We start from the raw sequence: 144179 nt of genomic DNA, 5'->3' as shown, positions 1-144179 counted from the left end.
TATTCGGGTGGAGGGAGCGAGCCAATGGTCTACCGCATTTATCTTGGAAGCGGTACTGATGTAGGGCAAGTCTGTCTGCATAGGTACGAGCTGAGGCCTCATACAATTCTTTGAGTTGGGATCGAGCCGTGGAGACCTCTGTAAGAGTCACCACCGTAGGGGCTTGTTTATGTTGGGTCTCAAGTTCTCGAAGTTTTTGCATTGCTGATGTTATTGCGGCTGATCGTGCCTTCTTCAAGCGGGACCCCATCTGAATAAAGATTCCTCGCAAGACAGCTTTAAGTGCTTCCCACTGTAAGGGTAGTGGGGTAGTGTCTGTGGCATGATCTGTTAGGAAATTAGTAATGGTTTCCTAAACCTTGTGGGAGCAATCAGGGTTCGTGAGAAGTGAATCATTCAGCCTCCACGTCCATTCCCTCATCGGAGTGGAAGGGAGCGATAGTGTCAGATAGATAGGTGAGTGGTCAGACCAGACCATTGAGTCTATCTCGCATTCAGGTGACCAATCCAAACAACTATGATCAATAAGAAAATAGTCGATACGACTATAAGAATGATGGATCTGTGAGAAGTGAGTATAGTTGCGAGTCTTTGGAAACAGAACCTGCAGAGAGGACGGCAGAGAGAGGAAGAGGGATGGGGAAAGAGGAACTTGTAAGATGGAGGAGATATCCTAGGACAAAAATAGTTAAGGGGAAACCTAAATAAGGAGCCTATCAAACTCTAAGGCGTCCACGAAAATGGGACACCACGTGAAAAATTACGTATTTAGGCACAATTTGTGCCAAGCTGATAGGGTTGAAATAATGACTTAGAGTTCCACTTTAATTGTTTCTGTTTTTTCTTTCCTGTGTACGTATCAATTGTTCTATTTAAATTGTTTGTGCTCCTTTCTTACCTGTGTACGTATCAATTGTTCTATTTAAGTTGTTTGTGCTCCTTTCTTACCTGTGTACGTATCAATTGTTCTATCAATCTGTATCTAGATGGAATTTGGAACTGCTGAATAATCATTACATGTTCGCTGATGAGAAACTCTTTGTACCTTAACCTCATTTGGTAATGCCGATAAGATTACTGCTTTTGGAACTGCCTATAAAAGAAGTAAAGGGAGCAGTCCTTTTTGGGGATGCTCAGAACTGTGATACAGACATACCTGACTCCGTGCCATCTTTCTTATAGAAGCAATAATTTGGCAAAGCAATATAAACTATAAGCAACTTATTTAAAAGTTGAACCTAACATTTTGGCGCCCGAAACAGGGACTCACCAATGATACTACAAGAGGTGGACGAACGCGGCTGACGGAACAAAAAGACAGGCATTCCGGGAACCACAGATCAAAAAAAACCTGCGCAGGTAAGAAAAAGCTTTATTTTTCTTATATTCTGTGCTCCCCTGATTTGTGCCTATCCGTTCTGTCAGTTACGGTTCTCCTGGTTTTAAAACACCAGCCTCTGTAGTGGTGAGTCTAGAATTACTGCATATTTTAGTTTATATTGCTGGAATTATTTGTTTGTTTTGTTATCTGTGTTTGTCTTGTCTGTCTTGTTGAGAAAGTGAATGAGCCTTGTCAAGGATGGTATGAGTTAGAAGGGGATTGCCGAACTAAGCAACGGAATGCGCCTTACCTCACACGATTGGGAACCTGAGGGCTTGTGAGCTTGGGGGTCTGACGCTTATGCTTAACCTCACATCTAACTCATAAACCATAGACGGGTTGAGAGTATAAGCCCTATCTGCTCCATAAAGCAGGGATAAGAGTGTATGAGAGGGATTCCCAGATACGGGGAGGGAATAAGGTCTCAACAAAGTCCCGAGATCTAGTCGGATACCTGGCCACTTAAAGGAATGCTTGTATATGTTGTAGCCGCATTTTTGTATATGTTGTAGCCGCATTCTGGTTTGTTATTGGGCTAGCATATAAAGTAATTATTTATTATTGGGCTAGCATATAAAGTAATTCGGTTTCAGAAATCTCATTCCGGAGAGGTTTCTAGAATTCTAGCACCCTAGGAGGAAGGCAACGAGGAACTAGTGTAACTTAGCTGGTTTGCTATTGGGCTAGCATATAAAGTAATTATTCATTCTTGTATATGTTGTAGCCGCATTATATTGTACACTAAGTGTCCCACACGCTACCTAGGCAGGACTGTTAGAATGGGCCAGAGGAACACAAAACCCCGTCAGGGAATTGTGGCGCACTATACGGTGCCACAGATAATTAAGAACATTTATGGGAAAAAAATTGTTCTATTTAAATTGTTTGTGCTCCTTTCTTACCTGTGTACGTATCAATTGTTCTATTTAAGTTGTTTGTGCTCCTTTCTTACCTGTGTACGTATCAATTGTTCTATCAATCTGTATCTAGATGGAATTTGGAACTGCTGAATAATCATTACATGTTCGCTGATGAGAAACTCTTTGTACCTTAACCTCATTTGGTAATGCCGATAAGATTACTGCTTTTGGAACTGCCTATAAAAGAAGTAAAGGGAGCAGTCCTTTTTGGGGATGCTCAGAACTGTGATACAGACATACCTGACTCCGTGTCATCTTTCTTATAGAAGCAATAATTTGGCAAAACAATATAAACTATAAGCAACTTATTTAAAAGTTGAACCTAACACAAGCCTATTGAGGGTGCGAGATCGAAGTGGAGAATCTGAGCCGTGAGCCCAGTAGCATAACAGGCATACATAGCTTAATTGAGGCACATCAGTGTATAAAATATGTAAACAGTAGAACACACATCGGGTCGTCTGTGAAGGAGGGGCAAACTTGGGCAAACATCCCTGATCAAAACCACCCCCTCTCCCTCACAGAGGAGTTATCAATCCATGATGTAATGTCATCTGAGGAAAAGTAATAATTTTCAACACGTTATCCACAGACCCCAACAGGGGCCCCGGTGACAAATCCGCTCGTCAACTCCAAAATCAGCAACAGTATGGATTAACCTTTTAAGTGAAACTAAGCGGTGTATGAGAAACCGGATATTTTGTACTATAGGTGCCCATGTGAACATCGGCAAGAGACCATGGACCAAACCAGTCCAATTATTGCCCCCCCCCCCCCCCCCCGCCTGCATCCAGATGGGACCCTTGAGCTAAACACACAAAAAAAAAGTTAGATCAGTGCGGAAAAATATATTAGAAACTCTATACTTGCATATCCGAATCAAACAACAGAAATTTTAGTCATATAATCTCTCCCGAACCCCAGCTAAATACAACACATCAGCAAAGGGCAGGGAGAAGGCCCGACAATTTGTTGCACCAGCTATCTTGAGGTATTAAAGTACGGAGCAGGTCATTCCATCGCCCATTGTAACATATCCGGCTGAAAGCATTTGGAACAAAGGAGAAAAATGTAATAAAAAAAGGGGGGAGGGAGGGGGGTTCCAGACATCAACCTGTCCAGGAGACAAGAAATAAGCAGTGTTCTGGAATGGTGCTAGTCATGAGTGTTAATATGGCTTCATGCAGCATCTTAAAGTTGCTTTAATCTTCCAGTGAGGTAGGCTGACGTATTCGAGGGCCTATAGAATGTGATCTGGACCTCGGATGCCTACGTCGTTGTGGGAGAGGGTCGCGTACTTGCAACCTAGTGCGGTCATCTGGTGGGTTCAACCTGCTCGGTACATCAGTTGGGACCTGCTCCAGAAAGAGGAAGAAGGCTGGGAGTTGATCTGGGTCAGAGAGGACAAATTTACGCTCAGCCCTGGTTACTTTAATACTGAAAGGATGACCCCATGTGTACGTTGCTCCGGCTTGACGTATCAAGTCTAGCAATGGGCGAACCATTCGTCGCATGTAAAGAGTGTTGCGGGAGAGGTACGGGTAGAGATGGATTGCAGAACCGTCAAAATCCACGGGGCCCAAACGCCAAGCCTTGCACATAATTTCTTCTTTAAGGGTGTAGTAATGTACCCTGCAGAGGACATTGCGTGGGCGATCACTATGGTCTCTCCTCGGCCCTCCTACTCTGTGCACTCGGTCCAGTTCAATGGAGGATGTAGCCTCTCTTCCCAAAGCTAAGTTGAGGATGGCAGTGACAGAAGGTTTTAAGTCGTGGCTTCCGGTATTCCTTGCAGCCATATATTGTTCCTGCGGCTCCTGTTTTCTCCGTTTTCTATGCGCAATTGATGTTGCCGTATACGCTGTAGTTGCTCCCTGGAGGCCCGTTCGAGGGATGTGATGCGGGCTGCATGGTCAGTTTGAATGTCAGTTAGGGCAGACACTGCGTTTTTATTAGTTGAGACCTGCTGTTGGAGGGCTTGGAGGTCTTTATGAAGTGAGGCCTCCATTTTAACCGCCCAGGACTCAAACTCCGCCCGAAAGGCCGATAAGAGGGTCAAGGCCTCAGATCTGAATGAACCCCTGGAGGCCTGAGGGGTCATATCCACGGGGCCTGTTTCCGGAAGCGGGGCAACAGAGGTCGCTGACCTGGATATCACAGCTGGTGGGACCGAGTGGTCTTCCGATTCTTCGCTGTTGTCTGTCACCTGCTGAGTAGGGGGAGGGGGGCTTGTTCTTCCCTGTGTTTCGGGCGGGCGCCATCTTGTCTTTAGGGGTACGGGGTTCCGGCTGAGATGTGCGGAGCAGGTATCGCTGGATTGTACCCTGTTGCAGATCCGCGGATTCAGCAGAGCGAGAACTGTGTGCAGACATGCTTTTTAAAGATGTGCGGTGACTGAGGCATAGCCTGTCTGCTATGGGCGGTCACGGGCTCAGCAGCTCATGTCTTTAGCCATCCATATGTAGCCGTGTCTCCCTGCGGAGCTATAATGGTAGGACCATAGGTGACAGCTGAACTTTTTGGGCAGTTCTTGTGGCTGTGTATGGATTGATTGGGCCCAGAGGGGTTGAGGGGACCAGGAGCTTTCGTGGTTACTGTAGCAGGGTGTAGCAAGATGGCCGCCACACGTGGTCTCTGGAGCCAGAGCCGTGACTGCCCACAAATGGGGTGTGTGCTTGTTAATATCCCCGGTGGGGGCCACAATCTGCTAGGCTGGGGTGCCCCGGAGGATGGATGGGGCCTGGATCAGGTCAGGAAGGGACGGGGAGGCCGCCTGGGTGTAGCAAGATGGCCGCCGTCACTTAACCAATAAAAAATGGCTCTTTACCACGTGACCGGCTGTGTCCAATCACAGCCGGTCACAGAATGTCAACAAACCGCTATAATGAGATGTTACCGGGTTCTCCTCTTCACATACCGATCGTGTGTGAGAAGGATATTGCAGTAACATCTTGTTACTGCTTACAGTGTACACCAATCACACTGATTGCCCCCCCCCAATAAAGAGGACCTGTCACCACCCATCAAAGTACCTAACACAGTCCATCTGAGTACCCGAGTACCTGAGTACCTGTCACAGTTCATCTGAGTACCCGAGTACCTGTCACAGTTCATCTGAGTACCCTGAATACCTGAGTACCTGTCACAGTCCATCTGATTACCTGAGTACCTGTCACAGATCATCTGAGTACCCGAGTACCTGTCACAGTTCATTTGAGTACCCGAGTACCTGTGACAGTCCATATAAGTACCCGAGTACCTGTCACAGTTCATCTGAGTACCTGAGTACCTGCCACAGTCCATCTGAGTACCCGAGTACCTGTCACAGTCCATCTGAGTACCTGAGTACCTGTCACAGTTCATCTGAGTACCCGAGTACCTGCCACAGTCCATCTGAGTACCCGAGTACCTGTCGCAGTTCATCTGAGTACACGAGTACCTGAGCACCTGTCACAGCCCATCTGAGTATCTGTCACAGTTCATCTGAGTACCTGAGTACCTGTCACAGTCCATCTGAGTACCTGTCACAGCCCATCTGAGTATGTGAGTACCTGTCACAGCCCATCTGAGTACCTGAGTACCTGTCACAGTCCATCTGAGTATCTGTCACAGTTCATCTGAGTACCTGAGCACCTGTCACAGTTCATCTGAGTACCTGTCACAGCCCATCTGAGTACCTGTCACAGCCCATCTGAGTACCTGTCCCCGCCCATCTGAGTACCTGTCACCACCCATCAGAGTACCCGAGTACCAGTCACCAGCCCATCAGAGTACCCGAGTACCTATCTGTAGCCCATCAGAGTACCCGAGTACCTGTCACCAGGCCATCAGAGTATCCGAGTACCTGTCACCAGGCCATCAGAGTACCTAAGTACCTGTCACCAGGCCATCAGAGTACCCAAGTACCTGTCACCAGCCCATCAGAATACTCGAGTACCTGTCACCAGCCCATCAGAGTACCCGAGTACCTGTCACCAGGCCATCAGAGTATCCGAGTACCTGTCACCAGGCCATCAGAGTACCTAAGTACCTGTCACCAGGCCATCAGAGTACCCATGTACCTGTCACCAGCCCATCAGAATACTCGAGTACCTGTCACCAGCCCATCAGAGTACCCGAGTACATGTCACCAGCCCATCAGAGTAACCGAGTATCTGTCACCAGCCCATTAGAGTAACAGAGTACCTGTCACTAGCCCATCAGAGTACCCGAGTACCTATCTGCATTCCATGCCTCATAGACTATACGTTGGGGTGTTTGCTTTCCAAAATTGTCATTTTGTGGGTAATTCCACTGTCCTGGTGCTCAAGGACCTTCAAAAGTGTGATAGGTAGGAATGAAATGAAATGTGTAATTTATGTTCCTTGAATGCCTGAAGGTACTACTTCAATGTGTAAAAGTCTCACAAATGTGGTATCGCCATACTCAGGTGGAGTAGCAGAATGTGTTTTGGGGTGTAATTTTTGATATGTACATGCTATGTGTTAGAAATATCTTATAAATTGACAACTTTGTGTACAGAAAAAAGATTTTCATTTTCTTTCCATGTTTTCTGAAGACTTGTGTAAAAAAAATTAACTGTTCAAAAGACTCACAATGCTTCATAGAATATACGTTGGGGTGTTTGTTTTCCAAAATGGGGTCATTTTGTGGATAATTCCATTGTCCTGGTGCTCCAGGGCCTTTAAAAGTGTAATAGGTCGTTAGGAATTTAGAGGTGTAATTTATGATCCTATAACACCTGAACGTACTCCCTGCATGTTGGGCCTCTGTATGTGGCCAGGCTGTGTAAAAGTCTCACACATGTGGTATCACTGTACTCAGGAGGAGTAGCAAATGTATTTTGGGGTGTCAAGTTTGCTATATACATGCTTTGGGTTAGAAATATCTTATAAACTGACCACTTCTTGTAAAAAAAAATACGGTTTAATTTTCTTTCCATGTTTTCCGAAGACTTGTGGAAAAAAATGAACCATTCAAAAGACTCATTATGTCTCATAGAATAGATGTTGGGGTGTTTGCTTTCCAAAATGGGGTAATTTTGTGGGTAATTCCACTATCCTGATGCTCCAGGGCCTTCACAAATGTAATAGGTCGTTAGGAAGTTAGAGGTGTAATGGAACCCTGGAACCCCTGATGGTGCTCCCTGTATGTTGGACTTCTCTGTGTCGCCAGGCTGTGTAAAAGTCACACACATGTGGTATCGCCATACTCGGGAGGAGTAGCAGAATGTATTTTGGGGTGTAATTGGAAGTATGCATATGCTGTGTGTGAGAAATAACTTGTTATTATGACAATTTTGTAAAAAAAAAACAAACAATTCTTAATTTTTCCAAGAATTGTGGGAAGAAATTACAACTTCAAAAAACTTACCATGCCTCTTACTAAATACCTTTGCCTGTATACTTTTCAAAAAGGGGTCATTGGGGGGTATTTTTACTTTCCTGACATTTCAGAGCCTCAAGAAATGAGAAAGCCTGTCAGTGCATCAGGTGTGATCAATTTTCAATGATTTGCACCATAGCTTGTAGACTCTATAACTTTCACAGAGACTAAATAATATCCACTAATTTGGGTTATTATTACCAAAGAGAAGTAGCAGTATACATTTTGGCCAAAATTTAAGAACAAAAATTACTTTTTTGCAAAATTTTATCATTGAAACTAAAAAAAAAAATGTTTTTTTTTTTCAAAATTTTTGCTCTTTTTTCACTTATTTTGCAAAAAATAAAAAACTCAGTAGTGATTAAATACCACCAAAAGAAAGATCTATTTGTATAAAAAAAAAATGATAAAAATTTTGTTTGGGTACATTATTGCATGATTGAGTAATTGGTATTCAAAGTGTGAGAGCGCTGAAAGCTAAAAATAACGCAAAATGGGAACCATGGCAAAATTATTCCAATCTCTTTTTCAATGCTGAATAACGATATTATTAACATATCTCAGAAAAACATTAATAGAGTTATATATTTACAAAATGCATATTATACAATAATATAAACTTTAAATACTATAACAAACTATGTCATATACAGAACCAAAAAGTTTTTCTTGTTGTACCTTGTATGTAAAATACCTGTATTATATTTTTCTATGGCATATGTCAAAGATTTTTGTACCACCTTTTGTACCAAATAAAATAGTTTGTAAACAAACAAAAAAAAATGGTCTGGGCAGAAAGGGTGTATAAATTCCCTGTATTGAAGTGGTTAAAGAGTATAGAACTTTTGCTATTCTGAAGAAATAGCTGTTTGTCTGTGTCCATATTACATAGTTACATAGTTACATAGTAGGTGAGGTTGAAAAAAGACACAAGTCCATCAAGACCAAACTATGTGTATAATTATATGTCAGTATTACATTGTAAATCCCTGTATGTTGCGGTCGTTCAGGTACTTATCTAATAGTTTTTTGAAACTATCGATGCTCCCCTCTGCGACCACCGCCTGTGGAAGGGAATTCCACATCCTTGCCGCTCTTACAGTAAAGAACCCTCTACGTAGTTTAAGGTTAAACCCCTTTTCTTCTAATTTTAATGAGTGGCCACGAGTCTTGTTAAACTCCCTTCCGCAAAAAAGTTTTATCCCTATTCTGGGGTCACCAGTACGGTATTTATAAATTGAAATCATATTCCTTCTCAAGCGTCTCTGAATAAGTTCAGTGCTCGCAACCTTTCCTCATAACTAATATCCTCCAGACCCTTTATTAGCTTAGTTGCCCTTCTTTGTACTCGCTCCATTTCCAGTACATCCTTCCTGAGGACTGGTGCCCAGAACTGGACAGCATACTCTAGGTGTGACCGGACCAGAGTCTTGTAGGGCAGGAGAATTATCGTTTTATCTCTGGAGTTGATCCCCTTTTTAATGCAAGCCAATATTCTGTTTTCTTTGATAGCAGCAGCTTGGCATTGCATGCCATTGCTGAGCCTATCATCTACTAGGACCCCCAGGTCCTTTTCCATCCCAGATTCCCCCAGAGGTTCTCCCCCCAGTGTATAGATTGCATTCATATTTTTGCCACCCAAATGCATTATTTAAACATTTTCTACATTAAACCTCATTTGCCATGTAGTTGCCCACCCCATTAATTTGTTCAGGTCTTTTTGCAAGGTTTCCACATTCTGCGGAGAAGTTATTGCCCTGCTTAGCTTAGTATCGTCTGCAAATACAGAGATTGAACTGTTTACCCCATCCTCCAGGTCATTTATAAACAAAATAAAAAGGATTGGTCCCAGCACAGAACCCTGGGGGACCCCACTACCCACCCCAGACCATTCCGAGTACTCCCCATTATTCACCACCCTCTGAATGGCCCTTGTAGCCAGTTTTCATCTACGGGCCTCCCTTATCATCCCCTCCAAGAGCTTGCATACTATTGATGTTAGGCTAACTGGTCTGTAATTCCCAGGGATGTATTTTGGGCTCTTATGTGCTCAGTGAATCTGTATTGGAGTAGTTTTATAATTATCAGTCAGCTGCTGCAGCTGCAGTCTGCAGGGCTCTAATGAGGAAATTGGATAGGTCTGGATTCCTTTTAGGTATGATTTCCCCTTTGGGAGTATCTCACCAAAAATTACATAATGACATTTTGTTGCAGGGGATGCCAAAAATCAGACTTCTGGACTTACAGACTTCTGGGTAAATCAGTAAGCCAATTACTCAAGCAGGAAATTACATTTCTGGGAGGTGTTCTGCACAGAACGCCTCCAGGTAGCCATATTTTATTGCATTTTACAGAACATTACGGAGCTGTAGATTGAAAAGGAAAGGTAATTTTTAATAACATTCAATTACAACATGACTTGAATCGCAATTGTATATGCTATACAATTTTTTTTCCTAATTTTTTTCCCCACAAAAGTGGAGTAAGGGACCTTTCACACCTAGCACAGTTGGATGCATTTTGAACTGTACTCCAACTGTATAGACAGCCCAAAATCAAGGTAATGCTATAGGCATTGTTCACATCATTGCAGTGCAGCTCAGCGCAGTTAAAAAAAGTTGAGCATGCTGCATTTTTTTCAATTTTTTTACAAATGCATTACGAATGCACTTCAAATGCACCGCACCAAGCCAAGAAAGCCAAGCTCAAAAATGTATGGAAAAATGCACTGCAAACGCAGCACAAAACTAATTCAAGCAAGCCTCAAGCACGCGTCAAGTGTAAACATGCAGTTTTATGCAGTTTTTGGTATGAATGGGCCCTTACCGTATAAGTGAGTTTTCTAAAGGCTCAGAAAAGTAATATATGGTAAGCCCAATATGATTTGTTACAATATCTTTTTGCATATGCAGGTTTTTTAGGTGATGTGCTTTCTAGCAAAAAAAAAAAAAAAAAAATGTCTGACAGGTTTGTGGATTCAAAATCTTGAGAAAACAAATTAGTAGGAGCAGCTGGGATGGTTGCAAGGCAGCACAGGACAGGGTCCTGCAAAACAGGCAGGATTAAACAAGAACTTTTGAACAGGCCCAGGGCGCTGAGCACAGTATTTGAATAGAAATATGTTTCAGTATATATTTAGTAGTTTTTCACTATAAGTAGGATGTATTGATTTTTTTTATTTTTGAGTTTGTCAGCACATAAATAGTGGAAGGGAGATGCGCTACACTATTCATATTTATATAGTCAATTTCTGAGTTGAGTGACAAAATTATTGTAATTATTATCTTGAGGGATCAGAGCAGTGTGGTAATTTATTTGCATTTTTATAGGTTAACTCAGCAGTTAAAGGCTAAAGGTTTTTTACCTTTATGCATTCTATGCATGCAGGTAAAAAAACCTTCTGTATGTGCTGCCTACAGCCCCACTAATACTCACCTGAGCTCCTTATCAATCCAGCGACTCCCTCTCCTCGTTGGCTGAGACAGCTGCAGGAGCCATTGACTCCCACTACTGTCAATCACGGTCAGTGAGCCAATGAGGAGAGAGCGGGGAGCAGGGCCGAGCTGCGGCTCTGTGTCTTATGGACGCCTGTGCCCCCATAGCAAGCGACTTGCTATTGAGGGTACTGGTCAAGGGGGATGAGCCAGGAGCGCCAGCAGGGGACCAGAGAAGAAGAGGGTCGGTCGGGGCTGCTCTGTGCTAAACCACTCCACAGAGCAGGCAAGTATGACATGTTTGTTATTTTTTTGTTTAAAAAAAGCTGAACCTTTAATACCACTTTAACCCTTTTCACACAGACAGTAGTAGCTGACGCATTTTTTAACCGCTTTAACCACTTGACCAGACCATTTTTTGCTATTCAGCACTGTGATACTTTCATTGGCAATTGCTTGGTCATGCAACACTGTATGCAAATGAAATTTATATCATTTTTTTCACACAAATAAAGCTTTGTTTTGGTGGTATTTGATCACCACTGTTTTTTTTATAGTTCATTTATGAAAAAAGACCGAAAATTTTGAGAAATGTAAAGTAATGCCATTGGGGTCAAAAAACATAAATGTAAAATATTCACTAAGTGGAGTACAGCTGGGGGAGTCAAGAATTAAAAGGATCTAGGGGTATTAGTAGATGACAGGTTGTGCAACAGCATGCAGTGCCAAGCTGCAGCTGCCAAAGCCAGCAGAAAATTAGCATGCATAAAAAAAGAGGATATACTCCAGGGACAAAACCATAATTCTGCCACTTTATAAAACTCTTGTTAGGCATCATCTGAAGTTTTAAGTCCAGTTCTGGCCACCAGTCCTCCGAAGGGATGTGCTGGAGAGAGTCCAAAGATGGTCAACAAAACTAATAATGGGACTGGAGGACCTCAATTACGAGGAACGGCTACAAACACTAAATTTATTCTTGCTGGAGAAAAGACGCTTGAGAGGAGATATGACAGCAATCTACAGATATCTCAATGGGGATCCCAGTATAGGAAACAGGGAGTGTAAAAGGACATGGGGGCACACAATGAGACTGGGGAAGAAGCAGTTTAACCTTAAACTGCGTAGCGGGTTCTTCACTGTTAGGGCAGTAAGGATATGGAACTCTCTCCCACAATTGGTGGTTGCTGCAGGGAGTATGGATATCTGTAAAAGACTTTTAGATGTACATCTTAAAGGTCACAACATACAGGGATATGGCAAAGCATTATAGACACTGATACACATGCACCTACACAGGTTAAACTGAATGGACTATTGTCCTTTTTCAGCCTTATCTACTATGTAACTATATTTTCTACTTTCTGTTATACAACATATCCAATAAAATCACATTTCTTCACAAATTTAGGCCAAATTGTATTCTGCTACATGTCTTTGGTAAAAAAACAAAAACAAAAAGTGTATATTAATTGGTTTGTGTGAAAGAAAGTCTAGCTATGGTACATTTATTTAAAAATTGATCAATCCTGATGTACTGACAGCCTATCTAATTTCTTGAGAATCTCACTGGCACTAGGTGCATCATAATCTGGTAGGACACCCAAAGAACAAACGGTTGAACTGCAAGCATTAGAAGTATCTTAAGAAATTGGAAATAAACTCAGTGATTTGTGACCAGAAAAATTGAGGCATGCCATACAATATGCAATTTTCTTATTTTCAACTATGGGCTGAAGGAAAGAAAGCTGCTCAATTCCCTCATCAACACAGTCAGTGCGTTCCCCACCAGCAGAATACAGTGATCACTGCTGGCAGCTATCGCCAACAGTCTGGTTGTACTGAAGTTGATGCATGGATTCAGTACAACCAGCCTGCGCATAGACGGATCAAAATTTAGCCAGTTCTTGCTGAGCCAGGAAAAATTTGATTCTATGGCCAGCTTAAGTTTGATACAACTCCATGTGTAGAAAGTCCCCCAATTCTTTATGACATTTAAACAGACTATTTGGAAACTGTTACATTTCTCCGCTGTATTGCAGATATGGTGAAAATACCTAATTTGAATCATCTTTGCGTTAGACAAAATGACCGTGGAGAGATAAATGTATAAGTCCTCTTCCCACTCTTTATTGGTAAGGGAGGGTATGTCATTGTACCACGGTATTTTAATTCTGTTTTTTTATCTTTGTCATGTACTTGTCACGCACAGGAGATTCCTACACTGAAACGGCAGAACCCAAAAGAGAAGAAACAGTCTGCCAGTCTGCTTGGCTGGGGAAAGTTTTTTTCTTTTAAATGCTACAGCCTGCAGATTGCAGTGCCCAGTCTCTTCTCTGCCCACCTCTTCCTTCTGGGGGATTCCCCATGACTGGGATGGCTGTGTGTGTGCTGGGAGGGGGTCTTTCATCTGAAAGGTGTGGAGGTGCCCACTAGCAGGACCTGGCTGTGTGTGTTGAATGTGCCATCTTTTAACAACTGCTGGATGGGTCTGTCTCTTTGCTGGATTGGGCAGTCTTTTTGCTTTACTGGGTGGTCTCTTTGCTGGACTGGGCTGTCTCTTTGCTGGATTGGGCAGTCTTTTAGCTGGAATGTACAGTCTGTTTGCTAAACTAAGCTGTCTATTTGCTGTACTGGGCAGTCTCTTTGCTGGATTAAGCTTCCTCTTTGCTGGACTGGGCTGTCGCTTTGCTGGACTGGGCAGACTCTTTGCTGGATTGGGCTGTCACTTTGCTGGATTGGGCAGTCTCTTTGCTGGAGTGGGCAGTCAGGCTGTCACTTTGCTGGACTGGGCAGTCTCTTTGCTTGATTGGGCAGTCTCTTTGCTGGACTGGGCTGTCTGTTTGCTGGATTGGGCAGTCTTATTGCTTGATTGCTGATTATTTGCTATATGGGGCTGTCTCTCTGCTGGATTGGGCTGTCTCTTTGCTAAATATATGGGGATGTCTCTCTGCTGGATTGGGCTGTCTCTTTGCTGGATTGGGGATGTCTCTTTGCTGGATTGGGCCAACTCTTTGCTGAATATATGGGGATGCAAGCACTGATGACTTAGAATACAATTTTCATACATTAAGTTGTAAGAGTGTTAAAATAAAAGGTAGGATGGCCAGTGGGCATATTTGGTGGGACAGCCAGTGGGTGGGCCCTGGGGAATGTTGGTGGTCAGGCCCGGGAGGCAGGCCTAAAGCTGTGGGCCCCAAAATTCCTAATGGCTGCCCTGAGCACATTACCCCCTAATTGTGTCATTCAGCTTATTGGAGCCACTGCAAAATACATGGCACTTCTAGGTATGGGGTATTATGTGACCTCCTGCCATGATATAGTGCTCAAGTCTAGCAGGCAATCATCAGCCCAGACCACTCAAGGGCTCATGCACACTGCAGCTAAAAAAAAAAGCTGCTTTTACAGACATTTGAGCTTTTATTTCAACTTGAAGAAGCTTGTACTGTGAATGGACACATTGGCTAACATGGAGGGGAGTTTCCAGGCAGAAAAAATGAGAGCTCAAAAAAGCTGAAAAGCCTGTAGGAGCAGCTTCTTTGAGCTTCGAGGCAAAACTAATGCTGCCTGCAGAGTTCAACAGGCATTGCTGCTTCACATCTGCCTTCATTCAGTTCTATTGAAACACCACACACCTATGGTATTTAGAGTGCATTTAAGGTGCAGTTGTGAAGTTTTGAAATGAAAAAAAAATACCATCTAACGTGGTGTTTAAGGAGCATTGCTTGATGCAACATGAAAGCCTGAGCAATGAAACCAAAACTCTCATTAAGGATATAGACAATCAAATTCATATGTAACACCCTGATAGTAGGCAGGGTTGCTAACAAATTTAGCTTGCTATGTGGTAACTAGCCTGGCTGATTGATAGGGGATTCACTGGCTTTTTCCCTAACTCTGGATTTGATGCACTTCTCTCTTCTGTCACTAGGTGGCATTGTTGCCTGGGCAGTAGAATGATAAGGGCATAGGGTATCTAGATTAGGAGTGAATAGGCTGACTAAGCCAATTGGCAGGGGTCTCTTTGGTCCCTTGGCCTGCTGGGAGTGCCTATTTATTTTGGAGGAGTCATGTGATCGGGGTTCTGTGCCACCTGGACGGCTGTCTGGGTGGAAGTGTGTCACAAGGCTCCAGGCTGCTAGACCAGAAGCATGAGGCCCATCCCGGGAGCACCTGGCTGCTAGGCTGTCTGAGGCTGATCCAGGATTCAGAGAGGCAGCACGGAGTTGGGGCTTCAGGCTGGAAGCCCAACCAAGTTGCCGAGGTTCTGCCAGACGGGTGAACTGGATCGTTGCCAGTGGTGAGGGAGAACACTTCTGTCGCCAGGGGCAAGTGATGATCAAGGCCAGAGGTAAAGGGAGGAATAGTCGCCAGCAAGGGACAACCATTCCTGTTATCAGAGGCCAGTATATGGAAGTCTGAAGGAGTACCAAAGCAGCCTTTTCACCAGCTGGGGACAGTGAAGAAGTGGGAAAGCTTCAGTAGAGTGCCAAGCTAGGGACCCAGCAGGGTAAGCGTGGGTGAAGCTTGAGGAGTATACAGCTGGTTAGCTGTGGGAGAGCTCAGGGGATCCAGAGACATCTGGGATCTTGAAGTCTAGTGAGAGACCGGAAGCTCAGGGAGTGAAGATCGACAGTAGAATAGTGTGAGTTGTGAGAGAAGATCTATAAAAGATAATGGTGAATTACATGTATGGATTTCTATTGACTGTTCAAAGCTCAGTTGCCATAGAAGACAGCAGTTCTACCAATATAGTTGCTGCATCCAGCTTAAATTCCCTCTACCTGTATAGCTATCTGCCTATTATTTTGTCTCAGAGTCTGCCAATTACTATTGCATCTGCCTAAGGGTGCCCTGGTCCTAACCCTCTCTCCCCCAGTTCTGTTTAAGAGACAATAAATCTCTTTTCCTGCATTCCAAAAAGTGACTGCTTCCAACTTGCAATACACCCACCATGCCTAATAACCCACACTACAAGGAAGGAAGGAGGTCACCATTAGGCCTTTGGAGGTCGGGGATGCTGCTACACATATGACAAGGATTTCACAGTACTACAAACAACATCCCGTTTAGCAACTTTTGGGAAAAAAAGTCAGCTGAAGCCCACACACGATCTAATTATCCGCCGGACTCCGGTGCGCCGTACCAAGTCTGCCGTAAAATCTGCTCGTGTGTACGCGGCATAACAGGTTTTCTTTTAATATTGCCCTGTATTTGGCTCCATCCATCTTCCCATCAACTCTGACCAGCTTCCCTGTCGCTGCTGAAGAAAAGCATCCCCACAACATGATACTGCCACCACCATGTTTCACGGTGGGGATGGTGTGTTCAGGGTGATATGCAGTGTTAGTTTTCCACCACACATAGTGTTTTGCTTTTAGGCCAAAAAGTTCAATTTTGGTCTCATCTGACCACAGCCCCTTTTTCCACAGGTTTGCTGTGACTCCCACATGGCTTCTCGCAAACTGCAAAAGGGACTTCTTATGGCTTTTTTTCAACAATGGCTTTCTTCTTGTCACTCTTCCATAAAGGGCAGATTTGTGGAGTGCACGACTAATAGTTGTCCTGTGGACAGATACTCCCACCTGAGCTGTGTATCTCTTCAGCTCCTCCAGAGTTACCATGGGTCTCTTGGCTGCTTCTCTGATTAATGCTCTCCTTGCCCGGACTCTCAGTTTAGGTATATGGCCATGTCTTGGTAGGTTTGCAGTTGTGCCATACTCTTTCCATTTTCAGATGATGGATTGAACAGTGCTTCATGAAAGAGATAGGGATATTTTTTATTACTTAACCCTGCTTTAAACTTCTCCACAACTTTATCCCTGACCTGTCTGTGTGTTCCTTGGCCTTCATGATGCTGTTTGTTTACTAAGGTTCTCCAACAAACCTCTGAGGGCTTCACAGAACAGCTGTATTTATATTGAGATAAAATAACACACGTGGACTCTATTTACTAATTAGGTAACTTCTGAAGGCAATTGGTTCCACTATATTTTAGTTAGGGGTATCAGAGTAAGGGGGGCTGAATACAAATGCACGTCACACTTTTCAGATATTTATTTGTAAAAAAAAATTGAAAACCATTTATCATTTACCTTCTACTTCACAATTATGTGCCACTTTGTGTCAGTCTATCACATAAAATCCCAATAAAATACATTTTCGTTTTTGGTTGTAACATGACAAAATGTGGAAAATTTCAAGGGGTATGAATACTTTTTCAAGGCACTGTATGTTTGGTGTATCGTATTATAAATTAGAGTAACCCCTCTTTATGAAGGCAACTCTATTACAGAAAGAATGATAGAGATTGTAAGAAACGTAAGTATGTGTAATTTAGCTACATGTACGTGTAGAAAAAGACCCTTAGCATCACAAAAATATACTCTGTATTGCTCGTGGCCATTTACAACACAGCCTCATTAGAAACCTTTTGAAGACGCTTGGGTAGTGAAGGTTTATGATGCCTCTTCTAACATATCTGCTTTCAAGCACCAACAGACATCACCTCCTTCTGCATTCCTCTTGTAATTACCTGCGTCAGGGAAGTACCGGGAGGCAGAGGCAGGCGCTACAAAGCAAAAAGCCATTTCCTTGTATGTTTGCGGTGTCAGGTAGCAATGCGCTAAAAGGGAGCTCCCTGTCCGTCATTGCAGCATGTGATACAGGGCACCTAGAGAGATGAACTATATGTGCTTTTTCCCATTGGGAACTCAATATTAAAAAAAATATATATAACTCGCTAATTAATATATCAGCAGAACTGTTGTTTTTTTTCAATGTTTATTTTGTAAACATATCCTCATACTGAATTCAAGAAAGAGGACTACTACCATTAAACACAAAGGAGGAAACCTAATTATGGCATTGCCATCTAGCTGTGTCATCACCAGAGGTTTATGATTAGTAGAATTAGACCTTAGCTACAAGTTAATAAAACATTTGAAAACCACTTCCTACTCCTCTAATTACACATAGACATGAGTCAGCTAGTTTATTTCAGATCTTCTCAGCTTCAAAGGAACTCACCAGAGTAAAAATCTGAGAGCTGTTATTGTTGAATTGTTTTTAAAAGGTGCATACAGTGGGCTGTCAACCTCATCCTTTTTTGACTAGATGAGCTATTGACCTGGAACAAGCTTGTGGATATCACTTGTCAGAATATGATCGTACTTTAATTGTTGTCTTTGAGGACATTATGCATTGCCTGATACTTGCAAGCGATATGAGCATTTACATGTTCATGTTTGCATATGATCACTGCCACTGATCTTCTAAAGTGTACTGTAACTCCAGACAGTTTTTGTTTTGGATGAATAGGAAAGGGGTAGTGCTTCTGTCAGATTTCTATTGCTATCAGTGGCTATATTGGGGAGATTCCCCATCACTTCCAGGCCTACTATGATGACAGAAAGTGAAGGTATATCCCAGTGGGGACACAGTATTAAAACCCCAAAAAAGGCTCCAACCCTTCCTTACTCAACTGCCCCCTCCAGTACTATCCTCTATATACCCCTTTATCACCAGCCCAGGTCTTTAGATTTTTGTGCTGTGATAGTTTGACTGACAATTAATCGGTCACACGCCACTGTGTCAAAACAAATTTTGCATGAGTTTTTTTTAGACAGATAAAGCTTTCTTTTGATTAATTTATTTATTAGCAACAGTTTTTTAAATATTCACTATACAAAGGAAAAAGACCTAACATTTAGAAAAATACTTGGTTTATGACTATCTCTCTCTCATGTGACTCCTACCCTCTCTTTTTACACAATTGGGAAATATAAAAAAAAAATACATTTTGACATGTTTAACCTCCTGCATTCTTGTGTAGGCAAAAATAACTTATGCAGCATTATCTTGTGCATGTGCATACACGCTGCAGGATCTTTAGGATCTGGCAATCATATCTGCATGTTAGAACGGGGGAACTGTGTGCTGTGAATTTTATGATTACTTTTGCCAAGTGCTAGCATGTTGTTATTATTTTCAAATGTGAATCAGCGCCCCACATGGCTAAAGGCCATACTTCCACACTGGGTCCCATACAGTAAGGATAACGTCTTTCCACTTGCCAGTGATACCTGTCCTGACACTGACTATAGGGCAGGGGCGGATCCAGAGTCTAGTCTCGGGAGGGGCACTGCCAGAAAATATATTTTTTTGTGGTACATCTATCGGGGAAATGGCTGGTGTTGGCGCTTCAATCATCACGGCACCATGGTTGTTATGGTGTCAGGATGATTGAAGCGCATTATTACTATTATTACATTGTTATAAACAATTAAATAGTTTAACTCACCATAATGCAGAATCAGTGGGAGCCCCGAGTGTGTCACTTGCCACGTCGCCTGCCACATATTGCGGATTGTCACTTGCCACGTCGCTTGTCACCAGATGCAGATTGTCACTTGCCACGTTGCCTGCCACATGTTGCGGATTGTCACTTGCCAGGTCGCCTGTCACCAGATGAAGATTGTCACTTGCCACATCGCCTGCCACATGTTGCGGATTGTCACTTGCCAGGTCGCCTGTCACCAGATGAAGATTGTCACTTGCCACCTGCTAAGATGGTCTCTTGTGTCCCAGAGGCAGGCAGCAGAGAGATGATGTAATCTCTCTGCTGCCGCAGCTGCCTGCATGGTGAGGGGGGAACTGCAGGGATGCAGGGCGGGCGCCGGGTGGTGAGAGATGATGTCATCTCTCTGCTCCCCCGCCCGCTGGCTCCCTGATTGGCCAGCAGCCCGCTCACACATTGAGCGGCGCCGGCACATCTCACCACCTGAGCCACCGGGCCAGCCCGCTGTCTCTCCCCTGCGGAGCCGCCCGGCGGCTCTGTCACCTACGGAGCCGCCCGGCGGCTCTCTCGCCGGCTCTCTGACTCACCCGCATTTCTCGGAGGGGGCAATTGCCCCGTTGCCCCCCCCCCCGGATCCGCCCCTGCTATAGGGACTCCTTAATGACTGAAATAGTGACACTGGATTGGCTTGGGCCACTGTGGTGCCTATATATAAAAAGGGATCAAAGTCTTTACCGAGTAACTATAGACCTGTTAGTTTAACTTTTAAAGTCGGGAAGATACTGGAGAGTTTAATAAAAGACCACATAGATGAGTTCTTGCTGTAAAAAATATTTTAAGCAACAGACAGCATGGATTAATGAAAGACAGACGTTGTCAAACAAACCTGATTTCTTTTTGAAGAGGTAAGTTAAACCTTGGACAGAGGTTTGGCTGCGGATGTAGTATACTTGGATTTTGCAAAAGCGTTTGACACAGTTCTCCACATGTGGCTAATGTGTAAGGTAAAGTCTACAGGCTAGGAAAGATCAGTTTGTAAATGGATAGAAAACTGGCTAAAAGACAGAATTCAGAGAGTAGTGGTTAATGATTCTTACTCTGAATCATCTAAGGTTATTAGTGGTGTACCCCAAGGTTCATTGTTGGGACCCTTACTTTTTAATATCTTTATAAATTATATTGGGTCTGGGATTAAAAGTACAATTTCAATCTTTGCAGATGACACCAAGCTATGCAGTGGAAAACATTCTTACAGGATGCCCCCAACTTACAAGCTGACCTCAATGCACTGTTTAATTGTGGCAAAAGAGGCTTAATGTTGATAAATGTAAAGTTATACACTTGGGGGCTAAGAATATGCATGTATCATACATACTAGGGGGAGTAAAACTGGGCGAATTTATAGTGGAGAAAGATCTGGGAGTTTTGGTAGACCATAAGCTAAATAATAGCATGCAAAGCCAAGCTATTGGCATTGCAGTTTCTGGTACTGCGTACTGGGTATTGCAGTTTCTGGTACTGGGATTAAAAGTACCATTTCAGTCTTTGCAGATGACACCAAGCTATGCAGTGGAAAACATCCTTACAGGATGCCCCTAAATTACAAGCTGACCTCAACTGACCCCAACTTACAAGCATGCAAAGCCAAGCTATTGGCATTGCAGTTTCTGGTGCTGGGGTTAAAAGTACTGTACCATTTCAGTCTTTGCAGATGACACCAAGCTATGCAGTGGAAAACATCCTTACAGGATGCCCACAACTTACAAGCTGACCTCAATGCGCTGTTTAATTGTGGCAAATGAGGCTTAATGTTGATAAATGTAAAGTTATACACTTGGGGGCTAAGAATATGCATGTGTCATACATACTAGGGAGAGTAAAACTGGAGGAATTTATAGTGGAGAAGTATCTGGGCGTTTTGATAGACCATAAGCTTAATAATAACATGCAAAGCCAAGCTACTGGCATTGCAGTTTCCAAAGCAAGCAAATTCCTTTCTTGTATTAAGAGAGGTATGGACTCCAGAGAGAGAGAGATATTATTTTGCCCCTGTACAAATCATTAGTAAGACCTCATCTGGAATATGCTGTTCAGTTTTGGGCACCGGTTCTCAAAAAGGGTATTGGGAAATGGAGACTGTGTAGAGAAGGTCAACCAAAATGATAAGAGGCATGGAGGAGCTCAGCTTTGAGGAAAGATGAGAGGAACTGAATTTATTCTCTCTCAAGAAGAGGAAATTAAGGGGGGATATGCATAGGCGTGCGCACAGGGTGTGCCAGGTGTGCCTGGGCAAACCCTAATCACCCCCTGTGGCGCAGATTCCTCATTTAGGCGCAGATTTCCCAAATAGCAAAATAAAAATAATAAAACTGTAAAAAATAATAAATAAAATAATAAAAATAAAAACTACTGACTCTGTCCACTGCCCTACTGACACTGTCTATTGCTCTACTGACACTGTCAGTATATATACACATGCATATGTGTTTGAGCTTTGGGGTGCACACCCTAATGCAATGGGCTGTGCACGCCTATGGGAATATGATCAACATGTATAAATACATAACGGGTCCATTTAGTGAACTTGGTGTTGAGTTATTAACTTTAAGGTCATCGCAGAGGACAAGGGGGTACTCTTTTCGTCTAGAGGAAAGGAGATTTCATCTCCAAATATGGAAAGGTTTCTTCACAGTAAGAGCTGTGAAAATGCAGAATAGACTCCCTCCAGAGGTGATTATGGCCAGCTCAGTAGATTGCTTTTAAAAAATGGTCTGGACTCTTTCCTAAATTTAATCTAACTATGTAAATATATGACTAGAGATGGGCCAAACACCCCCGGTTCTATTAGTGCCAGAACTCTTGAACATCTTGAAGTCTATAGGAGCTTGAAAAATCAAAAGTCCCCATTTTCAAAGCTTACATGCAAGTTATTGGCCATAAAAAAGGGTATGTGGGCTGGGGTACTGCCCTGGGGACATATACCAATGCAAAAAAAAACTTTTAAAAAAAGATAATTTTTAAAGGAGCAATGATTTTAATGATGCTTACAATGAAACAATAAAAATGAAAAATTCCTTTAACCACTTGAGGTCCGGGCCATAGCCAAATGACGGCTACAGCGCGGACCTCAATCTCCGGGAGGACGTCATATGACGTCCTCCCCTATGCACACGCACCCTGCAGAGCGCGCGGTGTGCGCGCTGTGATCACCGAGTCATGGAGACTCGGATGATCACAGATTCGAGTAAGGGGCCGGTCCCGGCCCCTTACCATGTGATCAGCTGTCAGCCAATGACAGCTGGTCACATGATGTAAACAAAAGCTCGGTGATCGGTTTTGTTTTCTCCTCACGCTGACAGCGTGAGGAGGAAAAAAAGCCGATCACCGGCTTATGTCAAAGGGACATCGGTCCCGAAGAGGAAGGAGGCACAGATGCCTCATCTGTGCCATCTGCCAGTGCCCACAGTGCCCACAAGTGCCACCTATTAAAGCCCACAAGTGCCACCTATCAATGCCCACAAGTGCCACATATCAATGCCCACAAGTGCCACCTATTAGTGCCACTTAGCAGTGCTGCCATCAATCAGTGCCCAATCAGTGCCCAACACTGCCACCCATCAGTGCCCATAACCGCCACCCATCAGTGCCCATCACTGCCACCTATCGGTGCCCATCAGTGCCGCCTCATCAGCGTACATCAACGAAGGAGAAAAATTAACTGTTTGCAAAAATTGATAACAAAATATAAAAAAAATATAATTTTTTTTTTAAAATTCTGTCTTTTTCAATTTTTTTAACAAAAAATAAAAACCGTAGAGGTGATCAAATACCATCAAAAGAAAGCTCTATTTGTGGGAAAAAAATGATAAAAATTTCATTTGGGTACCGTGTTGTATGACCGCGCAATTGTCATTCAAAGTGCGACAGCGCTGAAAATTGGTCTGGACAGGAGGGGGGTTTAAGTGCCCAGTAAGCAAGTGGTTAAATATAGTGCCTGGGGGGTCTCCTTAGTCTGCCTGTAAAGTGGTACATCTGTACCATGTGCAGAACCTGCGGCAGCACATCAGACATTTACAAAGAAAAAAAAAAGACATTTAAATTGATTTTCTCTGCAAGCTTTCTTTGTTTAGTAAACAACCACTTGGGGAGCCAGTCAGTATGATAAGGCCACAGTTTTTAGGTACTTGTTGACATCCCTCAGTTGCATGTGCAGGCGCTGCAGCATTGCCAAAGTTGAGTTCCACCTGGTGGGCATGTCACAAATCAGGCGGTTTACGGGCAGGTAGAATTCCTGCTGAATTTCAACCAACTGAACACTGGCTGTGTATGACTGCCTGAAATGGCTACAGACTCTCCTGGCCTGCCTTAGAAGATCTTGCAAACCTGAGTACCTGTTTTAGAAAACGCTGCACCACCAAATTGAGGACATGTGCCAGGCATGACATATGTGTCAACCTGTCGAAGGGCGGACTGAAGGTTAGTACCATTATCACACACCACCATTCCTGGCTCAGGCTTCCATGGCGTGTACCACCTCTGGGCCTGCCCCTGCAGAGCTGAAAGAATCTCTGCTTTGGTGTGGCTCCTGTCTCCTAAACAGACCAGCTAAAACACTGCATGGCATCTTTTAGCCTGACTTGTTGAATGGCCCCTTGAACGCTTAGGGGGTACTGGTGGTTCATAGGACAATCCAGCAGAGGAGGGCATGGAGGAGGAAGAGGGGGTGGAGCTGACTTATCTCGCATCATCATCACCACCAGCCGTTTGGAGACTTGCCAGCAAAACAAGTTTCAGCACTAAGCCGTGTCCTGCATCCTTCCTAGTTGCAAACAGTTACCCAGTGTGCTGGGAACAAAATATACTGCCCCTGACCATGCTTGCTGGACCACGTGTCAGAAGTAATGTGGACCTTGAACTGGAATTTCCTTATGTGTAAAGAAATAGCGACTGGAAACCTGCCATTGTTGTACAGCACATTCTGCAAATTCACAAGCTGGAATTTTAAAGCTGGGCATGTGGGAGGCAGTGAGTGTTTTTTTTTTTTTTTGCTGCAGCAGCTGGGGCAGAGAAATTTGCCTGCTATACTCTACAACTGGTGGTGTGCTGCTGACAGGCGTGTTGCAAGGACCTGTGACACCCTTTGCTTGACCATCATCCCTGTCAGTGGAGGCTGATGAGAGGTCATAAGATATAGTGGGGGTAGACATGAAAGGTGGGGAGTGAGGAGGAGAAGAAATGTGTCCCTTTTGTGTGGCTTTCAGGTGCTCTTGCCAAAGGGCTGAGTGATGGAAGGTTAAATGCCTTGTCAAGCATGTGGTACTCAAATGGCTGGTATTTTTGCCCGGGTTGATCTGCTTGCGGCTGAGATTGCAAACTGCAACAGTGGGTTCGGCTGCACATGTGCTAAAAAAGCCCACACAGCTGTGCTGTGGGAAGTGGGCCAGGAGATAACAGCTCCACAATCTGATGGAATAGCGTGGCTGCTCTCTACTCTTCCATAATGGCTGCCACTAGAGGACATCTTGCCTTGTTTGGGTTGTACCACATGGTGTTAAGGAAGAGGGAGAAATGACGACAGGAGAATATGACCAAGGTGATGTTTCTCACTAACTCCTACATGACAAAATTTTCACATGGAACATTCAGATTAGCTGCACAGCTATGTATAACCACCCTAAATGTACAGCATCCTATGTGTCTACATTCCCTTAAATAGTCAAAAACTCAAGAATCAAGCTGTGATGTTTCACGCTTAGAGATGCTGAGTTTGAATGAACAGAAACAAGGAGTCAGGTCACAAGCTGAGTTCAGTACCAGCCAGGCAGATAGGTACAAAATCATGATCAGAATCCAGGTCAAAGGCAGGCAGGAACTGGCAAAATGCTGGCAGCAAGGCACAAAAGCAGCAGGCAGAATCTTTGTCAAAAGTCCAGGTCAGGGTCGGTAACAAAGATCAGTAGCAGACATAAGCAGGCAAGAGGAATCCAATGAATATTTAGATGGAGCTGGGTCAGTAACAAGATCAAGCAGGCTTTCAGGAACACGAGTTTCAAGGGCAAAGCTGAAGACCCTCCAGCAATGATACTAAGAAGGCCTAAGGTTTAAATAGGTGTCAGGATATGGGGGTGTGTCCAGGCGTCCACATGTGCATCGTGGAGTGTGCTTGAGCACACATTCCTCTTGCAAGTTCAATTTTACATCTCGTGCATGAAAATGAGCACAGCTGGCCTGAGGTTCCTGACAGGCTTCGAGACATCAAAGCCAAGGATTCCTCTGTGTTGAAAAGGATGGGAAAGGCTGATCTAGATCAGGGGTCTCCAAACTTTCTAAACAAAGGGCTAGTTTATTGTCCTTCAGACTTTAGGGGGGCCGGACTATGTCCATCGGGAGTACAAAATCTTCCAGCATCAGTGGAAATAAATGATCCTCCATCATTGGTGTCATTGGAAGGAATTGTGCCCCATTGTTGATATCATTGGGAGGAATTGTGCCCCATCACTGATGTCATTGGTAGGAATTGTGCCCCATTGTTGGTGTCATTGGGAGGAATTGTGCCATTCATTGGTGTTAGTGAATAAAAAAGCATCCCAAGGGCCAGATAAAAACAAGCAAAGAGCTGCAGTTTGGAGACCACTAATCTAGATTGATAAACATCTTGTCTTGTAGCCCCCCCCCCCATCCCAAAGACTGTGGTAAGTCCGCACATGGGAGATCCCTTGTGCTGACTTTTTCATTTGTAATTTAAGCTAAATGTAGTCTTTATTATACCGGAAATGATGTGACACATGATATTTTAGTGGTGGGGTTTAAATCTGTTTAAAAGAACATATATCATCTTACAGTAAATTCAAAGATGCTTTACAACTTAAACACCTAAGGCAAGATCACTTGGTATTCTATCTGCATTTTTAACCCCTTCCCGCCGAGTGTACGCAGATGTGTGGGGTGGGGGTTATACCGGGATGATGCCCGCAGCTGCAGGCATCATCCTGGTACTGTTTTTAAAAGCCGGCGATCGGCTTTCCAGGTATAACAACCGATGCGGCTAAAAAGCTGCTCGGCTGTTATACCGGAGGAGCGGGAGGGGACGTCCCCCCCTCCCGCCGCTCTTACCGGGCCTCCCGTTCAACCGGGAGGCCCGATCACCAATCCGCCGCCTCCGGCGGCTAGGGACACACTGGAACGAAGCCGTAAGTGGCTTAGTTCCAGCCTCCTAATTGTAAACACGGAAGCGACGTCATGACGTCACTTTCCGTTTACTCGGCTGCCAATGGCGCCAGTTTTAAAAAAATATACAGTATTCAGAATCGCCGAAAACGGCGATCTAAATACTTTGAAGTACAAAGGATGGATTGGGGGTCTTTTAGACCCCCAATCCCTCCATAAAGAGTACCTGTAAGCACCTATTACTGTCACAAGGGATGTTTACATTCCTTGTGACAGCGATAAAAGTTTTTTTTTTAAACACAATTTATAAATATAAAAATAAATAATATAAATAAGAAAAAAAATATTTTTAAAGCGCCCCTGACCCCGCGAGCTTGCACAGCAAAGAAAACGCATACATAAGTCGCGCCTGCATATGTAAACGGTGTTCAAATCACACATGTGAGGTATCGCCGCGATCGTCAGAGCGAGAGCAATAATTCTAGCACTAGACCTCCTCTGTAACTCTAACCTGGTAACCGTAAAAAAAATTTAAAACGTCGCCTATGGAGATTTTTAGGTACCGTAGTTTGTCGCCATTCCACAAGTGCGTGCAATTATAAAGCGTGACATGTTTGGTATCTATTTACTCGGCGTAACATCATCTTTCACATTATACAAAAAAATGGGCTAACTTTACAGTTTTTTTTAAATTTATGAAAGTGTCCCTTTTCCCAAAAAGTTGCGTTTAAAACACCGCTGCACAAATACCATGTGATAAAAAATATTGCAATAATCGCCATTTTATTCTCTAGATTCGCTGCTAAAAAATATATATATATATATATATATATATATATATATATATATATATATATTTTAGCAGCGAATCTAGAGAATAAAATGGCGATTATTGCAATATTTTTTATCACACGGTATTTGTGCAGCGGTGTTTTAAACGCAACTTTTTGGGAAAAGGGACACTTTCATAAATTTAAAAAAAACTGTAAAGTTAGCCCATTTTTTTGTATAATGTGAAAGATGATATATATATATATATAATGTTTGGGGGCTCTAAGTAATTTTCTAGAAAAAAATACGGATTTTAACTTGTAAACACCAAATGACAAAAATAGGCTTAGTCATGAAAGGGTTAAAGTAAACCTGCTGGCTTATTAAAGCAATGTGTTGTTTTCTTTTTTTTAATACCGATGACTCAAGATTAAATAATTGTAGCAAAGCTAATACACAATATTTCATAACAGAAAGAGGAAGTGTTAAATAAGTTTGCTGCGTGATGACTGTTTACTGCGTTGTATAGATATTTCTCAAAAGAGATTTCTTGGACCAAGGCAATAAACAGGAGCTAAACTCTGAAATACTTACTTCCCTTAAATGGTGTGATGTCCCTTGCCGACACCAGCATATTCTACCAAGCCTCTTCTAGGTGCTGGACTGCAGCCGTTCTCATTGGCTGCTGCAGGATGATGTCACTCCTCTGTATGCGCAGGAGTGCAGTCATCCTTTCAAACAGGCGCTGTGTCAGGGTTGTAAATTGAGTTGCTCTTGCGCAGTTCATTGTACACTTCAAAGAAGAGCAGGCAGGTAGGTGACTTTTATTGCAGATGAGACATTGCTTGTCTCTTCTGTGATAAGGAGCCTGCCTGCTCGTAGTTCTTCAAACTAGGACTTTAGTTCTGCTTTAAGGGCTTGGTCACCTGCGCTGATATTGTCCCCCTCTGAAAAGTAATTTGTGGTGAAAGAGACCTGCTTCTCCATGTACAAATGTACTGTTCAGAGGTGTGTACAGCCGCAGTGCTTACAACTGATTTGTACATGTTGTGTCCGCTGTTATATACAAATACCCGTGACTCGCAGGTGAAAAAATAGGCTGAATTCTGTCAGTGTACAACATCTGCATTTTAATACAGTAGTGCCAACAGTTTGCAACGCATTACATAATAAATGGAGACAGTGCCGTTACAATACAATTAAGTACAAGAGGGCTAAGAGTGCCCTGTACTGAGGGGTAGTCAGGTGAAAAACTCTGTACTGGGAGGAGGGTTGGGGGGGGGGGGATTTGTACTGGGGGCGAGCTTTGTTCAGGAGGGGTGTGGGGTGGTTGGAAGGAGAGCTCTACACTGTGAGGAGAGGGTTGGGGGAAGAACTCTGTATTGGGAGGAGAGGGTTGGGGGGAGAGCTCTTTACTGCGAGGGAAGGGTTGGGGGGAGAACTCTGTACTGGGGGAGAGCTTTGTTTGGGGGGGGTGGTGTGTGGTTGGGGGGAGAGCTCTGTATTGAGTTGAGAGGGGAACTCTTTACTGTGAGGAGAGGGTTGGGGGGGGGATTTGTAATGGGGCGAGCTTTGTTCAGGAGGGGTGTGGGGTGGTTGGAAGAAGAGCTCTGCACTGTAAGGAGAGGGTTGGGGGGAAAACTCTGTATTGGGAGGAGAGGGTTGGGGGGAGAACTCTGTACTGGGAGGAGAGGGTTGGGGGGAAAGCTCTGTACTGAGGAGAGGGTTGGGGGTGAACTCTGTGCTGGGGGAGAGCTTTGTTCGGGAGGGGGGTGGAGTGGTTGGGGGGAAGAATTTTGTACTGGGAGGAGAGGGTTGGGGGGAGAACTCTGTACTGGGAGGAGAGGGTTGGGGGGAGAACTCTGTACTGGGGGAGAGCTTTGTTTGGGGGGGTGGTGGTGTGTGGTTGGGGGGAGATCTCTTTACTGTGAGGGAAGGGTTGGGGGAGAACTCTGTACTGGGGGAGAGCTTTGTTTGGGGGGGGGGGGGTGTGTGGTTGGGGGGAGAGCTCTGTACTGGGGAGAGAGGGTTGAGAGGGGAACTCTTTACTGTGAGGAGAGGGTTGGGGGGGGGATTTGTACTAGGGGCGAGCTTTGTTCAGGAGGAGTGTGGGGTGGTTGGAAGGAGAGCTCTGTACTGTTAGGAGAGGGTTGGGGGGAGAACTCTGTATTGGGAGGAGAGGGTTGGGGGGAGAACTCTGTACTGGGAGGAGAGGGTTGGGGGGAAAGCTCTGTACTGAGGAGAGGGTTGGGGGTGAACTCTGTGCTGGGGGAGAGCTTTGTTCGGGAGGGGGGTGGAGTGGTTGGGGGGAAGAATTTTGTACTGGGAGGAGAGGGTTGGGGGGAGAACTCTGTACTGGGAGGAGAGGGTTGGGGGGAGAACTCTGTACTGGGGGAGAGCTTTGTTTGGGGGGGTGGTGGTGTGTGGTTGGGGGGAGATCTCTGTACTGGGGAGAGAGGGTTGAGAGGGGAACTCTTTACTGTGAGGAGAGGGTTGGGGGGGGGGGATTTGTACTGGGGGCGAGCTTTGTTCAGGAGGGGTGGTTGGAAGGAGAGCTCTGTACTGTTAGGAGAGGGTTGGGGGGAGAACTCTGTATTGGGAGGAGAGGGTTGGGGGGGAGAGCTCTTTACTGTGAGGGAAGGGTTGGGGGAGAACTCTGTACTGGGGGATAGCTTTGTTTGGGGGGGTGGTGGTGTGTGGTTGGGGGGAGAGCTCTGTACTGGGGAGAGAGGGTTGAGAGGGGAACTCTTTACTGTGAGGAGAGGGTTGGGGGGGGATTTGTACTGGGGGCGAGCTTTGTTCAGGAGGGGTGTGAGGTGGTTGGAAGGAGAGCTCTGTACTGTTAGGAGAGGGTTGAGGGGAGAACTCTGTATTGGGAGGAGAGGGTTGGGGGGAGAACTCTGTACTGGGAGGAGAGGGTTGGGGGGAAAGCTCTGTACTGAGGCGAGGGTTGGGGGTGAACTCTGTACTGTGGGAGAGCTTTGTTTGGGAGGGGGGTGGAGTCGTTGGGGGGAAGAACTTTGTACTGGGAGGAGAGGGTAGGGGGAAGAGCTCTGTACTGGGGGAGAGCTATGTACTGTGGGGAGAGGGTTGGGGGGAGAACATTGTACTGGGAGGAGAAGGTTGGGGAGAGAGCTTTGTTTGGGAGGGGTGCTTGGGGGCAGGGATGTGCAATCAGGGGAGGACCATGAACATTATATTAAAAAAAAATTAAGAAAAAAAAAAAAATCGCGCTTCGAGTGTCGTAGCTCAGCGACCTGAGATCACAGAGACCCCAAATTTGTGGGGTAGGTAGCCTAAGTCCTACCCCACCACTGCTAACTCCTGGGACCTATGGTTCTGGAGATACAGAGCTCCTTGTGCAGCCTGTCAGAGTCTACATACAGAGTGTTCAGTTTAAATAAAAGCTGGCACACTCGGTTTGCAGCAGACTGAGAGGATGAGCTCAGTGTGTCTCACTTCTTGTCAGAGGCACTGAGCTTAACGGACAGCTTGGAGTCTTGGACCAATAGTAAAGTACCATTAGCCCCAGCTGTCCAATAAAAATGCTGCAGTGGAGGCACGTCCTTGTCCACGTCAGGAGCCTAACGCCCCGGGGGATTCAGGGCAAGGCCCTCTGATTTTAGAGGGCTTGTGTACCCGTTGCACTTTTTTGTGTTTCACTCTTTATGTGTGTGCACATTTTTTTGGCACCGGGTGAAGTTTTTGAGTGTGTTTCACACGCCATGGGCTTTCAAAAAAAAAAAAAAAAGGAGGCACGCCTCTCACTGCAGTGTCATAGAAGGGGCATGTGTCTAAAAGACAAATGCTCCCTTCCAGCCCAGCCCTCTTAAATAACATGGGTTTATGGGTATAAGATTTACCCACAATCCCATGTTTTTCTCACACAGTTAAAAGGGGGAGAATGAGAATCTGTTGCTGTTGAAAAGGTACTGTTAGGCCTCATGCACACGGACGTTTTTACAGCCGCTTTTTTGAGCGTTTTTTGCAGCTTAAAAACGCCTGTCTATGTTAGTCTATGGCTTCATGCCCACCTAGGCGTTTTTAAGCTGTAAAAAAAACCTAGGACCAGTGGGTTCTGAAAGACGTTTTTCAGCTGTAAAAACGCTCTAACGCTGATAAACGATCAAAAACGTCGCTCACCAACGTTTTTTAACGTTTTTGATCCATTGAAAAAAAAAAAATTTTTTTGAAAAAAGGCTAAAAAACGCTAACGTGGAAAAACGCTAAAAAACGCTATTGCAAAAACGATGAAAAAAGCTGAAAAAAGTTAAAAGAAAACTCACTGCAAAGCTACTGGCGTTTTTATAACGTTATTTTAATGTCCTGTGTACATGAGGCCTTATAATCAAGCTAAATCATATATTATTATGCTATATGTTATAAGATAATAATTTATTATTTATTATTACTGGTTGGATGTTATAACTTCAAACTTCAGTAATTTGTCCGTTAAGCCACCCGCTTGAGTACAGTTTTTGAAAATATAGTAAATTACCTTAAAAACAATATATAATAATTATTTGTATATTACTTACTTATGGTAATTAACCCCTTGCCACCCAGGCCAATTCTGACACTTCTCTCCTACATGTAATCATCATTTTTTTGCTAGATAATTACTCAGAATCCCCAAACATTATATATATTGTTTTAGCAGAAACCCTAGGGAATAAAATGGCGGTCGTTGCAACTTTTCATGTTACATGGTATTTGCGCAGCAATTTTTCAAACGCGTTTTTTTTTAAAAAAACTGTTTCATGAATATAAAAGAAAAAAAACACTAAAGATAACCCGATTTTTTTGTAAAATGTGAAGGATGATGTTACGCCAATAAATAGATACCTAACCTGTCACGCTTTAAAATTACGCACACTTGTGGAATGGCGCGAAACTTCAGTACTTAAAAATCTCCATAGGCAACACTTTACATTTTTTTACAGATTACATGTTTAGAGTTACAGAAAAGGTCTAGTGCTAGAATTATTGCTCTCGCTCTAACGATCACGGTGTATGTAACCTGTTTGTATCTGGCTCTGATACTAGCTAGTGCCTCACCAGCCACTGACCTCACCGCACGTCCCTGGTTGGGGGGGGAGCTCTGTACTAGGAGGAGAGGGTTGGGGGAAGAGCTCTGTATTGTGAGGAAAGGGTTGGGGGGACAATATTGTACTGGCAGAAGGCTGGGGAGAGAGCTTTGTTTTGGAGGGGTGGTTGGGGGGGGGCTCTGTACTAGGAGGAGAGGGTTGGGGGAAGAGCTCTGTACTGTGAGGAGAGGTTTGGACTGAAGAGAACATTGTACTGGGATGAGGTTGGGGAGAGAGCTTTGTTTGGGAGGGGTGGTGGGGGCGAGAGCTCTGTACTAGGAGGAGAGGGTTGGGGGGGAGAGCTCTGTACTAGGAGGAGAGGGTTGGGGGGGAGAGCTCTGTACTAGGAGGAGAGGTCTGTACTGGGGGAGAGCTTTGTTTGGGAGGGGTGGGGGGGGAGCTCTGTACTGTGAGGAGAAGGTTGGTGTAGAACTTTGTACTGGGAGGAGAGAGTTGGGGGAGAGTTCTGTACTGGGAAGAGAGGGTTGGGGGAAAGCTCTGCACTGGGGGGAGAGTTGGGGGAGAGCTCTGCACTGGGAGAAGAGAGTTGGGGGAGAGCTCTGCACTGGGGGGAGAGGTTTTGGAGAGAACATTGTACTGGGAGGAGGTTGGGGAGAGAGCTTTGTTTGGGAGGGGTGGTTGGGGCGAGAGCTCTGTACTAGGAGGACAGGGTTGGGGGGAGAGCTCTGTACTGGGGGAGAGCTTTGTTTGGGTGGGTGGTGGGGGAGAGCTCTGTACTGCGGGGAGAAGAGGTTTGGGGAGAGAACATTGTACTGGGAGGTGGTTGGAGAGAGAGCTTTGTTTGGGAGGGGTGGTTGGGGGGAGAGCTCTGTACTAGGAGGAGAGGGTTGGGGGGAGAGCTCTGTACTGGGGGAGAGCTTTGTTTGGGTGGGTGGTGGGGGAGAGCTCTGTACTGCGGGGAGAGGTTTGGGGAGAGAACATTGTACTGGGAGGAGGTTGGAGAGAGAGCTTTGTTTGGGAGGGGTGGTTGGGGGGAGAGCTCTGTACTAGAAGGACAGGGTTGGGGGGAGAGCTCTGTACTGGGGGAGAGCTTTGTTTGGGTGGTTGGTGGGGGAGAGCTCTGTACTGTGGGGAGAGGTTTGGGGAGAGAACATTGTACTGGGAGGAGGTTGGGGAGAGAGCTTTGTTTGGGAGGGGTGGTTGGGGCGAGAGCTCTGTACTAGGAGGAGAGGGTTGGGGGGAGAGCTCTGTACTGGGGGAGAGCTTTGTTTGGGTGGGTGGTGGGGGATAGCTCTGTACTGTGAGGAGAGGGTTGGGGGGAGAACTTTGTACTGGGAGGAGAGAGTTGGGGGAAAGCTCTGTACTGGAAAGGAGGGTTGGGGAAAGCTCTGTACTGGGAAGAGAGGGGAGGGGAGCTCTGCACTGGGATGAGAGCTTTGTTTGGGAGGGGGGTTGGGGAGAGTTGTTAAGCTTTATTTCGGGGGGCTCTGTACTGGGGGGCTTTTAATTTTAGCCTGTTGTGCCACCCCTCCTGTACATTACACATTCATCAACATGGCGTCCTGTCCACACTGAAGTTCTGCATCCTGACTACACCATGGTTCACATCATTTTTCTCCCCTCCCCCAGGGAAGGGGGTCTTGTCAGGGTTGGGGTGTCAGTGCCTGCATCTATTTTCTGAGAGAAAACAAGGCCTGGTTTACTGCCCCATGTGTACCCAGTAGGGATATATGTTACACACAGTCTGTTGAATCTCTGCACTAGGAGGAGAGGGTTGGGGGAAGAGCTCTGTATTGTGAGGAAAGGGTTGGGGGGACAATATTGTACTGGCAGAAGGCTGGGGAGAGAGCTTTGTTTTGGAGGGGTGGTTGGGGGGGGGCTCTGTACTAGGAGGAGAGGGTTGGGGGAAGAGCTCTGTACTGTGAGGAGAGGTTTGGACTGAAGAGAACATTGTACTGGGATGAGGTTGGGGAGAGAGCTTTGTTTGGGAGGGGTGGTGGGGGCGAGAGCTCTGTACTAGGAGGAGAGGGTTGGGGGGGAGAGCTCTGTACTAGGAGGAGAGGGTTGGGGGGAGAGCTCTGTACTAGGAGGAGAGGTCTGTACTGGGGGAAAGCTTTGTTTGGGAGGGGTGGGGGGGGAGCTCTGTACTGTGAGGAGAAGGTTGGTGTAGAACTTTGTACTGGGAGGAGAGAGTTGGGGGAGAGTTCTGTACTGGGAAGAGAGGGTTGGGGGAAAGCTCTGCACTGGGGGGAGAGTTGGGGGAGAGCTCTGCACTGGGAGAAGAGAGTTGGGGGAGAGCTCTGCACTGGGGGGAGAGGTTTTGGAGAGAACATTGTACTGGGAGGAGGTTGGGGAGAGAGCTTTGTTTGGGAGGGGTGGTTGGGGCGAGAGCTCTGTACTAGGAGGACAGGGTTGGGGGGAGAGCTCTGTACTGGGGGAGAGCTTTGTTTGGGTGGGTGGTGGGGGAGAGCTCTGTACTGCGGGGAGAAGAGGTTTGGGGAGAGAACATTGTACTGGGAGGTGGTTGGAGAGAGAGCTTTGTTTGGGAGGGGTGGTTGGGGGGAGAGCTCTGTACTAGGAGGAGAGGGTTGGGGGGAGAGCTCTGTACTGGGGGAGAGCTTTGTTTGGGTGGGTGGTGGGGGAGAGCTCTGTACTGCGGGGAGAGGTTTGGGGAGAGAACATTGTACTGGGAGGAGGTTGGAGAGAGAGCTTTGTTTGGGAGGGGTGGTTGGGGGGAGAGCTCTGTACTAGAAGGACAGGGTTGGGGGGAGAGCTCTGTACTGGGGGAGAGCTTTGTTTGGGTGGTTGGTGGGGGAGAGCTCTGTACTGTGGGGAGAGGTTTGGGGAGAGAACATTGTACTGGGAGGAGGTTGGGGAGAGAGCTTTGTTTGGGAGGGGTGGTTGGGGCGAGAGCTCTGTACTAGGAGGAGAGGGTTGGGGGGAGAGCTCTGTACTGGGGGAGAGCTTTGTTTGGGTGGGTGGTGGGGGATAGCTCTGTACTGTGAGGAGAGGGTTGGGGGGAGAACTTTGTACTGGGAGGAGAGAGTTGGGGGAAAGCTCTGTACTGGAAAGGAGGGTTGGGGAAAGCTCTGTACTGGGAAGAGAGGGGAGGGGAGCTCTGCACTGGGATGAGAGCTTTGTTTGGGAGGGGGGTTGGGGAGAGTTGTTAAGCTTTATTTCGGGGGGCTCTGTACTGGGGGGCTTTTAATTTTAGCCTGTTGTGCCACCCCTCCTGTACATTACACATTCATCAACATGGCGTCCTGTCCACACTGAAGTTCTGCATCCTGACTACACCATGGTTCACATCATTTTTCTCCCCTCCCCCAGGGAAGGGGGTCTTGTCAGGGTTGGGGTGTCAGTGCCTGCATCTATTTTCTGAGAGAAAACAAGGCCTGGTTTACTGCCCCATGTGTACCCAGTAGGGATATATGTTACACACAGTCTGTTGAATCTCTGCAGCAGCACGCGCAATACAGAGCGGGAAAAGCCACTTAGCCCCCATGACGTAGCACGTTGCCCTTTATGCCAGTAAGCAACATGGCGGACGCAGAGTCGCGTCTGTCCTCAACTTGGTCACCTGAGGGGGCGTGGCCTGCGCTGCAGTGAGGAGTGTATGGTGTCTTAGCGGCGGTGTCAGTGTGTGTGCACGCGCTGGGTGCGGATGGCGGACAAGGCGGCCAGCGGGGACGATCCCGGGCGCGGGAACAGCGGAGGGGCGAAAGGTGGCGGGAATGCCGGTGGAGCCTCCGGTGACAATGGAAAGGCCAGCGGGACAGGTGAGAAGCTGGGGGAGGGGCGGACTGCTGGAGTGTATGGGCTTTGGGAGGAGAGAGGAAGGCCTGTGTGTATGTGTGCTGCTGACCGAACTACAAGTCCCAGCATGTCCTCAGAGCGCGGCCTATGTGCACGGCATAGAGGACCCTCACCTGGTGCTTCATTGTCTCCTGTATGGGAGGGGCGGCCTCAGCCGAGCTCTGTGTAACCACCAGTCCGCGGGTTCGAGTCTCACCTCCGACCACAGGACTTCCGTTGTGTTCCTGGAGGGGGTCACTGGAGGAGAAAACTTCATTTAGCTTTTCTATAGAGTGCAGAGGAATTAGACCCCCTGTCAGGTTTTTATTGCTGCCTGTTCTGGAGATTTCTCCCATCCTATTTATTATCATCACCAAAAGTTAAAGAAAATCCTAAGTTTTAGGTTGTCACCAGAACAGGAAAACAGTGGAAAACTTCCATTGGGGACACTAGTTCTGGTGACACCCCGGCATTCCATTCCCTCACTTTGCAGGGATTTCCCCTCACTTCCTGTTTTGGCTATGGGACAGGAAGTGAAAGGGAATCTCCCCAATGGGACAAAGATGGCAAAAACAATGACAGGAGGTTACCTTCTTTTACTTTATCCAGGATTAAAAAAAAAAAAAAAAATGTTCTTTACAGTTATAATAAACCCAAAACCAGAAATGTATTATATTGCAGCTCACCAATCATTCGATGTGGTGGCTGCAATCGTATTTTTCTCTTTTTTAGGCTCCCCCCTGTTTTCACCTGGTGATCCGGCCAGTAACCTTCTCCTGTGTTAGGTCGGATTCACACGAATGTGATTTCAGCAACCTGGAATCATACAACAATTGAAATCACATTATTGGCAGTGGTGCCCATTTCACATCAATGCAGCACAGAGCATTTTTGGAAAAGGTACATGTGCTACTGTGGTGCAGTTGCAGAGTGGTTTTGGCCCTATAGATTTCAATGGAACACGCACCTAAACTGCATGTACCTGTGTTCTTGTCAGTGTTGTGTATAAAGTTCAGTCTCCTACAATAAAATTCACGAAGCATAAAAAAAACACAGTAAGAATCGCACTGAATATTGGATCAAGTTGCAGTCGCACTAATTTGAATGCTCACGGTTTTGTGTGTGATTCTCACGCAGTTACATGTGTCGTAAACAGGGGAGCCCTGTGAATGGTTGTCACAGAAAAAAAAGTTTGGGGACCCCTTTTTTTTTATTTATTTATTTTTTTTTTTAGAGGGAGAAGATCCCCCACGTGCTGTGAAAACAGAGACTGGGGGGATGGGGGGGGGTGGCCGGGGCGGTAACATGAATATGGATGTAAATTATTATTAGAGTTGCACTGATACCACTTTTTAAAGACCGAGACCAAGTACCAATACTTTTTTTTTTTTTTCAAGTACTCGCTGATACCGATTACCAATACTTTTTTAATGTCAAGTGACAGTTTTCAAAGCACGATACAGACTCACAATATCATCTTTATAATTATGGGCACAGATTTGCAGCACTAATGGCTGGCACTGATATGCAGGACTGATAGATGGCACTGATGGGTGGCACCAATATGTGGCACTGACTGATGGGCACTGATGGCTGGCACTGATAGGTAGCACTTATGGGCTGTGGTAGGTGAAACAGTTTGGTAGGCGTTATAAAATCGACGATATGTGATGACTGACAGTGAGTATACAAGAGCCCATCTTGATACACCCTGCACTCAGCCTCAGTAAGCCCAGTCAGAATGCAGCAGCGGACATCTTGTTACACCCAGCCCATATAGTTAGTGAACTATATGGGCTGGGTGTAACAAGATGTCCGCTGCCGCCTTGTGACTGCAGGCTACTGAGGCCGAGTTCAGGGTGTACCAAGATGGGTGTCGCCATGTACAGCCTCTGATGGAGACTCGGGCCGTCACTTCCGTTAATGATTCTGACGGCCCGGTCACCGATGCTGGTGATAGATGAACACGGCTGCGACCCACAGCCCTGCCCACAGGCTTACCTTCCTCCGCTACACTGCAAGGACTCACTGTGCCAGGACCCGTGCTCTGCCTTCTCCCACCCACTGACTTTCGGGAATGTAAGGTATTGGGGGAAGCATCGGGAGCATTTGCCCGAGTACAGGTACTCTGTATCGGCACCGATACTAGTATCGGTGCAACCCTAATTATTATTATTTATTATTATATAGGATTTTTATAGCGACAACAGTTTGTGCAGTGCTTAACAAAATAAAGGCAGACATTACAGTTACATTACAATTAGGTACAAGATGATTCAAAGGGATCTGCTCATTAGAGCTTACAATCTAAAAAGGGAGGGTCAATTGATACAAAAGGTAATAGCCGATGGAGGAAGTAAAACAGTGTATTAGTTAGAAGCAGGATAGGCTTCTTTAAAGAGAAGGGTTTTCAGGGATCGTCTAATGATAGAGTAGGAGATAGTCGGACAGATTGGGGTAGGGAGTTCCAAAGGATGGGAGAAGCTCTGGAGAAATCCTGTAGGCGAGGATGGGAGGAGGTGACAAGGGAGCTAGAGAGCAGGAGGTCTTGGGAGGACCAAAGAGAACGGGTTGGTTGGTATTTTGGGACAAGATTAGTGATGTAGCTGAGGAGAGTTATGGATGGCTTTATTAATTGTTAGTACTTTGAATTTTATTCGTTGGGTGAGTGGAAAAGGTGTGGAAAAGATTACAAAAGGTGAACTTATCCTTTAAAGTGGGACTAAAGTCTCCATATTTCCCTGTCCAGCACCAGCATCTTCTTCTAAGTGCCGGTGTTCAGCCGAGAAAGTTCCCCATGGCAGATAAGGACCCCCCTCTACTGCGCAGGCGCAGCGCTTGCACAGTAGGAACAACAAGGGAGCCGCCGAAAGCCGAAGCTGAACAACTGAGTCAGCTGTACACGGCGCCTGCATGCCAAGAGTATTTTAATAAAAAAGAATTTGTAACAGGCCCCTTGCGGGCACGGTATGCTCACCACGCTTCGGGCACGGCCTCGCTGCGCTCGGCGTATTATTATTCTACCTCTATGTCCACTTGGATGGTGGGGCTTTAACATGGACATAGGGTAGAATGTAGTACGCAGGCGCCGTTTACAGCTGACGATCAGCTGTTCATCTTCGTCTATTTTCGGCGGCCCTGTGGCCGTTCGTACTGCGCAAGCGCAGTACAGAGGGGTCCTTATCCGCCTGGGGAACTTTCTCGGCAAGACACTGGTCTTTGGGCCTCTTCATTGGCCGGCGGGGGTGATGACATTCTTGCGCAGGAGGCCATCATCCTGGCACAATAGCTTGGCACTGTAAGCAGGGCTGGAGGAGAAGGTGAGAGGGCAGGTACAGGGCTGGATTAACGTAGCAGCTATTTGAGCTACAGCTCCAGGCCCCTAACTAACGGCCCAGCCTCCAGTGTTGTAAAAACCAGGCACTTTTCTACTGTCCGTAAATGTCTGTGACTAGAGAAGCGTTCCCATTAAAAACATGGCTTCGCTCGGTTGGCTGACTAGGTGCGGTTCCAGAGGCGAGTGCTGCTACTGTATGGCAGTGTCTGCTCGGTGGGGGGGTGGGTCCAGTGGTGGAAGTGCGCCTGCATGTGATCCGGTGATGTGGCATCATCGTGGACCATGAGTCATGGGTGAAAATCGGGAGCTGAATAAAAGCCCCACTACTTGTTATGCCTTTCCCGCCACCCACCATATCACAGGAGCTGTCCCAGAGTCTTTGTACTGGAGTTAGGTGGATCTCATGCTGGGGGGGGGGCAGGCATCCGTCTCTTTGGGGAACCTGAAGCTTTCTCTGGCTTTGCAGTGCAGTCTCTGCAGCATGAAGGGGTTCATAAACACTGGTGCCACTAATGCAGCACAAAGGGATTCATTAACTGCCACTGGTTACTAATGTGTCAGTGACAGGTGGCAGTACATTAAACCCTTAATGCTGCATATTACTAATAGCATTGTTGATTATTTTTTTTTTTAACAACCCTTGCTTATCTAGTGGGGTGTTTTAGCACATTTAACATATCCAGCGCTGTCCAGCTCAGAACCTCTTCTCTTCTGGCAGCACTCGGTCCCACACCACCATGTTTTACTGTGATGTCATTGGTAGGTTTCCGGGTGTTCCAGATTCAAGGGGGGGTGGGGGGCGCACTTATAGGCCCGCCCCCTCCTTCTTTTCTGAATGAAAGGCTATACCTCCTGGGATATGTAACGTGCATATCCCAGTAGGCAAAGGGAGCACAATACACGTCATTCGCCTTTAGCTTAAAAATAAAAACCTATCTAGTTAGTATTTTGAATATTTAATTTGTTTTAACAAAAAATTGTTTGCAATTTTTATCTATTTTTATTTCCATAAAAATGCCCACCAAAATCCTCAGTACAAGGCCCATGATACTTTTAATCAAGCCCTGTCCAGGTAGGAGTATTTTATTGCAGAAGAGACCGTGCATGTTTCAAAGCCTGCCTGTTCTCAGTTTTTTTTATAGAGGGGTTTTAGTTCCGTTTAAAAAAAAAAAGAAATTCCAAAATATAAAGTGGAAGTAAAGTTCACCTTTAAAACTGCTGCTTATTTGCAAGCCAATGTCACATTCTCCTTGTAGATGTGCTCAAACACCTCTAAAGTCTCTCCAGTCCTGATAAAGTATATTTTTATTTTGGGTGATATCACTTGTATATTTCCAATTACTAACATGTTCACAGTGTTCTGGCCATGATGTGAAGCGTGCCCTGCCAGGATGATGTGACCATGTATCTGCGGCACGGAGGCTCGCTCTCTTTACTTCCTTAAAAAAACACGTGACTGTGATATTTCAGTACATCGCTTTATTTGATACAAGTACTTATATAGTGCTGTCAATTTACTCTCTTTCCACATATATTATACATTTGCATCAGTCCTCTGCCCTCAAGGAGCCTGCAATCTAAGGACTCTAACTCACATTCATACACATATTGGGGCCAATTTAGACAGGAGCTAATTAACCTACCAGCATGTCATTGCAGTGTCGGAGGAAACCGGAGTACCCGGAGGAAACCCATGCAGATACAGTGAGAACCTGCAAACTCCAGGCAGGTAGTGCTGACGAACCCTGGTGCTGCCAGGCGGAAGGGCTTTGTAGGGCTCCATTCACACTTCACAAAGCAGGAACTTGCATTCCCGTTCATGATTTTGTGTGGGTGATTATCATGTGGTTCCACATGTTGCACGTAGGGATGCCTGTTCACTTCGATGTGCTGCCCGCTGTATGTGTGTTTGCCCAAAAGAAGCTTTTGCTCTTTTTTTGGGGCGACAAGCTTAATGTGATTTTTAAAGAGGTGGTTTCCTGTGATTGTAGCACGTTAGTGACAGCAAAATCGCACTGTTTGGGATGCCATTTAGAATGAATGGCCTCCAAAGGCATTGTGCATTTTGCAGCGATTGCATGTGGAATCGGGGCGATTCCACCCGTTATTTCAAATCGACAAGTGTGAATGGGGCCTAAATGTTATCCGGAGTATACAAACTAACATTCCATTCAAGTCTTCATGCTGTAATGTGCTTTGCAGTGAACTGACGCGTCAGCCGATGAGGTGCAGAAAAATACAGCATGTCTGCTTTTTACACACTGCAAATCGTATCAGCATTGTGGTATGATTTGGGCACATAGAAAACAATTGTTTCCAGTGTGCTTTTGCTAAGATTGGCTATGATCAGGTGCAGGAAAACACACATGGTATGAGCGGGCACTACGTTTTTTGATTGTGGGAGTCAATACAAATGAACACAATGTTACAATAAATTGTCAGTTGTAGTAAACTGACTGGAGAACCTCAGTACTAAACAAATTCCTGCTTCCTTATTGTTTTAAGAAAATGTTTGAACATCTGTAAAAGTTTTTTTGTTTAACATTTCAGAAGAGGTGCGGAAGAGCTAAGCTGGCCAGTAGGGACCTGTCAAATTTTTATGCATGTATGGGATAGCTGTTTGTACACAAGTTGATCCATCAATCGACTTGCATACAACCAGCCTATCATGTTTTTTCCTAAACGATTAGTGCCGCCAGCTATAACCGGCAACATTAATCATTGTGTTCTGCCGGCTTCCCCCATCAACCCATGGTGAAAGGAAAAAAATTGCATAATGTATAACGTGCCTTATGTTTTTGCTGGGTTCACACATGCGGTGCGAATTCCAGATCCGTTTTCTCCGCGAATAGAAAAAGCAGCTGTTCAGCTGTGCCTCTCTGTTGTAGCTGAGCAGGGAGAGGGGGGATGTGTAGTGAGGAGGGGGAGAGAATTCACTGTTCACAACGGAACGCATCTCTCAGATGCGTTCCCATAGAAGAATATATGCCTGCAATTTGCACCGCACTGCCTAGAAAATGCACACTTATTTGGGCAATGCGGAGTACAAATGCAACGCACATATGTGAACCAAACTGATTGAAACAAATAGATTTTAAAATGTTCTGTGAATTGGATGCGGTGTAAGCCGCACCCAATTCGCATAGGTGTGTACCCAGTCTTCAGGTTTTGCCATCATTTCTTGTGCTTGTGATGCCCTTACAAGAATATAAATGGAGAGGGATAAAGTTGTCTTCAGGCAAGGAAGACCTCAAGACAATAAAAATTGAAAAAAGTTCCCTTCCCCATTCAAGAAAATGTGGTGTGTTTTTTTTTTTTTTTTTTTTTTTTTTTTTTTTAGTCCATATCCCAAGTTGGAAAGATTTGTCACCCTCTTCTGTACTTGCAGGAAGTGGGGAGAAGTTTCAATATGTGCCCAGGTGGTGGACAATTCAGGAGCCAGTCTGTCCAGTGCAGGAGCCAGAAAGATTTTTTTTCTAGGAGTCAGCTCCACTGACCACACCTAGAGAAAACCTCAAAAGTTGGATGCCAGCAGTAATTTTAAAGCGCAATTCCACCCAAAAGTGGGATGTCCGCTTTAAAGTGGTGTTCCGGCTGAAATGATACTTTTTAAATAAAAATACCCCTATAATTAGAGGTCGACCGATATATCGGCCGATATTTGGCTTTTTTTACTTAATGGCATCAGCCTATTGTGCTGATAAAAAAAGCCGATTCAGCAAAAAAAGCCGATTCAGCAGGACTTGCAAATGACTTCTGTAATAGAAGTCAATTGCAGGTTGTGTGAAGTTTTCTTCTCTCCTCCTCTGGGCAGCCTGCCAAGTCTGATAAGAAGATACATTGTATCTCTTTCAGGTTCTTTTATCAATAGACTGAACTCCGTGGAGAAGTTTTCAGTTTAACCATTTAAAGACTAAATCTTTTCTGACACTTGTTGCTTACAAGTAAAAATCCTGTATTTTCTGCTAGAAAATCACTTAGAACCCCCAAACATTATATATATTTTTGTTTAGCAGAGACCCTAGGGAATAAAATAGCGGTTGTTGCAATATTTTATGTCACACAGTATTTGCGCAGCGGTCTTTCAAACGCATATTTAAAAAAAAAAAAAAAAAGCAGTAAAGTTAGCCCATTTTTTTTCGTCCAAAAGTTTTGATTACCTGTTTATGCGTATTTAATATTTAAGATATAGTTATTTTTTTTTTTAATCTAAATTCTACATACAAGTGAACTGATTGGAGGTTTGTTTTGTTTAATAAATGTTTAAATATAAAAAATTTTCTGTATCACTTATTACTTAAGGCTGCTTTCACACTGGAGCGGGCAGGCGTTGACGGTAAAACGCTGTTAATTTTAGCGGCGCTTTACCGTCATTTTAGCGGCGCTATTCGGCTGCTAGCGGGGCACTTATAACCCAGCTAGCGGCCGAAGAAGGGGTTAAATGCGCCCCTGAAACGCTGTTGCCGAAACGCTTTGTAGGCGCTTCGGCAGCGGTGCGCATTCATTTCAATGGGCGTGGAGGAGGGGTATACACCGCTCTAAAGATGCCACTTGCAGGACTTTTTTTTTAACATCCTGCCAGCGCATCACCTTAGTGTGAAAGCACTAGGCTTTCACACAGACTGCAGGGGAGCCGTTTTACAGGCGCTATTTTTAGCCCAAAAGCGCCTGAAAAACGCCCCAGTGTGAAAGGGGTCTAACTGTTAGATTTTATGAGATGAAGGGGAAAAAAAAAAAAAAATCGGCCAAATATATCGGCCCAAAAAAAATCGGCATCATATATCGGCCATCGGCCACCGCGATTTCTAAATATCGGCTTTGGCATCGGCCAGAGAAAAACCCATATCGGTCGACCTCTACCTATAATACACAAGCTTAATGTATTCTGGTAAAGTTAGTCTGTAAACTAATGTCTGTTTTGTTAGTTTATAGCAGTAGTTTGTTATTTTATAAACTTATAGCAGGCCGTGGCCATCTTAAGTGTGGGCATCTGAAGCCAGACTGTATTTCTTCCTGGATCTCATCCTTGCAGATCTCGCACATGCTCAGTGCAGCACAAGCAGTGTAATAGGTTTCAGGTCAGGTTTCCATAGCAACGGCAGTTTGAGGCAGTTGCCGCCCCTTCCCAGAAGGCATTGCAAACAGGAAATGATGAGATGGGCCCTGGCCAGGGAGGAGGAAGTGAAAAATGAATACAGCAGATATACAGTAGGTGCTGAGAAAAAAAATGAAAAAATATCCAATTTGTTTACAGTGCACAGTTTAGTGAGGGATGCTGAAGAGTTGTAAAAGTGGGTGGAACTCCACTTTAAGCACTCCTTGCCCCCTTACATGCCACAGCCTAGGTGACTCCTCCTCTCCCCCTAGGTGGCCCCTCCCTCTCGGCAATCTTCTGGGACACGTGACAGGTCCCAGAAGATTGCCTGTCCACTGGGAGAGCACAGTGCACGCCCAACCGTGAAGCCGCAAGCTGTCACGGCCGGGTGCCCACACTTTCAATGGAGGCGACGAGGAGCAGAGCGGCACTCCGTGCGGCCGCATCGCTGGACCGTGGAACAGGTAAGTGTCCGTTTATTAAAAGTCAGCAGCTATACTTTTTGTATAACTTTTTAAGCCGTTGCAGCAAACTTTTTTTTTTTTTTTTCCTTTTTGAGGATAAAGGTTTTACATAAAAGATGATCACTGTAAGTACCCCTGCTGGTGTTAAATGTTTTGTCTCATTCCTGTAAACTGGTACATCTGGTAGAGAGCTTGTTCTTTTGCAAAACAGACTTACTGGCTGGATCACCAGATGAAAATGGAAAGAAAACCTTGGAAAGGAAATGAATGCAGTCTTCACATGGTTCAAAACCACTTTAAAGAGGCATTTGAGGTATGAATATTTTTTTTACAAAGTGACATTGGTCAAGCTTGGACCAACTATGTATCTACCATAACTGGCTGATGCCCCTGGAAGCTGGTAATCCCTGTAGTAGACATCGCTAGTCTAGTGATCTCCACTCGCTTCTGGATCCCATGCTGAGCAGCTGAAAGTTGGCCACTTGACACATACACCATTTAGAAAATTTTCTGAATGAATGTGAAACGTTCTCTGATTGGACAAGGTGGAGAGTAGGTTGGTGATGTTGCGTTCTCCACCTCATCCATTCAGAGAATGCAAAGCATTCTCTAAATGAGGCCCTTGCCAGGCAGCTGACCTACTGCTATCAGAATACAGCAAGGCAGCCGCTTGGCACGGAATCCAGAAGCTAGTGGAGATCGCTAGACTAGCGATGTCTACTACAGTGATTTCCAGCTTCTAGAAGCATCATGCAATTATGTTACATAGGTCCAAGCTGGACCCAATGTAACTTCGTCTAAAACACCCATACCTGGAATTCCTTTTTTAAAAGGCAATATTACTGTTATTATTATGAATTGTATTTCATGTGCTAATCGTGTTTACGTTCTAATAAAAATGTCATACCTGATTTTGTAGTTGCCTTAGGGCCTTTGAGACCTTGTGCTCATTAGCTAAATAGGTGTCCTAGTAATTGATGTAAAATGTTGGTGGCTGTGCAGCTGTATTGGAGGCTAGTGAAATGCTGGGGCTTATCACAGGTTGAGCGTGCATACTGCTACTTTGAACTTGATTTGTGGATTTTGAGAGATCATTTCTCTACTGTCTCAACTTGTAGTTGTCTGTATTGATGGGGAAATCTGTCCTGTAGAGATATTGTGTTCTCCTGGTGGGGGAAGCTGTCCCTGCCTGGAGAACATAACTCAGTGTTTATTGCTAGCGGCAATTACAGTTACTAGCAATAACCGCATGTAAAATAATCCCGCAGGCTGGCTGTACTGTACCTAAGTTTATCAATCAACTTGGGTACATTCAGCCTGCCCATACCTAGTTCGAATCTCAGCCAGTTCCTGAGATTTAAACCGTCTGTGGTCAACTTAAAGTGGAACTAAAGTATTTTTTCATCTTCCATCTATTAAATCTTCTGCTCTTGTTTTAACTTTGGATAGTAAAACATTTTTTTTTCTGCCAGTAAATACCTTATACAGCCCACTTCCTGTTTCTTGTATGGGAAAGAAGCCTAGGCTTATGACATCATACACAGCTCACTCTCATGAGAGTTTGCCAGGAAGGGAGGGGGGTTGAGTCATAAGAGGGTCAATGAGAGCTGCAGAGCTGGTGGTGTGTTTGTGTCAATACAGGAAGTGAAAAAGCAACAGCTTCAGCTGCCCACAGTTAAAAATGATTGCAGACTGACTCAGTGGAGGGAGATTTCTGCAGCATATTTGGCAAGTACAGAATCACAGTATATATACAGTGGCTTGCGAAAGTATTCGGCCCCCTTGAACTTTTCAACCTTTTGCCACATTTCAGGCTTTAAACATAAAGATATAAAATTTTTATTTTTTGTGAAGAATCACCAACAAGTGGGACACAATTGTGAAGTGGAACGAAATCTTTTGGATTTTTGAAACTTTTTTAACCACTTGAGCCCCGGACCATTATGCTGCCTAAGGACCAGAGGTCTTTTTCCAATTTGGCACTGCGTCGCTTTAACTGCTAATTGCGCGGTCATGCAATGCTGTACCCAAACGAAATTTGCGTCCTTTTCTTCCCACAAATAGAGCTTTCTTTTGATGGTATTTGATCACCTCTGCGGTTTTTATTTTTTGCGCTATAAACGGAAAAAGACCGAAAATTTTGAAAAAAAATTATATTTTCTACTTTTTGTTATAAAAAAAATCCAATAAACTAAATTTTAGTCATACATTTAGGCCAAAATGTATTCGGCCACATGTCTTTGGTAAAAAAAATGTCAATAAGCGTATATTTATTGGTTTGCGCAAAAGTTATAGCGTCTACAAACTAGGGTACATTTTCTGGAATTTACACAGCTTTTAGTTTATGACTGCCTATGTCATTTCTTGAGGTGCTAAAATGGCAGGGCAGTACAAAACCCCCCCAAATGACCCCATTTTGGAAAGTAGACACCCCAAGGAAATTGCTGAGAGGCATGTTGAACCCATTGAATATTTATTTTTTTTGTCCCAAGTGATTGAAAAATGACAAAAAAAAAAAAAAAAAAAATATTTACAAAAAGTCGTCACTAAATGATATATTGCTCACACAGGCCATGGGCCTATGTGGAATTGCACCCCAAAATACATTTAGCTGCTTCTCCTGAGTATGGGGATACCACATGTGTGGGACTTTTTGGGAGCCTAGCCGCGTACGGGGCCCCGAAAACCAATCACCGCCTTCAGGATTTCTAAGGGTGTAAATTTTTGCTTTCACTCTTCACTGCCTATCACAGTTTCGGAGGCCATGGAATGCCCAGGTGGCACAAAACCCCCCAAAATGACCCCATTTTGGAAAGTAGACACCCCAAGCTATTTGCTGAGAGGCATATTGAGTCCATGGAATATTTTATATTTTGACACAAGTTGCGGGAAAGTGACACTTTTTTTTTTTTTTTTTTTTTTTTTTTTTCATAAAGTTGTCACTAAATGATATATTGCTCACACAGGCCATGGGCATATGTGGAATTGCACCCCAAAATACATTTAGCTGCTTCTCCTGAGTATGGGGATACCACATGTGTGGGACTTTTTGGGAGCCTAGCCGCGTACTGGACCCCGAAAACCAATCACTGCCTTCAGGATTTCTAAGGGTGAAAATTTTTGATTTCACTCTTTACTGCCTATCACAGTTTCGGAGGCCATGGAATGCCCAGGTGGCACAAAACCCCCCCAAATGACCCCATTTTGGAAAGTAGACACCCCAAGCTATTTGCTGAAAGGCATGGTGAGTATTTTGCAGCTCTCATTTGTTTTTGAAAATGAAGAAAGACAAGAAAAAACATTTTTTTTTTTTCTTTTTTCAATTTTCAAAACTTTGTGACAAAAAGTGAGGTCTGCAAAATACTCACTATACCTCTCAGCAAATAGCTTGGGGTGTCTACTTTCCAAAATGGGGTCATTTGGGGGGTTTTTTTTGCCACCTGGGCATTCCATGGCCTCCGAAACTGTGATAGGCAGTGAAGAGTGAAATCAAAAATTCACGCCCTTAGAAAGCCTGAAGGCGGTGCTTGGTTTTCGGGGTCCCGTACGCGGCTAGGCTCCCAAAAAGTCTCACACATGTGGTATCCCCATACTCAGGAGAAGCAGCAGAATGTATTTTGGGGTGTAATTTCACATATTTCCATGGCATGTTTGAGCAATATATCATTTAGTGACAACTTTGTGCAAAAAAAAAAAAAAAAATTGTCTCTTTCCCGCAACTTGTGTCGCAATATAAAATATTCCATGGACTCGACATGCCTCTCAGCAAATAGCTTGGGGTGTCTACTTTCCAAAATGGGGTCATTTGGGGGGGTTTTGAACTGTCCTGGCATTTTATGCACAACATTTAGAAGCTTATGTCACACATCACCCACTCTTCTAACCACTTGAAGACAAAGCCCTTTCTGACACTTATTGTTTACATGAAAAAGTTTTTTTTTTTTGCAAAAAAATTACTTTGAACCCCCAAACATTATATATTTTTTTTAAAGCAAATGCCCTACAGATTAAAATGGTGGGTGTTTCATTTTTTTTTTTCACACAGTAATTGCGCAGCGATTTTTCAAACGCATTTTTTGGGGAAAAAACACACTTTTTTTTAATTTTAATGCACTAAAACACGCTATATTGCCCAAATGTTTGATGAAATAAAAAAGATGATCTTAGGCCGAGTACATGGATACCAAACATGACATGCTTTAAAATTGCGCACAAACGTGCAGTGGCAACAAAATAAATACATGTTTAAAAGCCTTCAAAAGCCTTTACAGGTTACCACTTTAGATTTACAGAGGAGGTCTACTGGAAAAATTACTGCACTCGATCTGGCCTTCGCGGTGATACCTCACATGCATGGTGCAATTGCTGTTTATGTTTGACGACAGACCGCCGCTTGCGTTCGCCTTAGCGCGAGAGCAGGGGGCGACAGGGGTGTTTTTTTTTTTTTTTTTTTTTTTTTTTCTTTATTATTTTTTTGCTTTTTTAATCTTACTTTTAAACTGTTCCTTTCATATTTTTTTTTTTAATCATTTTTATTGTTATCTCGGGGAATGTAAATATCCCCTATGATAGCAATAGGTAGTGACAGGTACTCTTTTTTGAAAAAATTGTGGTCTATTAGACCCTAGATCTCTCCTCTGCCCTCAAAGCATCTGACCACACCAAGATCGGTGTGATAAAATGCTTCCCCAATTTCCCAATGGCGCTATTTACATCCGGCGAAATCTAAGTCATGAAATACTCGTAGCTTCCGGTTTCTTAGGCCATAGAGATGTTTGGAGCCACTCTGGTCTCTGATCAGCTCTATGGTCAGCTGGCTGAATCACCGGCTGCATTCTCAGGTTCCCTGTTGAGACAGGAGAGCCAGAGAAAAACACGGAAGACGGTGGGGGGGGGGGGGGGGGCATTCCCTCCCACGGCTTGTAAAAGCAGTCTAGAGGCTAATTAGCCGCTAGGATTGCTTTTACATGAAAGCCGACCGCTGGCTGAAAAGAATGATACCAAGATGATACCTAAACCTGCAGGCATCATTCTGGTATAACCACTCAAAGTCGTGAATGGCGTACCTGAAGACAAAAAAATGGTTAACAATGGTTAACAATAAAGCACAGTAAAGTGTAAATAATTACACACCTGAAAAACAAACATGATAAAACATAATAACAATAAAACATTGCAGAATAGAATACAGTAAAAAAGAGCAGAACAATAGAGAGAGAGAATAGAGAGAGAGAGAACAATAAAACAACAACTATTTTTTTTATTTCATATTTTTTTTTTTTTTTTACACTTTTTTTGTAACTAACTTTTATAACGGTAACCGGTTCCAGGTTCGGGTCTCTCAAAATGCGATGGCATCTTGGGAGACCCTGTGAAAGTGTGCCTAGTCTGTGCAATGCTGTACCCTACGCTAATACTCAACTAGTGAATGGTAGCGTTCAAAACATTCACCAATGCAAAGACCAGGATTGTCAGGACAGGAGGGACAATAATAGCGGGTGTCACGCCTATATCCGCGCTTGCTGCAGACACGACATCTTTTTTGGGGGGTTCGTTGGGTAGGGGTACTCGGGAGGACATAAAGAAAATGCCTCTCATGCAGCCGACTGCATTTGGTTGGGGATGTGAATGGGGGAAGTACGGGCGCTGCAGAAGCGGTGGGTTCCCAATTAGGATTGGCGAATGCAGCAGGAAGGGCACTATGGGCACGACAGGCCTGTGTTTGTCTTTTTGGTGGCAGCGGGACACTACTTGTGCTTGCCACCTCACCAGCTTCAACTGCACTTATGGGACTCGCCACGTCACCAAGTGTTACTGCAGTGCTGGTTTGACTACGACCGGGGTGTACTAGGCCGCTGGCGCTTGCCAGTTCACCAAAACGCTACCAAAAAACGTTAGCGATCGCAGGGATCAGGCCTGACTCTGCGAACGCTGCAGTTATGCGTTTAGTGTTTTGTAAGTGTCAGTGATCGATCGATACTGCACTTGGGTGGGCTGGGCCGGGCCGGGCGGAGGGGCAAAACGCAGGTGCTAGCAGGTATCTGGGCTGATCCCGCTAACACTGCGTTTTTGGGAACCCTAAACTGCTGGTGACGCTAGTATAGATCTGATCGGATCAGATATTGATCCGTTCAGATACTATACCACTAAGGGAGGCGTATGCTGCGTGCGTGGGTGTTAGCGGTACTGGCGCTAACCTGACGCCTGGGGCTGGTGCTTGCCAGTTCACCAAAATGCTACCAAAAAAACTGTTAGCGATCGCAGGGATCAGGCCTGACTCTGCGAACGCTGCAGTTATGCGTTTAGTGTTTTGTAAGTGACAGTGATCGATCGATACTGCACTTGGGTGGGCTGGGCGGAGGCACAAAACGCAGGTGCTAGCAGGTATCTGGGCTGATCCCGCTAACACTGCGTTTTTGGGAACCCTAAACTGCTGGGGACGCTAGTATAGATCTGATCGGATCAGATATTGATCCGATCAGATACTATACCACTAAGGGAGGCGTATGCTGCATGCGTGGGTGTTAGCGGTACTGGCGCTAATCTGACGCTGCCTGGGGCGACGCATATCACCGCCGGGCGATCAGGGGGCTAAACCTTTATTTGGTAATAAACGGCGGGTGCCCTGACACTATAAAAAATAAACGAACTAACCAGCGTCATCCGTAACGGTTATACGGTGATCAGTGGTGAAAGGGTTAACTAGGGGGCAATCAAGGGGTTAAAACATTTATTAGGTAGTATATGGGGGTCCCTGACGCTATAAAACGCTGACGGCGAACCTAAATATTTACCTCACTAACTAGCGTCACCAGCGACACTAATACAGCGATCAGAAAAATGATCGCTTAGTGACACTGGTGACAGGGGGTGATCAAGGGGTTAAAACTTTATTAGGGGGGGTTAGGGGGGTATCCTAGACCTAAAGGGGGGTAATACTCACTGTCCCAACACTGTAACTGTCACAAACTGACACTATGCAGTAATCAGAAAAAAAACAAAAAAAAACAAAAAAAAACTGCTGGTGTCAGTTTGTGACAGGGGGGGGGGGGTGATTGGGGGGGATCGGGGGGCGATCGGGGGGGGGATCGAAGTGTTTTGTGTGCCTGGCATGTTCTACTGTGTGTGTGTGTGTGTTGGTGCACTCACATAGATGTCTTCTCTCCTCGGGCCGGAACGGAAAATACCGACCCGAGGGGAGATGACATCACTTCCTTTGCTGCTGTTTAGCATACAGCAGCAAAGGAGTGTTTTCATTGGCCGGCGGCGATCGCGAGGGGGGGGCCACGAACGGATGGTCTCCCCCTCATCACCGATCGCCGCTGGACAAAAGACGACCGCCTCGGGCACCGGGGGGGGGTCCGATCGGACCCCCCACCCGCGGAAGGCAAATCACGTACCCTGTACGTGATTTTGCCTGTCCGTGCCACTTTGCCGACGTACATCGGTGTGAGGCGGTCGTCAAGTGGTTAACTAATAAAAAAATGAAAAGTGGGGCGTGCAAAATTATTCAGCCTCCTTGCGTTAATACTTTGTAGAGCCACCTTTTGTTGCGATTACAGCTGCAAGTCGCTTGGGGTATGTCTCTATCAGTTTTGCACATCGAGAGACTGAAATTCTTGCCCATTCTTCCTTGCAAAACAGCTTGAGCTCAGTGAGGTTGGATGGAGAGCGTTTGTGAACAGCAGTTTTCAGCTCTTTCCACCGATTCTCGATTGGATTCAGGTCTGGACTTTGACTTGGCCATTCTAACACCTGGATACGTTTATTTGTGAACCATTCCTTTGTAGATTTTGCTGTATGTTTGGGATCATTGTCTTGTTGGAAGATAAATCTCCGTCCCAGTTTCAGGTCTTTTGCAGACTCCAACAGGTTTTCATCCAGAATGGTCCTGTATTTGGCTGCATCCATCTTCCCCTCAATTTTAACCATCTTCCCTGTCCTTGCTGAAGAAAAGCAGGCCCAAACCATGATGCTGCCACCACCATGTTTGACAGTGGGGATGGTGTGTTGAGTGTGATGAGCTGTTTTGCTTTTACGCCAAACATATCGTTTTGCATTGTGGCCAAAAAGTTCGATTTTGGTTTCATTGGACCAGAGCACCTTCTTCCACATGTTTGGTGTGTCTCCCAGGTGGCTTGTGGCAAACTTTAGATGATACTTTTTATGGATATCTTTGAGAAATGGCTTTCTTCTTGCCACTCTTCCATAAAGGCCAGATTTGTGCAGTGTACGACTGATTGTTGTCCTATGGACAGACTCTCCCACCTCAGCTGTAGTTCTCTGCAGTTCATCCAGAGTGATCATGGGCCTCTTGGCTGCATCTCTGATCAGTCTTCTCCTTGTCTGAGCTGAAAGTTTAGAGGGACAGCCAGGTCTTGGTAGATTTGCAGTGGTCTGATACTCCTTCCATTTCAAAATGATCGCTTGCACAGTGCTCCTTGGGATGTTTAAAGCTTGGGAAATCTTTTTGTATCCAAATCCAGCTTTAAACTTCTCCACAACAGTATTACGGACCTGCCTGGTGTGTTCCTTGGTCTTCATGATGCTCTCTGCGCTTTCAACAGAACCCTGAGACTATCACAGAGCAGGTGCATTTATACAGAGACTTGATTACACACAGGTGGATTCTATTTATCACCATCACTCATTTAGGTCAACATTGGATCATTCAGAGATCCTCGCTGAACTTCTGGAGTGAGTTTGCTGCACTGAAAGTAAAGGGGCCGAATAATTTTGCACGCACCACTTTTCAGTTTTTTAATTGCTAAAAAAATTTAAAATATCCAATAGATTTCGTTCCACTTCACAATTGTGTCCCACTTGTTGGTGATTCTTCACAAAAAATTAAAATTTTATATCTTTATGTTTGAAGCCTGAAATGTGGCAAAAGGTTGAAAAGTTCAAGGGGGCCGAATACTTTCACAAGCCACTGTGTGTGTGTGTATATATATATATATATATATATATATATATATATATATATATATATATATAATTTTCTAGCTTCAGAATGGCAGATATTTTTACAAATTGTGTGAGCAGACTGCAATTCCCCTGCTTTCATGCCTAAGCAACACAGTATGGCATGATTTTTTTTTTTTGGCAAGTTCATTGTGCGACAACACAGGATAGTCCATTTACTTTAATGGCTTCCCTTCCCTACATTCCACAAATGCATCAAAGAAGCTCATGTACCTTTTTTGGCACTGAGCCAAGCCTGTTTTGCGTTCTGCATTTTTGCACACTTTTCATGTGAGAAGACGAGGAACTGCTACCCATATTTAGGGTGCCAAGAGACAATGGCCCCGCAAGCACATTGCATTTCCGGTAACGCTTGCAGATACTTGTGTTTCTGCTGGTGTTCCAGAAACTCTCAGGTGTCATTGCGGCCCAAAGTTTTCCAAGGCACACGCTGTGACTTCTAGTTCGTCTAGAAGTTCACAAAATTCAAGGGAGCCTTCACGTTGTAGAGGAAAAAGCATTCGGATGCACACAATGATCAGATTGTGGTTTTGGGGACTTGGAGAGTTTGCTTCTCTTAGGCCCCTTTCACACGAGGTGGACTCCGCTGGCTCAGCGGGAGATCAGTCCGTTGATCTCCGCTGAGCCGGCGGATGACAGGTCCCTCTCTGCTGACTGAGCGGGGAGGGGCTTGTCAGGCGCCGCTGCTGCCTATGGAGGGATTGGATGAAAACGGACAGCATGTCCATTTTCATCAGATCTCACCCGATCTGATCCGCCAGCAACGGACCTGGACGTAGGGCCATCCGTCTGCTTTTAGCAGATTGGACCGGGTCGGATGTCAGCGGACATGTCTCCGCTGACATCCGTCCCTCCATAGGCTAACATGGAGCGCCCGTTCAGGTCCGCCGTCAAAACTGACAGGCGGACCTGAACGGTCCGATCATGTGAAAGAGGCCTTAGGCTTGTATTTCCCTTATTGTTGAGTGAATGGCAGGGTTATCCAAGGTCAGTTGCGCATGGCTGGGTAATAGAGATGAATCACTACTAGGACTGCAACTAACGATTATTTTCATTATCGATTAGTCGGCCGATTATTGTTATCGATTAATTGGTTAATAACCTTAAAAGTTTTGTGTATAATTTAGTTAATATGTAAAGTTTTTAAAAAAAAAAAGGCAATTCTTAAATATCTCTATGCAGTGGTAAATATAATTAAAGGGGTTGTAAAGTTAATTTTTTTTTTTTTTAAAAATAACAAACATGTTATACTTACCTTCACTGTGCAGCTCGTTCTGCACAGAGTGGCCCCGAACCTGGTCTTCTGGGGTCCCTCGGCGGCTGTTTCAGCTCCTCCCCGCAAGCATTTACCACCTTAATGCGAGCTCCCTCGCACGGTGGTGAGTGCTTGCGGGCGCGCTCCCGTGATACAGCCGGCGGCTATAGCCGCTCGCTGTATCACTCGGCCCCGCCCCCCGGCGCGCTGCGTCATCGGATGTGATTGACAGCAGCGCGAGCCAATGGCTGCGCTGCTTTCAATCCATCCACTGCAGCCAATCAGCGACCAGGCTGAGCTGCAATGAAGATGACGAGGACGAGCAGCGAAGATTCGAGGCGTCAGGTAAGTAAAACGGGGGGGCTGGGGGCGGCGGTACTGTCAAAAGTTTTTTCACCTTAATGCATAGAATGCATTAAGGTGAAAAAATTTTTACCTTTACAACCCCTTTAATCAACTATATGGTTAGGGAGCACAATCTCTAATCCACTCTGAGAATAACAGACAGAAGAGATATACTGTATATACTATTAGAGGTTGAATCTGGTAAATATCATCAGACTCCGAGATCAAATTTTATTTAAAGAAAAAAAAAAGTTAGACTGTTTTGCAGATTTTTCAAACAGAACTGTAATATATGATATTAGGAAAGTAATACAATTCCTGCGAGCCTCAATCAACCCAAAGCCTAACCAGCTGCAAGCGTTACACATGAATTTCCCCCTTATGAAGATACAATTACCCTGTATCGAACACGTGTAGGGGAGGGGCCAGGACGGTACAACAGGCAGTCTATCTGTCTAGGAGGAAGCATATACCATTCCAAAACCAGCCGCTGTAATATTTCATGCCATATACAGAGTGGTGCACTGACGCACCTGGTACATGTGAGTACCCCGTTGGGGGATTGTTCTTATTTGTTTAATAAAACGTTTAAAGTGATATCACACTATCAAGGCTTTTTATTCCCGAGATACTGTCACACTCTCCAAGGTGAGCATTTAATACCTAGGGGGTCACTGGAATAAGAGCACCAATGCATGATCTGCAACAACTATCATTTTTAGACACATGGATTTATAAGCATGTCAGCAGTGCTACTACTGGATACCACGCATATGCACTTTTTTCAACAGGACTGTCACAGCATTATTTTATAAAAAGACTTGGTTTTTGCACAATAGCACTTTTTGCTATTTAAAGTGGGACTAGTGGTGTTCCCTATATACCACTGGACACTGGATCTGTGTTACAAAGCACTTGGATGCACATGAGCACTTTAATATTTATGTTTTAATTGACATATTTGTTTTATTCTATGTCACATATGTCACTTACGTCACATTAACACTACATGTGTTTGTTTTAATCTTCAGCACGCATTTATTGTGTAATATTCTAAAGCACAGCATATTTTTTACTATTTTTGTAATATATTATATGCTGGCCATACAAAAACGATGTCTTCCTTACAAAAAAAAAAAAGTAATTTTAAGAACCTTTGTTCAATTTTCTAATCGTTAGTGGGGTCAAATCGACGTTCATTTTCAACCACAGTGATGGGAAAATTTAGAAATAGAAAACTTCTTGGTCAAAGGGATTTTCAGACAGTGTTATGTGGTTTTCATTCAGAAATTACATTCATTTTAAAACTGAATGTTAAAGGCAAGTGAAATTTTCGACATTCTTCCATTCAGCGACTGTACAAAGATTTTTCGTATGAATATTCTCGTCTGAAAATTGATCCATCTGGCCAGCATAAGGCTCCGTACACACCTATGCAGTTTGCTTTTGATCTGTTTCTGCAGTGCTTTTTGCTGTGTGTTTAGATTTTTGCACACATGATTTTGCTGTGATTTGCATTTTAAATTTTTTTTTTTTTTTGGCCAATTTGTTGTTGGGAGATTAAAAAACACAAATTGCTGCAAATATACATTACATGCTTTTCTGCGGCTTCTCCATTGAAATATATTGAACCAAAAAAGCACTGTTTTGCGTTGAAAAAAGTCCTTGACCCTTTCCAAATACGCAGCATCTGAATAAAGCATAGATGTGAACGTGTCCCATAGGAAACCATGTAAATGAACTGTAGTGTGTTTCTGCAAAAAGGACCAAAAAACACATAGATGTGAACCAGGCCTAAGACATTTAGTAACATAATGGGGTTAAAAAAACGAAAATTAGCCCTTTATAGTACAAAAAGAGCACATAATCGCTACTGTAAGGGGTTCATTTTTTTTTTTTTTACTGTGGAACAGTGAGCAATATTTACAATAGCGATTATTTGCTATTTGTACTATAAAGGGCTAATTTTTAGTTTAGTTTTGTTTTTTATTAACCCCATTATATTACTGGCCGATAAATCGATTATGAAAATAGTAATCGATTTAATTTCATAATCGATTCGTTGTTTCGGCCCTTATAACTACTGTTGGATTTACGACCCAGCAGGTGATTTTAAAGTTGATGTATAACCGAATTGCATTTACTGCGGTGAAGCACTGTGTATCAAACAATTGCCATTTAAAAAAACAACAACTTATTTTCACTTTTTTTTTTTTTTCCATCCTTGTTGCATGTCAGTGTTGCTGATATCATGCAACCCTGTTTTGCAGCCACTTCCTGTCTACATGTATATACTTGGGTTGCATAGCATTTCTCAGGGAGAGTTTCCTGATGGTGACAATGGACCATAAGTGCCGGTTCACACTAAAGCGACCTGAAAGTCGGCACAACTTTGCCAAGCAACTTCAGGGAATTCCTTGGAAATCTTCCTGTAATGTCGGCTCCAAATCACATCAATTAAGATAAGGATCTGACTTGGAGGCAACTTCCATTGACATCTATGGGTACAAGTCGGCTAGAAGTCGCTTTGAAGTAGTACAGGAACCTTTTCTGAAGTCGGAGCAACTTCAGTAGTGTACATTAAGACAGCTCTCATTCACTTCAATGGATTTTCTTGTGTCCAGCGACTTGGGTCGGACACTTGAGTTCTGACAAGTTGGATTCCAAGTCGCTGTGGTGTGAACCGGCACTAACTGTATAATGCATGTTGAAAATTGATACTTTTAGTTCCATCAGAAGCCCATGTGACAATGCAAGACAATTATTAGGCAAGGACAGTGTTGTCACCTTATAGGTGCCCAAAGACCTTCATCACAGGATCAGCAGATGATATTTTATTGAAACCTACAAAAAAAAAAAAAAAAAAAAAAAAAAGACTTTTAGGCTTCATGTACACGGGACGTGATTTAACTTGACAGCTAGAAACTGGAGTCTAAAAACGTCTGTTTTAGACGCGTTTCCATGCAGTGTTTAGATGACGGGCGACGTCATTTCCGGCAGAAGGGCGAATGCTTGCCTTTGACCCGCGACTTCCGGTTGCGGGTCGCGGAGCTGATAGGGAAGCCAGGCACAGGCTGGAGACGAGTCTGGAACGCGCACAGGCAGCGTGGCACTCGGTAGTAGCAACCACCTGCAGTCATGTCGGAAGCGGATGCTCAGCCAACGAACACTACCTCCAGCCTTCCTAAGGTAAGAGCGCCCTGGGGAAGGGTACTCTTTATCTAGGATTGTCCCTCCATGTATAGTTCCTGTCATGGGGGGGCAAACACCCTGGGTGGTCAGGGGGAGGGAGGCTCAGATCCCCACATATTTAAGGAGGGTCTAGTGCACTCCCAGGGTTGTATCCTAGTTTTTTAAAGTGACAAAATGTTTTGTATTTTTTTTTTTTCATGTATGAAAAAGCTATGTGAAAGCTACAGAGAAATCTAAATCTACACATAGCTCTAAAAAGAGGTGTGCCTCCTGCAGGGACACATTTGGGGAGTCATGGACAAAGGTCTTGTGTAGGGACTGCATAGACTGCCTTGTTAAAGAGAGGGACTCTGAACAGGAGTCAGGACTAGCAGCCTCAGTAAAAGAGCTCTCGTCCACTTTTTCTTCATTTAAAGCCTTATTTGAAAGGTTTCAGCCTCCCATTAATCCAGCTCCCCAGGATACAACCCCGCCTCAGGCTCAGGGCTCTGCTCCTGCCCAACCTGCAACTTCAGTTAGTGCAGAGGAAGCTCCAGACCCTTCCGGAGTGGAACAAAGACAACCAGACAGTTCCTCCTCCGATTCCGAGGATGGTTCAGAGGGTGAGGACCAGGACGGGGAGTCCAGGAAATCCTCCAGATATAAATTGTCCCTGGAGGAGGTAGAGGACCTCTTAGGGGCTATTTATACAACCCTCGGTATTCAGGCGGACAAGAAACCCCTGACCCTCCATGACCAAATGTACAGGGGCTTAGGGGAACAAAAGAGAAAGGTTTTTCCAGTACAAGAGGTACTGGTTGAAACTATTAAACAGGAGTGGCAGGATCCCGAAATGAAGCCTTTTTTTTTTCTAGATCCTTAAAGAGGAGATTTCCGTTCTCAGAGAATCCTGCATCTATCTGGAATAAAAATCCCACGTTAGATGCTGCCTTCTCCCAGGTCTCCAGACACACGGACCTGGCGTTTGAGGACATGGGGGCCTTGGCGGATGTTTTGGATAAGAGAATAGACTCTCTCCTCAAAAAGACTTGGGACTCAACAATTGGCAATTTAAAGCCTGAATTGGCTGTCACAGTTGTGGCTCGCAATCTGGAGCACTGGCTCTCCCAGATCCAAGAGCATATTGAAGCTGGAACGGCCAAAGAAACCATTCTATCTTCTTTCCCTACGATTCTGCGGGGTATCGCCTACATAGCTGATGCCTCGGCAGAATCAGTCCGCATGTCGGCCAGATCAGCGGCTCTGGCCAATTCTGCCAGGAGAGCCCTCTGGCTAAAAACTTGGCCAGGCGATGGCGCTTCTAAGGTCAAGTTGTGCGGGATACCTTTAGCAGGAGACCTTCTCTTCGGCCCAGGTTTAGAGACCGTCTTGGACCGCACAGCACACAGGAAGAAATCCTTCCCACTTAAGCGGAAAACCCCTGCACAAACAAAAAAGGGGTTTCGTCCGCAAAAACGTAAAGAAGCTCCAAAGCCGGAAGGGCAAAAGAGATCTTGGGGTCAAAAAGGCAAGGGCAGAGGAGGGGCGATTTTTCGCCCTCCTGAGCAGCCCCGTAAAAGCCAATGACTTCCCAACCACAGTGGGGGGAAGACTGGGGGCCTTCCTCCCATAGAGGGAGGCAATATCCCCCAATCACTTTATCCTAGGGGTTATAAGAAGGGGGTACCGTCTCGAATTCACAAATCCTCCCCCGCGGAGATTCCTTGTCACGCACCTACCCAGGTGCACGGCAAAGGCCGAGGCTCTGTTGGGAGCACTAAGGGATCTGGAAGATCAAAATGTGGTTCTCAGAGTACCAAAGGCAGAGGGAGAGGGTTTCTATTCACACATCTTCGTAGTGAAAAAACCCACAGGGAAATTCAGACTGATTCTGAATTTAAAACCCCCTGAACAGGTCAGTGACATACAGAAGATTCCGTATGGAGACAATTTTCACAGTCAGAGCCCTGCTACCCCACAACTGCTTTATGGTATCGCTGGACCCAAGGGACGCGTAGCCTCACAGAGGTTTCTTCGGCTAGCAGTAGACGTAGGTGGAACAACGGTACATCTATCTGGAATAAAAATCCCACGTTAGATGCCGCCTTCTCCCAGGTCTCCAGACACACGGACCTGGCGTTTGAGGACATGGGGGCCTTGGCGGATGTCATGGATAAGAGAATAGACTCTCTCCTCAAAAAGACTTGGGACTCAACAATTGGCAATTTAAAGCCTGAATTGGCTGTCACAGTTGTGGCTCGCAATCTGGAGCACTGGCTCTCCCAGATCCAAGAGCATATTGAAGCTGGAACGGCCAAAGAAACCATTCTATCTTCTTTCCCTACGATTCTGCGGGGTATCGCCTACATAGCTGATGCCTCGGCAGAATCAGTCCGCATGTCGGCCAGATCAGCGGCTCTGGCCAATTCTGCCAGGAGAGCCCTCTGGCTAAAAACTTGGCCAGGCGATGGCGCTTCTAAGGTCAAGTTGTGCGGGATACCTTTAGCAGGAGACCTTCTCTTCGGCCCAGGTTTAGAGACCGTCTTGGACCGCACAGCACACAGGAAGAAATCCTTCCCACTTAAGCGGAAAACCCCTGCACAAACAAAAAAGGGGTTTCGTCCGCAAAAACGTAAAGAAGCTCCAAAGCCGGAAGGGCAAAAGAGATCTTGGGGTCAAAAAGGCAAGGGCAGAGGAGGGGCGATTTTTCGCCCTCCTGAGCAGCCCCGTAAAAGCCAATGACTTCCCAACCACAGTGGGGGGAAGACTGGGGGCCTTCCTCCCATAGAGGGAGGCAATATCCCCCAATCACTTTATCCTAGGGGTTATAAGAAGGGGGTACCGTCTCGAATTCACAAATCCTCCCCCGCGGAGATTCCTTGTCACGCACCTACCCAGGTGCACGGCAAAGGCCGAGGCTCTGTTGGGAGCACTAAGGGATCTGGAAGATCAAAATGTGGTTCTCAGAGTACCAAAGGCAGAGGGAGAGGGTTTCTATTCACACATCTTCGTAGTGAAAAAACCCACAGGGAAATTCAGACTGATTCTGAATTTAAAACCCCCTGAACAGGTCAGTGACATACAGAAGATTCCGTATGGAGACAATTTTCACAGTCAGAGCCCTGCTACCCCACAACTGCTTTATGGTATCGCTGGACCCAAGGGACGCGTAGCCTCACAGAGGTTTCTTCGGCTAGCAGTAGACGTAGGTGGAACAACGGTACATCTACAGTTTCAGGTGCTGCCATTCGGGCTATCCTCCTCGCCCCGCATTTTCACCAAGGTCTTGGCGGAAGTTATGGCCTTTCTCCGGCTCCAGGGAATATCAGTGATAGCCTATCTGGACGACCTGCTCCTATTTGCAGCGTGCCCAGTACAGTTAGTCAAAGATCTAGAACTAACAAAGATGGTCCTTACAGGTCTAGGGTGGCTACTGAACTTGGAGAAGTCCAGTTTGATTCCCTCACAACGCGTCACGTACTTGGGCTATCTGCTGGACTCAACACTACTGAGAGTGTTTCTTCCAGCAGAAAAAGCACTAAAACTGGACAGAGCAGTGGCTGCTCTCCAGTGCAGCAATCAGGATCTCCATAAGAGTTCTTATGTCAGCCCTGGGACTGTTAACCTCTACCCTCCCAGCAGTGCAGTGAGCGGATCTGCACTTTCGTCCCTTCCAGTCCTTGGTCCTAAAGGTGTGGGATCACAGTCAGAAAGATCTAGACACCTTAGTACAGGTTCCACACCAAGTAAAGAGATCGATCCCTCTGGTGGTGGAGGAAGGTTTCAAACCTGTCGCAGGGCTGTCTGTGGTTCATCCCAGTTTCTCGGGTGGTAACCACAGACGCAAGCGGCAAAGGATGGGGGGCACATCTGGGTACTCTTTTAGCACAGGGCACCTGGGAGGACGACGAACTAAGAAGGTCATCCAATTGGAAGGAGCTGAGGGCAATCGGGCTAGCACTCAGGTTTTTCAAGAAGGAGCTGCAGGGCCACCATGTTCAGGTGCGGTCGGACAACTCGTCTGCAGTGGCCTATGTAAACAAACAGGGCGGCACGAGAAGCGGAGTTCTTTTGGCCTTAGCATCAGACATTCTGAACTGGGCCGAGACCAACACTCTCTCACTCTCAGCAGTCTTCCTGAGAGGAGAGAAGAATGTGATGGCAGACTTTCTCAGCCGAACAAAGCTGAGAGAGGGCGATTGGATCCTCAACCAGGAGGTTTTCAATCTCATTTCAGAGAAATGGGGTCCTCCGGAAGTGAATCTGTTCGCGTCAAGAAACAACCCGAAAGCCCCATGTTTTTTCTCTTTAAACAGAGGAGAAGGAGCACGGGGGTCGACGCATTGATCCGGAACTGGCATTTCAGAATCTGCTATGCCTTCCCGCCCCCGGCGTTATTGCCGGCAGTTTTCAGGAAGTTCCAGATGGAAAGCACGTCCCTGATTCTAGTAGCACCACATTGGCCAAAGAGGGCATGGTTCTCATTACTCAAGCAGCTAGCGGTCGAACCTCCCTAGTTCCTGCCACCTCGGAAGGACCTTCTCTCACAGGGCCCAGTCCTCTGTCCACAGGTACATCAATGGCAGTTAGCGGCCTGGCTACTGAGGAGGGTATGTTAAGATCTAAATGTTTTTCTGAGAATTTAATCTCCACCCTCCTCAACAGCAGGAAGAAGGAAACACAACAGATCTATAAGAAGGTCTGGGTACATTTCAATGACTGGTGTGAAGAAGGCTCTTTTGCGGTACACAGTTCCACAGCTGTGTTGGAATTTCTTCAGTGCGGGGCAGACAGGGGTTTATCCATAAGTACCCTTAAAGGTCAGGGGTCAGCACTCAGTGCTTATTTAGAAAAGCATATTGCCACCAACCCATGGGTCAGATTCTTTAAGGCTCTGTCTAGACAGATAAAGAGGTTTGGGATTTCCGCGCTCACGCCAAAACGACATGCTGGTCCAACCCGGGTCCAAATGGTACCAGAAGTGGGGTAATCGACTGACAGGATAAAGCCTAAACCTGAAGGATAGCTACATCTGGAGCGGAAGCCCCCTTTGGACAACCCCATTGGACAACTGCATTTGGGATTCCTAGCAAATATCGAGGATAACAGATGCCGTTTACCCCTGCAGGGGTGCAGGGAGCGGGTGAGTGGGGACCCTTGAGGGGGAGCACCTAAGTCACTGGATTTCAACTGTCATCACTACAGTCACCTCACGCAGGAACTTTTTGAATGAAATATTTTCAAGAATAGAACTTTCACAATTTTTTCAAGAATAGAACTTTCACAACTGGTTTCTATTTACAATTTGCTTGATATTATGTTTGTGGTACAATCGGTACATTTCTAAACAATTGATCACTTTATATACACATTTTGTATACATTTTGTGGGTTATATATATTTTTATTTTTATGTTTATTTTTTGTCACGTCTATTGTGCACAATGGAGATTTAATGTGAATCAATGGATAGCACCTGAGGTGGACGGATAAGAGACTTTTTATTAGCCATTGTAGTAGGTGTAAGAACGAATTGTACAATTAAGATTACCCCCTATATAATAGTAGGAAGCTGTGTGCAGTTACACCTATCATTTAAATATTGTTAAAACCACTGGTGATACTTTTATTATACCGTGTATATATATATATATATATATATATATATATATATATATATACACCTTGTTGCTAAACCAGCTTAATCTGGATACACTTTTTGGTATGGGATATCTATCCCATCGGGCACAGATACACTTTGTTACACGGATTTGCCCAGATACACTTATAAGTCACTATTAGGGGAGCACACAAGGAATTTATAGCATATAGCTAACACTTAACTGATACGCACCCATACAGGTAGCGCCAACTGCCCCTACCCACACACACTTCTGTCTAGACAGAGACCGCTTCAAGGCTCTCCCTTTCCCAAGTGGGACCTATCTTTATTTTTACAGAGCCTGACAGGAACCCCCTTTGAACCTTTAGAAGGGTGTCTACTGAAGGATCTTACGTTAAAAACAGTTTTTTTAGTAGCAGTGACAACTGCCAGGAGAGTCAGTGAGATTGAGGCCTTATCTGTCAGACCTCCTTTTTGCGTTATTTTCCCAGATCAGATCATTTTCAAGACTGATCCAGCATTTTTGCCTAAGGTGGCTTCTGGATTCCACAGCTGTCAGGAGATAGTTTTACCCTCGTTTTGTCCCAACCCCTCAGGGGAAAGGGAATTAAAATTTCATTCTTTGGACGTAAGGAGATGTATCCTTCAGTACCTAGATCTGACCAAGACTTTAAGAAAGTCAGACTCCTTATTTGTTTTGTTTTCTGGGGCCAGAAAGGGATGCAAAGCGTCTCGACGCACTGTTGCCAGATGGCTCAGAGCAACCATTGGTCAGGCCTATACATTAGCAGGGAAAGAAATCCCAATGGGTATAAAGGCACACTCTACCAGAGCTATGGCAGCTTCTCGGGCAGAGAAGGCTGGAGCAACGCCAGAGCAAATATGCAGGGCTGCAACATGGTCCAGCTATTCCACTTTCGTAAAGCACTACAGAGTGGACCTGGTGTCGGCTAGTGAGCAAGCCTTTGGGCGAAAGGTGTTGCAAGCTGTAGTCCCAACTAGAGGTCGACCGATATATCGGCCGATATTTGGCGTTTTTTACTTAATCGGCATCAGCCGATTGTGCTGATAAAAAAGGCCGATTGTAACTTCAGCCATGACTTGCAAATGACTTCTGTAATAGAGTCAATGCAAGTTGCCTGAAAGTTATCTTCTCTCCTCCTCTGGGCAGCCTGCCAAGTCTGATAAGAAGATACATTGTATCTCTTCAAGTTCTTTTTTATCAATAGACTGAACTCCTGTAGGAATTCTCAGTTTAACCATTTAAAGACTAAATCTTTTCTGACACTTGTTGCTTACAGGTAAAAATCCAGTATTTTCTGCTAGAAAATCACTTAGAACCCCCAAACATTATATATATTTTTTTTAGCAGAGACCCTAGGGAATAAAATAGCGGTTGTTGCAATATTTTATGTCACGCGGTATTTGCGCAGCGGTCTTTCAAACGCAATTTAAAAAAAAAAAAAAATACAGTAATGAATTAAAAAAAAAAACTAAGCAGTAAAGTTAGCCCATTTTTTTTTCGTCCAAAAGTTTTGATTACCTGTTTTTGTGTATTTAATATTTAAGATAGGGTTTTTTTTTTTTTTTTTTTTTTTTTCTAAATTATACATACAAGTGAACTGATTGGAGGTTTGTTTTGTTTAATGTTTAAATGTAAAAAATTTTCTGTATCACTTAAGGTTGCTTTCACACTGGAGCGGGCATGCGTTGACGGTAAAACGCTGTTAGTTTTAGCGGCGCTTTACCGTCATTTTAGAGGCACTATTCGGCTGCTAGCGGGGCGCTTATAACCCAGCTAGCGGCCGAGGAAGGGGTTAAATGCGCCCCTGAAGCGCCGCTGCCAAAACGCTTTGCAGGCGCTTCGGCAGCGGTGCGCATTCATTTCAATGGGCAGGAGTGGTGGTATACACCGCTCCAAAGATGCCGTTTGCAGGACTTTTTTTTTTACATCCTGCCAGCGCATCGCCTCAGTGTGAAAGCACTCAGGATATCACACTGAGACTGCAGGGGAGCCGTTTTTACAGGCACTTTACAGGCGCTCTTTTTAGCCCAAAAGCGCCTGAAAAACGCCCGACTGTGAAAGGGGTCTAACTGTTAGATTTTATGAGATGAAGGGAAAAAAAAAAAAAAAAATCGGCCAAATATATCGGCCCAAAAAAAATCGGCATCACATATCGGAATCGGCCACCGCGATTTCTAAATATCGGCATCGGCCAGAGAAAAACCCATATCGGTCGACCTCTAGTCCCAACCTAACTGGTAAGTGCTCGTTTATCCTCTCATGGTGGCTGTCCTGAAAGACGAAAGGGGAAAATTAAAGTTGCGTACCGGTAACATCTTTTCCAGTGGTCTTTCAGGACAGCCCTAGTTACCCACCCGAAAGTTTGGGGTGTCTTATAAAAGACCAGAACGCAGCATGATAATGATAATGGTCTGGCAGGGGGAAGTAAGAACTTATGGGCTGGCTTTAATTTTTATAGCGCAGGGAACGTGTTTCCAGTGATTCCTCCTGTATTGTAACCATACTGTCTGCCCTCACGCTGTAAAGCCCTGCACAAACTGTTGGCGCTGTATAAATCCTGTATAATAATAATAAGGCCACTTTCACACGAAGGCGCTTTACAGGCGTTTTAGCGCTAAAAATAACGCCTGTAAAGCACCTCTCCTGTTTCTCCAGTGTGAAAGCCAGAGTGCTTTCACACTGGAGCGGTGCGCTTGTGGGACGTTAAAGTCCTGCAAGTAGCATCTTTGGGGCAGTTTAGGAGAGGTTTATACACCGCTCCTGAAATGGGCAGCGCTGCCGCAGCGGCGCTTTTAACCCCTTTGGGGGGAGTTAAAAGCGTGCTGCTTAGACAGTGGTAAAGCGCTGCTAAAACTAGCGCTGCTTTACTGCTACTGCTCCCACTGCCTCAGTGTGAAAGTGCCTTAACAGTGAAGGTTCAGAAATGAGAATTGCGATATATAATTTTTTGGGGGTTTGTTTACACTTTACAGATAAACATGAATTTTGGGTACCTTTTATGCAATCACTATGGTTCTCTAACAAAACTCTGAGGGCTTCACAGAACAGCTGTATTTACTGAGATTAAATTACACACAGACTCTATTTACTAATCAGGTGACTTCTGAAGGCAATTGGTTCCACTAGATTTTGGTTAGGGGTGTCAGAGTAAAGGGGGCTGAATACAAATGCACGCCACACTTTTCAGATATTTATTTGTAAAAAATCTTGAAAACCATTTTATCATTTTCTGTCCACTTCACAATTATGTGCCACTTTGTGTTGGTCTAATCACATAAAATACCAATAGAATACAATTATGTTTTTGTTTGTAGTTTGACAAAATGTGGAAAATTTAAAGGAGTATGAATGCTTTTTCAAGGTACTGTAAAGTGTTATTTGGTTATTTTCTATGATTTCTTTGTTACTTCCCTTTTTACGGGCATTGTGTAAGGACCATTTCATTCTACAGCACTTTATTAGCGTGTGCGTTTAGACAGTGTATTCATCATCTGGTACCATCGGAAAGCCAAAAGCTAGCCATACATGGCTTGAAATGTGTAAAATTCTTTCTGAATGGGCTGAAATCTGAGTCATGGATGGCCCTGTCAGCATTAAAACAGAAACAGGTTCCGAAGTCCGCTCTCTGCTGACGTCACCAATATCGGTCTAGGCACCTTGTCATCCCCACTGAGACCCTGGACCCACCAGGTGCCGGGACTGATGGCCGTCTCAGCAAGCCGCCGAGACTGCTGCTCTCTGCCCCTATACAGCTCAGCGCTCCAGTGTCGTGGAGGAGCAGAGCAGGAGAGCTGCTGATTGACAGACAGCAGCTCTCTGCTCGGGGAGCTTAGAGAACCGATCTATCGGCAATTTTCGATTGCTCGGTTCTCAGTGTAGAAGCGCCGGGGTACAGATGCAGCATCGCACCGATGCTGCATCCACCTAGGTAAGTATGATTCAACAATAACCCCCAAACCCCTACTTCTCTTTTAATACTTACCTCTTCCTTTGTACAGCTGGTGCTCTTCTCTACTTCTTTCAATATATTTGCTAAAACTTCAATGTTTGTTCTGTGACATTGCTTACTGGAAACTCGGCTAGGTATTGAGCTTTGTTTATTAGCTTGTAATAGAAGCTGTCTCATTTGTAACCACATTTACTTATCACTCTGAGTAATGCTCCTTCTGAGGTCTGTTTCCTGTAATAAACTCAGGGCTTAATATCTAGGGTCATTTTATTTATCAGCACAGCAACAAGTTCCATCTGCTTTTACGCAGATTTTGAATTTCATGTGAGAATTTTTTGTGTTTGAATTTCCTGGAAAGCTCAAGCTTTATTTGCATTGAGTGGAGCAATGCCAGTGACCAGAAAACATTTCATTTATGGGAACCAACTTTTATATTGTTTTATTTTATTTTTCTCTTGTCTTAATAACAGGGCAATACGTTCACAGCAGGATATAGAAACCTTACAAGAAAACCTCAATAAAAATAAAGGGGTGGGCAACTATATGGCAAATGAGGTTTAAAGCGCTAGTAAAACGCCAGAAAAAAAATAAACATTGGGCCCCCCTGCAGGTTTAAGCTATAATGCACCACATACTAGCACATTATGACAGACCCTCTAGCACATTACTGTCACGGCTCCCCAGCGCTGCCATCTTCACCCAGTCTTCCTTCCGGGTTCACGGATTGTGGCTGTATGAATGGCCGGGGCTGCCATGATGTCACTCCTGCACATGTATGGAGCTCTGAATGTCCTGCATGGTATGCTGTCACTTCAGCATGCATACGCCGGTGACCTCACTGGCTGCATGTTGTGTGAATATCTCCTAAACCGTGCAAGTTTGGGAGATATTCTCTGTACCTACAGGTTGGTCTTATTATAAGCTTACCTATAGTTACAAGTTCAAAAGTGGAGTTTACCTCCACTTTAATGTTGAGAAATGTAAAGTAATGCACTTGGGAGCTAAAAATATGAATTTAAGTTACTTGCTAGAGGAATAACCATTGGGGGGTTCCGGGATAGAAAAAGATCTGGGGTCCTAGTAGATGACAGGCTCAGGAAATGGCATGCAAAGCCAAGCTGCAGCAAGCAAAGCTATCAGAATTTTAGCATGCATAAAAAGAGTATTTACTCAAGGGTTAAAACTATAATTGTACCACTTTACAGAACTCTGGTCCGACCACACCTTGAGTATGCCGTTCAGTTCTGGTCACCAATCCTCAGGAAGCATGTGCTGGAACTGGAGAAAGTCCAGAGAAGGGTAACAAAGCTAGTAAGGGGGCTGTAGGACCTCCAGTTACAAGGAACAACTACAAGCATATAGGCCCTTTCACACTGCTCTGTAGCAAAATCGAGGTAATAATGCATAAGCATTGTTATTGTGTGGCCCTCTCACAGTGTCACTTTGTCTTTTTGAAGTTGGTCACCACTGTATTGCATAAATTCACTGCAATTATGGTCTTATGTAAGGCTGAATTCCTAAATGCAAATACTGTAGCTAATTTGATCTAAGCAACACATAACAGGCTGTTTCATTCTTTTAATTTTTTAATTGACTTCAGAAAGGGGAGGTTCCTAACAGTGTTCACTTGCTTTCGAATATGCAAGTTCTATGACTCTCAGCTGTGAAATGTTAAAGACGTAGTCAGAAACCACATAAGGCATGACTCAATGCAGTTCACGCTGGTTTGACTCAGCTTAATGCCTGTAGTTGCTCTTCCAGAGCCTTGTTGATTTTTATTTTTGTAACCTGAGCTGAGTGGTGATGGAATGCTCAATACTCAAGCAATCATGTCCAATGTTAGTTTTAGGTAGATGGTTGTCTGTAGTCTAGGAGACAAGACGCTTACGTTTGTATGTCAACATACAGAGCCCGGGAGGTGACTCATCTGCAAAATGAACCCAATAGCCACCATCAGGCTTGTTTTCTTTCTTTTTCGAGTGCAGGTCATGTGCTTGGGTGTCCTTGGGTAACATTCTCCTGTCAATCACTACAGTATTGGAGAGGACATCAGAACTGTTGAGGGAATTGCATTATTCAGATTTGTGTAAAAAATCTACTTTGAAAATCAGAACATTTTAAACAACTGATAGCTAAATATCGAAGTGTCGCTTAACTCAAAATTAAGTGAAAAAAAAAATTGAATTACAGTCTAATCTTTTTTTATATGTAACTTATGCTGTCAACTACTTACTGCAATGCAAGAAAAGTCGTTTCTCCAGTTGGTGTGCTCCAACTACCTTTTAGAGCAGGAGACTCCAAACGTTCTAAACAAAGGACCAGTTTTCTGTCCTTCAGACATTAGGGGGGCCAAAGTAGAAAATACCCCAGTATCAGGGGAAGTAAAAAATTTACACAGTGCCTGCAGTCATCAGAGGGTGGAATAGGGCCCCATCATTGGAATTGGTGGTGGAAATAGCGCCCGATTATTGGTGTCAGTAGAAGGGAAAATGCCCATGGTTGGTGTCGGTGAGACTAATGGTTCTCTACTGTTGGTGTCAGTGGAAGGAATGGTGCTTCCTTGTTGGTGTCACGGGAGGAATAGTGCTGCAGGGGTGGTCACCTTTTTAGAGGGTGGTGATGTTTGTGCACCATGTTAGACACCCATCTTTGCTTCCGAAATGGGCAACAACCGAATGTGCAGATGCACTTAGCACTGGTACTTAGTAGACTGTCTGTTGTCGTTGTGTGTGTGTGGTTTTTTTTTTTTTTATTTTGGACAGCTGTCGGCTTGAGCAGAGAACTCTCTGCATTGAATCAAGGAAATGCTTTTTTAAGATGGGGGGGAGGTGGCAGCTCAAAATACATGTTCCAGCATCAGTTACAGCTTAGTATAAGAATAAATTGTACCAATACCATCTTCCATGTTTAATTTCCTCAGAATCACATTATCTGTAGTTCTAATTTTAGCTGCTTCTTTTTGTACTATAGAAGTGTGGCACGTTGCTATTATTAAAACTAATTCTATAGTATGGCTGTACTCCAGAGAGCCATAGAACTATGGAAGTCCCAGATCTTTTCTTATAAATTTACATTTACTTTCCCAAACCTCTTAAAGCGGAGTTCCACCCAATAGTGCCAGATAGTCTCCAGTGCCAGATTTGGACCCTTTCTGGGGTGTGGAGTTAGGAGTGAGTAAGGTTCCCGACGTCAAGCCGCAAGGCTACACTGCCGGGTTCCCTTAACTGCAATGGCGGTGGCAGCACCCGACAGCTGATGGTGCCGACATCGCTGGACTCCAGGGCAGGTAAGTGTACTATTATTAAAAACCAGCAACTGCAGTATGTGTGGCTGCTGGCTTTTAAATTTTGCAGCGGTGGGCGGACCTCCACTTTAAAGTGTATTTCTCCTTGTGCAGCCAAAGTGGGATAGCTACTTTAGATTTGTTGTGTTCTCATTTATGTACCATAGCCTAAAAAAATTGCTCTGTACGTTTTTTTTTTTTTTTTTTTTTTTTTTTGTTTCTTTTTTTCTTCCAAAAGATTTTTATTGAACAATGTTTGATGTTATACAGAGTAATAGTACTTCCATTGTTGTACAGTAACATTGAGTTTTGAGCTTCGGGGATGTAAGTCTATAGAAAGCTTTTACATCAGTGAACTTGTGATACATAGCCAAAGTGTTTTGTTATAGAAAGTCCAGGTAAGATTATAGTCCTGCAACCCTAGACGCGTTAGGTGTTAATATATCAACCCATCACCCCTATTGGGATCTTGCTGTGACGGGGAAGGGCGCAATAGTCAGGTTGCTTTCTATAGGTATCTTAGATTTAGACAAAATCATTAAGGTAATTTTTTACGTTTCAATAGTCGGTATGATGTTGTATAAGGACATAGTAGTGGGCTAATGAAACATACACCGTATACAGGTAAAGGCAGTTTCAAAAGTCTTAAAACAATGTGCGTGATTAAATGTGAACGTAATAATGTAAATTTTAGTTAGTCAAACAGTATAACAGCATAATATAGTGTTTTCCCTTTAGTATGTAACAGGCTCTAGAAAGGGTCAAGATGACTTTGAAAACTGTGTCAACTTGTTCTATAGCTGTATAGTCATAGGATATATATTTTATAGGGAACTTGGACCACTCCCAGTGCTGTATGAGCCCATTATGTGTGTAGGCATTTTCCAAGTATTGTTTTGGTATATGTAGTCTATTTCATAATGTTAATATTGGTACCTGGCCTAATGTCTTGGGCGATATCAAAATCTTGTCGGGTTGCGGTCACCGGACCCCTAGCAACTAGTACGAGACATGAAGTTTTGGTAAGGCTAGGCATCGGTCAGGTCATTTTGACGAAGTGGTACGGATTGGATGTTGGATATAATAGAGGCTAAGAAGTATCCAGACACATCTTTTGTAGGATAGGGATGGGGTAATAAGAGGGACTTGTGAGTGAGTTGGGTAGTGGGGCAAGCTGGCAGAAAAAGTAACTGTTCTAGGGGTAATGGCATCCTGGGTATAGTCGTGAAAAGAGTATATAGTGTAGAAAAGAAAGGTGTGGATGGAGGGGTGGGAGTTAGGAGGAGTGACAAGGGGGGGGAGGGATATGTACCTTTTCTCCTCCTCAGACCTAGCATCGTATGCTAACATTCTTCATTGAGATAGTATTTGAGAGTATTCATTAGTTGATTGAAAGTGGTGCCAACGTGACCAGGTTTTCTGAAACTTGGTTTGCGTTTTTTTGGCTTGGTGTATGAGAGCCTCCATCTCTGCCACTTTGTTCGTCTCATCCAATCTGCTATTGTAGGCGGGTTGGCCGATTTTTCCATTGGCTTGGTACACACAAGTTAAAGCGGATGTCCGCTGATGGTTTGTAGTTTTTTTTTTTTTTTCAAACACTTAAAACATAGACATAATGACAATGGCACACTCACGTTTTGCGTTAATTTCCTCCCCAGATGTCCGATTTTGTTGCAAATAATACGTTTTTAAAAATGTGGATGGCTGTTTTCATCTTGCTTGTGGGCATTTGAAGCCCACAAGCATTCACTTCCTAGTTCCAGTGATGCTGAGCTACCAGCATTCCTTGCTGGTTCCCGCGCATGCTCAGTTGTAACAGCGCAGAGCTTCGTAAACATCCTGGTTGCCATCACAACGGGCAGTGTCTTAGGAAGTTCCTGCCCCGTTGCGATGTCTAAAAATAGTATACACAGCATGTAAAACGCCCTACAAACGTGACTGCCATAATCACGTCACTTCTTCTTTTCAAATCCCGCAAGATTTCACGGCGGGCCTCTGGACTGACTCCTGGGAACAATGACACTAACTCCCAGAAAACAGTGTGGCGCAGCGGAAATTACAACAATACCCGCAAAATACCCGCCCATAGCCGCAGGGAGAAAAAAGACTGAAGCACATATACACAGGTGCACCTGGGGAGAAAAAAAATTTTGTGTAATCTAAGCAGGGTTTTGTACCATCTTGAGAACACTTTGAAGCTGTTTTCTTGTACAGATACGTTAATTGTCCCTTTGTGTAAGAGTATGTTTTCCCATTCTTCTTCTGAAAGGTCTGAGAGTTCCCTTTCCCAGCAACGACTAGCTATGTTGGATTTGGGAGTGTGATCAGAGAACAGAATAGAGTACATATCAGAAATCAGGTGTCTTTGCGGGTCTTTTTTTTTTTTTTTTTTTTTTTTTTTTTTTTCACAAATTGCTTTGAATGCTGTGTTTTGTCTTGAGTAGTCAGGGTGTGAGTGGGGGTCATTTAGAAAATGTTGAATCTGGTTATATGTCCAGAATGGAAAGGATTGGCTTGGCATCTGTGCCAAAAGTGCGGGTAGGGACAGGAATTTGCCCTTAGAAAAAAAGTGTTTGGCTCAGATGTTTGTGTCGGGGCAAGTTTCCAAAAGGAAGGTGTCAGGCCTGGCGAGAAGTCTGGATTTTGACGGATGTGAGTTAATGGACCTGGAGAGGATAAGATTTTAGATTTATGGCATGCCTCTCTGAAGATTTGTAACCTGTTGTCAATTAAGGGGTGTTGTTTTCCACTCGCATACCGTTAGAGTGTATCGATCCATGGGAGTTGGCGTAACGGTAGAGAGGAGAACGCATGTTTGAGCTGCACCCATGCTTTGGTCTTCGAGTGTAGGTTGCAGTCTATTATTTGCATTAATTGACAGGCCATTATTCAACAAGGTCCTGAAGACCTATGCCTCCTCTCAGCTTGGGTATTGTCAGTCTCTCAAAGCTCAGTCTGGGGTGTGATCTACCCCAGATAAAATCCGTGCAGGTTCTTTGATAGCATGTGAAGAAGGTCTGCGGTATTTTTATAGGAATCTCTTGCAGTACATACAATATTCTTGGTAGAATATTCATTTTTATTATTGATGCCCTGCCAAACCATGAAAAGAGACCCGTGGACCAGGACTTTAGGTCGCAATGAATGTTTTCATGGATCGGAAGGTAGTTTTTGTTGTATAGGTCATCTATTTTGGAGGCAGTTGAATCCCGAGGTATGTAAGTGAGTCGTGGCTCCAACTGAATGGAAAGTTTGGCATTGTGAGATCATATCCTGCTGTAGGGAGATATTCAGTGCTGGTGATTTTGCGAAGTTAATTTGTAAGTTGGCCAGGGTTTTGAACGTGTTGAAGTCTTTGGCCCCTTTCACACTGGGGCTGCGTCGGCGTTAAAACGGCACTATTTTTAGCCCCCTGCTAGCGGCCGAGAAAGGGTTAAAACCACCGCAAAGCGCTGCTGCAGCAACGTTATGCCGGCAGTATAGCTGCGCTGCCCCATTGATTTCAATGGGCAGGAGCGGTGTATACACCACTCCTTCACCGCTCCAAAGATGCTGCTAGCAGGACTTTTTTTACCGTCCCGCCAGCGCACCGCTCCAGTGTGAAAGTCCTCGGGGCTTTCACGCTGAAGATACAGGAGCGGCTCTTTCAGGGCGCTTTGCGGGCGCTATTTTTAGCGCTGTAGCGCCTGCAAAGCGCCCCAGTGTGAAACGGGTCTTTGAGTAAATTGAGTATCGGAATGTGTGGTTTGCTCTATACATTTTTTACTTTGGAAAAATCCAAACTGAAAGTTTTTTAGGCAGAGATTGATCGGCTGACGAGAGTGTTACCAGGAAGTGTTGCAGAGCTGGCATAGGACAGGGGGAACGCCGTGTAAACTGGGGCTGCAGAACCGGACCACAGGTGACTCTATCACCCCTCAGCACTATAGCACTTTATAAGGCGTTTTTTATTTAACCGTATTTATAGGCGTATAACACAGGTGCATGGTTTACACCAACAGAGTACCTAGGATAGAGACGAGTGCCGCTGGAATTCACCGAGCCGTCATTTCTTCTCCACTCGGCTCTCATGTCACACACAAAATCCCGCCACCGGCATTGGACCAGTGTTCTGTCTATCACAGGAGCTGGTCCAATGCCGATGGCAGAGGCGGGACTGTGTATGTGACTGCCGACTGAGAGCCAAGTAAACAGGAGATGATGGCTCTGTGATTTCCTATGAGAGATGGTGAGCTGCATTGATGGGGAGATGGGCGCAGATCAGGCTGCATTGAGGCTGCAAATGGGCACTAATCAGACTGCCTTGGTGCTCACTGACCATTATTTTGCTTCAAAGTGGTTTATTTTTTTAAACAAAGTGTTTTTTTTCCTGAAACTTCCCTCCTTAAATTGGGATGCGTGTTATACACCTGTGCGTGTTATACGCCAATAAATACGGTATTTGAAATGTGAGTAGTATATATGTGGAGTTCTGTTTGCAGTTAAAACTTTTTTAAACATTATCACGCTATTGCATGCCCCTATCATTTCCCACATGTAATGTATATGAGGAAAGTCTCTGAACATACCAGGAGATATTAGTGGCCTCTGAGCTGGGTTATTATCTGAAGGAGCAGGTGGCCTGTGTTCCATATCAGTGTCCCATAAACCTGCATAGGGTAAAGGAGGATCTCTGCAGACTATTGCTATCAATTACAAGCTTATTTTTTAAGCCCCTAAGGTGAGGGTACACCTGGTGGGGGTTGTGTAATGCACACCGCATGAAGACACAATTATCACATGGTTGATGTCAATATGGACTTTCGCTGTTTAGTTTAAACATCTCATTGAGGATTAATGGAGCAGGAGCACTTTTATTTTTGTATATGGATTGTTGCTGTTTAGTCTAAATACCTCATTGAGGACTGAGTGCAATATCACGGAGCACGAGCAAAATAAATAAATATATATATATATATATATATATATATATATATATATATATATATTTTTTTTTTTATAAGTTATGTTTTAGACATTTATGTTTATATATAGTGTTTATTGGATTCCTATATCTATATTAGTATTGTTTCATACTTATTAATGCTGCACAGTGTGATTGATAGATATAGATATATATATATATATATATATATATATATATATTATTTTTTTTTTTTTTTTTTTTATTGTATTTACATTTTGGGGAAGTGCGGGCAGCTGATTATAATTACCGTATTTATCGGTGTTTAACACACACCCCAATTTTAGGAGGGAGGTTTAAGGAAAAAACTTACATTTTAAATAAAAATTGAAGTCATATTGGGGTCACCGCTCATCAATACACCCTGCTCAGTGCCCATCTGCAGCCATTAAATTGACCAACAATGCAGCCTGTTCAGTGCCCATCTGCAGCCTCACCAGTGTTGGATTATCCCTGCTTTCTCCAAAGGAAGAGGAGGAGCGAGTGCCGCTGAATTACAAAGAGCCGCGTTCTCCTGTGTACCCAGCGCTCCGTCACTCACAGCCATGCCTCCTGGCCCTGCTCATATGATAGACAAAACAGTGGCCCAATGCGGGGCCAGGAGGCATGGCTGTGAGTGACGGAGCGCCGGGTACAAAGGAGATCGCGGCACTCGCTCCTCTTCCCTCAGAAACAGCAGGGATCGGTGTATAACACGCACACACGATTTCCCCCTGATTTTAAGGGGAAAAAAGTGTGTGTTATACGCCGATAAATACAGTATATGTGTTTATTTAGGCTATCTTAGCTTTCGTGTGGCAGCTCACAAGGTTTTACCCATTGGCTTCTGCCATTAGAACCACTTTTAAAGTGAGTTAACTCCCCTGTGTGATGTTTACCTATAGGTAAGCCTGCAGTAAATATCTCCTAAACATGCACTGTTTAGGAGATATTTACATTCGATGCAGCTGGTGACATCACTGGTGTATGCGCTCTGAAGTAACGGTATACCCGTGCCATTCCTTCAGAGCTGTGCCGTAAACAGTGACTCCCGCTCCCCATTCGTATCACCGAAGACCAGATGAAGGTGGAATCCCCTTCAGCGGTGACAGTGTAAATTGTTTACTGTGGTAGTATGTTTCTCTTATGACTTCTGTAATCGTATAGTTGTTTCCCACTATCGCCTTATGTTTATATATATTTTTTTTTTTTTTTTTTTATTGCAGCATCCACTGACCAAATCCTGCAGACAGGAAATTTGCTGCTACGGGGGTAAGTAGTTTAATGACAGTCTAGCTGCAACCTACTGATTTAAAAGATAGCAGCGCTACTTCAGTATATCTGTAAAATATATACAAAAAAGTTTTGGTTCCGATTAATGGTACAACACCCTTTTAGATAGGCACCACATCCCTGAAGATAATTATGAGTAGCGAGGAGGATGAAGGGATTTTCACGGTGCAAATTGACTAAACTAAGAGTTTTTTTAAAAAAAAACACATTTTTAATTTAACCATTAAAAAAGGAGACCTACAGTTTGTACATACTTCACAAAGTTACAGTATCGGTAAAATTACAGTGGTCAGAGTGTGAGTGTATACTCGTTTTGCAAGATGATATAGTTGCATACTAGCCCAACATGTTTCGCAGTGTCGCTTTTTCAAGGGATATGCAAACTGAAAGGTGGCATCATCCAACACTCTTATACTTTCTAAAAAGATAGAAAATTATAATAGATAACAAATAACGTACATTATAATGGCAAAGACAATACACAAATGTGTAATTTTACATAAAGATAAGCGCAATGTCCATCTGAAACAGCAATAAATAGAATGCTTACCCCCATGAGACCCCCGGCTCGGTTGGGCCCCCGTACACACCAACCACAAACGCTAGAACACCGATAGGGCCAATATAATGCAATCACAGGGGACAGAAGGGTAAAACTATATGTGGGATAAATACAATGTATCAGAAAGAGGCTATTTGGTAATATAGAGAGTAGATGTATGTTTAAGTACATATTCATGAGATAAAATACTTGTTTATAGAAACTTATTATTGTTCATCACGAAACATGCAGAGAACACGCAAAGGGGCGGCCGGTTAGCTCAAGGAAAAGGGGCTATTAAGTACTTACTCTATATATTTTTTAGGGACGGCAATCTAAAACACACCTGCTAGTGATGGTTGCAGGGGATGGCTCAGAACTGCTGATGAATGAAACAAACATTTATGTGTATATGTATGGGGATAAAATGAAGTAGAATAACTATAGATAAAGTGAAATGAATATTGATTTAGAATGAAAGTATAGATATAAATCATTCATTGGGGTGTCTGAATAGTAAAAGACACTTAGTCTCAGTAGATTCATATGGAAGAGTAGATCAACAGATTGGATACTCTTGTCCTCAGAGTGTGAAAAACGGATTAGTACTGTGTGACACAAGGTAAGAAAGAAGACTTGATGTAAAGCAATGTAAAAGGAAAGAAACTTAAGTAGAGCAGTGTATGGTATCACTTACCAGTCACCAACACTGCTAGGAGAGAGTTCCACCCTCCGGCTCTGACAGAGAACACTGTCAGATAAGCTGGCTTAAGTGCTGTCCCCCATCGTGCTGGCGTGTGACGTCACCAGCATGATGCGAACGTGTAGGCGCCAATGCGCATGCCCAGGGAGCCGGAACACCCGTCCTACTACAACTCCCAAGGATCACCGCGGCCGCACAGGGAACCGACATACGCACTGGGCTGCATGAGGATTCCACTGTGTATCTCCACGATGCCCGGGCTGCAGAGGACGGATGCGGGACACAGAAGTGACCTACTGATGCTTCGGCCCCTCAGGCAGCGTGGCGCAGATAGGGCACATCACTAGGATGTGCCCTGGGCGTCCGTGTGACTGCGATAGGCCCCGCTGGTGCCAGTGAAGGGGAGGAGCTGAGGGCAACCAGGCAGAGAGAGATCAAGGGAGCAACTGATCGGAGGGGGTGGGGGGACACCACTCACAGACCGATCCGATCTGTGTGACAGATGGACAATGCGCCTGAATAACATAATATCAGAATGCACATAAATCACAAAAAAATCTAAATAAAGTGTTATTATATATACATGTTATTAGACATGAGAAAATCATAAGTTACACACATTTACGTATAAGAAACCTATAGCAATGACAGGTAATTTATAGAGCTGATGGAAATTGAAAATGGGACTAGGGGGGAGGGAGAAGAAAAGAAAAGAAGAAGGAGATGAAAAACAGAACAAAAATAAGGAGGAAAGACTGGGAAGAGAGTAAAAGAAATACCTGGAAAAAGGGGTGAAGAAATTATTATGCAGATTCACAGGAAGGGCTTGTAGCTAAGGCTCTCATTCAAACCCGGGAAGGTGGTTGCTCTGAGGGTGTAAATCCAGCGGACCTCAAGCTGGAGCAGCGTACGGTCTACGCTGCCCCCTCTCTCGTCCAATGGGATGTGCTCTAGGGCCAGAAAATTGATGGTATATGGGTTGAAGTTGTGACATGTACCAACATGTCTGCCTATAGCGGTGTTCATTCGTTTTTTGAAAACAGGTTTTATAATATCCCTTATACGTTTGAAAAATTGTCGCTTTGTCTTGCCAACATAAAAGCTACCACAGACACATTGAGCCAGGTAGATCACACCAGGGGTTTGACAAGTCACTTTGAATTTAATCGAATGCCACTTCCCGTTGGGGAGCAGAAAACGGGACTTATTGTCTACAAAATTGCAGATATCACATTTTCCACATGGGGGGGAGATACCCATGCTAATTGGATCGTTATCCAATGAGACTTCATTGAAGTGACTGTGAACTAGATGGTCCTTAAGGGAGGGAACCCGTCTAAAAGTTATCTCTGGGAAATGATTTATATATTTCCTAGCTATAGGGTCAGCTGATAAGAGGGGCCAGAATCTATTCAAGATTCTTCTGATCTCATTGTGTTGATTAGAATAACGGGTGATTAATCTTTATCGTATCTATCTGCTTTTTTTTGGAGATTTTTTTTAGAAAATATTAAAGAATCCCTGTTCTGGACATTGACACGATTGTATGCTCTCTTGAGGCAAGAATGACTGTAACCTCGAGATAGCAATCTTCTATATAAATCCTTAGCAGCTACTTGAAAGTTTGAATCTTTACTACAGTTGCGTTTAAGGTGCAGATATTGGCTATAGGGGATACTCCTCAATAGCGAATCTGGATGTGAGCTGTTCGCATGAAGAATTGTATTGCCCGCAGAGGGTTTTCTGTAGAGCGATGAGTCCAATCTGCCGTTGGCGTCAATGGAGATTGTTAGGTCAAGGAAATTGATTTTAACTTCACTGTATTCCATGGTGAATCTGAGATTGAAATCCTTGATGGAGATCAATCTCAGAAACTCGTTCAGTTCTGCTACAGAGCCCGACCAGAAGATCAAGACGTCGTCTATATATCTATACCATGAGACGACCTTCTCCATAAGATGGGCAAGGTCGTCTCTGGAAAACACATCCTTTTCCCACCCCCCCAGGTACAGGTTGGCATACGATGGGGCACATCTAGTCCCCATCGCAACCCCCTGCACCTGGAGGTAGTGGGAAGAGTTGAAAAGAAAAACATTGTGTCTTAAGATGTAATCTATGAGTTCCAAAACAAATTCATTATATTTACTGGAGGAGGGGCCTCTTTCAATTAGATGGTTTCTTACTACTTCGATACCCTTGTTATGAGGGATGGTGTTATACAGACTTTCAATATCAAGTGCTACAAGCCATGTTCCTGAGGGAAGTGAAATGCCCTCAATAGTTCTTAGTAAATCAATAGTGTCCTTGATATAAGAGGAAAGGGAGATAACATGGGGATATAAATAGCTATCCACTAAACTGCTTGCGTTTTCGGTAAGAGATGAACATCCCGATATTATGGGACGTCCAGGGGGTTCCAAAATCGATTTATGTATCTTGGGTAAGGCATAAAAGGTGGGGATACGGGGATCCCTTACATTTAGGTAATTCCAGGTGTTTTTGTCAATGATTCCCTTATTTGGGAATCAGGGCAAAACGTTAAACCTAATTTAAGGACCTGTTCCTCTTGTTTGGTCAAAGTATGAGAGGAAAGATTAATAATATATAGTTCCTGCTCATTGGATGTAGAGTCTGAGATACATTGAACTGAATCCGAATCTAAAATTATGCTGTCTCTTGGTCCTTCCCTAAAAAAATTGGTGCTAGTTTCATGTCAGCTGGTACTGGTGTGCCTGAGGGGGAAATATCTGAAGACAGACTACCGAAAAAATGGAAAAGCAATTCAGACACAGCCTCCATGGGATCTTTAAAACACCAAACAGGCACCTCACTGCCCCGTCGATCTCAGCCCAATCACCCTAAACAAGCACAAGCACCACTTCGTACTCCTAATATGCCTCACTCTTCATCACAAACGTCACGAGGCCCTCAACTTATGGCCACTCACACGATCGTTTCCACGGCACCTTCCACCTCGGTCACTGCTTCTCCTTTACATTTGAACACTGCCACCAAGGTAAGCAATGCTAATGCAATTATTTCCCCCTCAGACACACCAGTACCAGCTGACATAAAACTAGCACCAATTTTTTTAGGGAAGGACCAAGAGACAGCATAACTTTAGATTCTGATTCAGTTCAATGTATCTCGGACTCTACATCCAATGAGCAGGAACTATCTATTATTAATCTTTCCTCTCATACTTTGATCAAACAAGAAGAACAGGTCCTTAAATTAGGTTTAATGTTTTGCCCTGATTCCCAAATAGACAAATTTCATCTTATTAAAGATCTCCATCTATTTGCTCGCAGACTTTTATACAAAATTATCTTTGACGAACCCACACAAGAACCTTCTTTTGATGATAGGACCCCCAATATCCAAAACAACATGGAGGAGCAACAGGCGATGGAGGACTTGATGGCACTTTGGGAGGAGGGACACACTGACGACATGATGCCCGGATGTCTCCCTTTACCAGACATGTCGGTTGCTGGTGTGTCCTCCCCCCCCCCCCCCCCCCCCCCCCCCCCCCTGCACAGTCCTTCATGCCTAAAGCCAATCCAAATATTTGGGCGTTTGTTAGACAAACCTCCCAGGCTATTGAAGAATTCAATTTCCTGTCATGGGGGATTTCAAATCTAAGTGTTAAACAGAAAGCAGCTATTAAATCACTTGAATCCAATCAGAAATTAGTGATCAAACCCGCGGACAAAGGCAGAAATTTGGTCATCATGGAGGTGTCACAATATGTCTATATGTGTAATAAAATTCTATCTAACCGGGACTGGTACCGACCCATTTTGAAAACACTGATAAAAAATTTCTACAAAGAATATTATGGCATCGTCTTTAGAGGGTATCATAAGGGAATCATTGACAAAAACACCTGGAATTACCTAAATGTAAGGGATCCCCGTATCCCCACCTTTTATGCCTTAACCAAGATACATAAATCGATTTTGGAACCCCCTGGACGTCCCATAATATTGGGATGTTCATCTCTTACCGAAAACGCAAGCAGTTTAGTGGATAGCTATTTATATCCCCATGTTATCTCCCTTTCCTCTTATATCAAGGACACTATTGATTTACTAAGAACTATCGAGGGCATTTCACTTCCCCCAGGAACATGGCTTGTAGCACTTGATATTGAAAGTCTGTATAACACTATCCCTCATAACAAGGGTATCGAAGTAGTAAGAAACCATCTAATTGAAAGAGGCCCCTCCTCCAGTAAATATAATGAATTTGTTTTGGAACTCCTAGATTACATCTTAAGACACAATGTTTTTCTGTTCAACTCTCCCACTACCTCCAGGTGCAGGGGGTTGCGATGGGGACTAGATGTGCCCCATCGTATGCCAACCTGTAACTGGGGGGGTGGGAAAAGGATGTGTTTTCCAGAGACGACCTTGCCCATCTTATGGAGAAGGTCGTCTCATGGTATAGATATATAGACGACGTCTTGATCTTCTGGTCGGGCTCTGTAGCAGAACTGAACGAGTTTCTGAGATTGATCTCCATCAACGATTTCAATCTCAGATTCACCATGGAATACAGTGAAGTTAAAATCAATTTCCTTGACCTAACAATCTCCATTGACGCCAACGGCAGATTGGACTCATCGCTCTACAGAAAACCCTCTGCGGGCAATACAATTCTCCATGCGAACAGCTCACATCCAGATTCGCTATCGAGGAGTATCCCCTATAGCCAATATCTGCGCCTTAAACGCAACTGTAGTAAGGATTCAAACTTTCAAGTAGCTGCTAAGGATTTATATAGAAGATTGCTATCTCGAGGTTACAGTCATTCTTGCCTCAAGAGAGCATACAATCGTGTCAATGTCCAGAACAGGGATTCTTTAATATTTTCTAAAAAATCTCCAAAAAAAGCAGATACAATAAGATTAATCACCCGTTATTCTAATCAACACAATGAGATCAGAAGAATCTTGAATAGATTCTGGCCCCTCTTATCAGCTGACCCTATAGCTAGGAAATATATAAATCATTTCCCAGAGATAACTTTTAGACGGGTTCCCTCCCTTAAGGACCGTCTAGTTCACAGTCACTTCAATGAAGTCTCATTGGATATCTCCCCATGTGGCAAATGTGATATCTGCAATTTTGTAGACAATAAGTCCCGTTTTCTGCTCCCCAACGGGAAGTGGCATTTGATTAAATTCAAAGTGACTTGTCAAACCCCTGGTGTGATCTACCTGGCTCAATGTGTCTGTGGTAGCTTTTATGTTGGCAAGACAAAGCGACAATTTTTCAAACGTATAAGGGATCATATAAAACCTATTTTCAAAAAAATAAATGAACACCGCTATAGGCAGACATGTTGGTACATGTCACAACTTCAACCCATATACCATCAAATTTCTGGCCCTAGAGCACATCCCATCGGATGAGAGAGGGGGTAGCGTAGACTGTACGCTGCTCCAGCTTGAGGCCCGCTGGATTTACACCCTCAGAGCAACCACCTTCCCGGGTTTGAATGAGAGCCTTAGCTACAAGCCCTTCCTGTGAATCTGGATAATAATTTCTTCACCCTTTTTTCCAGGTATTTCTTTTACTCTCTTCCCCAGTCTTTCCTCCTTATTTTTGTTCTGTTTTTCATCTCCTTCTTCTTTTCTTTTCTTCTCCCTCCCCCCTAGTCCCTTTTTCAATTTCCATCAGCTCTATAAATTACCTGTCATTGCTATAGGTTTCTTATACGTAAATGTGTGTAACTTATGATTTTCTCATGTCTAATAAGATGTATATATAATAACACTTTATTTAGATTTTTTTTTGTGATTTATGTGCATTCTGATATTATGTTGTTCAGGCGCATTGTCCATCTGTCACACAGATCGGATCGGTCTGTGAGTGGTGTCCGTTCCCCCCCCCCCCCCCTTCCGATCAGTTGCTCCCTTGATCTCTTCACTGGCACCAGCGGGGCCTATCGCAGTCACACGGACGCCCGGGACACATCCCTGTGATGTGCCCTATCTGCGCCGCGCTGCCTGAGGGGCCAAAGCATCAGTAGGTCACTTCTGTGTCCCGCATCCGTCCTCTGCAGCCCGGGCATTGCGGAGATGCGCAGTGGAATCCTCATGCAGCCCAGTGCGCATGTCGGTTCCCTGTGCGGCCGCGGTGATCCTTGGGAGTTGTAGTAGGACGGGTGTTCCGGCTCCCTGGGCATGCGCATTGGCGCCTACACGTCCGCATCGTGCTGGTGACGTCACACGCCAGCACGATGGGGGACAGCACTTAAGCCGGCTTATCTGACAGTGTTCTCTGTCAGAGCCGGAGGGTGGAACTCTCTCCTAGCAGTGTTGGTGACTGGTAAGTGATACCATACACTGCTCTACTTAAGTTTCTTTCCTTTTACATTGCTTTACATCAAGTCTTCTTTCTTACCCTGTGTCACACAGTACTAATCCGTTTTTCACACTCTGAGGACAAGAGTATCCAATCTGTTGATCTACTCTTCCATATGAATCTACTGAGACTAAGTGTCTTTTACTATTCAGACACCCCAATGAATGATTTATATCTATACTTTCATTCTAAATCAATATTCATTTCACTTTATAGTTATTCTACTTCATTTTATCCCCATACATATACACATAAATGTTTGTTTCATTCATCAGCAGTTCTGAACCATCCCCTGCAACCATCACTAGCAGGTGTGTTGAAGATTGCCGTCCCTCCATAGGTTTGCTTGAAAAATATATAGAGTAAGTACTTAATAGCCCCTTTTCCTTGAGCTAACCAGCTGCCCCTTTGCGTGTTCTCTGCATGTTTCGTGATGAACAATAATAAGTTTCTATAAACAAGTATTTTATCTCATGAATATGTACTTAAACATACATCTACTCTCTATATTACCAAATAGCCTCTTTCTGATACATTGTATTTATCCCACATATAGTTTTACCCTTCTGTCCCCTGTGATTGCATTATATTGGCCCTATCGGTGTTCTAGCGTTTGTGGTTGGTGTGTACGGGGGCCCAACCGAGCCGGGGGTCTCATGGGGGTAAGCATTCTATTTATTGCTGTTTTAGATGGACATTGCACTTATCTTTATGTAAAATTACACATTTGTGTATTGTCTTTGCCATTATAATGTACTTTATTTGTTATCTATTATAATTTTCTATCTTTTTAGAAAGTATAAGAGTGTTGGATGATACCACCTTTCAGTTTGCATATCCCTTGAAAAAGCAAAACTGCGAAACATGTCGGGCTAGTATGCAACTATATCATCTTTCAAAACGAGTATACACTCATACTCTGACCACTGTAATTTTACTGATACTGTAACTTTGTGAAGTATGTACAAACTGTATATCTGTAAAATATTTTACTGTATTTTTGGAAATGCATTTTGCCTTTTATTTTCTGTGTGATGTGGGCACTCCACACAAATTGTTTTCAGCTCTAGTCTACACATTTTAATTGTATGCTGGTATGGTTTTGCACGTGCGTAGGGTAGGAACAAAAATTCTTGCTAGTAATGTATAAAACACATGAAGCAATAGTTTTAATGGTTTTTTACAAGCTTAAATGGGCCTGCTTCAATACACATATGTGCCATGTGTCCTGTGTGTGTATTTTTTATTTTTTTTTAACCCCTCACTTTCCTGGCCACTGCACGTAAATGACCGGGTGGGTGCTTCGCCTTTCTGACTGGACCGTTTCGTCAGAATGTGCGCTTCGCAGGGCCTCAGGGCCATGCAGTGGCTCAACCACACCACATCACAGATTGGGACATGGGTGCTGTGATTGGACCTCACGATCATGTGATGGCTGTGTCCAATCAAAGCCATCACAGTGTAAACAGACATGTGTCTGTGTCAGTATTCCTGCCGAGCTCAGTGCGGGGGGGTGGGAGGGTTATGCTGCAGCCTGTTATGTTCTCTGTGTAACTGATGATTTTAGTGTTCAGCTACACAGAGATCACACAGACTGCAGCCATCCCCCCATAGTACACCAAGCACCATCTGTCCAAGTGTCCCATCAATCTCTGTACCAGTCTCACGTCAACACCTGTCACAGCATACCAGTGTCCCACCAATAAATAAATCACATTTAAAGCGCCTCTATCCCCCCATGCTCCTATGCAAAGGCGAACGCACACGTTGGTCCTATACAGGGTGGATTTAAATAAAGTTGATTTAAATCATCATTTTTAAAGAGCAACTGTCATCTCTGTCCCGCAGCAGAGGCTCCTCTCTTGTTGACTCACCGACAGTCCCATTCTTTTTAGTGGGATGGCTGGTGATGTGGCAGTGACAAAACGACATGGCGGAAGCAGGTGAGTGGATGCCCGCTAACAGTTGCTTCTATGATGGATCTGAAATGACAGGTGCTCTTTAAATGTAAGAACTTATTCTTGCTGTTAGAATCTTTAACATTTGCAAACAAAATGAAGGTTTCCTATTTAGAATAAGCTGTCAGGTTACTAAAACAGCGATATCAAAACCGATTCAATCATACATAGATGTAGTGTACATAGATTTGCAAAACAATGGGATAAAGGAATATTCCTGAACTGTTTTATCTCATGGTTACTGTGAAATTGTGTGAATGCATGCATCAATGCAGTACATGTTATCTCAGCTTGCAGAGCTTGGATTCATTGAATGAGTTTACCAAAAATGTAAATATTGCACACCTTATGCTACAAAACCAAGATCCATTTAATTGTGAATAAACTAAATTATTAATTTAGTTAATAAAACCCATCTTTAGATTTTTACTCCCAAAAGCATTTTATTCAAATAAATTTGATGAAAGTCCTAAAGATTTAATTAAAAATTTTTTAAATCATTAATTTTTTTTTTATCCACCCTGATCCCATACACATACATAATCTTCTTTTGCAAGTATGCTGGGGCCTTTTGGTATATCTCCTTGCAGCTTGGAAGCTCAGGCTCTTCCTGGCAGTTTCCACTCTAGACCTTTGGGTCAAGCATCTTTTATAGCTGCCCCTTGTGGTATTGCTGCACCCCTTGTGCATCCAATTGCTACCCTAGTAGTAATCTGTCTTTGAGAATGGTATATCATTCATTTCCACTAACCTCTCCGCAATGAAGTCCCATTCCATTAAGCTTGGTTATACGCTTTGTGGTGGTTGACTTTTTTCAAGCCCTATCCCTCTATTGAGAGATTTTGTAATTTGCAAGATTGGCTGAGGTCACTTCCTTCTACATGCTTGCCTTGTGAAAGCCTGATGATCGGTGTTAAATTTTTTTTTTTTTTTAACAAACAAAGGTGTTTTATTGTTGTCATATAGGTTGAATAAAAAAGCATATCCATAGGTACAGTACATATCACATGGAATACATTTGTGTACATACAGGTCCAGAAAATACAGTGAGCAAGTACAACATGCATCAAAAGTTCGCATACAGGGTAGCATGTGGACTAGGTTAAGACAATCTGCACAGTTGACTAGTAGTATACCTTTTTACAGTTACCTATCTTAGAATGTGATGTCCTCACCAGTATGCTAGTCAGAGGTCCATGGAGCCCAAACTTTTTCATATTTCCACTTACAGCCTCTGTTTAAATATGTAATCCTATACATGGGTAATGCAGCTTTGATCAGTGCCTTCCAGGAGGAGATGGAGGGGGGGTCTAACAGAATCCATTTGAGAAGGATTTCTTTTTTTGCATAAAAAAATAGGTATGCAATTAGTAGTTTTAAATGATGTGGTCTTTGTTCGTCATCGTGAACTCCCAGTAATGCCAACTCAGGTGACATTGGGAGTGCCAGTTGCAGTCTGGAGTTAACTTCCCCAAAGACCTTCCTCCAGTAAGTGGAAATTACAGGACAGTCCCAGAACATGTGGAAGAAGGTTCCTATATGTGCTTTACATCTGGGACACACAGGGTCTTTGGGTACATCCTGTGAAGTCTTTGGGGCGTATAATAAATCCTATGCAAAAATTTTACCTGTATTAACTTATCTCTAGAGGAGATAACTAATTTGGGGCCATATTTCAGGCAGTCCTCCCATCCCTCCCTAACTAGTGAGGGTATATCACTGTGCCATGTCTCCCATAAATGTTCTATCTTGGGGGACTCATTGCCCAATAACGCACCATACAGTGTATAAAGAGGCTTGGTTAGATCTCCTGGAGCCAATAGTTCCTCTATAGGATCAGCTTTGAGTGTGATTGGGCTCTAGTGGCATGTTTAAGCTGTAGGTATCTGAATGCCATCCAGGTTGGTAGATTATATTTAACCTTCAGATCCACAAACTTCAGTAAGGCAGCCTGGGGCATGATGTGGTCCAGTGTCGTAATGCCAAACCTGGCCCACAACTGTGGATCCGGAATGGAACGAAGTTGTGATAGGGTGGGGTTGCCCCACAAAGGCTGTGCCGGAGCCTACTGATCCGGCCACAAAAAGCGCCGCCGGGCAGCGGTCCTCCCCCGCCACGTCACCCTGGTTGGTCCCGGTGTCGTCTCATATGCCCTCGGTCCTCCCCCACCACGTCACCCTGGTTGGTCCCGGTGTCATCTCATATGCCCTCGGACCCCTGTATGGGAAGCTGCGGAGCCCAGCGAGGGAGCCCAAGCAGTTCGCCTCTAGGCACACCGCCGCATTAGATCTAGCCCCCTGGTACCACCACTGGACTGTCACTAGCACCGCTGCCCAGTAGTAAACTTGAAAATTAGGTAGGGCTAATCCGCCCAGATGGGCAGATAGCCAGAGCGTGGATCTGGCCAACCGCGGTATCGCCCCATTCCATATAAAGGAACCTATGCATTTATTTATCTCTTTGAAGAAGCTGACTGGGATCCATATCGGGCAGTTTCTGAATAAATAAATTTGGGTAGTATGATCATTTTTAGTAGGTTAATGCGGCCTATCAAATTTAGTGGCAAATTTGACCATATTGAACACTTGGATCTAAGGGTCGACAAAACAGGCATCAGATTTTTCCCCAAGAAGTCTGAGTGATGTTTCGTCATCTGGACCCCCAAATAACGAAATTCCTCATCCAAGCGGAGAGGAGTGGAGGCCGCCCCATGGATGGCTCCCTCATCTAGGGGGAAAAGAATTGACTTGGCCCAGTTAATCCTTAGACATGCTGGTAGGTTAATTGGATCCTGTCTAAATTGTCCCCAGTATGTATGAATGTGAGTTAGGGACCTTAGATTGTAAGCTCCTTGAGGGTAGGGACTGATGTGAATGTAAAATGTAAATGTAAAGTGCTGCGTAAATTGACGGCGCTATATAAGTACCTGAAATAAATAAATAAATAAATAAATAATTTAGTCGACTGAATGAATACTATTTTAGTCAACTAAAATATGACTAAAACAACTGAGATGACTAAAATACAACTAAAACTAAAATGGCATTTTACTCTAGACTAAAATGGGACTAAAACTAAAATGCCGTTTTAGTCAAAAGATTAAGACTAAAACTAAATTTAAATTTAACTTCAAAATTAACACTGGTCTGTAGAACATGTTCATACCTCAATACCAACAATAATATATTAGATTTTTCACTCCAGCAGTATATAATAAGCTTGGAAATTGTAGAGAAATGTTAACTAATACATTACAATTTAATTACACTCGTTCGATTTTAGATGACTAAAATGAGTTTGTCGACTAAAATGTACTGGAGATTTGGTCGACTAAATACGACTAAAACAATTGCAGAAGCCTAAAACTAAAATGCCATTTTAGTACTAAAACCAAATTGAAATTTGCTGCCAAAATGAACAATGCTGATGATGCAGGGGATGTAGTTTTGCACCCTACCGGTGCCCCTGACCCTTAATTTCTCTCCTAGTGACTTTCTTTCTGGGCATCCCCTTTGTGAAATGCTAAAGAGACCTTCACTTCAGTCCATGTTCTAAATCTTGTCCCTGCTAAATAAAGGATCATATCATCTACAGCCCTGGCTAAACGTTTTCAGAATGACACAAATATAAATTTTCCCAGTCATCTTCCAGGACGGCTTACAGAGAGAGAGAGGCTCCTCCTACCTAGTACAGGAAATACGTGATCCACATTATAAAAGACCGCCCATAGGCCATTGCCCCTCAGTATTGTGGTTTTTTTTCTCTGACCAGAGAGAAACTTCAAGCAAGTTGGTTATTTTGTCTGGCCTACGTGCTAGGTAGCAGGGGCCTCCCGGTGGCCAGGTGCCTCTGACAGGGACAATGCTTCTGGGAGCTGGTTGGCTTGGGTCATCCAGGGCTCCTCCTCTAGGGTCTCATGGTTGTGTAAGAAGGGACCCCCTCTCGTCTCCCTGTTTGTACCTTCAGTGTAAGGTGCCGTCTTGGTGCAGGAGGATGTGTGCTCAGATGAGTCCATCCCTGGTGGTAGCGTGCCGACAGCAGGCTGGTCTCTCATAGCAGGTGGTAGCCTACTTATCCTGGATCATTTCAGCTGGTGTAACCGCTCTCTAGTTATAGGGTTGAGTCACATAGGGCATTACAGGTCCTGGTCGTGGGTGTTTGTGTTAGTGATCGTAAAGGCTTGTTTAAAAAACAAAACAAAACCAAAAAACAAACATGTAATACTTTGCCTCCTCTGTGCAGTGGTTTTGCACAGAGCAGCCCGGATCCTTCTCTTCTCGGGTCCCTCTTTGCTGCTCTTAGCCCCTCCCTCCTTTTGAGTGCTCCTCAGACAGAAGCTTGCTGCAGGGGGCACCAAGCCGGCCAGGTGGGGGGGGGGGAAGATCGGGGGCTTTCTTGCCACAATGTCAGGCCATTTCCAGCAACAATTTTATTCTGGATCTTATCAATCACAGATACAGAATAGAATTAGTGGGTTGTCCTCAATAATTTATTCCCACAATTTTACCAAGAGAGAAAGAAAAAGCGGTTGCCATGTCTTCTCTCCTTCAAACTATCTTCGAGGAGGATGTGATAACTTACATCCCGCCAAATCAAAGGAAGGGTGGATTTTATCCCCATGTCTTCCTCAGGAAAAAGCCATCAGGAAAATATGGGCTGATCCTAAATTTGAAACAGGTCAACGCTTTCGTCAAATACAAACGGTCAAGATGGAGTCGATTTACACCACCATGGAGTTGTTGATTGACCACAGGAGTTTTTATGGCTTCATTAGATCTAAGGGATGCATATCTGCAAATCCCGATTTGAATAGAGTCCAGACAATACCTTTGAATCGCAGTGAAGAACAAGTTCAAAACCCTGTACTTCCAATTTAACTCTCTGCCGTTCGGCCTAACGTCAGCGCCACACATTTTTACGGAAGTGTTGGCGGAAGAGCTGCAAATTCTGAGGGCGGAGGGGATTCAAATAATCCCTTACTTAGACGACCTATTGATATTTGCAGATTCCGCGAAAGAAGTGGAACAGAACATGAACAGGACCATCGTACGCCTCCAGCAGCTGGGCTGGCTGGTGAATTGGGAAAAGTCGCAGCTAGTCCCTACCCAAAAAATAACATTCCTGGTGTACACAATAAATTCAACGTTATCCAAAATCTTTTTGATGGGGGAAAAAAAAAATCATGAGGATAATTTGAGGCCAGCGACCTCTGTGCTTGTGCGGAGACCTCAATACAAAACATGAGGATTCTTGGTTTGATGACGGCGGCCATCCCAGGGGTTCAATGGGCCCAATTTCACATGATAGCTCTGTAGTTCTTTATGCTCTCGATCTGAAATGGGAAGGAGGAGTCGCTCCCAAGCCGGGGCGAAGATCCCTCAGGAAATAAAACTGTCAGTCAGGTAGTGGCTAAATGCAGAAAATCTTTCGGTTGGTTGTCTTTGGTCGCAACACCTTCCAGTGACAGTCACCACGGATGCGAGTACAAGGTGCAAGGGGTCTGGAACAATCAATTAGACCACTTCTCTTCCAATGCGAAAGAGCTAAAAGCTACTCAGAAGACCTTAGTGGCTTTCGGCCCTACCCTGATGGGAAAACGCGTACAAGTCTTCTCGGACAATATACCTAACGTGAGCTATATCAACAAACGGGGGTACGAGAGCAGCTGGCCTAATGAATATAGCAGAAAAGATTCTGGGATGGGCGTAAGTAAATCTTCTATCCCTATCTTCTGTGCACCTGAAAGGAGAACTAAAGCAGGGAAACTGTTGCAGACAGAATGGTGTTTAAATCAACCCGTGTTCAAACTAATTGTGGCAAAATGGGGGAGTTTGCGACTAGAGTAAACAGGAAAGTAGGCCGGTTCCTCTCCCTTCAAAGGGTTCAGCTCAGTATGGGCATAGATGCCCTATCGCAACCTTGGGAGCAGACCTAATGTATGCGTTTCCTCCATTTATGCTCATACCAAAAATTCTACGAAAGATAAGAGCCTCAAGGGCGAAAGTCATTCTAATTGCCCCGTTTTGGCCTCTGAGGGATTGGTTCCCAGGACTGTTAAAACTCAGCACCATGGATCCTTGGAGACCCCCCTCCATGCCCGACCTCATTCACCAGGGAACAGTGAATCATCCGCAGGTGGACCGTCTCTCTCTGACAGCCTGGCTACTGAAAGGGACCTTTTAGAGGGGCTGTCAGGAGGAGTAATAGTTACTATCCTTAAAAACAGGAAAGCTGCCGCCAATACTATATACAACAAGATCTGGAAAAAGTTTGGCTTACAATAAACAGAATCTCAGACCTATGATCCCAGGGGTTCTAGAATTCATCCAAGCAGGTGCAGACCCAAACCTTGTAGTCAGTATCCTCAAGGTACAGGTATGACTCTATCAAGCTTCCTTAAAGGGGTTGTGAAGACTCGCGTTTTTTCACCGTAATGCATTTATGCATTACGGTGAAAAAACATCCGACAATATCGCGCCCCAACACCCCCCCCCCCCCCGTTTTACTTACCTGGGCCCGTTCACCTGCCACACTCGCCCCCGTTGTCCTCTTCGCAGCTCAGCCTGGCCGTTGATTGGCTAGAGTGGATTGATTGAAATCAGCCCAGCCAGTAGCTCGCGCTACTGCCGGATGTATCACGGGAGCGCGCCCGCAAGAACTAAACACCATGCGAGAGAGCTCGCATGAAGGTGGTTAGTTCTTGCGGGGAGGAGCTTAGACAGCCGCCGAGGGACCAGGTTCGGGGCCACTCTATGCAAAACGATCTGTATAGTGGAGGTTAAGTATAACATGTTTGTTAGTTTAAAAAAAAACAAAATGCCTTTACAACCCCTTTAATCATGGGCTAGTATAAGAACCCGTAATCAAAAGGTTTCTCACAGCTATAAGTCAAAACAGGCCTCCCAAATGTTGGAGGTTCCTCTATTGGGATTTATCGGCGGTACTGCAGAGTCTTTGCAGGAAGCCATTTGAGCCACTGGAAGACTGCTCTATAAAACTTTTGCCCCTAAAAACAGTCCTTTTAGTGGCACTTGTATCTGCTAGGCGGGTCAGAGAAATTCAAGCCCTCTCAATGGCGGAACCATTTTGCATAATATCTCAGGACAAGTTTATCTTTTCTCTTGACCCTGCTGTCCTGCCCAAAGTAGCCTCCACCAATTGGAAGAAATAGTAGTTCTGTCTTTTTGTGGTAATTGTAAAAATAAGGAGGCCAAGCTTAATAATATAGACGTGAGAAGATGTGTTATTGCGTATATCGAGTGCACCAAGGAGTGGAGATCCTCCATGAGTCTGTCTGTACTGTTCGCCGGTTCCAACAAAGGTAAAAGTGCAAAAATACTATCGGCAGGTGGAAGAAATCGGCAATCATAGAAGCCAACAAGACAGCATCTCTACCACCACCAACAGGAGTCAACGCTCATTCCACAAGAGCAGTATCTACATCTTGGGCTGAAAGAGCCGGAGCTTCGCCCCTCCAGATATGCAAAGCGGCAACCTGGTCCAGCTTTCATGTGTTTTGTAAAGCGCTATAGGCTGGATGTGCTTGCAAATCAAGACCAGTCGTTCGGCAGTAAAGTGCTGCAGGCTGTGGTCCCGCCCTGATCAGGTAGTTTTATTTGGTCCTTTCTCTAAGCTGTCCTAGAAGATGACTGTGAAAAAACAGGGTTATTACCTGTTAACGCTCTTTTCCAGGAATCTTCCAGGACGGTGTCAGTCGTGTCCACACCCCCCCCCCTTGTTTTTTAGCAATAATTATGTAAAGCTAATATGGTTACACCAATGACCGTGTTTATTATTTTATCCCTGCCTTCAGTTATTTGTTAATACTGAGGGGCCATGGCCTATGGGTGGTCTTTTATAATATGGATCATGTGTTTCGTGTACAAGGTGGGAAGAGCCTCTCTGTAAGCCATCTTGGAAAACAGAGTTAACAGGTAATAACCCTGTTTTTTCACAGTCTGCTGCTTGTGTTTTCAGATATTTTTGTCAGATGTTACTATATTGAAGTCTAATTACAAGCATTTCATAAGTGTCAAAAGCTTTTATTGACAATTGCATTAAATTGACTGTAAAAGTTAGGTTTTCTTTTTTAAATAACAAACGTGTCATACTTGCTTCCTCTGCACAAGGGTTTTTCACAGAGCGGCACCAATCCTTCTTTGCTGGGGTCCCCCGTCGGTCCCCCTGGCTGCTCCTCTTTGTCGGGTGCCCTCTCGGAGAAGCGCTTACTCTGTGTCACTGGATTTGATTGACCGCAGCGGGAGCCAATGGCTCCTGCTGCTATCAATCTATCCAATGTGGACCCAAGACAGCAGCTCGAGCTGCTGTGCTCGTCTACGTCGCTAGAACGATTGGGTTCAGGTAGGTAAAAAGGGGGCTGCTGCAGGACAGGAGGGTTTTCACCTTTAATTCATAGAATGCATTAAGGTGAAAAACCTTGAGACTTTACAACCGCTTTAAGTTTATGCAAAGAGTCAATATTTGCAGTGTTGACCCTTCTTTTTTCAAGACCTCTCCAATTCGCCCTGGCATGCTAACAGTTAACTTCTGGGTCATATCCTGACTGATGGCAGCCCATTCTTGCATAATCAATGCTTGGAGTTTGTCAGAATTTGTGGGGTGTTTTTTTTTTTTTTTTTTGTTCACCCGTCTCTTGAGGATTGACCACTATTATTGTTGGCCAATCTCTCTTTGCAGTTCTTGATGATCCCATAAATGGTTGATTTAGGTGCAATCTTAGTAGTAGCAATATCCTTGACTGCAATTTTTTTTTTTTTTTTGTTTTACCAAAAATATGTAGAAGAATACATATTGACCTAAACTGATAAAGAAATTGTTTGGTTTTTTTTTTTTTAATATTTATTATAGCAAAAAGTAAAAAAATATATATTTTTTTAATTTGTCTGTCTTTTTTTGCTTATAGTGCAAACAATAAAACCGCAGAGATCAAATACCACCAAGCTCTATTTGTGGGAAAAAAAGGACATCAGTTTTGTTTGGGTACAGCGTCGCATGACTACGCAATTGTCAGTTAAAGCGACAAAGTGCCGTATCGTAAAAAATGGCCTGGTCATTAAGGGGGTACATCCTTCCGGTCCTTAAGTGGTTAAGCAACATGTAGCTCGCTTACAGTGCATCCGGAAAGTATTCACAGCACTTCACTTTTTCCACACTTTGTTACAGCCTTATTACAAAATGGATTAAATTCATTATTTTCTTTAGAATTCTACAAACAATACCCCACAATGACAATCTGAAAGAAGTATTTTTGAAATCTTTGCAAATTTATTAAAAATAAAAAAACAAAAAAAAAATCATAAGTATTCACAGCCTTTTCCATGAAACTCAAAATTGAGCTCAGGTGGATCCTGTTTCCACTGATCATCCTTGAGATGTTTCTAAAACTTCATTGGAGTCCACCTGTGGTAAATTCAGTTAATTGGACATGATTTGGAAAGGCACACACTTGTCTGTATCAGTTCCCACAGTTAACAGTGCATGTCAGAGTACAAACCAAGCCATGGAGTCCAAGGAATTGCCTGTAGACCTCAGAGCCAGAATTGTATTGAGGCACAGATCTGGGGAAGGGTACAGAAAAATGTTTGCGGCATTGAAGATTTCAATGAGCACAGTTGCCTCCAGCATCCGTAAATGGAAGAAGTTTGGAACCACCAGGACTCTTCCCAGAGTGGGCCGTCAAACTAAGCGATTGAGAGAAGGGCCTTAGTCGGGGAGGTGACCAAGTATGTGATGGTCGCTCTGACAGAGCTCCAGCATTTCTCTGTGGAGACAGGAGAACCTTCCAGAAGAGCAACCATCACTGCAGCACTCCACCAATCAGGCCTGTATGGTAGAGTGGCCAGACTGAAGCCACTCCACCGTAAAAAACACATGACAGCCCGCCTGGAGTTTGCCAAAAGGCACCTGAAGGACTCAGACCAGGTGAAAAAAAAAATTCTCTGGTCTGATGAAACAAAGATTGAACTCTTTGACCTAAATGGCAAGTGTCATGTCTGGAGGAAACCAGGGACTGCTTATCACCTGGCCAATACTATCCTTACAGTGAAGCATGGTAGTGGCAGCATCATGCTGTGGGGATGTTTTTCAGCACCAGGAACTGGGGGACTAGTCAGGATCGAGGGAAAGATGAATGCAGCAATGTACAGAGACATCCTTGATGAAAACCTGCTCCAGAGGTCTCTGGACCTAAGACTGGGGTGAACGTTCATCTTCCAGCAGGACAACTACCCTAAGCACACAGCCAAGATAACAAGGGAGTGGCTACAGGACAACTCTGTGACTGTCCTTGAGTGGCCCAGCCAGAGCCCAGACTTGAACCCAATTGAACATCTATGAAGAGATCTGAAAATGGCTATGCACTGGCACTCCCCATCCAACTTGATGGAGGTCCTTCAAAGAAGAATGGGAGAAACTGCCCAAAAATAGGTGTGCCAAGCTTGTAGCATCATACTCAAAAAAGGCTTAAGGCCAAATTGGTGCCAAATGTGTTTCAAAAAAGTATTGAGCAAAGGCTATGAATACTTATCTACATGTAAAACAAAGGGTAGGTGGGTATCAGCGTTAAGCGAATAAAACCTATAAAATGTGAAATAGCAGCCCGCACAGTTCGTTGATAACCAAACAAGATAAAATATAGTCCAAAATGCAGCGCTTATTCAACCATAAAGAGTTCATTCATTGAAGATGAAGAAAATATGAAGAGCCCTTCACTGCTTCCAGTGTGTGTCAAATCTGCTTACCAGACAAAGCCTCTATAGGATCAGTCATCCAACGGGAGATAATCACCATTAATATAGTTTCCCAAGTCCGGGCAGGAGTCCTAGGATATCAAACCTCAGCATTTCAGCATTCCCCAAGACTTAAAAGTAAAAAGCAAGGCAGCAAACAATAGTGAAGCCCGTAAGGCAAAAGGAAACATTTATTAGTAGTTCACTTAGTTATGCAGTAAAAAAGATCATGGTAAGGGCTTCACTATTGTTTGCTGCCTTGCTTTTTTCCTTTTATGTCTTGGGGATTGCTGAAATGTTGAGGTTTGATATCCTATGACTCCTGCCCGGACTTGGGAAACTATATGAATGGTGATTATCTCCCGTTGGATGACTGATCCTATAGAGGCTTCGTTTTACTTGTTGGAGTGTGACACCCACATTGCCTATGATTAGCGATTTGATGCTCATCTTAATCATTGTCTGGTAAGCAGGTTTTGACACTTTTATGTACATGTGATTTTTTTTTTTTTTGTTTGTTTTGTTTTTTTTGTTTATTTCTAATAAATTTGCAAAGGTTTCAAAAAACTTCTTTCATTTTGTCATAATGGGGTATTGTTTGTAGAATTTTTGAGGAAAATAATGCATGTAATCCATTTTGGAATAAGGCTGTAACAACAAAATGTGGAAAAAGTGAAGTGCTGTGAATACTTTCCCGATGCACTTTATGTAGTCAGTACCGCCCTCCACTGCCCGTATCTTATAAAAAACACCACCATATCTAGGACTATATTCTATCTTGACTACATAAGTGGGCTAAATGTATCCTGTTGCTATTGAAGGATCCCTGTTACACATAGAGCACGTGTCCTTTCTCCTTCCCCTCAATTCGTATGTGGGTTACACTCAGAGGGTAGTCCTGTGGTTTTTCTGAGTTTCTGGGAACTGTATTGATGATGTGCAGACTGGCGTTACGTTAAGCACTTTTTGGCATATGTAATGAAGAACCACCTTAAACCATTTGGGTTGTCCTACAAAATTCCTGACCCCAGTGGATAGATGTACTGGACTGTTGTAGATCTGAGGCCCCTGCTTCTGACCCCAAGATTTTTTGCACGACGCATGAAATTTCAGCCATTTTAATATTCCATACCCCAGGGTCCCAAAGAAGCTATGTTTTGAACAAAACGAGTTGACCGCCTAGATTTGGACAAGCGCACCTGTACTACATTGTTTGACTCAATTTACTTGATTTAAGGTGTCTGTTTTTTATCATCTTATGGTGTATATATCGGTCCTTCCCATCTAGGTTTATCGCCTTATGGATTTTAGCTATAATGTAAATGTGTTTTTAATTCCTTTGTAATAAACAGGTGAATTTTTATCATACATTGTCTCACGTATGTGTCGATAAAGTTGCCAGAGTATTTTGCGTCAGGAGGAATCCTGTCGCTTTTGTTTGGCAAGAGAATTATTGGTAGTTTTGTAATTTTACATTTTTACTCGTACCCAGTTTCTTTACTTTCGCAAATTTGTCACATTGTTTTCATCTGGTCCAAAACACTATGTATGTCTTTCTTGTAACAAGTGGGTATCAATTTTGTAAAAACTGTGCTGTACCTGAAATTGAAGATATTTTATAATGGCTGTTATGGGAAATATAAAGCTGAATTCCAGGCATGGTTTGTATTGTTACTTGCCCAGCTTGAACCAATCTCTGTACAAGCAGAGAATCACTGTAATAGCCACTGCTACTAAAGTGATCCTTGCTGTCATCTTGGTCCCCTTGCAAGCACATATCTAGCTGCATAGTAACCACGGGTGTAGCAGCTCTGCATGATTGATCACTATTTGACGAGCTAGGGATCCAGACCACACTGCCCAGCTTCTCCACCGCCCCCAGCCGGAGAAAACCTTGCATTCATTTAGAAAAATGCTAGGTGTTCTTTGAATGGTATCCATGCTGCATGATGAAGAGATCTTTATGAAAGCGTGGTATTTTATTTTAATAGTCACTTGATACATGTCCTAGTGCTCTTCAAAAAATTGCTATTGACTTGTTTGAGTAAAACAGTGTTTTCCAAATCGTCTTTCAGGACAGCACCCGAGAGATCATGGCTCCTCCTCCCACAGGAAACACCTCATCAATTAGGTCTTTAAATTGGAATCCTCCACGTTGCCTCATCAGTTTTTTGTGTTTCCTCCAGCTGGAGGAACACCTCTGGTGGGAGCCATGATCTCTCAGGTTATCCTGGGAGACACAGGTTCTCACCTGATAGGTCTTTTTAGGCTAGGAGAGTGAGCCTCCCACTTGCCTCTTATATGGATGGTCCCGTGGGCTCCCTCTCCCTCTTCCGTGCTCGGGGAGAGCCTGTACGTCCGGGGGTGCTGTCTAAAAATTTTTTTGGCCTGCAGGTGGCCGTCCTCTGTTCCCTTTTTACAGAGGGAACGAGCGGTGGCGGCCGCCATGTTGCTGGTGGCAGAAGAGCGCTTCAGCCACGTCCAGGCAGCACTTCCGGGTCGGCGCGTGCGTCATTTCCGGCGCAAAGCGCAGTGGGAGAGGGCAGGGTCACCTGGCGCCTTATTTCCGGTTCCAGGTCAGCGCAGCGGCGTTTTCGAATCTGGAACCGGTCGTTCTACCACGCACCGCAGACAGCTATGGATAGCGATGCAGCGGAGAAGGGGGCAAGCCAAGGCGCCAGCAAGGCTAAGGTAAGGGACTGTGTCCTCTATTACCCTGGGCCGTTTTCTCCTGTGGGGGGGTTACTCACCCCTTCCCCCCCCCCACCCCCCTCTCAGAAGGTATGTTGCAGTGGCTAGATTTAGTTATCTGCCCTACAACAGGGGATTAGGTGGTGGTGGCTTGCTGGGCACATGGAAATGAGAGGTTTCTTCCTTAGTGCACCTGGGTGTATTATTTGCGCTGTATTACAGCCTTTTAAGCGTGGTTGCTTGTCTCTTTTCTGTTTGTCCAGGCCAAAGGTTCTGCCCAACCAGTCAAGAAAAGGTGCCCTGTTTGCAAAGAAAAATTAGGCGATGCTTGGACCAAAACGCTTTGTGCAGAGTGCATTACAAATTTGGTCAAAGAGGAGACTCCATCCGTTTGTGGCGACTTAGTGTCAACAATAAAGGATGAGCTCCGGGCCACCTTTCAAGCTTTTAGGTCAAACCTAAGAGAGGAGCCAGGTCCCTCTAGGGATCCTCTGGTTCCGCAGCCATCTTCAGAACCCCAGAGCGGTTCTCAAATAATTTTTGGGGGTCCAATATCCCAGGACGCTTCTCAAGGGTCCGTTTCCCTCGCTCCAGATGATACAGATTCTGAGGAGGAGGAAAATGAATCAGATACCACTTCTAAATACAAATTGTCACTAGAAGAGGTGGGAGGACTCCTGAAGGTAATCCATGCCACTTTGGGGATAGAAGAGGAAAAGAAGGAACTCTCCCTGCATGACCGCATGTATGCTGGTTTAGGAGATTCAAAAGGTCGTTCTTTTCCAGTCCATTCAGTTATCACTGATATGATTAAAAAAGAGTGGCTGGAACCTGAGAAAAAGCCTTTCTTTTCCCGGGCTCACAAGAAAAGATTTCCATTTGAAGAAAATCCAGATTCTATATGGAATAAGGTTCCAAAATTGGACTCTGCCTTTTCCCAGGTCTCTAAGTCTACGGACCTAGCCTTTGAGGATATGGGCACTCTGAAGGAGCCCATGGACAAAAGGATGGACCTGCTTCTTAAAAGAACCTGGCAATCAGTAATGCACAATCTGAAACCAGCAATGGCAACAACCTGTGTTGCAAGGAACTTAGATCACTGGGTTAACCAGTTGAAAGCCCATGTCATAGCAGATTCCTCAAAACAGGAGATTCTAGACTCTTTTTCAACCCTGTCGGCAGCAATATCATATATTGCAGATGCGTCTGCGGAATCTATCCGCATGTCAGCAAGGTCAGCAGCTTTGACAAATTCTGCCAGAAGGGCCTTATGGCTGAAGACGTGGCCAGGAGATGCTGCATCTAAAAATAGATTGTGTGGTATTCCGTTTGCGGGTGATCTGCTATTTGGTTCAGAGCTGGAGTCCATTCTTGACCGAACGGCAGATAAGAAAAAGTCGTTTTCAGTTAGGAAGAAACAGATGCAAACCCGTAAGCGTTTCTTTCGGCCCCAAAAAGGTCAGCAGGAAGGGAAAATGCAGGGCAAGAGGAAGTCATGGTCTTCTCCGAAGCCCAAAGGTAGGGGTGGAGTGCTCTTCAATCCTCCTGCGGCCTCCGCAAAACCACAATGACTCTGTCAAGGTCGGGGGAAGACTACAGGAGTTTCTTCCTCAGTGGAGAGCCATTTCCTCAAATCAATTCGTTGTAAAAATGCTCTCCCAGGGGTATGTGATAGAATTCACGGAAGAACCTCCAAGAAGATTCCTGGTGACAAACGTCCCAAGGGACGCAGTCAAGGCTCTCGCCATGAAGTCCTTAATTCAGGAACTGAAAAATCAGAGAGTCATTGTTCCGGTCCCAGCGGGGGAGTTCTTCCAGGGGTTCTACTCACACGTCTTTCTGGTTCAGAAACCTTCAGGAAAGTTCCGTCTTATCCTGAATCTCAAAATGCTGAACAAATCGGTAGAATACAGAAGGTTTCGGATGGATTCAATATTTTCAGTAAGAAACCTCCTGTACCAAGGGTGCTATATGGCATCGATAGATTTACAAGATGCCTACCTCCACATTCCTATTGCCGCCAGGTCGCAGAAATATCTGAGGTTAGCACTGAAAGAAGGGAAGAAGGTGGTACATCTGCAATTCAGAGCACTCCCGTTTGGTCTGTCATCATCCCCAAGGGTCTTCACGAAAATAATGGCCGAAGCTCTGGCGCCTCTGCGTCCAGAGGGGATCTCAGTTATTCCTTATCTGGACGACCTGCTGTTTTTTGCCCAGACCAGAGAAGGTCTTCAAGAAAACTTGCTCAGAGCCCGTGTTCATCTAGAATCCATGGGGTGGATTTTAAACCTTCAAAAATCAAATCTGATTCCCTCACAGGAAGTATTATTCCTGGGTTTCCGTATCAACTCTTTAGAACAAAAAATTTTTCTTCCAGAGGAAAAACAGAAAAAGTTGATTCAAGTAGTGTCATTGCTACAGTCCAATCAAGTTCTGTCCATCAGGAAGGTTATGTCAGCATTGGGAACCCTGACCTCTTCCATTCCGGCCATCCAGTGGGCAAAGCTCCATTTCAGACCTCTGCAAAGTTTCCTGTTAAAAACCTGGAATCACCAGCAGGATTCACTAGATTCATTAGTGAAGATCCCTACTTCAGTAAAAAGAAGTCTGTGGTGGTGGAAGAACCAGACAAGGTTCTCAGAGGGGCTGTTATGGTCCTTCCCAACTCAGGTGAGGTTGACAACAGATGCCAGTTCCTGGGGTTGGGGGGCTCATATGAGCGGCCGGTGGGCCCAGGGCTCGTGGGACACAAGAGATGCCCTGAGGTCCTCAAATTGGAGGGAACTAAAAGCTATAGAAATGGCCTTACTGACCTTTGCGAAAGAAGTCCAGGGGCAACATACTCAGATCCTGTCAGACAACGCCACGGCGGTGGCTTACATAAACAGACAAGGGGGAACCAGAAGCAAGGTTCTGCAGAGTTTGGCAAAAGGCATTCTGAGTTGGGCAGAGCTCCATACTCTGTCCTTATCCGCGGTCCATTTAAAAGGGACCCTAAACAGAGTGGCGGATTTCCTAAGCAGGAACCAGATTTTAGAAGCAGAGTGGCAATTGAATCCAGAAGTCTTCCAGTTAATAGTGCAGAAATGGGGGCGCCCAAGAGTGGATCTCTTTGCCACCCAGGAAAACTCGCAAATGTCTCGCTTCTTCTCCCTGGACAGGAACGAGACATCACTGGGAGTGGATGCTCTGGCACAAGATTGGAAGTTTCACCTATGTTACGCATTCCCCCCGTTTCAGCTTATCCCTCGGGTCATAGCGAAAATCAGGAAGGAGGAGACAACAGTGATTCTCATCACTCCTTTCTGGCCAAAAAGGCCTTGGTTTTCATCCCTTCTCCAGATGCAACAAGAACCTTACTGGCACCTTCCGTTAAGAAAAGACCTTCTGTTACAAGGTCCTCTATTTCACCAGGAAGTAGCAAAACTAAAGCTCACGGCCTGGCTACTGAGGAGCAGCTCTTGAAGAGGAAAGGTTTCTCGGATAGGTTGGTAGCTACCCTTCTGTCTAGTAGAAAGAAGGTTACAAGAGCAATCTATTCCAAAGTCTGGAAAATCTTCAACTCCTGGTGCACAGCATCTGACAGATCTCCAAAACAAGTTTCTTCTGTGCTTGAGTTTCTGCAAGAAGGGGCGGACAAGGGCTTAGCGGTCAGCACCCTCAAAGTTCAGGTTGCTGCGCTGGGGGTATTCCTGGAAAAATCCATTTCATCAGAACCCCTAGTAATAAGATTCTTCAAAGCTCTTACCAGGTCTAGACCAGTGGTAATCAAAAACTGTCCAGCATGGGACTTATCGGTTGTTCTACAGGCCCTGACCAAGGAACCTTTTGAACCCATTAATTTAGCCTCCCTGAAATTTATTACTTTGAAAACAGTATTTTTAGTGGCTGTTACAACAGCTCGAAGAGTCAGTGAGCTGCAAGCCTTATCAATCAGGGAGCCTTTCTTTTCCATTTTTTCAGACCGAATTGTTCTGAAGACGGATCCTAATTTTTTGCCGAAGGTCGCTTCGATCCAGAATCGAACTCAGGAAATAATACTTCCTACCTTTTGTTCTAATCCATCGGGTAAGAAGGAAGAAGAATTCCATACCCTGGATGTTAAAAGAGCAGTCTTGAGTTACTTGGAAAACACTAAAGACTTTAGATGTTCAGATGCTCTGTTTGTTTTATTTTCCGGTAATAAAAAAGGAAGACAAGCTTCTAGAGCAACCATTGCCAGATGGTTAAGAATGGCTATCTCAGAAGCCTATTCCCTTACAGGTCTGGAGAGTCCATTAAATGTCCGGGCTCATTCTACAAGAGCTTCCGCGGTGAGTTGGGCAGAAAAAGCTGGCGCCACCCCCGAACAAATCTGTAAGGCAGCTACTTGGACAAGTCTGACAACCTTTGCCCGTCATTATAGGTTAGATCTCATGACGGCTGGGGACCAGGCTTTTGGAAGGAAAGTCTTACAGGCTGTTGTCCCACCCTAAATGGAGTAAGTCTCGATTATCCTCTCGGGTGCTGTCCTGAAAGACGATTTGGAAAATTGCAAGTTAGACTTACCGGTAACTTGTTTTCCAATAGGCTTTCAGGACAGCAGTAACCCGCCCTTTGTTTATGCTAATGCTGTAATACTATGATATAACTGTCACTTATGTGTTGCAGCTGGGGCTGGAGTTCTCTACAAACAACTGATGAGGCAACGTGGAGGATTCCAATTTAAAGACCTAATTGATGAGGTGTTTCCTGTGGGAGGAGGAGCCATGATCTCTCGGGTGCTGTCCTGAAAGCCTATTGGAAAACAAGTTACCGGTAAGTCTAACTTGCAATTTTCTATTCCTTTCCCTTCCAGGTTTATTGTGGATCGGGTTCAGCGAAACCCAGTGGCAGCCAATGCAGAAGTTCCAGAGCTCAGAGCAGTGGAGTCGACAAACCCATCTATGAAGAACCTGAGTGAGTGCTTACGCAGAATAGGTGATGAGCTAGATGGAAACATGGAGCTGCAGAGGTATGTCTATAGCTATATTCCTATAGAAGTTTTGTAATTTTCTGCAACAAGTACTTTATTGAGATCTTCCCCCTGGTCGCTGCACATGCTTTCCTTTTTATGATGTCTTTTTGGTTATCAGGCTCCATTCACACCTAGGCGTTTGGAATCTTGGGTGGAATCGCCGCGATTCCAGAATTGCTGCAAAATGCGGGCGCAATTGCGATGCCATTACTTGTTAATGGCACCCCAATCGCAACACGCTACGCTGTCGCTCAAAAAGGAGTATGAGCTTCTTTTGGGTGACAGTGTAGCACGTTGTGATTTTTCTGTGATTGCAGCACGGTTTATTGCCTGCTAGCCACTGCAAAATCGCAGTGGGGTGCCATTAACAAGTAATGACATCGCAATTGTGTGCCGCATTTTGCCACGATTCTGGAATAGCAGGCAGAATCGATGCGATTCTAGACGCCTAGTAAATAGAGCCTTATTTGAAAATATAAACCTTTTAAGCCAATAATATAAAAAAAATTAAAGCTGAACACCAGGATAAGCAATTATATAAATGCAGGAGGCATGTATATTCTTGGTGACCTTTGTGTATTTCTTAACCTCCCTGGCGGTTTTCCCGAGTCTGGCTTGGGGTTAAATTTCAGCACCATTAGTGGTAACGCCGAGCCACACTTGGGATTGCATTCCAGGATCCTGCGATGTCCCCCCCACTGTGTCCGCGGGCTCTGTCCTCCGCCCGATGCCTCTGTGCCGGGCTCCGTTCCCTTTGAGCGTCGCGACACACGGGGGCAGAGCCCAGCAGCAAATTCAATAAAGTGAAAAATCATAATACAGTACAGTGTAATCTTACAGATTACATTACCGTATGAAATTATTTCACATCCCTTTTGTCCCCAGTGCTTTGTCCAATGCCCTGCATGCAGTTTTATATGATATATAGTGTTCTTTCTGCCTGGAAACTGGAGATTGTCCATAGCAACCAAAAAGTGTCCCTTTACGTCAAAAGTGGTTTTAGACCAGCTAGAAAACAGCGATAATAAATCAGAACACTTGCATAATTGAGCGATAGTAAATCGTGGGGAAATTAATTTTATTATTATATTATTATTTTTTATAATTATTTATTATATTATAATTTATGATTTTGTGTTTCAAACTTTATCATACCCGGATATCTACTAGACTCTTGTTTGGACAGATTTAAGTGTGTTATTGCAGGCCTACAATATAAAATGCCAAATTTCTATGCAAAATAATTGTACCGCTTTGAGACACAAAAATCTGATATAATCATACCGACAGGGAGGTTAAAGCAGAACTCTGGGATTTTCAAAAAATCCCCCATTAGTACACCCACCCCCCTGTGAACTCGCCCACTTCATAAATCACACCCCTCATTCTGCAGCCAGCAAGCCATACATAACACATGGTATGGTAGGTTATAGCCTTATAAATGCAAACCAGTGCCGAATGTCAGGGACCACCAGTGTAAAGCCGAGATTATTATTACTGTTATTATTATTATTATTAGACATTGCTTGTATGACACAGCAGGGCTCTCCCGCGGTATTGGGTATTATATGAGAACACCGATCGCTGATGTTCCGCCTCCTTGTATTATGCTGGCGCACTGTGCCAATACCGGAGGGAGGCGGACATCAGCAATCGGTGTTCTGATATACTATACCTGACACATCGGGACATCCCCGCTGTGTCATACAACTGATTTATAATAATAATCGCCACTTTGCACGGAGATAACGATAGGCGGTGCGGCGGGGACAGTGGAGGGGCGGCTTGCTGGCAGGAAGGAGGAGGAAGAGAGAGGTGGACACCACCTCCATGGGCGGCACAGACCGGTGGCTGTGAGACCCCTTCTGCCCATACATGTCTGCCTCCTCCCTGTTCTTTCAGAGGACTACAAGGGAGTGTGTCAGACCGCTGGCTGAGCTTAGCAGAGGGATAGCAGCCAGTGGTCTTACAAACAGGATGTCAGCAGGCAATAATGGTTTTTCAGCAAGTTCAGCAGCCTATTACAGAGGAACTACAGAGCTCAGAAGAACATGGGTGGCAAACTTGGTGAAGGTAGGAGATAAGCAACGAGAACATGGAAAAATTATTTTTGCCCGGAGTTCTGCTTTAAACATCTGTTCAGTAATCCAGTGTGAAACTGTTCAAACTGTTAGAAATCGTGTGTGTAGTTTTCTACAGGCAGCCGATAGCGGTAGAACTTTCTGAGCCCAACCCCCACAGCTCTTCTTTCAAGGGTAACTCCACTTTCCTGGGGAAAAGATAATGTAGGGTGTACAATTGAATGTTATTAAAAATTACCTTTTTCTATTCGCAGCTCTGTAATTTTCTGAAAGTGCAATACAGTATGGCTACCTGGAGGTGTTCTGTACACAAAATATGTACAGTACGTCCCCCAGAAACATAATTTCCTGCTTGGGTGATTGGCTCACTGATTTTCCCAGACGTCTGCACTAAGATACAAGTCAGATTTCAGGCACCCCCTGCAACAAAAATGTCATTTTTGGTGAGATACTTTCAATAGGAAATCTAAAGGGATGCAGGCCCAGCAGCTTTCCCCATTAGAGCCCTGTAGGTGCACAGCTGGTTGATAATTATGAAACCACTCCCATTAGACTCACTCCGCACATGGGCACAGAGGAACAAACAGTGATTTCTTTAGAATAACAAAAGGTAGGAATCTGCAACAAAGTTTGTTAAAATCCTTGTAATGTTTTTTTTTCTCAACAGAAGTGGAGTTGCGCTTTCAGCACAGGCTTTGTTCAGTACAGTGATCTCACCACATTTATCATGGTGGCAAATGAGGAATATATGTTAATGATGCCATTCTGAAAAATCTGTATGGTGCCTGCTTTAATTTTTTCAGTGGAGTTCAGCGGTTTATCCAATGGAGCAGAGGAGGGTGTAACCTCTGGTCACGAAACTGCCTCCATACTCTGCACATTTTCCAATCTTTGCGTTTCCCTACAAAATTTAAGGATTCATTCACATGGGGGCAGAGGCCCATACAGTGTGCAAGAATCTGACACAATGTGCTTGCATTCAACCTATGAGAGTCAATGAAGATGCAGTGGCTGCATAAACTCCCCTGCACATCCGAGTTTGACATGGGTGCTGGGCTTAGTCTCTTAAATCCTGCCCAGAGATGAAGACCCCATAGTTAGTGCAGGGCTTGTGACCTTACTTCTGTCCCCAGGTGCTGGCACTTCTATGCCTTAGGCATAGAAGTGCCACTTTAAATGGTGTGCTGCAGATATGGAGCGGGAGTGCCATCTGTTTTAATTTGGGGCTATTTTCCCAGTCTTCTCACACAGCTGCTACTTAACCCACACGGCTTCCTCTTCAGTGGCTTTACCGCGCATGCGCTTGCTATTTTTATATTCTCTCTGCATGCTTCTCTTGGCAGCTGACACTCTGGAGTGCCACATTAGAGCACAGTAATCTCTGGATGTTTTAGTGACTGGAACAGAAGACTTATTTATTTGCTCTGCACAGCAGGGAAGGCCATGAGTACCCCTTTTTACCCCTAGTCATGCCTGGATGAGCATTTTGGCCCGATGGTATCCTTTCAGGGCAATGCTGTACTGTCTCACTTCAGACCATTGCAGCTCAACATTTTTTGGCAGCGTGGGAAAAACAGTCCCATGCTTCTGACCTGCAAGACCAGACTCTCCTTGACTTGGGGGATTTTCAACACAGCTGGCTGAGCTTAGCAGAGGGATAGCAGCCAGTGGTCTTACAAACAGGATGTCAGCAGGCAATAATGGTTTTTCAGCAAGTTCAGCAGCCTATTACAGAGGAACTACAGAGCTCAGAAGAACATGGGTGGCAAACTTGGTGAAGGTAGGAGATAAGCAACGAGAACATGGAAAAATTATTTTTGCCCGGAGTTCTGCTTTAAACATCTGTTCAGTAATCCAGTGTGAAACTGTTCAAACTGTTAGAAATCGTGTGTGTAGTTTTCTACAGGCAGCCGATAGCGGTAGAACTTTCTGAGCCCAACCCCCACAGCTCTTCTTTCAAGGGTAACTCCACTTTCCTGGGGAAAAGATAATGTAGGGTGTACAATTGAATGTTATTAAAAATTACCTTTTTCTATTCGCAGCTCTGTAATTTTCTGAAAGTGCAATACAGTATGGCTACCTGGAGGTGTTCTGTACACAAAATATGTACAGTACGTCCCCCAGAAACATAATTTCCTGCTTGGGTGATTGGCTCACTGATTTTCCCAGACGTCTGCACTAAGATACAAGTCAGATTTCAGGCACCCCCTGCAACAAAAATGTCATTTTTGGTGAGATACTTTCAATAGGAAATCTAAAGGGATGCAGGCCCAGCAGCTTTCCCCATTAGAGCCCTGTAGGTGCACAGCTGGTTGATAATTATGAAACCACTCCCATTAGACTCACTCCGCACATGGGCACAGAGGAACAAACAGTGATTTCTTTAGAATAACAAAAGGTAGGAATCTGCAACAAAGTTTGTTAAAATCCTTGTAATGTTTTTTTTTCTCAACAGAAGTGGAGTTGCGCTTTCAGCACAGGCTTTGTTCAGTACAGTGATCTCACCACATTTATCATGGTGGCAAATGAGGAATATATGTTAATGATGCCATTCTGAAAAATCTGTATGGTGCCTGCTTTAATTTTTTCAGTGGAGTTCAGCGGTTTATCCAATGGAGCAGAGGAGGGTGTAACCTCTGGTCACGAAACTGCCTCCATACTCTGCACATTTTCCAATCTTTGCGTTTCCCTACAAAATTTAAGGATTCATTCACATGGGGGCAGAGGCCCATACAGTGTGCAAGAATCTGACACAATGTGCTTGCATTCAACCTATGAGAGTCAATGAAGATGCAGTGGCTGCATAAACTCCCCTGCACATCCGAGTTTGACATGGGTGCTGGGCTTAGTCTCTTAAATCCTGCCCAGAGATGAAGACCCCATAGTTAGTGCAGGGCTTGTGACCTTACTTCTGTCCCCAGGTGCTGGCACTTCTATGCCTTAGGCATAGAAGTGCCACTTTAAATGGTGTGCTGCAGATATGGAGCGGGAGTGCCATCTGTTTTAATTTGGGGCTATTTTCCCAGTCTTCTCACACAGCTGCTACTTAACCCACACGGCTTCCTCTTCAGTGGCTTTACCGCGCATGCGCTTGCTATTTTTATATTCTCTCTGCATGCTTCTCTTGGCAGCTGACACTCTGGAGTGCCACATTAGAGCACAGTAATCTCTGGATGTTTTAGTGACTGGAACAGAAGACTTATTTATTTGCTCTGCACAGCAGGGAAGGCCATGAGTACCCCTTTTTACCCCTAGTCATGCCTGGATGAGCATTTTGGCCCGATGGTATCCTTTCAGGGCAATGCTGTACTGTCTCACTTCAGACCATTGCAGCTCAACATTTTTTGGCAGCGTGGGAAAAACAGTCCCATGCTTCTGACCTGCAAGACCAGACTCTCCTTGACTTGGGGGATTTTCAACACAGCTCTGAAGTCGGGGAAACCATTTTCTCTAATCTTCTTCCAGGGCAGCATCCGAGAGATAGGCTTCTCCTCCCTGAAACAGGAAACACATTAGTCCACCATTATAAATTTTGTAAGCCTTACCTGAGTGCCACAGTTGTTTTGTTTTTCCTCCGGACCTACAGGAGCTGCAAAAACGTTTATTATTTTCCAAGTCTCTGTGCTTGTTGCAGTAGACTCCCTATCTAGCATCCCATCCAGCCCAGCGGGCCTTGGGAGGGGGAGCAATTTGAGCAAACCGCTCTGCCTGAGTTTTCACCCCTACAGAGGGGTCTGCAACCATCCCCCCAAGCTGGAACGCATGCACTGGCATTCTCCCCCGGATACCGCTCTCTTTTCTGGTGGAGGCACCTGTCTGCTGCTAGTCCATCTGACCGCAAGTCTGCCGTGAGCGGCAGCCGCACGCACACAGCTTCTCTATCGCTGGTCCGGCCGCTTGCCGCCGCACCACTGCGAATGGCGCCCACTGCACTCTGCAGTCTCTCCCGGCTCATCTCCCTAATGGAGGCCCCACAGGGTGTACCAAGATGGCACCACCGCCAGAAATGTCATTTCCGGTCACTCAGTTCCAGCCGGCGGCCATTTTTTCGAAGACTGGAAACCTTCTAAGGAAACAATAGAGCGGGGCACTTCCTGTGACGTCATTTCTGGGCGGCGGCGCAAAATTTAAAAAAAAGCAAGAGAAAAAGGACAGAAAATCAGCGGAAGTCCCCCTCCCTAATGGAAAGCTAGGAAGGAGGACACTAGCAGGAGCAGCATGTGCGGGTATGTCCACCAACCTGCATGGGGTCAGCTGGGGACGGGGCTGGAGCTCATGCAGAAAGCAGTTAAAAAGGTCCCTCTAAGCAGAGGACCCTGGTGGCTGACCATGTCTGACGCTTCTCCACCCTGCTCTGCAGATCCTGCAAGCCAGGACAGCTCCAGGATAAGCCAGGGTACTCTGGAGTCACCTGTGTCTTCACTTCACTACAAACTTGTCTATTTACATGCAGTTTGGCAACCGCCTACCTCACAGGGACCTTTTGTGCTTGATTTCAGGCAAGGACCCCAGAGGAAAGAAAAGCAAAAAACAGCAACAAAGCATGTGCTTCGTGCGACCACCGTTTTCCTCCTGACTGAAAAAATGCATAGACAAGATGGTGGCCAAAGAATCGCAAGGTTACCTTTAAAGACCTGCTCAGCTCTTTCAAAAAAGAAATGAAATAAAGAGCACCATGGCACCACTACACTCAGCACAATTGAGAAGTTAGAGTCACCGGCAAGTGCCAGTCGCTGGGCATCAAAGAGCAAAAGCACAGAGCTTACCCTACATGACAAAATGTATAAAGGACTACAGCCCAGGAAACCTAGAATGTTTCCTGTACACCAAACTCTTAAAGACATAGTCAAAAAAGAGAAGGAAGAAGCAGCGAAAAAACTCTTTATACCAGCAGCTGTTAAACATATATATCAATTCGCAGAGACAGACGCCAAAACCTGGGCTAAATGCCCCAAAGTGGATGCCTCTTTAGCGAGAGTCACAAACAAATCCGACTTTTGACGAAGCGGGTACCTTAAGCGACCCCATGGATAAGAAGAAGCCCTCCTGAAGAGGGCCTGGGAAGCAGGGGCGGCAAACCTGAATCCAGAGATAGCTTCCACCTGACAAGCCCACACCTTTACTAATTTGGTTGACCCAGCTACAAGAATTACTGGAAAATGACACACCAAGAGAAGGATTAGTAAGAACCATCCCCACACTGACCAGAGCAGCAGCGGATGCCTCGGCTGAAACCGTGAGAATAACTTCAAGGGCCACAGCTCTAGTGAACTCAGCCAGAAGAGCCCTGTGAAGTCATGGGAAGGTGATATCCCTTCCAAGAACAGACTATGCGGAATCCCATTCACAGGACATCTGCTATTCAGGCCTGACCCAGAAACAGCGCTAGACAGGACTGCAGCAAAAAATAAGGGGTTCCCCAAACCAAAAAGAAGCAAGGGAAGGCGCCCTTTCGGCAGTTCAAAAAATTCAACAAGCTGGAAGCAAAGAAGCGCTGGGGACAGCAAAACAAAAAAGGCAAGGGTGAATTCATCCTCAAGCCTCCTAACCCAAAAACAATGACAGTCTTCAAGTGGGGGGCAGCTTTTGCCCACCAGTGGATGAACGCAACGGGAAACAAATTCATCCGCCACACCATAGCGGAGGGCTACTCTATAGAATTTCCCACCCCCCCAACCAAGTACCTAGTAACTATCCTACCAAAGGACGAAGATCGGGCAAAGGCCTTTATAGAGTCCCTGGAAAACCTACTAAATCAGTGATTCGCCATGTCCTTCAAAAAGAGGCGCAAACAGGGTTTTATTTGCATATCTTTGCAAAGAAAAAAACGCCGGGCAAGCTAAGGCTCATACTGAACCTCAAGCCACTCAACAGAAGAATAAAATACAAAAAATTCAGGATGGAATCTATTCAGTCAGAAATATCCTACCACAAGGAACATTCATGGCCACAATAGACCTAAAGGATGCCTACCTACATGTCCTCATAAAGGAAGGTCATCAAAAATTCCCGAGGTTCGCAATTCAGGGACCAACAACCACCCTACACCTGCAATATACGGCTCTCCCTTTCTGTATCTTTTCTGTGCCCAGGATCTTCTCAAAGATAATGGCAGAAACTCGAAACGGCTTAAGACAACAAGGCATTGGCGTCATACCATACCTGGACGATCTACTGTTCTTTGCAGATTCAGCGGAGACAGTAGAGACCAACCTACGCACAAGTATCTACAAAACCTGGGGTGTATAGTAAAGACAGAAACATCACAGCTGACCCCAAGCCAGAGAGTTGTGTACTTGGGTTACGTACTGGACTCTCCAGACTAACCAAAACCTTCCTAACGGAGGAGAAAACAAAAAATCACATAGGCAATGGCCTCTCTAATGGGTACCAACTCTATCGTGATCAGACAAGGAATGGCAATGCTAGGACTGATGACGTCTTCAATTCCAGCCATCACCTGGTCACAGATTCACACGAGACCTTTACAGAATTATATTCTGTCCCAGTGGGATGGCAACCACTCATCTCTAGACACGTCCATTTCTGTTCCGAACTCAAACGCTCCAGTGGTGGCTCAATCTGCTCCAATACAACGAAGAGCACAGATGGGCTCAACCCAACCCTGTCAGGATTACCACAGATGCCAGTGTCCTAGGTTGGGGAGCACACATGGAGGAGCTCTGCACACAGAGGAAATGGAACTCCAAATGGTCCCAAGCCTCCTCAAACATGAGGGAGCTACAAGCTGTGGAAGAAGCATTAAAAGCCTTCCAAGCAACTATACAGGGGAGAGATGTAAGGGTTCAATCAGACAATGCCATGACGGTGGCATACCTAAACAGGCAGGGGGACTAAATCCCAAATCCTTGATGAGGCTGACAGAAACAACTCTGTTATGGGCAGAAACAAACATAAGATCAATATCAGGCATCCACCTGAAAGGAACGGACAATATGCGGGCAGACTTCCTGAGCCAGAAGACTAGAACAGACAGAGTGGTCGCTAAACCAAGCAACCTTCGCACAGATAACGCAAACATGGTGGGTACCCAAGGTAGATCTGTTTGCCTCCAAGGCAAACACAAAATTACCAACGTTCTTTTCACTGGATCCCACACATGGCAACAGTGGAGTAGATGCTTTCAGCCAAAACTGGGGACGACAGATGTGTTATGCATTCCCTCCAACTGCCATAATACCAAGAGTGATTCAAAAAATCAAAGCAGAGAAAATGGTGATACTCAGCACCATACTGGTCCCAAGGGAGCATAGTTCAGCCACTTGAAGAACCTCAGCATCCAGCCACACCGGACACTGCCGGACCTTACTCTTATCACAGGGACCAGTCAATCATCCAAACCACAGAATCCTGAAGCTTTCGGCTTGGTTACTGAAAGGGTAAGACTACAAAACAAAGTGCTGTCAGAGTGATCAACACCATCCTAGACAGCAGGCAACCCGTGACTAGAGCAATCTACGAGAAAGTGAGGAAAAAGTTTGTCTCCTGGAATAAAAATAGATTCCCGACAGAGGGATATTCCTACAGGAAGGAGCAGAACATCTCTCAGAGCACGCTTGAGGTACAAGTGGAAACACTCTCCTCCTTCCAGACTTGCGGAGGATCTGCGCAATTCCCAATGTCACTAAACAGAGCTAGACCTACAAAAATTGACAGAACTCCAACATGGGATATGTCCACAGTGCTCAGAGGGTTTCTCTCCCCCATTCGAACCGATGGAAGACAGTTCAGACAAAAATCTTACTCTAAAAACTGCATTTCTAGTGGCCCTGGTATCTGCCAGAAGAGTGAGCGAAATCCAAGCGCATTCCATGATGGAACTATACTGCCTGATACAAGCAGACAAAATAATCCTCTCGCCAGACCCGGCTTTTCTACCCAAAGTCTCTTCAACATTCCATAGGACCCAAAATGTCATTATCCCATCGCTTCCAAAATCTATGGTCGGCAAGAAAAGAGACATTTACAATAAGCTAGATGTAAGAAATGCACTCATAACATACCTCGAGAGAAGGAAGGATTGGTAAAGAACTACCTCTCTATTCGTCCTCTGTGCAGGAGCCAACAAAGGAAAACAGGCATCTAAAAACACGATCAGCAGATGGATAAGAATTGCCATACAGACGGCACAAAACCTCACCCCTCCAAGCGGAACCAGAGCCTGGGCAACCTCGGTCCCAGAGAAAGCAGGGGCAACTCCAGAGCAGATCTGCAGGGCAGGGACATGGTCGAGCCTCAGTACCTTTGCAAGGCACTATCGTATAGACCAGCTGTTCAATCAAGATCAGGCATTTGGTCGCAAGGTGCTTCAGTCTTTATCCCCACCCTAGTAAGTATTGCTTGATACATCCTCTCAGACTCTGCCTTGGAAGACGATTCGAGAAAACAGAGTTAGGTACCTGGTAACCTTTTTCTAAGAAGTCTTCCAGGGCAGCACTAGTTTCCACGCTAAAGCGATAATACCAGGTATAGTGGGGAAGCTTTAGCTTACTGAGAGTTCCTTTGGTGCTTTAATATAACTGAGGCACGCAGGTAAGGCTAACAGATTTATAATGGACTAATGTGTTTCCTGTTTCAGGGAGGAGGAGCCTATCTCTCGGATGCTGCCCTGGAAGACTTCTTAGAAGAAGAGTTACCAGGTACCTAACTCTGTTTTCCAAAAGATGTGAAAAGTTCTCTTGATGGATGCCAGCCTATCAGGCTAGAGAGTAGAGATGGGCTCGGGCGTGTTCAAAATCCAATGTGCCCAATCCCACCAGGAAGGCGGCACTGCACGCTGCAAATCCACAGGCAGTGGACAGATCTGGAAATGTCTCACTGCCTGTGATTAGCCATGTGCAGTGTCTGCTTCCTGGCACAATCGGGCACGTGTGATTTCGAACACGCCTGAGCCTATCTCTACTAGAGAGAAGTCCTGGATGCCATCTTGGTGTAGGGGTCATTGAAGTAAGCCTGCCTTGAGTGCCTTCCCATCAAGCTCCTGGAACGCAGGGCATTTTGGTTGCTCTTTAATGCTGACCCCCTCAGTTGCAGGGTAACCCAACAAGAATCCAGTCACAGTGCCACAGCCTTGGCCAACCATCAAGGAGGCTTCAGAAGCTGTGCTGCCAAATGTGTAGGAAATGTGATCCTCTCTTGTGCTAAACTGCACGTTCTGGCCCTGTCCACAGTCTTAGACAATTGGTGTTTTTAAAGCTTTTTGCTGCAGGTGAGAAATCCTTTATGTGTGTCTTTTGGTGTCTAGAGTTAGCAGCAAACTCTGTGCACACTGACTTCATGGGACTATGGGGTTTCCCCTGATCTACACCTCCCCGCCTCTCTAGCTTTTCTCTCTTCTCCACAGGACTGAGATGATATTCTAGTGATTTTTCATTGTACTGAATTGGCCCAGAAGGACATAGTACTTGGGAACCTACTCAGACTTCTGGCAGACTTCATGTGGGCCCTTCCAGATCGGCTGCACCTTCTGTAGCATTGGCTGGTCCTCCATCCTGCTTCTCATTTCCTGGCTTCCTGTTGTAGCCCAGGTCCTAATGGGTAAGGGTTTATAGTATTTGGTCATCCTTACCCTCTTGAGGGCTTAGGAAGTTGACTTCATGTAAAATCTTTCATCACACCTGGAAGCTTTTTTTTTTGCTTGGTGCTTGACCAGGAATTTCATCCATGGAAGTGTTCTGTGGTATGCATCCTGTCCTTCCTCCAGTTTAGTCTAGATCAGCCCCATGGCCTTGAGTACCAACATAGTCCTCATTTGAGTATAGTGTCCCTCTTTGTGTACACACTTAACAAACAAGATCTGTTAGTGCTTCATGGGCTTTTCTGTCATCCATTGTTTTATTCACATGTTTGTTTTACCAGGTGATTGTTCAGATCTCCTCTGATGCCAGTTTCAGACATAAGGTGCTATATGCTGCTTTCCAAGTTCCTTTGAGTCTTTTTTGACCTGTTGAGTGCGCCTGTTTGTTGTGCTACTCACCCTTCAGACATTGCATGGTTACGTTCTCAGTGGTGGCTCTTGTTACAAGTTGTACTCCCTTTTTCTAGCTTCCAATGTCTTCAAAAAAGAGGAGCGGGATTTGCACTACAGGGAATGGCACATCTGTGCCAGTAGCTCCTGAGGAGCCTAGTCGAAACCCTAGTGTTGTAACCCCTGAGAGACCAGTGGCTTTTGGCCAATCTGAGCCGCTGTGCCTGTCTGGTATGGTGCCTACTGTCTGCGCTGATTCTTCAGCGTTTATCACCAGGGATAATCTGTCCTCAGCTCTAGCTGAGTTAGAGGACAGGATTGCTGGCATGGTTGCCTCCATCTCGCAGGGTGGCAAGTGTGACAGATGTAAAATGGAAAGGTAGTTGCACGCTGCTAATCAATAAACTAACGCTAAAGAGAAGCTACTGAAAACATGGATGAATGCTGCTGCTGTCGCCTAAGTGTCCCCAAATAGAAGAAGATAATAAAGTGAATGTGACAGCGCTGCATATATAATGAGCTCAAATAATAAATATAAAAATCTACATAAGAAAAAAAATGGTAATGAAAAACGTCCATATATGAATACAGGTGACTAGTGCTCAATGAAAAACGTCCAAATATGTGACAACTCTTCTGCTAAAAAGCCAGTAAAATGAAATACAAGAAAAAAGGCTGTTTCCACGTGCTTCACTGTTCTACCAGCAACAGTGCTCCACCACCGCGTGCAATGCTGACTCTCCTCACTGCAAGACCCGGCAGGGGGTCAAACACACTTTTGCACACAGTGCACCTCTCCTATGAGGAATTCTTCAATGGTCCCTCTAGATTGATAAAGCTCCACAGCAAATAGAATGACCTCTCAGTGAACTGGTTCAACTTGGGCTCCTCAGTCTTTGCCGGTTGTTCCACAGCGACATATAGAAACAGAAATGCTTCTGACAGTGCAGTACCAAGGGGATTAAAAACAGAACCTCACCACCCCAGCTAATAATCAACTCACATTTATTTAAGAATATAAAAACATTGATAAAAAATCCATCAGGTGTATCTCAATTGTTGCGACAGGTTCCACCGCCGGGCTCCACCTCTACTAGTTATGCCACCTCCCACGTGGCTTCATCTGGAGGAAATGAGCTGAGCGGCTAAGGTGGGGTACATTTTATAGATAAATAAGTAAATAAATGCCAATTAGCGTCAGGTGACAATGAAAATTGTGCATGTGCAGTGGGGATTAATGAGAGTCTATGGGGCAATGTTTACCATGGCGTCCTATGCTGATAAATGTGACTTCCGGTGAAACCGGACGTCGATGCATTAGTTAGTACTACTTCCGGCCAAAGGGATGGTAAACAAGGCCACTAGAAAATGGCCGAATAATGAGGACAAAAAAAACACTAAAAGCAGAGGTGAAGACATGTATATCTAACTAAAACAGATATGAAATCAATAAAAGCATTTTAAATCTTTAGTACATAATCAAAAGGGCATCAATAATAAATCCTATAAAGATTGAAAAGAGGAAATGAGGGAACAGCAGCATAAAAAGAACGTAGGACGATCATAGTGGCAATGGAATGAATACAAAGATGACCTCTAGTGGTCAAATATGGTATCACAAGGGAATAAAAACAGATTGGTTAACCACTTAAAGACCAGCCTTGTTTTGGATTTTAGGTGTTTACATGTTTAAAACAGTTTTTTTTGCTAGAAAATTACTTAGAACCCCCAAACATTATATATGGTTTTTCTTCTAACACCCTAGAGAATAAAATGGCAGTCGTTGCAATACTTTTTTTTTTTTTGCACCGTATTTGCGCAGCGGTCTTAAAAGCGCATTTTTTTGGGAAAAATATCACTTTTTTTTAATAAAAAAATAAGACAACAGTTAAGTTAGCGCAATTTTTTTTTTTTTTTTATAATATTGTGAAATATAATGTTACGCCAAGTAAATTGATACCCAACATGTCACACTTCAAAATTGCGCCCGCTCGTGGAATGGCGTCAAACTTTTACCCTCAAAAATCTCCATAGGCGATGTTTAAAAAAATTCTACAGGTTGCATATTTTGTGGTGCAGAGGAGGTCTAGGGCTAGAATTATTGCTCTCGCTCTACCGGTTGCGGCGATACCTCACGTGTGGTTTGACCACCGTTTTCATATGCGTTCGTTTCTGCGCGTGAGCTCGTCGGGACAGGGTTTTTTATTTTTTTTATTTTTTATTATTTATTTTACATTATTTTATTTTTACACTGTTTAAAAAAAAAAAAAAAAAAATTGTGTCACTTTTATTCCTTGTAATAGAAAAAAGTATGACAGGACCTCTTAAATATGAGATCTGGGGTCAAAAAGACCTCAGATCTCATATTTACACTAAAATGCAATAAGAAAGAAAAAAAAAAGTAATTTAAAAAAATGAGATTGAAAAAAATGTGCCTTTAAGAGGCGTGGATGGAAGTGACGTTTTGGCGTCGCTTCTGCCCAGCAGTGTCATGGAGACGAGTGGGCGCCATCTTAGCCTCACTCGTCTCCAGGCACACCACAGAGAAGGACGCGATCGCCTCTGTCGCTACCGACGGCTTCGGTAAGAGGCGGAGGGCACCGGATCGCGGCGGGAGGGGGGGCCCTCTCCCGCCATCGATTAAAAGTTATCTCGCCACGAATCCGCCGCAGGGACCACTTTTATCTGAAAGCCGGCCGCCGCACGAAAACGGGGATACCGGGGTTATGGCAGCTATCTGCTGCCATAACAATATCCCCGTTTAAAGTTTGGCCGTACATCATCTTACGGCGGTCGATAAGTGGTTAAATGAACGGTTGTATAGATGAACAGAACTTGCGTCTTCAGTAATCACTTATAAAGCAGTTAATGTTAAGACCAGTAGGATATAAAGTCTGCATTTCATGTATCCAGAAGGATTCACGTTGGCTCAGGGAAATAACTTTGTTTTTACCCCTCCAATGAGGATGGTATTTTTCTATGCCCCAAAATAGGAGGGAGAAAGGGTCTTTGTTATGATAGATAGCATAGTGCTTGGAAATACTAGGCTTAGGATAACCATTAACAATATTTTGGACATGTTCCCGGATTTTTTTTCACATTGGTTGTTTGGTACGACCAATGTACTGGATTTGGCAAGGGCACTGCAGGGCATAAACTACGCCTTCTGTTCTGCATGTTATGCAGTCCCTTATTTGGTAATCCTTTCCTGTGGCTACTGCTACAAAATTTCTTTTGATGTTATTTCTTTTTGTTCTGACACAGGCATAGCAGTGCTTGCATGGAAAGAAACCTTTTCCTGTAAAGAATGTGAAATTGGATATTTTTGGAGGGTCTACTACATTCTTTGCTATTTTATCCCGTAGTGTTGGGGCTCGCGTGACAGATGCACCTCCCCTGATCCTCCTAACTTGGAGCAGGAATGGGTTGATGAAGGGGAAGAGCTAAATGCTAAGGATTTTGTAGAGGGCCAGGCAGATGAGTCTGCTTCAGAGGAATCTGGACCAGAAGATGTCCAATTGGTATCGGCCTCTGCAGAGGCTTTTGATCCAGACTCTTAACGAGATGATTCGTTCTGCCTTTGTAAGTTGCCTCCTACTGAGGTTTCTGAGCCTCCATGGTACTCTTTGGGGTCCCTGAAGCCTCCTCAGGCTGCACAGACTTTTCACTTGCACCCACTGTTGGAACAGGCAGTTTATGCTGATTGTGAACATCCTGACAGGGTTTTCGTTCCTCCTAAGGTTTTTCCTTTTGTATCCCATGAAGGAAAAGTTTGTTAAGAAGTGGAGCATGCTAGCTGTAGATGCAGCAGTCTCTTCCTTAAATAAGAACTTAACTTGTCCGGTGGATAATGCACAGGACTTGAAGGACCCTGTTGACAAGAAACTGGAGTCACTATTAAGGGCTTGCTTTTCTTTGGCTAGTTCAACTATTCAGCCAGCTGTCGCAACAATTGGAGTCTGCCCGTCCTTAAAGAATTGGGTCAGCAGGTCAGATGGCCTGGAAGGCCTAACCAGGAGGAGGATCCTGCTGAAAGCACGGCAGATATACTTCGAGCACTGTGTTTTGCTGAAGATGCCTTGAAGGATTCTATACAGCAAGTGTACCGTATGGCTCTCCTGTCTGTACACATGAGCAGACTTCTGTGGCTCAAGCTGAGCTTCCCTGTAAGAAGTTGTTGGCAGGGTTCCCCTTTCATGGGGAACGTTTGTTTGGTGATGACTTGGACAAATCTATCCAAAAGATTTCCGGAGGGAAGAGCTCTCTACTTCCTGTGAAGAGAAGGACCAGTGGTCCTCTTTTTAAAACCACAGGGACCGCTTCCTCAGGTGTCTCAGCGCCAAGGCAGTTCCGTTGCCAACAGGGCGCTAGAGCCAGGGGCATGCTGCAGGGCCAGAAGAAACCCTGGGTCCACAACTCTTGCAAACCCGGCACAAAGCCATCCTTTTGAGGGGGCGCCCCCACTCTATCGAGTGGGGGGAAGGCTGCTTCACTTTGCGGACATTTTGGAGAACACTGGTTCAGGACAAGTGGGTTACCTCAATAGTATCCTGTGGTTACCAACTGGAATTACAGGGGATTCCCCCTCCAGAGGTTTCTAAGATCCAGCGTTCCATCGGATCCTCCAAAAAGAGACTTATAGTTTCAGGCACTAGATCATTTAGTGCATCAGGGAGTGATTGTTACAGGTTCCTGTATCCGAAAAGGGTGCAGGGTTCTGTTCGAACCCGTTCATGGTTCAAAAGCCAAATGGGGACACAAGGCCCATTTCGGATCTAAGATCCCTGAACCAGTATCTATTAGTCCAGTTGGTGGAAGAGAGACGACTGAATTCCTTGGACGTCGTCCGGGCAGTCAGTTTGTCTAGATCTGTGGAGATCCGAGGATCAGACTTTTTTTTTTTTTTTTTTTTTGTTTTACCAGAAGGACCCAAGAAGTGGCAGGCAGCTTCCATTGCCAATTGGGTCTGCCAGTTGGTCATTCAGACCTATGGTCTGAAACGTAAGGCTCCTCCCTTCAGGGCGAGAGCTCATTCTACCAGGGGAGTAGGAACCTCCTGGACTTTACGCCATACATTATCTGTGTCTCAGATCTGTAAGGCTGCTATCTGGTCTTCAGTGCATATGTTCACAAGATTTTATCGGGTAGATGTTAGAGCAGCCAAGGATTCAGCTTTTGGCCGTAGTGTACTACAGGCTGCCGTATAAAGTCTGATGGCTATTTTTGTTTTGATCTTTGGCAGGGTGTCTCGCTCCCCTCAAGGCTATTGCTCCCGGACATCCCAGTAAGTCATGAATAATAGCCTAACTCTGTGTCCCGTGATGTATGATAAAGAAAATAGAATTGCTTTGTCATACCTGTAAAATCCTTTTCTTTGAATACATCACAGGACAAAGAGGTCCCTCACCTCTTTTGAGGATTCACTATTTGCTACAAAACTGAAGTACTTCCTGTATGGAAGGCGTTAGATAGGGGCGGACTTCTTGTCTAAGACTTTGTCTACCAGTGTCCATTCACCTAGAGATGGCGTATAACCCAGTAAGTAATAATAGCCTAACTCTTTGTCCTGTGATATATTCAACAAAAGGCATTTTACAGGTAAGTATGACGAAAAAATTTTTTCTACAGGGAATACTACGATCTCTTGCCCCCCCCCCCCCCCCCCAATAAAAAAAACTTTAAATTGAAATCAAAAGAAAATTGTGTACTTTTGTACTTCAGATTGCTTGAGCTTTTTAATTTTATTAATACTATCTGGTGTGTTTTTATGCTTCACAGGATGATAGAGCAAGTACAAAGCAACCCTCCCAAAGAGGTCTTCTTCCGTGTGGCAACTGAAATGTTTGCTGATGGCAACTTTAACTGGGGTCGTGTTGTAGCTTTGTTTTATTTTGCCTGCAAGTTAGTACTGAAGGTGAGTGATAGTTGCTGTACAAACATAAAATAATATTTTTATTAGGGTTGTCCCGATACCGATACTAGTATCGGTATCGGCACCGATACCGAGCATTTGCCCAAGTACTTGTACTCGGGCAAATGCTCCCGATGCTTCCCCCAATACCTGGAAGTGATCGGCGCGTGGGGGAGTTACAAGATTCTCCCCCCGCGGCTTTCAGCAGCTTTAGTGACATACAGCGGTGATCGCTCACAGCTGACTGTCACTGCATCCTCCTCCGTGCCCCCTCCTTTCCTCTGTGCCTCTCCGCTGTCCCCTGCATTCCTCTCTCCTTATCTGTCCCCCTCCGTACTCCCACTTCGTTCCTCTCTCCTTATCTGTCCCCTCCGTTCTCCCCCTCCGTTCCTCTCTCCTTATCTGTCCCCTCCGTTCTCCCCCTCAGTTCCTCCGTCCTCCTCCTCCTTCCTTTGTGTATGGATAGAGTCAGCTGACTCTGTCCATTCACATAACTGAAACATTGTAATCTCCTGTGATTTCATTCTCAGTGCAGCTGACGCTGCAGAGAAAGGGACTGGGGAATCTCTATCCTCTGTCTCTTTCTCTGTCTCAAGGGGGAGATATCAGAGGTCTGTTAAGACCCCTGATATCTCACCAAAGCCCCCCAAAAGGGCTGATTTAAAAAAAAAAAACAATAAAGAATAAAAAAATATTATTGTAAAAAATAGCAAAAAAAAAAAAAACTGTCACGTGACATTAAAAAAAAAGTATCGGTAATCGGTATCGGCGAGTACTTGAAAAAAAGTATCGGTACTTGTACTCGGTCCTAAAAAAAAGTGGTATCGGGACAACCCTAATTTTTATGTTGGCCGAATTCAAATGAATGGTTTGGTTTGTTCGCTTTCTCAGACTCTAAACTTTAACTTGTCGTAATGAAAATATGGGAGCCGCTATTGCTAATTTGCTATTGAATGTGTATGCTCTGGACTTAGTCACCGACCTAGTACAAATGTGTGCATGTCCTGACACCTGATATGCAAAGTTTGTCAGGTGTTTATTGCTATCTGCCCCTGTTAGAGATATTTACCCTCTGTATTTGTCCTGGTGGCTGAGAGTGAAAATAAAAGAAAATCACAAGTTTTGGATTGTCACTAGAACAGGAATAGATGCAAAGCTTCCAGTGGGCACAGTAATGCTGGTGACCCTGTTGACAACCAGGGATTCCCTTGCTTTGGAGGGATTGCTTCTCATTTTTTGCTGTGGATATTGGACAGAAAGCGAAGGAAAATCTCCTAAATAAAACAGATGCCAAAAACGGACAAGGGTTGTAACCCTCCCTTACTGTATCCAAGTAGGGAAGAAAAGTTGCGCTGTTTTTAGTTTTACTTTGTCAGGTCTCCCTACCAAGTACTGAAGAACAGCGAAGGAAGTCTGGAGGCTGCACCCTTCCTTATTTTTTTTTAACAGACGAGATCCTGTAGCGAGCTCATCGGATATCTTGCCATTCTCCGCCTCCTGGAGGCAGACCTAGGCCAATTATTATCAGGATATTAAACTGCCAAGATAGGGATCTTATGTTGTCCAAAGCAAGACAACGAGGTAGTATTGAATATAAGGGAAACAAAGTGTCTTTTTTTCCAGACTTTTCAGTGGAAGTACAGAATTGGAGAGCAAAAGTTGTTGAGGTCAAATGCAGATTACAGGCACTAAAAATTACTTATTCAATGTTGTTTCCTGCAAAATTACGTATTATAGATGGAGTACAGTTTTTTGACACCCCTGGTGCAGTGACCACATGGCTGGATAAGAGGCGGTAGCGGGGGGAAGTATTAATGGGATGGGGGGGATAAAGGTCTGGTTGGCATGATGGGGTGTCTTGCTTTCTTTTTTTGTTTTTTTTCTACCCTTTTGAGAGGGCAGGGGGTGCTGGGGGAGGCATTCTGCTAGCCCCCTTAGTCCCCCGAGACCCATTGGGATAAAACTCAGCAAAGAGGTAGCATTGGAGTTGGGTCACAGTGGTTCCTCAGTATGCGTCCCGAGGGGACAAGTGGTATGCAGTTGGTAGCTTCCTATCAAGGAGGGATATCCAGCTGGAGGTGGTAGTGTTCACAATCAGGTTAGTGTTTCTGCCTTCTGGTGGCTCTTCTCTCCCCCCCCCCCCCCCCCTTCCCTCTCTCCTTCATCCTTCAACTAGTCTTCATCATAAGATGATGGATTGTGATGACAAGTAAAATTAAGATATTGTTTTGGAATGTTAGAGGTTTGGGGATAGAAGAAAGACACAAGCAGTAAAAAACTAATAGAATTTCATAACCCAATAATAGTCTGTCTACGCGAGACGCATATGGGACAGGAGGAGGATAAAACATTCAGTACATATAAATATAGATATAGACATCAATTCCATGACGCCTATTCTACATACTCTTGAGGAGTGAGTATTTTGATTTCGAGCTCCATTAGGTTTATATGTAAACCGTGTATTGGAGACCCTTTGGGTCGATTATCTGATGCTTTTATGTACACTTGATGATAAGAAATTTTTTTTAGTGAACAATTATATTCTCCCTCCATATAAGGATGAAGTATTAAAAAAGGTTTTTGGAAAAATGGCACAATGGTCGGAGATACCAACATTAATAATTGGGGATTTCAATAACGTACTGAATGAAGAGGTAGATGGAGTAAAAAAAAAGTAAAGGGAATGTAACAAGACTGCCGGTCAGATACAGGATATGGGCTTAACGGAAGTATGGAGATTGAGATAACCTTCTAGTCGAGAATACTCGTGGTGTTCTAGTACAAATGGGTCATTATCGAGAATTGATCTGGCCCTGGGAAATGGGAGTTTTCTCCCATGGCTAAAATCAATTCAATATGAATCAAGGGGACTCTCTGATCACTCACCTCTGTCTCTGAAGTGGAGAGAACAACTGGTTCGCCCAATGTGGAAAGTCAACCCTCAGTGGTTGACTTTGATTCCTGAGAAGAGTCAAATAGAATTGCTGTTGCAAGGATTTTTTTAGAGATAACAAATGCTCAACCTCTCTCTGATAGTGGTTTGGGAGGCTATGAAGGCCTATTTACGAGGCGTGATAATTAAAGAAATAGCATTAAAAAGTCAACTAGGCTACGAGAAGAGGAGGTAATGCAAAGAGTGATGCAGACAGAACAGGAGTTTATAGTAGATCCTACAGAAGAAAAACATGTGGCTTGGCAGGAAGCTCAGAAGTTATACAAAAATGTATCTAAAGTTAAGGCAGAAAACGGTAGATATTTGCAGAGTCAAAAACATTATGAAATGGGGGAGCAGGTAGGGCATATGCTGGCTATGATAGCATGGAATCAAGAAGGTCCGTCTGGAATAGCTGTCATTAAAGATATAAAAGACAAAGTGGTATATGACACAGAGAGTATCCAGAGTATATTTATGGACTTCTATATACGGCTTTAAAAATCTGAAATTTCAAATAGAATAAATCAAAATAAACAATTTCTGGATAACTTAGCCCTACCTAAACTGACATCAACAGAAAGTGAATTTTTGGATCAATCTATAACTTTGGTAGAGTTGGCAGAGGCAGTGAGGAAAATCTAAAATAATAAACCTCCAGGAATGGATGGACTCCCAGGGGAGATATATAAAATATATGGTCAGACATTATTGCTAGAGTTGCTTGAAGTTCTGAATGAAGCATATATTAAACAGGAATTTCCTAAATCAATGACTGAAACAATAATAGTCATTTTAAAACTCGATAAAGACCCGTTAAAACCAGATCCATGTTGTCCAATCTCTCTCCTTACATCTGATGTTAAGATCTAAGCCAGGGTATTAGCAAATAGGTTATCCAAATATAATAAAACTCTGATTCATAATAACCAATCAGGGTTTATTCCATCTAGATCTGCGGCAATAAATATCCGAAGACTCTTTTTGAATTTACAGCTATCAATGGATAATGAGGGGACTGGTGCCATTTTATCCCTTGATGCGCAAAAGGCTTTTGATATCGTGGAATGGAAATATCTATGGTCGACACTGAGTGCCTTTTGGTATTGGTCCAGGGTTCTTATTCTGGCTAAAAATATTATATAAAGATCCAAAAGCGAGACTAAGAATCAATAATAGGATGTCTCTGATTTTCTCTTTGTCTAGGGGGACTAGACAAGGTTGCCCTTTGTCCCCATTGTAGTTTGCCCTAGCATTGGAACCATTGGTTGCGGCCATAAGACAGTCGGAGGGGATAGTAGGGTTTCGATGCTCGGGAAGTGAAGAAAAAATAGCTTTATATGCAGATGACGCCCTTATTTTTTTGGGTGACAATGCAGACTCTCTGAAGGAACTTATTATACTTGTCTCTGTATTTGGCCAGCTTTCGGGGTTTCGTATCAATTGGGAGAAATCAATATTGTTGCCTTTGCATGATGTGACTATCTCTTTACCAAGTGGCGCTACACAAATACAAATAAAACATACATTTTAAATATCTTGGGATTGAGGTAACATGAAATGCGGAGGACTATATTGACTTGAATCTCAAACCATTGTTACTCAGGTTTAGAGATAAATACCAAAGATGGTGCAAATTGCCACTAACTGTGATTTGATAGAGCCAACCTCCTAAAGATGATCTGGGTCCCACAGTTGTATATTTTCTATAACTGTCCCATCTGGATAACAGTGTCTTGGTTCAGAAAGATAGAAACTCTGTTCCGCGAGCTTATTTGGGGAAAAAAAAAAAACAATCGTGCATAAAATTAACAAGTTTAATGTTAGCCAAAGATGAGGGGGGCTTGCCATTCCACAACCTAAAAATTATTTTTTGGCCACACAACTACAGCAGTTCTATGGGTGGATGGAAATTGAGGAGACTGACTCCATACAAGGCTTATTACCACCTCTATTTAAGGGAGGGAGATTGATCTCCTTGCTAGAGACAAAAACCTTACAAATGGACAAAAAGTTTGTCAGGTAAACTGTTTTTTTTTAAGATATGGCAGGAAATGAAAAATATTACTAATATCACTTGTTATACCCCTTATACCCCAATCTGGAATAATGTAAACTGTGACGAGCTGCAGAGGCTGGAAGGGTTTGAGCTATGGCAGAGGAAGGGATTGAGACTTATGGAGCTACTGTTTGAAAATGATAGCCTTAAATCATTTTCTCAATTGTCTGAGGAATTTGGGCTTTCAAGGCAGAGGTTCTTCCAATATCTGCAGCTCAGACATGCCTTACAGACCCAGGCCCGTACCTTTGAATTTAAATTCAGTAACTCTAAAATAATCTCACTGTTGAGGGAGAAGGATCAAAAGCAGGGCCTTATCTCACGACTGTATGAGATATTACAAAAAAGTAAAAAATCCATAGATATCCCCTCTAGGGCCCACTGGGAGCAAGACCTAGGACCATTGTCAGAGGATCAGTGGGCAATGGCTCTAGCCATGATCCCAAGGGTATCGTCTTCTGCCACACAAAAATGAACGCAATTGTTTATTCTACATAGATCTTACTATACCCCGGAGAAATTATTTAGTTGAAAGCACGGAGATTCCCCCTATGTCCGTGCTGTGGTGGTACACCGGCAAACTTAATACATATGTTGTGGAGATGCCCTAAACTCTACCGATATTGGCAGGGCATAATTAAAATTATTAATGAGGTGCTTCAGATCAAACTGTCAGTAGATCCTGGAATTTGTATATTAAATATATTGGAGGAATCTAGCTAGTTGAAAAATACTAAAGATACAATAGCGAGAAGTTTATTCCAGGCACGTATGTTAATAGCACAGAAATGGATCTCTGTTTATCCACCGACAGTGGAGGAATGGAGATCGCAAATAAAAAAAAAAAAAAACTATATTAAAAGAGAAATGTACTCTTCTATATAGAAATTGCAGAGGGAAGTTTGAGGCTATGTGGAAAAACAATGAAGGTCCTGGGCCTCGAAATGTGAGTTGCTATGAAATGGAGGGGGGGATATAAGTTGATGGGGTTCTCCTGAGTTGGGGAGGTCGGGGGGTGGGGAGAGGGAGGATGAGGAGGGGAGAAAGAGAGGGCCGATCTGGGATGGGTGTGGGAGAGGATCTGGGATGGGTGTTTTTTTGTTTTTTTGTTTTTTTTTTTTTTTGGGTTATCTGTGGGGTTATTTTATGTATTGTGTAGTTTTGCTGTATCTGGACAATATGAATGTGAAATGTCTGTTGTATTAGTGTATGAAATTTTTTTTTTTGTAATAAAGATTACTGGGTTTTAAAAAAGAACCTGTAGCCAACCCCATTACATTTTTCACACCATAATCCACAATGGCTGCTTAAATGTCTGTCAGTTGGCCACCAAGACAATATCCACTTTTCGCTTCTGAAAAGGTATAAAATGGAAAATTGTATACTGTTTCCCAAGCCCTCTTCCAGGACGGCATATGGGATATAGGCACCATCCTCTAACAGGAAAAGGAAACGCATCACCAAATACACTTTGAGATGAAGTCCTGCTGCTGTATTGGCCAGTTTGTGTCTCCCCTAGCCGGAGGAGACACAAACTGGTTTCCTTTCTCGACTAGTTAACTGAGGCAGGAGGCATTTGCCAGTGCTTGCACAAAGCCTCCTCTACAGTGAAAGAGAGGAGTTGACCTCCACCTTCCAATCTTTTGGATTTTTCTTGGTAAATATCAGACTCCTGCCCAACCTGACCAGTGCCAGGATCCCCTACTCCTGTATACAGAAGATTTATAACGTATTTATCATTCTGGCAGCCTTTGGGGGACGGAGGGGCGGGACGAGTGCTGTCGTTATACAGACAGGAGAATCTTCTTTTACTCGGGGGCCTCTGTAATAGGAAGTCCCGTCTCCTGGGCTAGCATTGTACGACTGTTCTGTCTATCATAGGAGGTGGGACTTTATATTAAAGAGGCCGCCGAGTAAATGGGAGATTCTCCTGTGTGTAATCTGTTGGTGCTTGTCCCGCCACCTCCCTGTCCCCACCGAGGCTGCAGATGGGCATTGATCAGGCGGCACTGGTGAGGCTGCATTCATGGCACCGATGAGGCTGCATTGATGGGCACTGACCCTTATTTTGCTTCACAGTTCTTTATTTAAATTTAGTTTGAATCTTCCCTCTTAAATGATGGGGCGTGTTATACGCCGATAAATACGGTATATACAAATAACACGCTTGAGCTCATCCTTGGACTCTAAACCACAAAAAATATTGTAATGTAAAAATATTTGGAGCATTATATGCGATTAATCAACATTACTTTACACACTGTCACTTGCTTTGACTTTTGCTCCTCCCCCATTTTGTGGTGTTGGTGACAGGTGCTTAGGGCTTATTTGAGCTGCTTTTATAAGGCAGAGCGCAATTGATAGAAGTGCTTTTACCAATGGTATATGTAAATCCAATCACATATAGTGGAACTAAAGTCTGCAAATGCTAAATCCCCAGCAATGGTCGAATGTCCACAAGGTCCCTCATTGGCACCAGGATCCTTCGCCTCAGCTTTTTTTGGGTACTGGTGCTTCAGTCGTTTTGGCTGGTGTAAGGTAACATAACTCCCATGCATGCTCAGGAGTTCAGTCGTCCTGCCACACAAACACCATTCTACCAAACATAGAGATAGATGTATCTTCTATGATAAATAGCATTTCTACGTATAAACAGTTTGCTTTTTTTAATTTAGTTCTCCTTTTAATCACATATAAGCTTAAGCTGTGGAAGCTGAGCTCAAAAAAGGCAAGTGGAGTGCAAAAGAATAGTCAACAATATTGCCTGTAGGTTCTTTGCAACTGATCTTTTCCCAATTACTGACTTACCAAGCCTTGTTCCTTACTATATGTGGCATTCATTAACCCTTTCACTACCAGGTCCTGTGCTCTATTTTGTACACTCAGGTGGCCAGCCCATTTTTGCAAATTTTCCATTGCTTTTTTTATTATTCACTTATAGCTTTCAAAGTTTGTAAAAGAATCCCCCCCCCCCCCCCCCCCAACCATATTTTCTGAAAGCACATGATCAGTAGAATAAAAATGATACACTAAAACCATTATTGGCAGATAAAAACACAGCAAATTTTTCAAAATTCCTACTAAATATAAAAGCTTAACCTGTATTGAGTTAATAGCAAATATTTGTAATTTTTTTGCGAAATGGTGACAATTGAACAGACGCAAAAGTGTAAATCCAAATTTCTCTAAAATCTGAAGGTTTTCATTTTTCCCTTACAGCTTTCAGAATTTGTGAATGACCCCCAAAACAATATATTTTCTGAAAGAATATGACCTCTACAATAAAAAGAAGGTGCTACTGATTTTTTAGACCCAGCAGTATTTGCGCAAATGTTTTATCAAACCAATATATTTGCAAAAAATATACTAAAACCATTATTAGATAAAAACACAGCTAATTTTACAAAATTCCTGCTAAATCTCTACAAAATATAAAAGCTTAACCTGTATGGAGTTAATAACAAAAAATTTTACATTGCGTCTTTTTGCAAATAGGTGAAAATCGAACGTACGCAAAAATGAGAATATCCAAATTTCTCTAAAAATCTGGGGTGGGGGGGTTGCCGTCCCCCAAAAAAGTCACTGGGTCTTACTAGGGTTTTCTTCTTTTTTCTTTGGTGAGATATCAGAGATCTAAACAGACCCCCATATTTTATTTTATTTTTTCCTTTTGAGATAGGAAAAGGGACTGAAGATGGTCCTTTTCTCTGCATCACTTTACTTGAATGGTTAAAGAATCTGTATAGAGCAGTGATGGTGAACCTTGGCACCCCAGATGTTTTAAAACTACATTTCCCATGATGCTCCACTACAGTGCAGAGTGCATGAGCATCATCGGAAATGTAGTTCCAAAACATCTGGGGTGCCAAGGTTCGACATCACTCATATAGAGATTCCATTCATTCATAAACTGACAGTCTGATACATTGTAACACTCGCGGTTACTATTATCAGATGTCAGTGGCCATATAGGAGCGCTCATAGTGATCGTTGCATACGCCCAGACTGCTACTACACTAAGGGGGGTGGTAAACCCATGTTTACCAAGCCCCCCAAGCCCAAACATCAGCCACACCGCTCTCCCCTCCCCCGCCGCGATCCCCAGCCTGTCAGATCAGGTTACTAACTCTGATCAGAGGGTTGTAATTCGCTGATCAGAGTTATAGAATTGAGTCTGTTTATGTTTATGGTGATTGAGGTTTCCATGAGCTTATAGGAGAGGGAGAAAAGAGGTCAGTGCGGCGTACAAACTTGGCCAACTGGGGGCAGTATTGTAAGTCCGTACGCTGTACGGACCTGGCAGCGAAAGGGTTGAAGTGGATGTTTGGGCTAAACCCATCTAATCCTAAACCTGTTCACACCCCCATTCTAAGTCCTATACTAACTAGCCTGTAGGGGAAAGAGGTCTATATTTATCTTTTCTAAGGGTGCTCCGGTCACATGATTGGATCGCAGCATCGGTTATAGGGGAGAGGAGAGAGCAGCAATAATGGATTGAATGCCTGGGCAATGACATCACCCATAGACTTACTATGGGTCATCCGTTGTCGGCTGTCACTCCTCTCCCCGAAGCCAGTGCTGTGAACGAAACCGTATCAGAGCGCACTTAGAATAGGTAAACATAGACATCTATGAGCAGGGTTAAGATTAGATAAGAGTAGCCTGATTTTCCATTTTAAGTATCGTATCGTTTATTAGAAGTCTGTCTTGCAGTAATGTGATATTTTCATGTACATGTTGGGAAAGCGTACATGAATCGTAGAATTGACTAGAATTTAGTCTGCAACACAATTTACTCCCAACATACAACCCCAATTTCAAAATAGGTGGGACGCTGTGTAAAATCTACATAAATCAGAATGCAATGATTTGCAAATCTCATAAACCCATATTTTATTCATAATAAAAAATAAATCAAATGTTTAAACCACAAAAATTTTGGGACAGGGCCATGTTTACCACGGTGTAGCCTCTCCTCTTCTTTTAACAACACTCTGTAAACTGAAGAGACTGGTTGCTGACGTTTTGGGAGAGGAATGTTGTCCCATTCTTTCCTGGTATAGGATTCTAACTGCTTAACAGTTCTGGGTCATCTTTGTTGTATTTTCCATTTCAAGATGCTCCAAATATTTTCAGTTAGTGAAAGGCTTGGACTGCAGGCAGGCCAGCCAGTTAAGTGCCCGGACTCTTCTACTACAAAGCCATGCTGTTGTCAGATGCAGTATGCGGTTTAGCATTTAACTGCTGAAATATGCAGGGCCTTCCCTGAAAAAGAGGTTGTCTGGATGGGACCATATGCTTCTTCAAAACCTGGATATCTCAGCACTGATGGTGCTTTTCCAGATGTGCAAACTGCCCATTTCATGCGCACTAATGCATCCCCTTACCATCAGAGATGCAGGCTTTTGAGCTGAGCGCTAACAAGCCAGCAAGATCCCACTTGTCTTTAGTCCAATGATGCGGTACCCATGGTTGCCAAAAAGAATGTCAAATTTAGATTCGTCTGACCACATAACAGTTTTCCACTTTACATGGTGCATGTATTTGAGAACTGATGCATATGAGGTTAACAACCACTTTAAAATGAAATTCCAGGCTCTCCTTCCTCTCCCCTGCTGACACAGGGAAGCCCCGGATAGCATGACCAGACTGGAGCAGCCTGAAAACAGGTAAACATATACATCTTACACAGAGTTGGTCACAGGTCAGTCAGCATAGGTGTTAGGAGGGGGAATTGAGCATTTTTAAGATTAGTTATGTATGGTCTGGAAATCCACATTTCTCTTATAAACAACTCAGTGGTCTGCGATCGGCGAACACATAAACCTGTTTTTGTCTCCGAAGAAAATTATTTCTCATTGGGCACCACCCTTTTGTACAGCATAGAGCAGGTAAAACTAGGCTATCTACTAAGTCTGGCATGTCAAAGATACTTCTGCCCTTACTAGAACAGCCATATGTCACTGGTCTCTGCAAATGTCATCAACCAGGGGGTGTGGTTAGAGATAGATTTGAGGACTTCGCTCATGAATTTTGATAAATGTGGTACTAGTCTATTTTTAAGAGAGATGTGATTTTAAAATAAACATTTGTACTCAGGTGGATGCAGCATTAGTCCAATGCTGCATCTGTTCCCTGCTGCTTCTCAGACCTAGAAATGAGCGATCAAAGATCACTGACTGCTCAGTTGTCGAGTCTGCTCTGAGCACAGAGCGGTGACTGTCAGTCACCACACAGTGCTCTGCCCTCAGCAGCGCACTATAATTGAACAGTAAGGGGGGACAGACTGGAAACCAAACCCAGCTAGGTAGTAATTGATGGTGATTGCTAAAGTGCTAAAAATTATTTATTATTTAACTTTTTTTTTTTTTTCGTTTATCTTCTGCAGGCTTTGTGTACACATGTGCCACAGACCATCCGAACAATCATTGATTGGACCATGGACTACCTCAGGGACTATGTTGTCCAGTGGATACGTGATCAGGGTGGCTGGGTGAGTTATTTTTCACTTGCAAAGACCTGATTAAATATGTTGCCATTGTTCAAGAAGACATTGATAGCTGTAAATATAAATTCTGTTCAGCAGTAGGAGTCAGTCACACTTGTCTGCTGGGAACCTTTGTCAAAGGGGTTTGTTAGAATTTACTGATCAGCTCCAGACTGGGCAAAAAAATTAATTGTGGGTGTCTCCCCACCTCCCCAGCATATGCAGGATAAAATGCTTATTTAGTCTAAAACAGTGATGGCGAACCTTGGCACCCCAGATGTCTTGGAACTACATTTCCCATGATGCTCATGCACTCTGCAATGTAGTTGAGCTTCATGGGAAATGTAGTTCCAAAACATCCGGGGTGCCAAGGTTCGCCATCACTGGTCTAGAGGGATCTAACAAGGAAGAATACTTGCCTTAATTACCAGTCTCACAGGCTTCCTCCACCCTAGTTGGATGCTCACTCCCAGCAGTACAGGAGTGAAACGTGGGATTGCTAACTGGGAATCTTTGGACAGGCTTCCAGGGGAGCACAAATGGCCTACAGATATGTTAACCGCTTCAGCCCCGGAGGATTTGGCTGCTCAACGACCAGAGCACTTATTACAATTTGGCACTGCGCTGATTTAACTGGTAATTGCGCGGTCATGCAATGCTGTACCCAAATGAAATTTGGGTCCTTTTTTCCCAATAGATAGAGCTTTCTTTTGATGGTATCTGATTGCCTCTGCCATTTTTATTTTTTGCGATATAAACGGAAAAAAACGGAAATTTTGGAAAAAAAATATTTTCTACTTTTTGTCATAAAAAAAATTTAATAAACTCAATTTTAGTCATACATTTAGGCCAAAATGACCCCCCCCCCAAATGACCCCATTTTGGAAAGTAGACACCCCAAGGAAATTGCTATGAGGCATGTTGAGCCTCTCTAAAATTGAATATTTTATTTTTTTTTGTCACAAGTGATTGAAAAATAACAAAAAAAAAATTACACAAAGTTGTCACTAAATGATATATTGCTTACACATGCCATGGTTATATGTGGAATTTCGCCCCAAAATGCATTCTGCTGCTTCTTTTTGATATACTAAATGATATATTATTCAAACATGGCATGGTTATATGTAGAATTACACCCCAAAATACATTCTGCTGGTTCTCCTGAGTACAGGGATACCACTTGTGGTGAACTTTTTGGCAGTCAAGCCGCGTACAGGCCCCCGAAAACCAATCACTGCCTTCAGGCTTTCTAAGGGCGTACATTTTTTTATTTCACTCCTCCCTGCATATCATGGGTTCGGAGGCCATGAAATGCCCAGATAGCACAACCCCCCCCCCCCCCCCCAGATGACCCCATTTTGGAAAGTGGACACCCCAAGCTATCTGCTGAGAGGTATGGTGAGTATTTTGCAGATCTCACTTTTTGTCACAAAGTTTTGAAAATTTAAAAAAGAAAAAAAAAAAAATTTTCTTTTTCTTCATCTTCAAAAATAAATGAGATTTGCAAAATACTCACTATGCCTCTTAGCAAATATCGTGGGGTGTCTACTTTCCAATATGGGGTCATTTGGGAGGGGTTTGTGCTATCTGGACATTTCAGAGCCTCCATAACTGTGATAGGTAGGGAGAAGTAAAATCACAATTTTACGCCTTTAGACTGCGGTAATTGGTTTTCGGGGTCCTGCTAGGCTCCCAAAAAGTCCCACACGTCGTATCCCCGTACAAAGGAGAAGCAGCAGAATGTATTTTGGGGTGTAATTCCACATATAACCATGCCTTGTTTAAACAATATATCATTTAGTGACAACTTTGTGTAAAAAAGAAAAAAAAAGTGTAATTTTCCTAAAACTTGTGGCAACTGTACAGATCGTGCAGAGAGGGGAGGGAGGAACCGGCATCATGACATGACACCGGTTTGTTTACAGGTCATCGCTCCGTCATTTGACGGAGCGATCACGTGGTAAACGGCCGCTATTAGCGGCTGTTTACCGTGATCCGTGATGCACTGGGTCTTCCGGACCCGGAGGTCACGGATGTTCCCGGGTGTGTGCGGAAGCAAGATTCTGGGAGGATGTCCATGGATGCCCTTCCAGAATAAGCCGACCGCGCTGTAGCCGTCTTTCGGCTATGGCCCGGTCGGCAAGTGGTTAAAAAATATATTTTTTTTTTTAGGGGTTCTTCTTTTTTTTTTTTTTTTTTTTCCCCCCTTCAAAAATTTTTTTTTGTAAACATCCCGTGTAATAGGAATAGTGCGTGACAGGACCCTGCATATCTCCTCCAGGATGGAAAGCCTGAGATAAAAAAAAAAAAAAAACAGAACCATCTCCGCTTTCCAGCCGAGTACATGGCAGTATTTACGTCATAACATCGCGCCCAGACCTCCGAGAGTCATAGAATTGACCGGGGGCTATCTTTTCCCCAGAAATCTCTATGGTCAACTTCTGCCGCCGGTAGATTCCTTCTCCGGCTCGCTGATTGCGCGGGGTGGGGTCATCCCCTCCCGCTGCCTATAAGAACTATCAAGTGGCTGAACTGCATTCATGATTATTCTGGCAGTGAAGGGAATTGCTGGCTGAAGAGACTGATAATGATTTGATGCCTGTAGGTGCAGGCATGATCCCGGTATAACCACTGAAAGGGAGGACGTCCCGGCGGAAAGTGGTTAAGATCGTGAGGGGGGGTTGAATCAAGATTGTGATTTTTTTTTTTTTAACGTTTAATCGTGCAGCTCTATTCCCGGCCGTAAATCATTGGCTGGGAATTGCTGATCGGCATGTGCTGGGGCCAGTGACAGCACAGCTGGGCAGGCATGCGTGCCCCCTACCCAAAAATACAGAATCGCTTTTTATATACATGATTCTCCACAGCCGGTCGGCACTGTAGCAGGAAACTGGTTAAAAGAGAAGTATGGGTTACATTTTTTTTTTCCTCCATCATACTTGCTTGATGGATGCAGCATCGGTCCAATGCTGTATCTGTCCCCCGGTGCCTCTACACTGAGAACCGGGCAATCAAACATCGCCGATCGCTCGGTTCTGACAGTTCCCTGAGCAGAGAGCTATAGACTGTCGGTCACAGCTCTCTGCTCTTCTCCCTCCTCGCTCACTGGAGCACTGAGCTGTGGAGGGGGCGGGAAGCGGCCAGCTCAGACTCTCAGCAGCTCGCTGAGAGGCTCAGCGGGGTGTCAGTCTAGGCACCTGGCGGATTCAGACTCCCATTGTCGGGATGACACTGTGCCTGGACTGCTAACTGTGACATCAGCAGAGCGCGGACTTCAGTCCGCGCTCTGCTGAAAACTGGTCACAGGAGTACAAAATGCTTTGCACTCCTGTGATCCATAGGAGATATCCAGCCAAATGAGATTTGGCTGGACTTCTCCTTTTAATATACTTGCATAGAATAGGATCACTTGTTAACAAATGCCAGTATTGCTATATTTTATTATGGGTATGTGCATGTTGATTAGAGAATTTAGTAATAAGCTTAGTTGTTCCTTTATTTTTATATAAATATAGTTTGGTGCCTCCTTTTTATAATTGCTCTCCTTTATATGCCTTATATAGTTTTTATATAACCTCTTCTCAGTAATCTTCATTTAAGGGCATCTGCTTCTGTCTCAAGTTTCCTCATATCAACAGTTCCTCCTTCCTCCTACATAAATATTGACTTAGGATGCTTTGCACCAGTGATTGCGGATGCGTGCTATGGGCATGCAGTATCTTATTACCCACTGTGAGCTTACAATATAATGATGTCCCGATGATGCCGTTGTCCTTGAATAAAAAATGTCAGTGTCCAAAAATTGAATTTTCTTTTAACTATGCATCATCATAAATTTGAAATTATAATCATTAAGAGTTAGTATTTGCATAAACTCTATTTCCGCCTCATTGCCTCCCCACATCATCAAGTCATCTATGTATCTGTACCAACATAGTATGTTGGACAGATGCCTAGCAGATCCTTCATAAGTGCCAGTCTGTTTTTCAGAATATCCTAACACATGTTGATATATTGTAGGCTGTCCATTGCTATTACGTACCCACCTTTGTCAGATGCTTTGATTACCAGCTTTTCATTAATACTCAGGTCTGTTAGGGCCTTATGTTGCAGGTGAGTCAGATTGCCCACTCTCCTTATAGTCCCTTTAGAAGAGCTGGAGTATGTAGCAGGGTAAGGGACAGTCCTCTTCCTCTTTCCTCTGAACTTAAGTGATGCGTCGATCCTTTTTATAATCTTTTCTTTTTATAGCATCCCCATGTTTCTGACTGAGTGCAAGAGTTTAATTTTAGCTCCTGTGGGACAATTTCTGGAAGGTTACCCAATGTTTCCATGGATAAGAGTGGGGTAAAGCTGGATTTACCAAAAGTAACAAATTGCCACTTTTCCATGGGAGAGGTGCCTTCGCTACGCTCATTGGAGACCAATGATCCTAACGTTGTGGCCTCACCTATTCTCTAAGCTCTTCATTCTATAGTCATTAGTTCAGTTTAGTCTTGACTATATCTAGGCATTGTTTAAGTGGCGTTAAATCATCTTTAACAGAGCTAGGTCAGCCCTCCTAGGCCGTAATGTTTTCTGACATTTCTAGAGGTCATTTCCTAGAAAGGAAACATCCTCCTTAATCCCCTTCAACTGATCAGATAGGACAGAGAGCAATTTACTGTGAAGAGCATCTCTTTCAGTGGACCCTCCGTTGTCTTCCTCGGTATGTTTATGCAGGGACTAAGCATCTCTGCTATCACCTTCTGTGTTGCAATGGAATTCAGCTCCTCAGTAAGCCACCCTGTTGCCTGAGCATTGTCTGCCAGAGACAAGGTCTCCAAATGTAGGGGGAGATGGTGGCTGCATAGGGGGCATCTTTGTGGATCTATTGCACCATTGAGTTGAGCTCTTGGCCTAAACCTCCCTGTTCTTGTTGGGTATGGTTGATGAGCCCTTCAGTCTGTTATAAGAGATGGAAAGTAAATACCCTGCTGCCATGACGAGATTGAAAATGACTCTGCCAGCTGTGGATGAATTTTTGTCAACATGCTGCAAGGGCATTCATAGGGTGTTGTGTACTGTATTGCAATGTGTTGTTAGAAAAGTCATATGTTAATTGCAATTTTTTTTTTTTTTTTTGCAGGAGGGGCTCCTGTCTTACTTTGGCACACCAACTTGGCAAACTGTTGGAGTCTTCTTAGCTGGCGTACTCACTGCCACTGTAGCCATCTGGAGATACTCTTAAGACTTCCATTGCAGTTATGAGCTCAGCTCCCTGAAGCTGTTCCTTCTTTTGGAAGCACGTCTGCATTCTGATTTACTCCAGCACTGACATCAAAGCAACAGAACAAGTGCTTCCACAGGGAAATCTCATCACCTCAGCGTTACATGGCTAAACCTCTTTGGCCAGTCTGTCTTTGGGGATCACTTGTTTTATTCTTCTTAAATTTTTATAAGTCGTGCCTTTTTAATATATACAGTAAGATGGTTTTTAAGAGGCTTTTTTGATTTAATACTTGAAAAAAGTACCCTTAGATTTTTTTCTTTGTCCATACGTGTTTTTTTTTGTTTTTGTTTTTTTTGTTTTTTTTTAATGTGAACTTATTAGAATGAAGTGAAAGATACTCTATCATGCACATGGCTCTTGTGGATGAGTATTTTTTTTTTCTTTGAGTGAAATATGTCACAATTGCAAAGTTTGCACCTAGAGGAAAAAAGTTCCGTTATTTAAAGGGAAAATGGTTACAGTCTCTACTCTGTAAGAGCAGCATGTAAAGTGTGGATGTTTATCAGCTGTTGAAGTCCCTGAAAGTAGCCTTTACCTTTTTCGACTGCTGGGATTGGAAACTCATTGGTAGCTGATTCTTTAACCTAAAACATGACATGCTGCTTTAAAAGAAAGCTGTCACCACCAAAAGTGAACCTGGCCAGCATGTACCGTGTACATTTTTTTTTTTTTTTTTAAGAAAAAAAAGTTTTGCATGTATGCATTTGAAACCGTGTATATTTTTTTTTTTTTTTTTTTCTTGAGTCACAATGGTTACTATAAAAATAAAATGAAAAATGATGTTTGCTGACCCTAAAAATGTATAGCCTAAGTCTAGCCAGTTCATGTTGGTCACCCTTTGTTTTTTCTAAACAGTTAATTGATGAAGTCACGTTGTTTAATTATGTTGTGCCTAAATTTCACCTTGAATGTCAGATGATCAGGGCTCAGAGACTATTTGCAAATTGACAGTCATTATCTTGCCAACTGCCCAATCTCTTACTGTCTCCCCACATACTGCAAGTGTTTTTAAAGTCAGTAATAAGAATGTAGACCACCAGTGGGCTTTATGTGGCTCTTATGTTACCTGTGTTGGAAGACAGTGTATGGGGCTGTGTGACTGACAGCTAGGGTCGGATTTAAGTAGACCTCTGACAATCAAGTTGAAGCAATAGGCTTGGATTTAGTAAAGTCAGTTCTTTTCCAGTGCAGCAGAGCTTGATTTACTTTAAAGGGTCCAGTTCCTCACAATAATTGTAGAAGTTGCACATTACAACATGTTTCTAAATAAAACACCTTTAATAAAATGTATTTAAAAGATGAGTGCACTGCAAGTGCAGGTATTCCTGTTCTGAGTATTTTAATTCTAGTATATATTTGCCTAAACTGGGCAGGCCACACTGAAAGGTGGGTGGAGCCCTGAAGGACCAGTGTACTATCATTTAAATAAATAGTTTTAAAATGTTTAGTTACTCATTTGTTATTTTGCAACGTTTAAACAATTTCATTCTTTGTGTAGATGCAAACAAAAATCTGCCTGAACTCAACTGATTAGGAAAATGTGTAGCTGTTACAAATGAAACAGTCTGGGTTTAAATTGAATATAATTAAGTTGGCTCAGGGCTACAAAGATGAGAAAATGTGAGCTGCCTTATGCATCAGTTTGACAAGCCTGCCCCTGTTGGAATAGCTGTATTTTTTTTATTAAAATGGTTTATTTTATGCAAGCGTAGAGGATTAACTTGTGCATTCATAGGGGTACCCAGTAAGAAAATTATGAAAAACTGGTCAATGTTTGTAGAAATCTCTACCCATGAATGTGCAAGAACGATGTTCCTTTGCACTTATATGGACCTAATCTATGAAACATCCGTATTTAGTAAAAAAAAAGCTGATTCTTAAAGTGCAAGTTCACCTTTTTATCAATTTTTTTTTTTACAAAACGTCCCCTATACAATTTTAGATCCCCGTGAATACCAGCACTCCTTATTTTCAAATACCACTCCTGTCTCTCGTTCCTTCTGCAATTACATGTGAGCAGCCACATAGTGTCAGCCTGTCATTTGTCTGCAGCTGAATGTAAACACATGGCCATACCAGCTGCGAAATGAGCTGTTCTTGGCCATGAGAATGAGCCTTTAAAGTTATTCTTTTCCTCAAAAGTAGTGTGTGGTTTTTTTTTTTGTTTTTTTTTTTCAGCATGAATAGCCTGCTATAAACTTCTATTACCTACCACTAAGCCTCTTCCTCTTCATCCTTGCTGTCAAGTTTACAGCCACTGTAATTCTCAGCAGTAAAGGTATGATATGTAAGGACCATTTTCCAATAAGTGGAGAAAATCGTTGAGCTGAGGTTCCCATTCAAGTGTCTCCTGAGCAGCATGCAGTCAGCCCTATCATAGAGAGCTGCATGCTGCTAGGAGAGGCAATGTTTTTAAGAGCAATTTATAAAGCACAATGCTTAATGTATAAGTCATTGTGACTTCCCGAGCAATTTGCCCCTTAGAATAGCACAGGCTGTTTAGGAACAAGGAATGCAAGGAAATAGTCTCAACAGAGAAAAGCACATTGCATAGTGGTGTCAAGCAGCTTGATGGCCCAATCCTGTGTATAGTGAAAGAAATTTGAACAGATCAACATGAGTTATGTAGATGAAAAAGAAAAAAAAAACTTCATAAGTTTATAATGGGGGATGTATTCACTGTATTGACAGAGTAGTAGCATTGTTTTAGAAACCAAAAAATAAATGACCTTTGCAATCAATTGCAATTCTATGTAACAAATTTTTGCTGGATAGGATTGCCTGTTGCAAGAAGGAGAAATAGAGCAGATCTACTTCTAGGATCAATGGATCTATTGACTCGTTTTTACAATTTTAAATTTTGCCCAAAGTTTTGCTTTAACTGCACCCAACCAAATTTGCTCTGATTCTGCCGTTATACCAGTACATGATTAATTCTGACTGGCTGATATTTGGGTTACTACATTGTGGCACTAAAGCCAGGAATACTTACCACTGGGCCAATGCCTGCAAGTGCTCTGGCTTCATCCCAGTGCCAGTCTTTGGTTGTCTTGATTAACCGGGGAGGGATGATGTCATTTCTGCACATGCACAGAAATTATTCATTCCAGCACACTTGGCAGCTCAGTGTACCTTCTACAGGAGACTCTGAACTGGCAGGTAAATTTGTTTCGTTACACCAAGACATTCCAATGCCTCTTCTGCAATAAAGAGGCAACCTGTTAGTATTTTTTTTTCACCTTCACTTTAGGAATCAGTAGCTCTTCTTAATGAATGTTTTAATAGATTAGACAACACTTTTTGCCCATAGGTAGCTATACTTTCACAATTGGCACTATTACTGAATCATCCAGAGCATTTTTTTCTTTCACCAATCTGATTTAAACCTGCTCTGTAAAACCATTGGAATGAAATGTTTTTAATCTGATTGGAGGCTGCAGAAAAGTAAGGATGCTCGTTGGCATTCTCA

The 144179-nt window shown here is 44.0% G+C and overlaps 1 protein-coding gene across 1 annotated transcript; it reads left to right on the top strand.

Moving 5' to 3' along the window:
• The first annotated feature begins 35959 nt into the window (after positions 1-35959).
• Positions 35960-142009, top strand: BAX (BCL2 associated X, apoptosis regulator). The gene is made up of 6 exons (XM_073602233.1): positions 35960-36181; positions 77897-77942; positions 105816-105971; positions 123822-123957; positions 135337-135441; positions 140567-142009. Exons 1-6 carry the CDS (start codon positions 36067-36069, stop codon positions 140666-140668), a joined length of 660 nt encoding a protein of 219 aa, XP_073458334.1. The 5' UTR covers positions 35960-36066; the 3' UTR covers positions 140669-142009.
• Positions 142010-144179: the final 2170 nt, after the last annotated feature.

The sequence above is a fragment of the Aquarana catesbeiana genome, linkage group LG10, assembly GCF_042186555.1.
Source record: "Aquarana catesbeiana isolate 2022-GZ linkage group LG10, ASM4218655v1, whole genome shotgun sequence".
Taxonomy (NCBI): Eukaryota; Metazoa; Chordata; class Amphibia; order Anura; family Ranidae; genus Aquarana; species Aquarana catesbeiana.
This window is presented reverse-complemented; position numbering and strand designations above follow the sequence as displayed.

What these genes read in the sequence shown, in the direction of transcription:
- BAX (XM_073602233.1), top strand. Translation starts at nt 36,067, where the DNA reads ATGGCGGACAAGGCGGCCAGCGGGGACGATCCCGGGCGCGGGAACAGC. An exon ending in TGGAAAGGCCAGCGGGACAG is followed by an intron (nt 36,182 to 77,896) that starts GTGAGAAGCTGG and finishes TTTTTATTGCAG; the next exon opens with CATCCACTGACCAAATCCTG. An exon ending in CCTGCAAGTTAGTACTGAAG is followed by an intron (nt 123,958 to 135,336) that starts GTGAGTGATAGT and finishes TATCTTCTGCAG; the next exon opens with GCTTTGTGTACACATGTGCC.